The sequence below is a fragment of the Loxodonta africana genome, chromosome 9 (genome assembly GCF_030014295.1).
Source record: "Loxodonta africana isolate mLoxAfr1 chromosome 9, mLoxAfr1.hap2, whole genome shotgun sequence".
Taxonomy (NCBI): domain Eukaryota; kingdom Metazoa; phylum Chordata; class Mammalia; order Proboscidea; family Elephantidae; genus Loxodonta; species Loxodonta africana.
Genome location: NC_087350.1, coordinates 83,056,036 through 83,177,931, shown reverse-complemented (window position 1 = coordinate 83,177,931; position 121,896 = coordinate 83,056,036). Strand labels below are relative to the sequence as shown.

Sequence of the window (121,896 nt, the reverse complement as noted above, 5' to 3'; positions counted from 1 at the left end):
GAAGATGTGATGGGAGAAGGAGGGGAGGGGAGGATTGAGGCTAAAACGCTGGGAGCCATGATTCAAAGGTGTGTGTGTGGAGTGGGGGGAGATGAGGGACTCCCAGAAGACAAGAAAAGTGTGGTGACCCCAGAGGTAGAAGGAGAGCCAGGAGTCAGAGTTGTCATGAGGCCAAAGAGGAGTATGGTGAGGCCAAGAAAGAGCCCTGAGGTTTAGCAGCCAGGAGTGGGGTGGGGCCAGTGCCCAAGCTGGGGCTATGGAGCTGGACAGTGCAGACCCCTCCACAGGGCCTGTGAGGAGAGTGTAGACTTTTCCCTGAGTCTACAAAGGCACAGATGTAAAGGAGAGTGAAAAAGCTCTCCCCCACCCCTGGTCCCCAGTGCCCAGACTCCATCCCAGGGCCCTTGGCTCCTGGCCTTACCTGGAGGGTACTGGGCCTTCCTCAGGCTGGGGAGCCTGGAGTGGTCGAAAGCCCTGGGGACCCTGGGGGTAATTGAAACCAGGGCTAAGACATTAGAAACCATAACGCCAACTCTCCAGCTCCCCCAGGATAGCTCCTGGTTTTCTTCTCTCCCATCGTCTCTGCTGCTGACAGCTCCACTCTCCCTGCCCCCACCAGCTGGGCTGCTGACCCTCCACCCCAAACCAACTAGAAGGGGCCTATAAGCAGAGTCACCTAACACCAGCCCCCAGGAACCTCTCCCCTGTGCTCAGACAACCTCACTGTACACTAAGCTAACCCTACATATCGAAGTCCGCAAACTCAAGTCTCAATCCCTCACCACAGAGCCTATCCCAGGGGATTGAAGTTCAACAATGGGAAGAAGAGAAGGTAGATGTGGTGCAGGCGTAGCTCTCAACTAGAGGGGCCCAGCACCACCAGAACGGGGTATTAGCTATGCCTGATCTGAAGCAGAGGCAGGACAGGCTGTACGCCAGGGTGGCAGGAAGGAGGGCGGTCAGAGAAGGAATTCCATGACCCGGAGGGCCCCTCTGAAGTCTCTCTCCCTTCCCCATGGTCTATGTTTCTCTCTCTCTCTCTCTCTCTCTCTCTCTCTCTCGGTTTCTATCTCTGTCTCTCTCTCTGTCCCAGTCCTTGTCTCTGACAGAAAGGACAGGAAGTCACACGTTTGGCAGCCTGATGGGAAGGCCCTTCCCTTGCACAACTGCTGAAGACTCTAGGATTTCCAGATTCCCGGTGACAGCTGGTGTGGAAGTCTGTCCCCTCCTCTCTGTCAGTCTCTCTCCCTGGCTCTTCAGTCAGACTAAAGTTTTCAAGTACCTACTCCACCACTTCCTGACTGCTTGGCCTCAGGCAAATGGCTTAATGTCTCTGGGCCTCAATTACCTCAAGAGTAAAATGGGATAATAGTCCCTGTTTCCTAGGGTTGTTGTGAAGATTAGATTAAATGAGATAATCCAGGCAAGTGTCTAGCACAGGCCTCGTCGGTGGATGATAAAGCCCAACTTCCTTCATAGGTGGCTTTAGATTTCTCTCCATTGCTGTCTGTACCTCTTCTTCTTGTCTCTGTCACAGTCTTTCTCCCCATCTCTCTATCCACATCGTCCTCTGTCTCTCTTTGACTATCTCACTGTCTGTCTCCTGATCTCGTTTTCTCTCCCCACGTCTAGTTCTGTCTGCAGCCCTCCACACGGCCCTGTCTGACTCTAATCCCACCCCAGTTGGCACAACTGGCCCAGTCGGGGACAGAGCGGGGTGTCCAGGGAGTTTTTTAATTCAAACAAGGAATTCCTAGTGGCAGGATCAGGTCTGGGCCTGAACGTGGGTGAATCATAGTGGTGGGGGGGGGAGATTGCATGTCTGTGACCTTTATGGGGTGGGCAGAAGAGCTGGGGGCTCAGCCTAGCAGCCTCTTGGAGTAGGTGGGACTTGCCCTGACTGCTCTGGCCGCCCCCACACCTGGGCCCAAGCCAGGAGATGAGGCACCCTGTCCAGAGCCCAAGACTGAAAGGGGAAGCCCCCACCCCTGCATTATGTTGCTTACACCCCCAGAACACTCTGCCCCCTCACCCCAGCTCCTGCTCTGAGCCACCCATCCTCCATCTCAAACCCCGAGGGAGGCGCACTGCCTCCACAGACACAGCCTCTCTTGTCTCTGTCTCTATATCTGTCTCACTATCTCTGTCTCCATCTCTGTGTCTCTGTCCCTCTCAGCTTTGAGCCATGATTTTGGAGCTACATCCCAAACTAGTGATAGGAAGCTGCGAGTTAAACAATCCGCATTCCTCACCTGGCCCAAAGAGCCCCTTCTTGGCAGGGGACACTGTGGACCTGTGAAGCCAGATGGCACGGTGTAGAATAGGAGTGCATCTAATACAAACCAAACGAAGGTGGGGAAGCAGAATTCCCCAAACAGGGAATTGAATGGCTGAGGCTGCAGCAGGCAGGAGCAGGGAGCTCCACTCTGCAGTTCAGCAAGCAGTCTTCTCTGAGGGCTAAGACTGGTCTCAACTAGCCCTAGACACCCCCATACCTGGGCCTCAGCCAGGCTCCTCATGTCAGCCCTTGGGAGGAAGGCCAGATGGGTGAGCCACTAAGACACCCCCCTCACTTACCTATTCCCAACACATCCTTGCCTCATGGCACCCACCAGCTTCAAGGAGAGAGAGCTGGGACTACAGACCCAGAAAAGGGGAGATACTGGGTCGTGTCACACAGCAGGCAGAAGCTGAGATTGGGCCCTGGTATCCTGGCAGCCAGCCTGGGCCTGTCATGGGAATCCTGTGCCAACACTATGACAGGGGGCAGATCCAAAACAGGATTTATGTGGGGAGAGTGCCTAGGAATCCTTGAACATGTGGGCAGCTGGGCCAGGGGTGGAGCATCCCATCAGGCCAGCACAGATGTACGGCTTCCTGTCCTTCCCGTCAGATAGAGATGAGCATTGAGACAAGAGGCTCAGAGCGACAAAATCAGAGGGAAAGAGAGGAGAGCCTGAAAGAGACACCAAGAAAGAAACTAGAGATCAAGAAACAGAATCAGACACAAAGACAGAGTCACAGAGAGAGATGTGAGTGAGAGACAGAGAGACAGGGAGATGCAGAAGAGAGACCCATGGAGTTAAAGACAGAGACAGGGAGAGATATGAAGTCAGAGAAAAACACAATATCTCAAAGTCACAGAGCAACAATGATGTGGCATCAACAATGCAGAAAGACACAGAAACTCAAGACTGGGAGACAGAAAAAAACGGCTGGGAGGGAATCATAGAGAGATGGAGCAGACAGACAGAAAGATCAGGAGAAGCAGGGAGATGAAGAGGAGAGGCAAAGACAGAGTGAGGCGAAGAAAGATTAAAACAGCAGGAGCAGGACAAGCAGGTGACAGAGGGGTCTCCTGGTCTCCAGTCTCTACTGCCTGGTCTCCCTAGGGCATGGGGCCCCCCACCCACCTTGTTATTCTCTGGTTTCTATAGCAACGGGAGGGCAGCACGAAATTTGCATACACATTTACATCATGTCTGCATAATTCAACAGGTTCATACATATTCATGAAACTGTGAATGAAGGTGACTCTCCCAATCCATGCTCAAGTACATGGTCATAGATCCAACGCTGGCCTTGCAGGCACTGACCAGCCCTGCCAAGCTCTGCTAACATCCCGGTTCGGTTCCCCAGGTACTCCCCTTGTACTTTCCAGCCTCCAGGCCTTTCCTCAGGTTATGCCCCTCTGTCAGGGAAGCCTTTTCCTTAGCATCACCCCTGCCAGCAGTTGACACATACAGAGGTGAACTCCTGGGGAGGTGGGGTAGCAGGGAGTGACCAATATTCACTCTGGCTCACTAGTGGAAGAGACTAGGCTCAGTCAGACTCCTATCTGGGTGTTTCTGACATGTCAAAAAAGGGAGTGCATGAATGCGTCATGTTGAAAGAGGCTTGGGCATAAGCTGAGCTTAAGGCTGATGGTTCTATGCAGAGGCAGAAACCTGGGGCACTGTGGTCTCTACACGGAAACTGACCAAAACCCAAGCAGCCCTGGTTCTAACCAGGATAATCAGAGGAGCTAGGAGAGAGCCAGAAGAGGCTTCAGGAACTATGTGGCTCATTTTGAGGGAGGAGAGGGACTAGGGTCAAGAAACTTTTCAGTGCCAGGACTTGAAAGCCCTTGTGGGTTCCAAGGTTAAGCTGGGAGGGGCTTCTCCAGGGCCTTCTCTTGCCAGAACTTTGAGCTCACCATTGCCCCTTGGATCTCTACAGCAACCTCCTCACTGTTCTTCCTGCCCTGTGTCTCCAGTCCACTCTCTACAATGCAGCAGCCAGAGTCCTCTCTAGAATAAATCTGATTTTCCACAGCACTCTCTCCTTAAAGCCTTCAATAACTGCCTATCATTCTCAGGATAAAGTCCATCCTCCTTGGCCACTCAGGTTCTTCCAGTCTGGCCCCTACCCTCCTCTAAGTCTCATTCCTCACACTCCCAGTCTTCAGCGTCCTGTCCCAGCAATCCTCTCGTCCTTAGCCCTACACGATATCCTGCTTCTCACCTCTATGCTTTGGCTCATGCCTTCCCTTCACCTGGAATGTCCTTTCCACTTATCCTATCTAACTCTTCAAGATTCTATGTAGGCATCACCTCTTCTTCCTTGAAGTTTTGCCTGTCCCTAAAGGTTAGCCTGGAGTCCTCCCCTGAACTCCTGCAGTCTCATGAACTTTCCTGATTTGTGTATGTATCATATCATAGTGAAATTGTATACGTGGCTATAGCTCTCATAGGGTTGGAAGTTCTAAGCGCAGTGACTGTATTTGTCACATTGTGGATGATCATTAGATGTTTTTTGAATAACTGAAACCATTTGGACCAGATTTTAAGGCTAAATGATCTCTTCGAACTCCCAGGGCCCTCTGCAGAGCCTGCAGAGGGAAGAGATAATGCTTTGTAAATGCTGCCACCTTGTGGCCAGAACCAGAAGTGCACCAGAACACTGCCATCCTAGTGCAGGGACCAACATGGTAGCTGGAGGTGCCCAAAAGCATTAGGCCTAATCCCAAGCTCTGGGAGCTCCGGGCTGGTGGTCCAGGCAAGTACAGTGCAGGAGGGAGTGGGGAGATAGGCTCAGGTGCTCTGAAGCCCTGAGGAGGGAGTGCTCAGACCCAGTTTTGAGGAGTTTCAAGCAGACAGAATGATAAAGAGCAAAGGCTCAGAAGGGGAAAATCTTATGGCCATAGTGGAAAAGGTGAGACATTCCCACCCTTCAGCTACAATGATTTATCCTTCTAGTTCTCTCAACTACTCCATCTCACCCCACACCACTCCAGGGCCCAAGTGGACCAGGCCAAAGATGGGCCAAGCCTTGGGCAGTGGTCAAATCCAGTAAAGGAGTTTGGATCTTGTCCTTTAATCTGGGCATGGGGAGGCCAAAGGAGCAGAGGAATGACAGGATCAGATCTGGTGTGGCCACACACTTGGTGGCTCAGTATCCATTCATTCATTAAGTATTTACTGAGCACCTACTATGTGCCAAGCAATACTCAAGATCCTTAGGATACATCAGTGAAAAAAACAAAGATCTCTGCCCTTTGGAGTTTATATTCTTATAACAGGAGATAGGCAACAAACAAAAACATTATTTTTAAGTAAATTACATGTTAGAAGTTTTAAAAAAATACATGGAAAAAAAATAGAGCAGGGTAAAACCCGTTGCCATCGAGTTGATTCCGACTCATAGTGACCCTATAGGACAGAGCAGAACTGCCCCATAGAGTTTCCAAGGAGCACCTACCTGGTGGATTCAAACGGCTGACCTTTTGGTTAGCAGACGCAGCACTTAACCACTACGCCACCAGGGTTTCCAGAGCAGGGTAAGGGAAATCAAAAGTCCTGAGTTACAATTTTAAGTGGTCTGAGTAGGCCTCATAAGGTGACATTTGAGCAAAGTCTTAAAGGAGAGACAGCTACGCAGGCGTCTGGGGGAAGAACATTCTAAACAGAGGGAACTGCCAGTGGCTTGGTGTGGAGGAGAGCTCAGAAGAGAGGAAAGCAGAAAGACCAGTAAGGAGACTCTTGCAAGATAGTAAGTGGCACAAATTAACAGAGGCCATGGGGATGGAGAGACCTAAACCGGTTGCTGTCCAGTCTATTCCAACTAATAGCGACCCTACAGGACAGAGTAGAACTGCCCCATAGGGTTTCCAAGGCTGTAATCTTTACAGAAGCAGACTGCCACATCTTTGTCCCATGGAGCAGCTAGTGAGTTTGAACTGCCAACCTTTTGGTTAGCAGCTGAGCACTTAACAATTGCACCACCAGGCCCCCTGGGAGAGACCTAAAAGGCAAAATTGGCAGGACTCAGCATTAGCCCATACTGCTTAGGTATGGGAGACATGTAACTCCTCTGGGCTTATGTTCTGAAGTCCCCATTTCAGGGTTAACAAACTCCCTATACATCCCATCTCTAAAGCAGGAGGTGAGAATGCTCAACACATTCCATCCTGGACGACTTCACTGCCCACCTGGATGCCCATCACAATACCACCACCCTCCCCAGCCTAATTTCTCAACCTCATCGCCAGCGGCTTTTCCTCCAGGCCACTCAGCTATCCATTCCCACGCCCTCGATTCTTCCTTTCCTGTTATAGGGACCCACCTCTCCCCTTGGGAGACGCATACCTCCATGCTTCCAGGTCCCACTCCTTTTCACCCTCTCAGGAGCTTCACCTGTCAGTTATCCATAATCTCCTGCATCTTAACCTCTCTTTTCCCACTGGCTTCCTTCATCAGCCTACAAACATGCTCAAATCTCTATTAAAACAAAACAACAAAAAACCCTCCCTGTATCCACATTCCTCTCCAACTATCTACCACCTCTCTTCCCATTCACAACCCAACTTATTGAATGAGCTGTCTCCGCTTCCTTTTATGCAAGGCATAACTTTTTCTAATAATGGAGACAGAAGCCACATTGCTATGGATTAAGTGGGAAGAAATGGAATCAGCAATTACAAACTCTTGCGTCCCTCCCTCTGCCCCCTACAGCTGATCAGGCTGACCCCAGAGGCCTTACCTCTCTGGCCCCCCCAATATTCCTCCTACAGGGTCCAGCTAGGCCCTGTGGAAGCTGCCACCACCACCACCACTTGCCGTTCCATTGCTTCTATGAAAGCCAAGGGGACAGAAAAGGCCCCAGAAGCGCTAGCCATCTCCCGTATCCTGATTCTGAGCTGCAGGTTCTGGTCTTCCCAAGGGATTTTTAACCCCAGTTCAGTCTCCCTGCACACTATGCCTGAATCATCCTGGGGACGAAGTGGTACCTCAATGACGGGTTACCTCAACGATGGGAGCTCCCTGGTGGAGCTCCCAGAGCTTGCAATGCTTACCTTACTGAATCACTCTTTGGAGTACGTCACCATGCTTATTTCACGTGATCCACCACCCTAGCTACAGCAGACTGGATCAGAATGGGATCCTGAACCAAAGATCAATCATCTGCAAGGTGGCCTAGTCCCAAAGTTGTGGAGCCCAATGGTGAGCCAATGACACTCAGATGGCAGAAGCAGGGCAGGGGCAGGGACTCCCATTCCCCTAGTCCCGCCTCCACACAGCAGGCTGACACAAAGGCTCATCAGACAAATAGGCAGAATTTTTATTTCCTAACTCATTCCTCAGATCTCTATTCAGAAGGCAGATCAGAGGCACTGTAGGTGGAAGGCAGAGGAAGCCCTTCTTAAGCAATCCTGAACCCAGCAAAGACCCCAGTCTTCACAGCAATCCCTTCCCCCCACAATACGGGAGAGGGGAAGCAGGACAGCAAGGCCCACTTCTGTGGATTCAAGCCTTATTGGGGATGTTGAGCAGTTACAGGGGCTCACTGAAGAAAGCACAGGCATCCCAGACACTCGAGTCTGGAAAACAGGGGCTCCATACAGTCATTCCAGACACATGAGTCTGGAGAACAGGGCTTCAGTCATCCCAGACACTCGGGTCTGGAGGACAGGGCTCTGGAGCAGGTCTTCAGAACCGCGTGTCTCGAGGCCTTCTTCGGGGTCGGGGGCCACAACTGGAGCTGGGAGTGGAGCCCAGGCCAGGGGGTGCCCCTGGTGGCTGGTAGCCACACTCATTCGGGTCCAGGGGGTCCCTACTGAGCAGTACCCACACCGCAGGCACATGGCGGCGCACCGTGAGGGGGTCGAGGCCTGTGTCAGGTAAGGCTGGGACCCAGCTGTCCTCAGTCTCCAGGAAGCGCAGCTTGGTGAGCTGGTGCAGGCCTGGTACCCGCCGCTTGACAATCTCAGCGCAGCTGACGGCCTTCCCTGTTGCCCGGCCCGAACCCGAGAAGACCACATGGCGTGTGCTGCCTCCTTCCAACTGACCCAGTGCCAGCTCCAGTAGGTTGCGGATTTTGCTGCCATCTTGGACCCGCATCTCCAAGGTATTAGGAGGTAGCTGGGGCATCGGGGAAGGTGCTGGGAGCTCCACAGAGCCAGCTTTCCGGTAGTGCTCCATCCTGTTCGCTGTGGTGTCTGTGAATCCTGCTGCCCACTGCTGGTAAGTGTCAGATGAGTGTTAGGTAGTACACCCCAGGCCATCCTGGCTCTCCAGGACATGGCTGTGCTCCTTATGCCAGACTTCCCAGGAGTGGGACTACACCTCCAGGTTCTCAGGACAGGCACCATGCCACTCTCACCATGGGATGCGGCTGCACCTCATACACCCCCATTCCTCTGCACAGGGCCATAACCCTCCTCCCATCCCGGAGTCTTTGAAACGTGGGGGTCAAATTCCCCAGACACTGGGCTTTCTGGGACAGTGATCCCAGAGGTCTCCAGGACTGGGCCCAAAGCTCAGCCTCCCTCAACCCCCTCACCTCAAACTCCCCCAAAACAGGGCTATCCGCCTGTTTTGGGGGCACTCTCCAAGAGAACTAAGGCTCTCCAAGGACAGGACCAAGCACCTTTATTTACCCTAGGCGCCCCAAAGACAGAATCGACCACCCTTCACTCCAGGATCCTAAGAGGGCCGAGCACCCCTCAGCCCAAGATCCGCCTCAGCCCAGGTCACTCCAACTCGGGAGCAGAGGATCGGCGCGGGCGGCTGCTTGAGCTGCTCCTGGCCCCGGCCGTCCCAGTGTGCTACGAACTGCACCCGCCGAGGAGCCGGCCTCCCCTTCCCTCCACCTCTAAGCGCCCCCACCCCACCAGATTCCGGCTCTCACCGCCGCCGCCGCGCCCGCCTCGAGCGCGATTCGGAGCCAAAATGGCGCGCGGGCCGGGAACGCGCCGCGGCCTCGGGGCCGCGCACGCCGGGGGCGGGGCTTGAGGGAGTGCGGCTCGCAGTACCTCTGTCTCGGAAACTAAAGGTCCGCCGGAGTCCAGGAGCGAGGACGTCTGGGGAGTGGGGACACACGGGCATTGTATCCGCTGTGATGCCCAGAGCAGGGCACTCCTATTGCGGGGCAGAGAGCCCTGCGGATGGGAGGGACGGCCATCAGAGGAGTCCAGCGTCTGAAGGATGGGGAAGCTTTGGCCCTTCGAGGATGGAGGTTGGCGGTACTGGTTGGGCATCCTGGAGTAGCAAAGATGAAGCGAAAAGCAGCGGAGTTCTCTATGCGCAGAAGCAAAAGGTTCAGTTTGGAGTGGCTGCTGCTACGCGGACGGCAGCCTTGGATACCGCGCTCTGAGCTTCGCTCATCCTGTGGGCCCTGCGAGCCACGGAGGGGTTTCCAGCCGGAGCCAGTCGAAGGAGACGCTCACCCTGGCCGCAGCAGAGGAGGGGCTGGTGGGGGAAATCGGACCGCAGCCGCTAGTGACTTTTGGCCGTGGGGGCCCCAGGGGCGTGTCCACGAAGCCTAGAACGGTGCCTGGCGTATAATAATAGGCACGCAAATATTTGTTAAAAGAATGGACCAGAGAAATGGCAGTGGGAATGGAGAGGAGATTAAGCTGAGAGATATTAGGCGGTAGATTCGGCGAAGAGTTGGCGACTGTTTGGACGGAGTGAAGAGTCTAGGATGATTTCCAAGTTTCAGACCAGTTTGGACAAGCTGAATTTGAGACCCCGCACGCGGGGTGGCGGGCGGACAGTTTGAAAGGAGGCTAAAGACCAAGACACTCCCTAAGACCACAAGAGGGCAGCAAACACTTGGCGGAGTGTGGTGCTCATCTCGGTCTCTCGCTTTCTTTTAACGCTAGCCGGCCTCCTATCCAACCTCCCTTCCCCAGAACCTACAACTCCCCGCAGCCAAACCTTCCACCTTTTCTGGACTCCCCTTGTTGGCTGACAGCTCCAGGTAGGCTCCCAGGAGAGAAACTTAAAGGATTCTCTCCGCCATTGCACATGCTGCTCCCTTAGCTCTCAAAAGTCACTTCATATCACCTACCAGGGCTGCCTTTCCATCAGCCCCTTTTTCTATGCCCCAAAGGACTCTGTGTCCATCTAATGTGACTATCCTTTTCCTTGACTGTCTCCATACCCCCCTCCCCCGACAGCCCGTGCGGGGCTGGGATTAGGTGGGCCCTACCTGTGTCCTCCTCACCTGGCATGGTATCTGTTATTTACAGGGTGCTCAGTAAAAGTGAAAAATTAACACAAAAAACAATGTCCCACTCAAATCGGTCAAATGAAGCCTTCATTCTGAGAGCCACACACCTCTGGGTGGCCAGAACAGGATGCATGTAGGTCCCAGCACAACTACTAGGTGCCTGCCACTCCCATCCCCACCACTCCCATCCCCACCCCCACCAACGCCATCCTAAATCAGAAGTCGGCACACTCCTCCAGTGCTCTCTATAGTTTATTCTCAGTGGAATAAGGATACTGATTGGGAGGTGGTACAAATCTCAAATCTCAGGTAACCCCTGACCTCAGAGCCCCACCTGAGTGCAGGCAAGTGGGCCGTGAATCCAATAAATATAGAGACCTGCCTCTGCCCTGTTACAAGCGCAGATGGGCACAGGGCTCTGCAGTGGGGCTGTCCTGGACACCCCAGCATGGGCAACACCTGTCACTCCTCCGCGGGCTTCACTTGCTTAGCGGCCTCTAGCTGGCAAAGTAGCTCATCCCACTGCACAAACTGCTTGGAGAGAAGCATTGTCTGGTCACAGGTCAAGGTGAGAAGAACAGTAGTCTGAGGGAATGGAGATTTCACATTGGCCAAAAGGGGTAGGGCTGGGGAAGCAGGGGAAGAGACAGACTGGTTGGGCAGGGATGAGACAGAGCTAGAGGTGGGACAAAAAGACAGAGCTTGGGGACAACACCCATTAGGGGCCTGGCTGAGCAGAAAGGATACAGTCTTGTTGTATTCCTCCAGGAGAGCCCTGGACTCTTCGGTGACCTCCACACACTGGTCCTGTGGGGCCAACGAGTGTCAGGAAAAGGAGCTGGGTAAAACCCCAACCTCCCACTAGCATTCCTGCCTCATCAGGGACCCTCATTTTCAGTCCAGAGGCTGACGGAAGGGGGAGTAGGCCAAACATTTAAGGAACCATTCCCCCTAGTAGGTTTCCTCCTCCCCTGTCTCCTATTTCTGAACCCTCTTTGAAGTTTACACTACGGCCTGGGAATAGTGAAAATAAGAGCTCCTCCACCCACAGTCAAGGACACACCATCCAGGAATTCTTGGGTACCTCCCCCAATCAACCTTCTGGTGTCTCCGACTAGCTCTACTTTGGAAGGTAGGAGACTCGGATGTGGGCCTAGGCAAGTTACTTCCCCCGTCCAAGGCAAGATAAAGAATAACCTCCCCACCCCACCCCCAAGTTTCCCCTGAAGCTGACATCAAAGGGGCCTAAGGCTGCTTCCCCAGGTGGTAGGGGTGAGGCATAGGGGGCTCACTACCTCTACCTTCCCTTCCAGCCCTCTCCCCTCCCATACCTGCTGCTGGATGTGGATCTGGGCCAAGCGCTGCAGGCGGGCGGCATGCTCAGGAACGGCTGTAAAACACAACACACTGCCCGATGATGCTTGTGCCCTCCCCCGGGACTGCTCAATAGTCTATTAGGTCTTTGGCAGGATTAGAGTATTGAGTGGAGAAGCTAAACAAACGCCAGGCTTCATCGACCACTGCAGCTAGAAGTGGTGGGGCTCCCTGCCCATCCCAGTCCAATTCCAGGACCCGGAGGGGAGGGGAGGACAGGACAGAGGCCCCTAGGAGAACACAAAACTTTGCGGTTCCCAGAGTTGCCCCCTACCCCACCCCAGTGCTGTAAGCAGGGTCAGGTCGAAAGGCCTTTCCCTATCATGGGGCCTGTCCCCTTTGCCCTTGGCCCAGTGGGGTGCCTGTTGGTGGGCTGAGGATGAGTGCCAGGTCCCTAAGCTGGCCACTCAGAATCTAACACCCAGAGCCTCGGCCACCATGCTGGGCCCTCGGTTTAAGGCTGTCAGATGTTCAGCAGGTAACTGATCAGGGCCAGGGAGGGGAAGCTGGAAAAAAACGCCTCCAGAGACAGACAAGATGGATATCTGGATTCAATTAAATCCACTGTCTGCTTGTCAAAGCCAGGCCCAGGGACTGCTGTCAGCAGTGCGGCAAGCAGAACTCATACACGTTTACACACCTGCCAGGGACTCTGATAGTAAAATTCAGGCTCTACATCACCCTGAAGGACAGATGCCAAGGGGTAGGACAGAAGTCAGATGGAATCCCCAGAGCTGGGGGCTGTTGGAGCTTATACTAGTGTCCTTGGGGTCAAATTGCCTGAGGTCCTGACCCTGGGCTCTCTGCCCTGGCAATTCTAATTCCAGTGGAGGTGGCAGGTGGCCCCAGGGCGAGGGTAAACATAAGGGGCAAATCCAGCCTGGGCCCAGGGAACCCAGGGCATGGGGAAGTCCTGCCCATCCACCCACCTTCCAAGCAGAGTAGTGGAGCTACAGCCGCAGATAGGTACCTTTGATGTGAGGACTGTCCAGCATGGGCACCAAGGCCTCCACCTGCTCCAGGAGCGCAACCTGGGAGAGGATAAACTGCTCCTCTGAAGCAGAAGCAGACAAGACAACAGCAGTGAGGCAGGCCTATTCCCAAGCACGGGGCTGGGTCCTGGAGCTTTCGACAGCTACTCTGCCCACTGCCCCCGTCTCTAGGTGCATATACCCCCATCCTGCCCCCACCTCTTCTGGATGCCTCTGGTTTGACCCATCTTGAGCTAGGGGTCTCTCAGTTTCTTCAAATCCCACCTTTCTCCAAGTTTCAATTCCAGGGCCTCTTCCTCTAGCCTCTTCTCAATAAATTCTCAGTGAGCCCTCGTAGGCCACAGGAAAGGAAGGCCTTCAGACTTGGGTCCCCATACCCAAGGATTCCAGGAAGGTCTGAGAGAGGAGACATATGGCAGACTATACCAGGCAGGTTCTGCTCAGTGGCTCTGAGAGGCACAGACAATTACAAACTTCAGGAGAGCTGAGGCAGTAATAGGAGAGTCCAGTGGCAGGGTGGGATCTGGGCTGGGTCCTGCACAGGGGATATCAATGGTTGCACAGAGTGCAAAGGCCATTCAAGAAGAAGAGACTGTATGGGCAAATGCTTGGAGGCAGGAGTGCTTGTCTTTTAGCAGAGGAAAGAATTACTGAACAGGAAAAGGGATGGCGCAGGAAATACAGCTGGATGGAAGAGCAGGTCTGGCAGACTGTGGAACGCCTTGAATGCCAGGCTAAGGAATTAGGAATTTATGCATCAGGGATAGAGAGGTGCTGAGGTTCCAAAGTAGGCAAAGTGGCATATTGGAAACCAAATGCTGGAGGGTAAAGACTAGAGTGTAACTGTTCAGGTGTGAGGAGATATTATGCATTGAATTATGTCCCCCCAAAATATGTGTTAAAATCCTAATCCTTGTATCTATAAATATGACCCTGTTTGGAAATAGGGGTTTTACTTTTGTTACATTAATGAGGTCATACCAGAGTAGCATGGATCCTAAACCTAATCACTTCTGACTTATAAAAAGACCAAAATAGACACATACAGACAGGGGAGGAAGACAGACGATGAAGACAGATGCATCTACAAGCTCAGGAATGCCAAGGATTGCCTCCACTCCTAGAAGCTGAAATAGACAAGGAAGGACCTCCCACTAGAGCCATGCCTTGAATTCAGACTTCTAGCCTCCTGAACTGTGAGAAAATATATTTCTGTTCTTTAAAGCCACCATTTGTGATATTTGTTATGGCAGTACTAAGTCACTAAGACGGGGGATGAACACTGGGGATGTGACCATGGGGAGGGATAGAGAAACAGGACTCAAGAGTCAGTGCAGGGGAGGCCATCCTGAACTTGGTGCCTGAGTCATGGCAATTGATCAGGAGCTCTTTGGGATGCTCATCCTCACCCAGTCCTGCATTGCCTCCACCCCAGTCTCCTCTTGGGAATCTGATCTCCCAGCTGGGTTATATGCTCAGGTCCTTGAGCAAGGACTCTGTCTCTTTAGCTTAGCCTGTGCCTAAGAGGGCAGGGACTTTCTGGTTCCATCATATATCTCACACCCAGGGTAGTGTGAGGTATACTGGCTCACAGTAAATGATCATTAAACATCTATTGAATGAACGAATGAACACAGTAAGCGCTCAGCAAACCCTAACTTGTGGAGTGGCTGGCTGATTTATTAGCAGACACAGCCAGGGCAACAGTCCCTACCTAGATCTCTGAAATCCCAGAGCCTTCTCACATGGAAGGAAGATATTGAAACTCATGCCAATACTCCCCCTCTCCCAAATGCAGTACCCTCTGACCCCACCTTGTCCTAGAAGCTCCTCTGTCACATGAGAAGTGAAGAAGGTTCTGAAGGAAAATCCTAGGGTTAGACCATTGCTAGAACGTTGGAGTAGCTCCCACCGTGGTGGTTGGCAACATGATCTCCAGCTAGCCCAGAGGTATGCCATGCCCAGTGCCTATTAGAGAACCCACAGGACCACCTCAAGCCAGAGCCAGACCAGAATTAAAGAGAGTAGCTTCCAGGGCTGTATCCATGAGAACACTGGATGGGGAGGCCATCTCTGTGCCCAGTCTCCCCGACAACCCACATCCCCAGATACATGTGCACACACTGTCCAGCACTACCTGCTAAGATAAATTGCAGCTTAGAGGCATCAGGTATGGCAATGCGGTCGATGTACTCAGGATCCAGGTATTTGATCAGGTCTTCAACTAGAAAAGTAGCAAGATGGAAAATGGAACCAATAGGGTTGGTAAATGGGGCTCTATCTCATGAAGCCTTTAGAGAGGAGCTGACATTCACAGTGCCCCATCAGCAGGCCCCCACCCCCAATTCTGTCTCTCCGCTCTCATCACCTCAAGCCTTGGAGCTGGGAACATGATTGCTACCACCACCGTGGGGCCCTCAGCTCTCCCACTGACCTAACCTCTGTGCCACCAAAAGTCAGAGCTTTGTCTGATTTCCACTTATTGAGCAGGGTTTGCTAGCTCTAAGATAACCAAAAAAGGCTTGACTGACCCAAGGCTGGGGCTCTCAGTGCCTAATTTCTGCTTCTTAACCTTGCCCTTTCTCCTTCCTCCACCAACACAAACTGTCAGGCAGAGCTCCCATCCCATAACTTGGGACACCATCATACCCTTAGGGTTTATTCACGAAGAAAAAAGAGCACACCCCACTTCACTATTTCAGCAGGGAATGTCTTTACATTCTTGCTCTCCCAAAGGGCTATTCCATGACCTACTATCTACTGAAGGGCTAGGGCTAAGTCCCAGAAAGCACAGGCATGGGAAGGAGAGCAGGCAGGCACCCCAGAGAGGCACTTACTCTTTTTGTACAGAATCTTCACCCTCTCCCTCTTGCTGGCGATGTTCCCCAAAGCCACCTGTACCTTGACCAGGCCATCAGCCACCTAGAAGGGGCAAACCCGTAAACCAAACTGTAGCTGCTGAGTCGATTCCAACTCACAGCAACCCTATAGGGCAGAGCAGAACTTCCCTATAGGGTTTCCAAGGCTGTAAATCTTTATAGGAGCAGACTGCCACATCTTTCTCCTACAGAGTGGCTGGTGGGTTCAAACCACAGACCTTTTGGTTAGCAGACAAGTACTTAACCACTGAGGTTCCTGGAAGGGGAATGGAAGTTAATTCCAAGATGTACCACCTAGATCAAGGTTTGGCAGAAGTAAAGAACCCTTATCCCCCAACTCCTCAACCTCTGAGTCCCAGCAATGTAGGTTGGCTCTCTTCTCTTGTGTTAAAGGAGAGGCAATCCTATCTTCAGGGAAGACTCGATGTGAATGTGGAGATAATCATGTGCTCTTTGGGGAGTTTTAAGCCTGACTGGGGAGGTAACGAACTATTTTGGAGCTTATGGGGCACCAGCACATACTATATATTCCCTGGTTCCTAAACCCTGGATTTAGGCATGATGAATGCAAGCATCCTCATCCAGGCCTTATTACCTCATCACTAGATAACTGTACCAGCCTCCACACTGGCTGGCCAACCTCTAGCCCTATCCCCTCCACATCAACTTTAGCATGGGACATGGAAGGGTCTAGGACAACCTCTAGGATCCCAGTGACAGTACAATCCCTGTATTAGGCAATAAAGAAAAGAATCAGGTTAGGGGAGAGGAAGAGTACAGTTAACAGTATGTGGATGAGTTTGAGATGCCTGTGGGGCATCCAAGTAGAAAAGTCCAGTAGGAAACTCCATATATAAGTCTGGTTCTCAGAAGAGAAATCTGGACTGGAGATACACAATTGAGACATGATATCTAAATGTAACTGAGACTATGGAAGTGAATGAGCTAGGGCTTAAGGGTAGGGGTGATGAATGCTAATATATAAAGAGCCAAATATACGGAGAGGCAAATAAGACTGGTAAGAAGCAACCAGAGAAGAAGGAGGAAAACCAGAGGGTTGGCATCTTGGTTGCCAAAGGGAGTGAATGTTTTGTGAAGTTAGTTCTCAGATGGGAGCACAATCTGATAGTGACACCTAATTCCACAAAAAGTGTACAAACAGACACCATTACTTCAGATGCATTTAGCTCCAGATATGCCTGACACTCCACCAGAAGTTCCTCAGCAAAAGATCGTCTCATAGTAGTAAAGGGGTGGGAGGGCACCTGAGCCTCATGGTTGTCAAAATTCAGTAGCTTGGGTAAAGGAGCGCTGGTCCGCATCTGAACACCACGCATCCAACTCCTTCCCCTCCTAATCCTAGCCCTCTCAGACCTCACTCACCTCTACCCCTTGGGGCTTTCCTTACCCACATCTGTCCTGCCTCCTCTGGGTATCATGGACCTCTCTCTCCACACAATTCACTTAACAATAGTGCAGGGTTCCATGACAGCCCATTGTGGACTTCAGCTCTTATTGAAAGTCCCATTAGTCAGTTTCCCGAGTGTGTCAGGTCTCAACTAGGCGGCGACAGCAGGGTGGAGTCTTGGTCACTGTTCCTGCTGGGTCCATTTCGAGCGGACCTAACCACCCACAGAGCCTCCCCCTCCCCGCCCTATGGGAATGGACCCCGAAGGTTGGATCTGCTCCAGGAGGTCCCGGAAGTTTGTTATTTCGAAGGCCGAGACTGGAACGGTTTCATCCACCTCGAGGGCCGGGCCAGTGGGCCGCCCTGCTTTGCCCCGGAAAGGGACAGCCGGGCCCCAGACCGCTCACCTTCCGCGAGCCACGCGCCCCGCCTGGCCCATACACCCAGCGCTCCAGTTCCTCCACACCGGTCTGTAGCCGCTGCAGATCCGTCACGGCCGCCATGCCACCACCGCCCCGCCTCAGCCGGAAACAGTCGGTAGGCGGGACGTCCGTCCAAATAGGAAAGCTGACCAATCCGAGTGTATGGGCGCCCTCCAGCGGGGAAGTGACACCACAATTCGCGCTTTCAGTGCCGGAAGTGATCGGATGGAGCGGGTGAAGTGTGAAATGCTGCCTGGTTACCTAGGCAACGGCTACTTCTGACCCTAGCTTGCTTGTCAAGACTTTTGCCTTTCTCTTCCTAATTCGAGAGTACCAGAGAGGTTTCCCCACCCCATTCCCTGAAGTTCTAGGTATAAATACACCCACTATTCCAAGATAGGTCCGTTCCCATAGATCAATAGAAGGCCACAGGGGTTAGCATAACCTTTTGGAGTCTTCTGAGGCTCAAGAGATTAACTGACTAGCCTAAGGCCATCCAGCTCTGTAATGCTAGAATCAGCATTCGAACTTGGGCTGATTCAAGAGCCTGAGCTTCTATTCTCACTGAGCTTCGCTATGCTGCCTTCCCCCTGGGATCCCTGACCGAATGTAGCCTGTATAGCCTGTATATCACATCCTTATTTCCCCCTCCACCCTCCCCCGCCCAAACAAGGAGAGAACACACAGGAGAGGGAGGGACAGCACCTTTATTGTCCAGATGTGGCCTGGGACACCTCCTCCACAACGCCCTCAACCCAACCCTTCACCTGGCTCCTGAAGAGGAGCAGAACTGGGGCCCTAGAGAGGACATTGACACAGGGAGCATATGAAGGCGATGATGGGGTTACAGAGGGGCAAACTCTTTGGTAGACGTTGCTGGAGCTGGCCAAGGAGAAGGTGCCTCCTTTACAATGAGGTAGATGTAACATGGAAAGAAATCCTTTGGCTTCAAGTCCAAATGGCACAGGGAAGGAGTCACTTTCCAGGGAAGGGTCCCAGAGTGAGTGCCCTGGAAGAATCAAGGTGTGGAGGGGATTGTCCTCCCCCCTCAGCAGTGGGGTTAGGACTCTTAGTTCTGAGTGGGAACTCTCAGGGTGAGGTGCTGGAAGGGGGACCTGTAGGGGGCTGGGGCACAGGGTTGTTTAGGCCCTGGGAAGCTGGCACAGGCTGGCGGCGGGCAAAGAGGACACCTGGCAAAGGCGTGAGATGGTAAAGGGCAAACACAAGCAGAGGGGGTGAGGCATGAAAACAGAAGAGGAGAACAAAAGTAAGATTGCTAGAATACCACACACATACTCCTGACACAAACCAATTAGGACAAGCTCCTTGTGTCACTGAGAGACTCCTATGCCAATGTAAACCCATTGCTTTCGAGTCAATTCTGACTCATAGTGACCCTATAGGACAGAGAAGAACTGCCCCATAGGGTTTCCAAGGAGCACCTGGTAGATTCGAACTGCTGACCTTTTGGTTAGTGGCCATAGCTCTTAACCACTACACCACCAGGGTTTCCTATGCCAATGTAGATACTCTCAAATGGGTAAACTGTATCTATAATTATACATGGGCCCATGATAGGGCAGGCATCCCATGGTACCCATGCCAATGAGGTCATGCCTTGGACCCCATGCCATGTAGACACGCCCTTCAACCCATGCCAGTGTAGTAATCCCCTGGACCCCAAGTTACCATGCGAATTTAGACATCCCTGAACCTCATGCTAGTAGAGACAGTCTAAAATCCCCATGCCAGTGTAAATACCCCCAAACCCATGCCAGTGTAGACAGCCTGCAGCACCCATACCAGTGTAGACCACCCCGTTGATCTCTAGGGCCATGTTGATACTGCTGAGGCCACTGCCTGCCAGACTGAGAGGCCCATCCAGCCGCTCTTCTGTCCAGGAGGGGGGCAGGGGTCACATTGTTGGGAATCAAACTTCAGACTTAGAAGTGCCCTCTTCCATCCCTGTAGACAGCCCCCATCCCACTTTGGCCCCACACCTGTAATTGCACATCCATCTATAGAGGGATCTGTCTGCCCCACCTCCAGCACCTATCAGGCAATGTGCCTGTCCTCCCTCAGTACGCAGGACCGAAGCCCCCTCAGCAATAAGTCCCTCCTCACCCCTCAGGTGAACCTTGCCACGGGGCAGAAAACTGGGGGGTGCGCCAGGTCGAGGTGGGTCCATAGGCCCCATTAGCACAGCCCTCTTCTCTGGGGGTTCCTCTCGTGCCAGCTTCTCCCGCACAGGTCCCAGGGCCAGACCCACAGGCAATGCCACGGAAGGGATGGGAATTCCGCTCTCCTCTGGAAGAACAGATCACTCAGCTTCTCTGATCCAGCCAACCCCATCTCTGCATTTGGTTCTCACCCAAGCTCAGGCAGGGAGTTCAATCTCGCCTCCCATCAGAGCCTCAGCATGGAGCCTCTGAAGCTGGAGAGCCCAAAGGGCCAATATATGCCCAGGTTGGCGCAAGCCAATTTGGGGGATTTCCTTCGTTTTGGTTGTTAAATAATCCAGGTTACAGGTGGCACAAACCACATGCAAATAAGAGCCCCGGGAGGGCAGACGTGGAAAGGAGGTGCTCTGGATAAAGGGCCTTTTCCTGAGCTTCAGCCCCACACCGCAGTAATTGGCACCCCAGAGTTCCTAACGCTTCATTGACCCCAAACCTCAGACCCCTAAAACTCAGGACCCCTAAATCTCAACGCCCCCTAAACTGCCCTATCCTTCGATGCCACCCAGATCTGAATAGCCCATATTTTTATGTCCCCTATATCTCAGCGCCCTCTAAACCTCAGAGATCCCCAAAACTCTGTTCCTCCCTGTCCCCTCGTACCTTTCTTAATGGGGCTGGGGCCCAGCTGGGCGCACGCGTGCGCAGGCAGGCCGGGGGCGGAGCTCCGGGCGGGGCCGGGGCCCGGAGAGGGAGAGGGTGGGGCGGGGCCAGGCCCCGAGGCGGGGCCAAGAGCGCCCCGAAGGGGCGGCCCAGCCAAATCGAACAGCGGGGTGGAGCTGTAAGCCTGGCGACGGCCCTCGCGCCGGTTGCTGTCGATAGCCGCCTGGAGCTCCCCCGGCGAGCTGAGCGCTCGCGTCTCGCACTCGTACGGGTACAAGTACTTCATGTATCTAGGGGGGGACGGGGCGTGGGGCGGGAGGCTGGGCGTGACTTGTCAAGTCCCACACTCTGACGCCAGTCGGGTGCTCTACCAGCCCGCCTCCCGCGCGCCCTGCCCCAGCCGCTCGCCCCTGGCCTCACTGGGTGCGTAGAGTGAAGGCGGCTGAGGTGATGGTGGTGGGTAGACTGAGGCCTCGCGTGACCTCCCGCCACACCTTGCGGTTGATGACTTCCACCAGCCCGCCCTTAGCCGTCACTAGGCGAAACAGCGCGTATAGGTCCAGCACCTGCTTCGCCATGATGGGCACGCGGTTCACTGGCGTCCCTGGTGGGTGGACAGAGAGTCGGGACAATAAGACCCTGCGTGCGGCATCCCTGGGGACTGAAGAAGTTGAATCCCTGGAAGATGCCTGGGTGCGGGGCGGTCAGGCAGGAGGGAGAGGAGGAGGGAAGGGTCAAACCAAACCAAACCTAGTGCCGTGGAGTCGATTCCTACTCATAGCGACCCTATAGGACAGAGTAGAACTGGCCCATAGAGTTTCCAAGGAGCGCCTGGCAGATTCGAACTGCCGACCTTTTGGTTAGCAGCCTTAGCACTTAACCACTACACCACCAGGGTTTCCAGAGGAAAGGGTAGGGAAGTGGAATTACAGGCAGAGCCCCCAGGGCCTCAGTTGTAGCAAGGAGGACTGGATGCTAGACCAGGACGAACCTTTTCTGTAAAGGGCCAGATGGTAAATATTTCAGGCTTTGCAGGCCAGCCTCTGTCACAACTACTCAACTCTGTCGTTATAGCCTGAAAACAGCCATGCCGGTTGCTCAAGAGCGGATTCTGACTCACGGCCACCCCATGTGTGTCAGGGAACTGTGCTCCATAGAGTTCTCAATGGCTGATTTTCAGAAGCAGATTGTCAGGCAGGTCCTCCAAGGTGCCTCTGGGTGGACTGGAACCTAAAATCTTTTCTTTTAGCAGCTGAGAGCCTTAACTGTTTGCACCACCCAGGAACTCTGAAAACAGCCTTAGAGGATACTTAATGGGTGTGGGTGTGCTCCAATAAAGCTTTGTTTACAACACAGAAATTTGAATTTCACATTTTTGGAAATATTTTTTTTCTTTTGATTTTTTTCCCAACTGTGTTAAAATGTAAGAACAATTCTTTTCCCACAGGCGCCTGGATTTGGCCTCCAGGCCCTAGTTTTCCCACTTCTGGGGTAGACCGTAGGAAGGACTTCCCCACAGTGCTGCAAAGCAAGACTCCCCTAAACAGTGGCCCAGGGATGGCTGCCTGGAGGCCAGAGGATGGTGGGCACGAGAAGGAGCAACCCGCTCAGCCTGCCGACTCCGGACTCCGCAGCCCGCGCCACCTCCGCCCGCCAGTTCTGACAAAAGGGCCTGTCTGCGCTGAGCGATGGGCCCCAGTTAATTCCCTACCGATCCCTTCCCCTCTCTCCGCCGCCTTTGGACCCGAACAATTAGCCGCGGCCTGATTAATGGGGGGAAATTATCGGTCCCGCGGGACACCTCCCCCCCCCGCCCCCCCCCCCCGCAGCAGGCGGTGGAGGGAAGCAGGGACTAGAGGGAGGCAGAGTCCAGGGCACTGGGGCGGGGGGGGGGGGGTTGGGTTTGTGCTGGAATCTGCTCATTTCCTCCAGCCCAGCATAGGAGAGGGAGGGAACACTGGGCTCAGAACCACCAGGCCTGCCTGGAGAGCAAGAGGACCTGGAGCCCCACAGAGGGTCCCTAGGGAAGGAAGGAAGAGACCTGAAACGGGTGCGGGGCCTGGGGTGGTGGCCCGTGGGGCTTGGGTCAGCAGCTGCAGCAAGGGGGGGGGGAGCGGGGGGGCAGTGCAGCTAGTTAATTAGCCGCTTATCAGGCCTCAGTCTGAGTGAGTTAATTAGCTTTGTAGAGAGAGATAATGAGTCAGTCTTTGGACCCATGAATCTGGGGAGAAGCCAGAGTGATGGACTACCACCCAACCTGCTCCCCTCCTGGACTCTTCTTTCCTTCTCTTCTAGTTCTGATATTCCTGGAAAGAAATTCCTTTTCCCCAAAGCCCCAACTCACACACAGCCACACCCTACCCCTTTGGGAAGTCCTCCCTTCAGTCTAACCTCAGTCTTTCCTGCTGTAGAACACATGGGATGGCCCATGCCTGAGAAAAGGGGAAATTGAAGAGAGACGAGGCTGGAGGGAGGACCTGCTATAGAAGGCCAATGCATTCCCAGCCTCCGATCCTGGGACAACCCCCCACCTCAGGTCAACCCTCACCAGTTCCTCCTCCTACCCTCCCAATTGATCCCACATTCATTAACCTGCCAGTGGTCTGACCACTAATTAATCCCTGGGTAGAGGAGGGAGCAGGGTCAGAGGTTAAAGATGCTATTGAGGGCCTAAAGGACAGGTACTGCCCAGCTCGGGCCTCTGCAGGGACTAAACCCTGGGGTCTCCCTTCCTTAAACTTGGTAAATGGAGGCCATCCCGGGATCCTTCCCCCCACATCACCCCACTCACCCCTCTTCTGCATGAAGCTAAACAGGTCATCCAGAAATTCCTTCCTCTTGGGATCTGCATCAAGTTCGTACAGCTGGGGAAGAAACAGCATCATTCCCCAGTTCTGGTGACCTCCTCTCCCCCCAGGGACCTCAACTCAAGTTATACTCTGAGCAAGAGCCCCCCGATTGAAGGCCAAGTAGGGTCTAAAATGTGGACTTCCTGGCATTGTGTCCTCTCTCCCTGGGGGCAGATAGGGGCACATTTTTCTAATACACACAGAGGCCTTGTACTGGTAATGGCGATCCACCCGTCTGGAGAGTAGGGGAAGAGAAATAGGAAGGAGCTGGGGAGGCTCAACCTGCCCTTTGGGGGTGAATCTTTCCCTGCCCTAGGACAGCCTATTCCACACTGAGAAGATTGACAAGTATACCTGAGACACTCGTTCACTCTCATTCATTCCTGCAAGCCCTTTATGCTGTTCACATCCCTGTGTGCCAGGGGCGAGGGGAAAAGAATCCTCCAACCTATCCCTTAGCCAGGGTGGATGCCCAGAAGCTCTTGAATTGAAAACTGGGGCCCCTCAGCCCACCCTCTGGTCTGATCTCCCTCCAATGCCTTTGATTCTGTCTACTGCAGAAACTACCACGATGGCCCTGTACCACTCAGGACTTCTGGGTAGGAAGGTAAGTGTCAGAGCTTGAAGGACCCTAGGGTCATCTGACCCCTTCCCAGTATCCCTGAGCCCCACCTCCAGCATCACGTCCCAAATACTACCCAGGAGGAACAATCCCTAGAGTAATGGAGTCATTTACCAGAGTAACAGTCCCTGAGTAACACCCATAACACCCCATCCCCAGTAAGAACTCTCAGAGTAACAAACACCCATGAGTAACAAACCCTAGAGATTCATCTTTAGAGTAACACTTCCAAACAACTGAGCCCTACGCCTTAGCTGGATACCCACAAATAACACACACCCCAAGTAACAATCCTCAGAATTATACTCAGGAGAAACAACCTCTAGAGCCACATCTCCAGAGTTACAGATCCCTGTTAAACTAATGCCTCAAAGTACTAGCCACAGATTAGCACTTCTGGAATATACCCCAGACAAGCACCCAGTGGGTAACACCATCAGAATAGAACACCTAGAGTCACATCCATGAATAACACTTTGGCAAGAAACAGCCCTCCTTAATGCCCTCATAGTGACAGCTTGGAGTAATGTCTTTAGAAAAATACCCAGAAAGGCCTCCCCACCCCAGGGAGGAAGAGCCCCATATTAAGGCCCTGTGAGTAATATCTTGTCATCCCCAGTTGCACAGGGAACCTTCAGTCACACTGAGCCTATAGTGGCCATCACAGGCTGGAAACTGTCATTTATAGATCTCAGGCCAGGGAAGAGAATTGAGATGGGGGGGAGGGAAGAGAGGAGGGGGTCACCAGCCTACCAAAGGGTGGCAACCTCTATTCTGCTTCCAAAGACAGGAGTCACCAGCCCAGGACACCCCCACTGGACTGTAACCTTGTGGTTTGATGTGTGAGAGCACAGGGTGATGTTGGGCTCAGCTCTGACACTGAAATCCTCAGCTCCCAGGTCCCCCTCCCTCAAAAGACTTCATGGAGGCCCCGATACCCCTCCCCACCTTCTCTTCCAGCCCCACCAAAGGCCTCCATTCTGTTTGTCCCCATGTTTCTTGGTGTCTGTCCTGCACCTCTTCTCTCTTTTTAAGTGTGTGCGTATCTTTGGATGTCTGTCTCTCCCTCCCGGTCACTGTCTACCCCCCAGTCTTCCCACTCTGTCTCTGTGTGTCCCTCTGTCTCTTCCTCTCTATGACTACCTATCCCCTAATCTTCCCACTCTGTCTCTCTGGGTTTTTAGGTCTCTGTGTCTGTCTTCTTCTCTATCCTGCAGAGGGCAATGAGAGGCTGGTGGACTACTGATGACTCTCCTTTTGCCCAGAGGGGAGGGAGGGGGAAGAGTAAAACATTGAGGACGTCCTACCTGCTTGAACTGTTCCTCGTAGGTCCACTCATGGGGATGGGGTCCAGGGAGCTGGCTGGCAGGTGAGCTGGGGCCCCTGGCCTCTGGACGGCTCTCCTCCGCTGCCCCCTCCTCTGCACCAGCTTCCTCCCCTTCCTCCTCCTCCTCTTCCGCATCCTTTTCTTCCTCAGCTCCAACCTCACCCAAGGCCCCCTCAGGGGCCTGCAGGGTCCGGGGTCCAGGCCAGGGAGGCCTTGGTGGTGGAGGGCGGGGCGGGGCCAATGGCCTCGCTCCCTGGGCTAGCTGGGCTGCCTGCTGCCTCTGCAGGGCCTCCATTACAGCTTCCAGGCGCAGTCCCCCCACTGAGGGGGGCCCTGGCACCAGGTGGGGCCCTGCGGAAAGGGCCGCCTGTGGGGGAGGCAGTTATGGGGGCTGGGCCCTGCTGCCCCTATAACCCCAGCACAAGAGGAGGTAGTCACAGATACAGGGAACTGTTGGGGGCCATAAGGAAAGAGGAAGACAGCTTTCTCAGAGATGGACAGAGACAGAGAGGTAGAAAGAGCAGAAGAAACAGAGACCGGACTTAGGGACATCGAAATGGACATTAACTGAGGATAGGGAGAGAGGAAGCAGATCAGAGAGGGTGACAGAGACCAAGCAACAGAGAAAGATGGAGCTGTTAGAGAGAGATAACACAGAGAGACCTGACAGAGACAATGGCGGAGATATGGCGATAGAGACACAAGGGAGAGACAAGGAGAGACAGAGGTGGGGAGAGATCAAAGTAGGGAGAGAAAGATAGAAGGCAGAGACAAGGATGGAGAGACAGATGTGGAAAGATGAGATTGGCAGAGATATAGGGTAAAGAGACAAGGAGGGTATGAGAGATATAGGAGGCAGAGAGAAATATCAAAGACCTGAGTGATACCTCAGAGAGAGGGACAGAGGCGACAAGAGACAAATAGTGAGACAGAGGTTGAGAGAGACAGGGAAAGACCTACTCAGGAAGAGACAGAGAGGAGAGAAAGATCAGAAAGAGACAAGGTGAGACACTGAATAGAGGGGAACAGATTGACGGAGCGGAGAGAAACAGACGCAGAGAGACCAGGCAGAGTCGAGGAGGACAAGAACCCAGGAAGCGCGAGAAGGGAAGCAGTGCGGGCAGAGCCTGAGACAGGGACTGGATCAAACTGGCAGGGTCGTGGGTCGCGACGCCCAGCTCTCTTCCTCCTGAGCCCACTCACCAGCCTGGCGCGGCCCGCTGCCCCCGGCGTCTCCATGGCGCTCCCTCTGCTCCGCCTGCCTCCCGAGCGGTCCCTGCCTCGGCTGCGCTCCCGATGCCGGGTTCCCAGCTGTGCGCTCCCCGCCGCTGTGCGCTCCTCTGACCACCGGGCGCTCACTCGCTGCTCTGCGGCCGGCGGTCGCGGGGGCGGTACCGAGCAGGGCAGGGCGGGCGGGGCGCCGGGGGAGAGGCCCCCTGCGTTCTGCCGCTCGCAGCCCACCCCCCAACAGGTGCCCCCTACCACCCAGCCCCATCCTCCACATAGCTAGCTTGGGGGGAGAGGCGCTGAAGAGCTGCCGGGAATCGTGCGACAGTGGGGACTCCGGACCAGGGCCTGCCCACCCTCACAAGTCGTGCCCCCCACCCCGCACTCAGAGCCGGACATTCACACCCTGACACACTCCCGTCATAAGTTCAGGCACACAGCTCCCCTGTTTCACACATGCCCTTACATGTTCACTACTGCGCCCATGACCTGGGCAGGCTGTGGTCCTTCCGGAATCACTCTGCCCAGGCTGGCCTGAATGTGGAGGACCTGACTAGAACAGAAGTTGATCTTTCTATCCTACCTGGGTTTTGTCTCCAACTGTATGCATGGTGTAGTGTACACACTGGCCTAACCATGGCAGTAGATGAACACCTGTGCACTTACACACTCCCACAGCAGGGTATACACACAACATAAAGATACACAGTCACACGCAGTTTTTATCTTTTTCTGTTTTTTTGTTATGGACATATTCAAATATATACATAAGAAGAGTGAATAACAAACTCCTGGTACTGGTACTCCTGGTGGCATAGTGGTTAAGTGCTACGGCTGCTAATCAAGAGGTCGGCAGTTTGAATCTGCCAGGCGCTCCTTGGAAACTCTATTGGGCAATTCTACTTTGTCCTATAGGGTCCCTACGAGTTGACTGGACCGGCAGTGGGTTTTTTCGTACTGACCACCCATTTCAACAGGGATCCACATTTTGGCTGTCTTCACACATGCTCTCCATCCACGTGTGTATGCCTCCTGAATCTGCATCTCCAGACCCCTTCAGCCAACTGTTTTGGGCCCACCCCACCCCCAGCTGAGAAGATGTTCCTTGTTTGGGAGTCCTGAGTGGAATGCCACAGTTTCTCCTGAGCAGCCAGGACCCTCCTTCTTCCTCTCAGGCAACCTCACTTTTCCCCCAATTTCTTCCTGTGCCCACGGGAACCTACCTACCAAAAGCAGGAGGGCCACACTGAGGTGATGCCAGGTGTGTGTTAACAACAGGTATCTGCAGGGGTGACCTCCACTATGTCACAGCCCACACCAGGGACCCTCCTCTCACCTCACACCCAGTGGTACACACATGCGCCAGGGCCACAACTCCTCCAGGAGGCAGGAATCTAGGTGTGACCCTTGCTTCCTCCCTCCTCTTTCACCCTCTCCCAATTACTGTCCCCTCTCAGTGCCCTATACTGCCATGGCTCTTTTTACCAGAACTCTGTGGTGGATGACACACCCCGTTCTCCCTGCCTCCAGCCTCCACCCTTCTTCTCAGTACAGTTCCTACTGCAATTCTGAGTCCTTGTTTTCTTTGGCCCATCCCTGGACACACTGAGGCTCAGACCCTACTCATACCTTTGGCTCATCCCAGTGCCCTCCTGCTCAGATTTCAGACCTCACAGCCAGTCTCCCCCAAGAAGCCTCAATGATCCAAGCACCTTTGGTTGGTATGATGCCCTCTTCCCCATGGCCTTGTGTGGTTTGAGGTCTCCTGTAGCAGTAGAACTAACTGTTCCCCTTCCTCTGCCCATCTCCTCCCCTGGGGGTTTGGCTTACAGAGGGGCGAATTGGTGAATGGGCGGAGGCAGAGAGATATGACCTGAGGGTCTCATGGAGGACTAGAGTGTAGAGATCTGAGTAGCTCCTATGCCCAGCTTGTTCACCTTCTCCCCATAACTTCCTCTGACTTCTCAGAGAAGGGGTATCTGGAGCGAAATAGATGGTAAGGTTCCTATTGTAAAAGTAGGAGCTGGCTTGGGGAAATTCCAGGTCTCTGAGAGTTTAGAGATTGCTTTGTGGGGGAGGGGAAAAAAGGACTGGACAGCTACCCCCCAAAATAAAAGCACCAGTCACAGCATAATAAACCCACCTTTGTGGCCTGGACTAGGAGGGGCACAACTGGGAATGGCTAACAGAAAGGAGTAAGCCTGACTGGAACTTGGTCTCTTTCTTCATTCATGAAAATGAAAGGCTGCCACTCACACCCACACACAGTCCCTGTCTGGTTCTGCAACAAACCTGGACTCCCAGAGACCAATGTTTCATTCATCCAACACAGATTTATTGAGCATCTACTTTATGCCAGGTACTGTTGACCACAGGAGTAAGTAAAACAAAGTTCCTATTACAATGGATCTTTAATTCTAGTGGGGGAAATACATAGTATGTCAGATGGTGATAAGTATTATGGAGAAAAATAAAGCTGGATTGGGGCGGGGGAGAATAGGAAGGGAAGGATGTATTAGTTATCTATTGCTGTGTAACAAATTACCCTAAAACTTAGCAGCTTAGAGCAACACTTCTTTTCTTACGGCTCTGCGGGTCATGGGTTTGAGTGGCTTAGCTTGGTGTTCTGGCTCAGCGTCTCTCACAAGGTTGTAGTAAAACTGTTGACCAGCCTGGACTGGGCCTGGAGAATCCAAACCCAAGATGGCTCACTTACATAGCAGTTACCAGGAGGCCTCAGTTCCTCCCTAGGTGGGCCTCTCCATAGGGCTACTTGAGTGTCCTTCCAACATGTCAGCTGGCTTCTCCCAGAATGAGTGTCCCAAGAGACAGAATAAAGATATGGCAATGCTTTTTATGATCTAGTCTAGGAAGTCACACATGGTTACTTCTGCCATATATTATTTGTTGAAAGTATAGAACTAAGCCTGCCCACACTCAAGGGGGGAGGGAATCAGGCTCATCTTGAAGGAAGGGATACCAAAAATTTTGTGGATGTGTTTTAAAACCAAGGTCCCTAGATGGTACAAATGGTTTGGCATTTGAACCCACTCGTGCCGAAGAAGAAAAGGCCTGGCAATATGCTTCTGTTAAGATCACAGCCAAGAAAACCCTGTGAATCACTTCCATGAATTGGAATCGAATTGATGGCAACTTACGACAAGGAGCATTTTAAAACCATTACAGAAGGACTACTATTATACTAAGTATTAAGGGAAGGACTCACTCAGCAGGGATTGATGAGGGGGAGAAACAGCCATGTAAATATCTAGGGAAGGGCATTACAGTCAGGAGAATAGCAGGTGCAAACATACTGAGGTAGAAGTTTGCTTGACGTGCTGAAACAAAAGCAAGGAGGTCACTGGGCTGGAACAGGATGGCCAATGGGTGAGTAGTCAGATATTTGGTCAGAGGTAACACAGGCCCTGGAGAAGACCCTTGGAGGCATTGACAGGACTGAATAAGGTGGAAAGCCGTTGGAAGTTTCTGAGTAGATAGTGAAAGCCTGACTGGCTGCTGACTCTGGCTCCACACAGAATATAAGGATAAGAACTAGTAAGGAGGCCGTTGCAGTAGTTCAGGAAAGAGATGATGGTGGCTGTTATGGATTGAATTGTGTCCTCCTCTAAAATATGTGTTGTAAATCCTAACCCCTATATCTGTGGTTGTAATCCCACTTGGGAATGGGTTTTCTTTGTTGCGTTAATGAGATAGGATTAGTGTAGAGTGTCTTAAATCAATCTCTTTTGACATATAAAAGAGATTAAACAAGCAAGCTAGAGAAGCAGAGATGGGGGAAGACAGATTCTATGCCACATAAAGATCTCCCAGGAACAGAAGCTCTAAAGAGAGAAGGACCTGCCTGTAGAGCCAGCAGAGAAAGTCTTCCCCTGGAACTGGCATCCTGAATTAGAATGTCAAGCCTTAGCCTTCCCTTAGAGCTGGTACCCTGAATTCGGACTTCAAGCTTGCTAAACTGTGAGGAAATAAATTTCTACTTGCTATAGCTATCTATTTGTGGTATTTCTGTTATAGCAGAAATAACTAAGATAACTATGACAGTGGCTCAGATCAGGGTGACAGCAGCGGAGGTAACACGAAGTGGATAGATTCTGGATATGTTTTGAAGAGAAAACTGACAGGATTTGTTGATGGATTGGATGTGGGATACGAGAGAATGAGAGATACTGAAGATAACTCCAAGATTTTTGAACTGGGCATCTGGGTAAATGGAGGTGCCCTTAACTGAGAAAGTAAAGACTGCATGCAGGAAGGGCAGGATTGGAAGAGAAATCAGTTCATTTTGGCCATTTTAGGTTTGAGATGCCTATTAGATATCCACGTGGAGATGCTAATGGAGATGGAAGCAGTCAGATATCTGAATCTGGAACTCAGGAAGAGATTTAGGCTGGAGACAAAAATTTGGGCATCAAAATATATAGGTGGTATTTAAAGCCATTGGGAAGTGGCTGAGATCAACTCAGAGGGGGTGTAGACAGAGAAGAGGTTTGAGGACTAAGACGTTGGGAAGTCAGGGGTTGAGGAGGTAAGAAGGATTCAGCAAAAGATGCAATGAAGAAAGATAGCTGAGTGAGTGGTGTCCTGGAAGCCCAAAGGACAGTGTGCTTAAGAGTAATTAACTGTGGGAAATGAAAATTGAGAACTAAGAAGTGATCCCTGGATTTAGCAATAGAAATGGGAAGGGGCCAAGGGGCCTGGGAGCCTAGTCTTATGTGGAAGGAAGGGAGGGATGACAGGGGAAACTGAGGAGCCTCTGACAGATGTGTCTCTGAGCCTAGAGGCAGAGCTGGGTTATACGGTGGGAGAAATCCTCAAAGAGACATGACTTTACTACTCATGCTCAATGGAGCAGCCCCAGCCATGGCCTGCTATGGCTGGGTGGTGGTGGTGGGGTTGGGATAGCCACTCACTCAGAGCCACAAATTTTAGACTTCTGACTTTTCCAAATGAGGTTATGCATGTAGCCATTTGTATTTTTGTGAATTAGAATGTCAAATTTTAATAATATACAATTTTTATAACCATGTTTCTTCCATTTTTTATATACCAGGAACCTTAAGAAGTGGGAGCGGCTGGAGCCTTACTCAGCCTCAGAGGAGGGTCAAGACTAGAGGTGAAGTGAGGCAGTGCCTAGGGCACAAAATCTGAGGAAACAAGTGAATTGAGTGATGTCCTAGAGTGAGTGCCTTTTTAAATTTTGCACCCTAAGCAGACTCTCTTGCTTCACTCTTGTTTGGCTCTACCTTACTGCCAGGTTGTGTGTACTCTCCCCACTTGTGTGGAGCCCCTGGAGAAGTGGGGGGCCTGAAGATAGACCATAGAGGGGGGAACTTCTGCTCTGGAGGAGGGTGGATACAGTCCCCTGGGAGCCCCAAAAGAGCAGAGATTGAGAAGTGGGACTATGCCTCCTGCAGCTCAAAAGTGGGTGCACACTGCCACTCTGTGGCCATCCAGGGCAGGGCGCAGACTCTTAAGACTTCCCAGAACAGTGGGAGAGTCCAAGCCAAGCAAAGACACATACCACCTTATCCAACCCTGAACTTCTCAAATTGTGACATTTACAACTGTGGTGGAGAGGATCTTATTAAACAAGCTGATCTCAAAGCTTCAACACAAAATTGATTTCTGAGGATTGGGCCTAGGAATCTGTAGTCAATGAGCTTCCTAGTCATTCTATGCACACTTAAGTTTGAATCCATACTATAGTCCAAAGCTGTGGTCTTATAGATAGGGAAACTAAGGCACACAGCAATACAGAGGCCTTCCTTAGGTCTTCCAGGAGTTAGCAGCTCTTCCTGCTGCTCGGACAACACAAAGAAATGTAACTGTTTGACAGGTCTTTATTAACATAGAGGACAGAGAATGCAGCAGGGGCAGTGTCTGGAAGCTGTGAGGTGTGTGGGGAAGGGCGATGTGAGTGTGCAGAGCGGGCCTTCTCTAAGCCAGGGATGGCCTCTTGGACTCAGTGTCACCTCTTCAGGCCCTCTCCTCAGTAGTGGGCCCTGGGCTGGGGTCAGCCTCCCATCATACCCCCAAGCGGGGGATGGGGGTCCTTCAGGGTAGTAGGGTCCTAACCTCAGCATTCTCAAGTTCCTGATTCCCCAGCTTATTTGGTTGCTGATGGAGTTGGGGACAGTCCATGGGGCACTTGCATAGCAAGGAAGCAGAATGAGTGTAAGGCATATGGTGAGGGCAAGGGAGATGAAGGGGAAGGGCATCACAGCTACAGGGAAAGGAGGCCTCCAAAGGGCAGCTTCTCTTCTTCCTAGCCCCTCCAAATTACTGCTAGGTTGAGGGGTCAGACCCAGGCAGAGTGTAATACTCACCCCATCCCTAACTCAAGAGCCCTGATTGAGGGTGGGGAAGGTTTAGAAAGGCCCGAGTTAGAGAGTCAAGCTTATGCTATATGTGTTTGAACATGACTGCCCTCCTTGGTACACGTGGGGCTCCCTCTCTCAATGGGTGTGAGCACATGATTGCTGTCATACCTACAGATCTCAGTATCTGCATATGTGTTTCATATGTTCCCACCGGTCTCTGTGTTTGGATGTATAAGCATATTATGTCCCTGCTTGTACACCAGGAACTCAGTATCTGCATGGTATGAGTATGTTCCCAAACACATGGGCTCCAGCAAGTGGACATGTGCAGGCCTGCCCGCTCCTGTCCATCCACAGGTCCTCCTTCTGGCCCTGCTGGTCAGTGGTCCTGGCCAAAGAGGTAGGTGGAAAGCTCAAGCCGGAGGCCCCGGGCATAGGCACGAAGAGTATAGAAGAGAGTGAGGAAGTCCTGGGTGCTGAAGACTGTGTCAGCCAGTGCGAAGGCCAGGGTAGATGGGATGACACCCCGGCCGTACTCCACCATCCACGTGTTCGGCCCCCACTCCACAGCTGTTGCCTCTCCAGGCCCGTGCATCACTGTCTCCCCTGGGGGACAGGGAGCACCCATGTGAGAAGCCCAGCCCAGCCCAGCCCTGCCCTGCCCCTCCATTGCTGCTGCTTCTATAGCCTTTTGGCTGTCTAGGTTGGAGAATAGAGAGGGAGCTTCAGGAAAGGAAAAAGCCCTACCTCACTGGCCTGGTCTACTATCTGGAAGAGTAAGAAGCCCAGATGGCCACTCCTACATATCCCTCTGTGGCATCACCTGACCCATGACTTCTCTTGGGGAAAGCCATGGAGGGCCATTGGGAAGCAGGCCCATTTCACCTCCATCTCACCTGGCCATGGGCCACAGTATGAAAGTCATACCCAAGCCCCACTCAAGTCAGGCAGAAATCTAGCAAACCTTAGGCTAGGCCTGTTAGATAGGGAGGGGTGGTTAAAAGACTTGCGAGGCTTTCTGAGAAATGCAGCTATTGAATCCCGATGCCTGGGGTGCTTGTATCAATCAACCTCAAATTTACTTGAAAGTCCAAAGCTCAATTTTCTATGTAAATGCTTCATTATGGGGGGGGGGGGGAAGACAACTGTCTGCCTTGAGGGTATGAGAGCATTTCTGATTACCCAACTGTCTCCTCCACAATTGTTGGATACTGGCTAAGTAGAATAGTGTCTCTAGATAGATAAAAATCAGACATCTTTAATAGCAAGCTGTTATGGTTTTTTTTCTCTTTGTCAGAGGAAAGCAATAGGGGCCCTAGGCCCTGGTCCAACCAACAAACCACTTGTGGCTTAAGGGGGGGGACCACGGCGAGGACCCTCCAGGGCACCCTTTCCCAAAGCCATGGCTCTCTACCCCAACTGTGGACACACCCAGGTGGAGGGGACCCAGCTCTCTGACAGCCTTTCCACCCACCTGGATAGAAGACCTCACTTTTGGTGGTGCCCTCTCTCCACTGGTGGAAGGTGCCAGAGATGATGGTGTCCGAGATCTCAGCCCAGTAGCGCCCTGAGGGAAAATCAGATGAACATCGTATATCAGGGTATCCGCGACGGCACATGATGGCGCCAAATATCAGAAACGAGGGTATGCCCCCCGGCCTCCTAGTCCGGCCCGCCGCCAGTACTGACCAGAGTGGCCGCTGGAGCCCAGGGCGGTGCCAAAGAGCAGCACGTACTCGGACAGCGAGGCGTGCAAAAGGCACATGGCGCCCATCCAGCCACCCGCGTTCACGAACACCCATTGCAGCTCCTCGTCGGGCAGCACGTGGCCTGGGTGCAGTCGCCGCAGCTCCACGATCAGCCGAGAGAAGGCCAGCTCGTGGTCCAGCCCTGGCGAGGGCAGAGGAGTGGCGGAGTTAGGGCCGGCATCGGTCCTGGACTCGGGGACCGTACTCTCGGCCGGCCCGCCTCCTGACCAGCCTCGGGTCTCTCTCGTCCACCCGGGCTCGACCCAGACTGCCCGTCTCCCGCCCGCTCACCCGCATACTGCCGTGCCAGCTGCGCGATCTCTTCGTGCTGGAAGACGAAGCTCTGCGTACCCAGCCAGAGCCAGACGACTTGCGCCAAAACAGCCGCGGCAGCCAAAAGCAGCGCGGCCCACGCCCACCGCCGACCTACGACCCACTGCATCCTGGATGGCGGCCTGGCACAGCGCGGCGTAGGAGGCGACCTGGAGTCGAGCCGGAGCCTGTGGCCGTGACACTGCCTACAAGCCCAAGGCGCTCCGCCACCGACCAGCTCCGCGGCTACCGCCGTGGTATGGCTCGATCTGGCCAATCGGAACGGCCCAGGCACCCGAGCACCGCCCCTCGGGCGGAACCATTTCCTCGAGGGGAGAGCGGAGAGGTGAGGCGGCACGCGCACCTGAGGCGAGGGGGCGGGCCAAAACGTCGTCTTGGCGGCTGACGTCGAGGACGCCAGGCAGGGTCTCTCCTAACGCAACGCTGCATGGAGTCGGTTTGGGCGGAGTGAGGCCGGAATGGACTGACCCGCCTAAGCCCACTGGCTGGTGAAGCAGGCGATCCCGGAAGCAGAGCCTTCCGGGATCTGTGATTATTACCGCCTGGTTTTGCTAGCACGGAACCGGGAGTGGGGGGCGCTGGGGGGAGAACGCAGTTCATCCTGGGGGGCGTAGGGAAGGCTGGCGGGGACACCAACGGTGTCTTTAAGAAAGATGGGAACTTACGGTGATGGAAAATTTGGCAACGGATATTGGTGATGGCTGCACAACACCGTTAATGTAATTGGTGTCACCAAATTGTACACGTGAAAAATTGTACATGTTGAATTGGCAAATGTGTTATATATATTTTTACAAAGATTAAAAAAAAAAAAAGATGGGGCAGGCTTTCCAGCTTAGGGGACCAAGATTGTTCTGAAAGACAAAGTGTGAGAAGGGGGCCTTGTAAATCCCTGAGGGTTATCAGTTGGGGAGTGATGAGATCACATTTGGGGCTACAGAGTAGAGATTAAATTGGAGGGGGGCAAGATGAGAGTCAGGGAGATCGTGACTATGGAAGCAGCAGTCAAGAAATCAAAGGACCTATTGCATTGGGCAAATCTGCTACAAAAGACCTCTTTAAAGTGTTAAAAAGCAAAGATGTCACTTTGAGGACTAAGGTGCAACTGACCCAAGCCATGGTATTTTCAATTACCTCTTATGCATTTGAAAGCTGGACAATGAATAAAGGCCAAAACTATGGTGTTGGCGAAGAATATTGAATATACCGTGGGCTGCCAGAAGAACAAACAAATCTGTCTCGGAAGATGTGTGCAGCCAGAATGCTCCTTAGAAGTGAGGATGGCAAGATTTCCTCTCACTTTGAACATGTTATCAGCAGGGACCAGTCCCTGGAGAAAGCAGAGGGTGAGCAAAAGAGAGGAAGACCGTCAACAACATGAATTGACACGGTGGTTGCAACAATGGGCTCAAGCATGACAACAATTATGAGGATGGCCCAGGACCTAGCAGTGTTTCATTCTGTTGTACTTGGGTCACTATGAGCTGGAACCAACTTGGTGGCACCTAACAACAACAAAGATGAGAGTCAGGGAGACCATGACTATGGTCCAAGTGAGAGAGGAGGTCTGTGTCTGTAGAGATGGAAAAAAGAAATGAGCGTGAGAAGTACATTGGGAACAAAGTTGGGAGGACTTGATTCCCTCTTCCTGGAATACTCTTTTCCCTCCATTCTAACTCCCCCTTATTTGGCTAACATCCTTGTTCATGCCCAATGGGCAGCTGAGTACCCTGGTCTGGAGCTCAGATCCAGTCAGAGAGCTAGGAGTTGTCATTCATTCAGGCAACAGATGTTTTCTTAGCACCTGTATGTACCAAGTTCTGTGGTGGCTGATATGGCAAGCATAATTCCCAACCCATCTTAGAGATCTCATGGGGGAGCCTACATAAAAGGTGGTAATTAAAACCTAAGAAAGTGAATAAAATCTCACAGGAAGGGAGTACAGAGAAAGATAAAGCCAAGCCTAGAGCCAGCACTTAAGAGATAGAGGAAGGAAGAAGTGACCAAAAAGGAAGAGAAGTAAAAGAAATAAAAGAGGCAGCATAGTGCAGTGATTAAGCAATAAGCCTTGGAGGTGGACTGCCTGGGTTCAAAGCTCGGCTCCTGCTACCTACTACTTCTGTTATCTTGAACAAGTTACACTCTGTGACCTAGTTTCCTCAACTATAAAATAGGATAAAGAACCTACCTCACAAGTGCTGTTATGAAGATTAAATAAGTTAATATTTATAAAGCAATTAGTGCCTGGCATGTGGTTATGTGGTGAGCATTATATGTGTTAGTAATAAAAATAAAATATAAAGGAGAAGAGAACTGGAAGAGAGTAGTCTCACACATGGGAGTAACAGAATGAAGGGTCAACACAGTCAAAAGTAACTGAGAGGTCCAGTAAAGTGATGGGAAGTGGTCATGAGATTTCTCAGTAGGGGCATGTGGCAGAGACAATGTTAAGCATTCATAAATCTATTTCCTTTTGCTCTCAAGCAAACGGATTACATTCCACAGTCTACTTGGTAGTTAGAAGGAACCATGTAATAGGCAGAAATAATATATGGCACTTACAGGTCTGGCTCCAAAAGTCTCCAGTGAAATTACTTACCTTCTCACTCTACCTCATCTATTGTCTTGGATCTAGTGGAGAATTTGAGGCCCTAGGAAATGGCAGAGCTACTAGATGGATGGAGCCTGGGTCCCTGAAAGCTGCATGGAACAGAGTCTCCCCCCGCCCCGCCCCCCTCCTCCCCCCCCCCCCCGTGAACTGTGGTGCTACGCGATTGAGTTTTGGGGGTTGTTTGTTACACCAATGGGTTTGAATTTTTTTTTTTGGTATAGCCCTCTTACCCATCCCACTGTGCTTTTGGTCTCTGTGTATGTGTGTATGTGAGAGAGATATAATACGGTTACTTAGCCTTTTTGGCAAACCTATTTCTGCTGCCTGGTGGGGAAAGGGTACGGAAATGCTAAGTATCCATTCCTCCCGGTAACATCTGAGGTCAGGGTTCTGATATAGCAGATCAAGCCTCCCCGCCCCCCACCGCAAAGTAGACGCTGAGCAGGGAACTGACGTGATTGTGGATCCAGGAGTCATGCACTTACTCTGCCTTAGAACGTAAAATGTGGGAAGGCAGAAACCATGCCTGACTTGTGCACATAGGGATAGTCCTTGTGCCACGCACAGCCTAGGTGCCTGGCATATGGTAGATATTCAGTAATATTTGTTGAGTGAATGACCAAATAAATAAATGAATGCAGCAAAGAGTTCTTGTAAGCATCCAGGCATCGAGATACTCTGCAGTAGGCAGCTTTCACAAAGGTTCTTCCAGAATAGAGGTTTCCACCCGAGATAAGAGTGCCTCTCGCGAGCTCCTCCCCCAGGAGGCCGGGCGGGCCTCTCAAGCAGTCACGTGCTGGCGACCGGCCAATCGGTAGGGGCGGGGCAGGCCCCGACTGGAAGGGCGAGGGGCGGCCCGGCAGACGTTCCAGTGGGATCTCCGGGTTGGCGTAATGTCGCTTTCTGGAGCCGGCACTGGGCAGCGCCAGCAGGCGTCAGAGGCGGACGCCACAGAAACAACTTTCCGGGCGAGTGGTAATTGCAGGGCGGCCGGGACCCACAGGGACGCGGAGCGGAGCCCAGCCCTTATTCTGGACGTTCTCTCCCCACCCGCAGGGTCCGAACGCCCATGCTTGGCCAGGCCGGCGGGGCGAAGGGAGACCCCGGTGTTTAGGCTGCAGGCCAGGCGGCGCTGGGAAGGTCCAAGCCCGGACCTTTGGGTCAGGAGCAGGGCGGGACCGAGAGGGCGCCTCTGAGCTAGGGCTGCTAGTCGGTGAGACCCAGGGGATAGCGGGCGGTACAGCGCTTGCTGATTAACCTTGACCGTCTGCCCCTAGAGCATCAGCATATTCGCTACAATCCGCTGCAAGATGAGTGGGTGCTGGTGTCAGCTCACCGCATGAAGCGGCCCTGGCAGGGACAAGTGGAGCCCCCGCTTCTGGAGACAGTGCCGCGCCATGACCCCCACAACCCTCTGTGTCCTGGGGCCACACGAGCCAACGGAGAGGTAAGCTTTTAGAGCCCACATTCGCTGGGCCAGCACGAGTGGCACCCACTTAGAACTGCCCCTCACCGACGGGGCTGTGGACCTCCTTCTGAGTCAGATCCCATCAAGCCTTTGTTTGTTCCCCAGAGTGGGCCCTTGAAGCCCACCCGATAGCTAGTAGTATGGGGCAGCATCCCCATAGCTCATCCTTGCTACTAGGTGAATCCCGAGTACCATGGCACCTTTCTGTTTGACAATGACTTCCCAGCTCTGCAGCCTGATGCCCCCAATCCAGGTAACCTGGTTCCTGCTGCTGATGGGGGATGAGGGAGCCTGGGTCTTTGGGGGCTTCTGCAGAGAGTGATACCCCCTTCTCTCAGGACTCAGTGATCACCCCCTTTTCCAAGCAGAGGCTGCTCGAGGAGTTTGGTAACTATACATTTCCCTTCTTATAACCTTCACCCCAGGGCCTGGACTGAACACTAGGGGGTGAGTCCTGCCTCCAACACAGCCAAGCCCTATCCCTCTGTCATCCCTCTCCCCACCGCCACCTAGTAAGGTCATGTGCTTCCACCCCTGGTCGGATGTGACGCTGCCACTTATGTCAGTCCCCGAGATCCGGGCTGTCGTTGATGCATGGGCCTCTGTCACAGAGGAGCTGGGTGCCCAGTACCCTTGGGTGCAGGTTTGTGAAGCCACCTCCTTCCTTGGATGAGCAGGGAGGGGGCGGTACAGCTTTGGTTATGGGGAGTGTTATTCCCACCAGGAGTGTGGTGGGAAGGGGGCTGACTTGGTATAGTTTTGGCTACTAAAGTTCTCTACCTGTACCTGTTAGATCTTTGAAAACAAAGGAGCCATGATGGGCTGTTCCAATCCCCACCCCCACTGTCAGGTAAGTGTGTCAGGGTCTCCAGAGTTTTTGAACTAGGCCCCAGCCAGCACTGTGAGGAGGGGAACTGACTTAAGGGAGGGGACCTGGCTTAAGGGAGGGGACAAAGGAAGTATGCCAATGATATGGAGGCTTGGGGGTGAAGGCCTGCTTGCTCTTCTCCACTCCTGCCCTTTACAGGTGTGGGCCAGCAGTTTCCTGCCAGATATTGCCCAGCGTGAGGAGCGATCTCAGCGGGCCTATCAGAATCAGCATGGAGGGCCTCTACTAATGGAGTATGGCCGCCAGGAGCTGCTCAGGAAGGTGGGAGAGAGCGAGGCCCTGAGTCCCCAAGGAGCCTTTAGCCTTCTCACCCCAAAAGAGAGAGGTGTGTGAAGGAGAAGAGTAGAAGGGAACTAGCAGGGAGATATGCTAGGAGACCATAACAATAATTTAAAGGAGAGATGATCGTGGCTTAGTCTAGAGTGGTAATGGTAGAGGTGGTTAGAAGCCATCAGAACTGGGTATATATTTTTCTTCTGTTTCCCCTGCCTATTTGCTGACACCCCATTTGCCACCTGCCTTGATGGCCTCATCTCCATTTTGTCTGCCCAGGAACGTCTGGTCCTAACCAGTGAGCACTGGTTAGTGCTGGTTCCCTTCTGGGCAGTATGGCCGTTCCAGACACTGCTGCTGCCCCGTCGGCATGTGCATCGGCTGCCTGAGCTGACCCCCGCCGAGCGTGATGGTGGGTCTTCGTGCTGGGACCCTGGGGCCAGGTTCTGGATGAGGGTGGCTCTGGCAGGGCCAGCAACTGGGCCTCAGACTGAGAGTCAGGCTCTGGTTCCAGATCTAGCCTCTGTCATGAAGAAGCTCTTGACCAAGTACGACAACCTATTTGAAACGTCCTTTCCCTACTCCATGGGCTGGCACGGTGAGCCTTTTTTGAGTACCCATATCAACACCATTCTCGGCTCCTGGGGTCTAACCTATTGTAGTGTAACTCCCAGCAGGCCTTGAAACCACTGCTGAGGGAAGTGGGAAGAAGGATGGTGGGCTGAGGGTAGAGCAGCAAGCTTGGTAAAACTGTGTCTCCCCACATGCTTTCCACTACCTGTGGCTCCTCTGTGCAGGGGATACTGAGAGATGTAGTTTCCAGGTATTTGGCCTGATTGTGGGTAGGAGCTTGGCTGAAGAACTGTATCCTCTTCTTCCTGTCAGGGGCCCCCACGGGATCAGAGGCCGAGGCCAACTGTGATCACTGGCAGCTGCATGCTCATTACTACCCTCCACTCCTGCGCTCTGCCACTGTCCGGAAATTCATGGTTGGCTATGAAATGCTGGCCCAGGCTCAGAGGGACCTAACCCCTGAGCAGGTCAGGACTTGGGAGCATCTGGAGTCCCCTTTTCTCTCCCACTTCCTCAAGGGATCCCAACAATCATGACCCTGAGAACCCCTGTAACATCCTGGGCATCCCTAGGTACTCAAGAACTGCTCAGCACCTTTGGTGACTCCAACATTCCTTATCCTGAGGCTCCCAATCCCTGAGGGCCTCCCCCAGTGTCTCCTGGGTGCTCAGAACTACATACATTCTGGGCTACCCTAATCCTTCCTGACTACTCCCTCCCCCCTTTCCAGGCTGCGGAGAGACTAAGGGCACTTCCTGAGGTTCATTACCGCCTAGGGCAGAAGGACAGGGAGACAGCAGCCATCGCCTGACCATGCTGACCACAGAGCCCTGACTCTTGTCTGAGGAAACCAGAACCTGGGGTTTGGGCAGATGTAGGGTCAATAAAACTGCTTCTCAAACTTTAATTATACGTTTTAACAGCAGAGGAGTGTGGACTCTAACCCTCGGGGTCTGGAGTTAAAGGCTGAAGGCATAGCTCCAGCCACAACTTTTCTTTGTCTACTGTGATGGTTAATGTTATGTGTCAACTTGGCTAACTTGGCTAGGCTATGATTCTTAGTGGTTTGGCAGACACTGGACTGGGTGCTTGTCTTAGTCATCTAGTGCTGCTATAACAGAAATACCACAAGTGGATGGCTTTAACAAAGAGAAGTTTATTCTCTCACAGTCCAGTAGGCTAGAAGTCCGAATTCAGGGTGCTGGCTCCAGGGGAAGGCTCTCTCTGTCGGCTCTGGAGGAAGGTCCTTGTCATCAGTCTTCCCTTGGTCTAGGAGCATCTCAGCACAGGAACCTCAGGTCCAAAGGACGTGCTCTGCTCCCAGCGCTGCTTTCTTGGTGGTATGAGGTCCCTATGTCTCTGCTCACTTCTCTGTTTTATATCTCAAAAGAGACTGGCTTAAGACACTATCTAATCTTACAGATCTCATCAATATAATTGTCACTAATCTATCTTATTACATCATAGTGATAGGATTTACAACACATAGGGAAATCACATCAGATGATAAAATGGTAGACAATCATATAATGTTGGGAATCATGACCTAGCCAAGTTGACAGATATTTTGGGGGGATGCAATTCAATCCGTGACAGTGCTCTTCCATGATGTAGTCATGTAATGTAATTGCTTTGTGTTATGTGATCTGATGTGGTCAGCCAATCAGTTGAAATGGGAGTTTCCTTGGGGGTGTGGCCTGCCTCTAGTGTATACATGGGATGTTCTGGCAAAGCTAGCTCTCTTACTTTCTCTTGACCCTTCACTCTTCTGGTTGCCTAACCTCCAGTTGTTGGGATGCAAGCCTGCAGAAGTCTGCCTTACCTGCAGATTTTGGATTCACCAGCCCCTGCAACCCCGTGAGCTAGCAGAGGACTCCAGCCTGCCACCTGATCTACAGATAGGATAAAGGGTTAGGACAGATAGAGGAGTGAGGATCACAGACAGTCATTGCACAGAATAGAAACCAGTTCTGGTGGGGAGGGGCTGACTAGAGTTAGGAGCTCCTCCTGCCCCCCAGGGCCTAGAAGGAGGAAATGGTTCTCAGAGTGACCTGGTATCTACATCTCCCCCCTGGAGTGTTTCCTCAGTGTGACTATGGGACAGTAGGGGCACAACAGGCCATGCAGCCCAGGATATCTGATGCCACCCAGTGTCCTCCAAACTTTTAGGTGGGGGGCAGGGCTTGTGAGCAATGCAGGGATGACCTGAATGCTTTTTATCTCCATTCTCTCCTGTGAACTGAGTCTTTGGGAGGGGGAATCACAGGAAGGCTGGACGGTGACTGAACCTGACCCAGAAGTACTTTGGCTGCCTGCCTTCCAGTCCAGGGTTCTTTCTGCCCTAAGACCCTAAACCTGAGTTTAGGATTTAGTCTTGCCCTGGTTTGGAAGGAGCTCAGGCAGGAATGGGACATACCTCTCTTGAGTCTCTTTGCGAGGGGGTGGGGGAGAACCCAGGGTGGGTGGCTGGTTTGTTTTATTACTCAATACCATACACTTACCTGACCTTACACTTCTGATTGTTAAACTTGGCTGCATTTTGGAATCATCTGGGAGAGTTTTAAAAAATACTGATGACTGGGTCCAATCCCCAGAGATTCTGATTTAATTGGTAAGGAGTGTAGCTTGGCAGTTTTAAAACCACAATGTCCAGCAGAATTTGAGAACCACTGCCCTACCCTACCCTCCTTCCGTCCTTCGTTATCTTATCTGGAGGCAGGGGCACCTTCAGCTTTTCCAGTCACGAGCTGGAGCGGGCGGGACCTGGAGGAACCTGCAGACTTAGAGTCCTGCTGTTCCTGGGAGAACAGGCCTTCAGGCGGGGACCCAGGAATCCAGCTCCAGACTCTGTCCCCAGCAGCCTCCTCAGTCCGGGACAGGACAGGAAGTGTCCGGCGGAGGTGGGGGTGGAGGTGATTGGCAGTTGAAGGCTCCAATGGGCCGGGAGTCCCCCTATTTCACCCTTCTCGTTCCATTGGCGCCTGGGCGGAGCCGCCCCCACTGGGGGGGTGGGGGGCCCAGGGCGGGAGAGGGTAGAGGCCAGGGCAGAGGGCGAGGGCGGAGGGCGCAGGCGGCGGCGGGGCCGCGGAAGGTGAGACCTAGTGGGGCGGCGGGTGTAGCCGACCAAGCCGTGCCAGGAGGGGGCGGGGCGGTGTGGTGGATGAGTTGAAGGGCCTGGAGTGGCTGTTAGTGTGTGTGTCTGTCTGACTCTGAGACTGTATTTGTATGTAACAGGGTCAGTGTGTGATACTTTGAGTGTCACTTGGTGCAGCTGTCAGCTAGTGTGAATGTGTGTCTGGTTGTGCAAGTGTGCAGTTATGTGTGTATTGTCAACGTGCAGCTTCAGGTGAGATTGGGCTGTGTGTTTGTGTGTGTACAAGGGACTGTGACCACATTAGTGAATGTGTCTTGGGAAGGTCTCTGGGGTTTAAGACTGCCTTCCAGCGTAAGAGTGGGTGGCTGGGTTTGTGTGTGCCAATGTGTGACTTCAGCAGTAGCAGAGCAAGAAGGAAACTTATGACTATGCGTCCTGTGTCCTAACTGTTAGACTGTGTGGGAATGTAGCTATGTTTACATTTTGGGAACCCACTTCAATAGGGGACTGACCTTTCTACTTAGTGTCCAGCATAAATGGGCCTAACCCCCAACACGCTTGGCTTCCCCTCCTTTCTCTGCTCAAGAATCCCCATCACTGGTCTATTGCTCCTTATTTTCTCAGTCTCTCTGCCTGCCTCAGTTCCCTTATATTTCTCTTTCTTTCCCTGCTACTACCTTCTTAGAATCGTGCACCTCTCTCTGTGTGTGTCTCTTCACAGTTTTGTCTCCCCAGGTGTATCTGCTTTTCCAGTTCTGTGTCTCGTAGTATTTGTATCTGTGTCCCTGTGCTTGGCTCCCATGTTTCCCTCCCTGTCTCTTTGGTTCCCTGGAGGCCGTAACAGTGATGAGATGAGGATCTGCCATTGTCAAGAGCTCCCTGGAAGAAGAGGCTTAAACCATGGTGAAGTATTGCTTTTAGGGAGTGCTGTGACCTATATTGGGGCGGAGTGCTATGTGTGGTGTGCGTGTGTGCACGCATGCGTGCATATGTGTGTGCGCGTGCACGCGTGTGTGTTTAGGTGACTGTGTGAGGAAGACTAAGGTGTATGTGTCTGTGGGCATATGGGTATGTGTAAAGGTAAGTGAGTGTATCGGTGTGACTGTGAGTAGTTATATCTGGAAGTGCATGTCAGAGGGTGAGTGTAGGTTTTATGTATCTGGCACCAAGGGACCAAAGGCATTTCCTGGTGTTGGGGCCCAAAGATTGGAGGGGGAGGTGGGAAATGGCTGGAACTTCCAGGGGTGGGGAAACTGGCCTCTGGCCTCTCCTTGTGTTCACCAACCTGGGCCCCCCCCCCCACTTCACCACGCAGTCAGCTGTGCCCTAAGGAAACATTTGCTGGGGAGTGAAGAGTGGAGCATGAGTGTGTGACTGTGTCTTGATTTTTCCTTTGAGTATGTCCACATGTGTTCAATGGAGTATCTATTTGTTGAGTATGCCTCAGTGAGTCTATGAGTGACTGTGGCTGTGTTAGGCTGTGTGAAAACACAGGGAGTCTCTCCCTGATGGGCACATAAGCAACCCTCCTTTCCTTGCTGGTCCTGGCATCCTCTGTGGCTTCCTTTCCAGACTTGGGGGGAGGCCTCTTACCTTCCCAGGGCCTCGGGTGGGAGGAGAGGAGGAAGGAGGGGGGAGGGGGCCTGGCTAGGGGTGGCTGAGCTCCTGGGCCTAGAGGGGCGGGGAAGGAGAAGGAGGGGCGGTTCTGGGGTCCCAGAACTGAGTGGAGCTGAAGACTGTGCCGCAGCTGGCGGGAGGAGGTCCTGGAGGCCATGGACACTCAGTCACTGGGATCACCGAGGTAGGGCGGGCCTGTGCAGGGTAAATGTGGCTGTGTGTGGGGGGGGTGTGGTGGGGGGCATCAGGGGTGAGCCACTAGACACACTCAGAGAGACACACAGACACATGGAGGCCAGGCTTTGCTTTACCTAGGAGGGACCAGGCTCTCCCTTCTCTGGCGCCCTCCCCAGAGCCCTCTCCTCATCTGGCTACTTCCCCACTGCCTTCCTTCTCCTGCTTTCCAGGGTCCAGAATCCCTCTCTCCCAGCAACCGCCTGCCCTGACTGTTACCTCCTTTTCTGCCTGCGTTCCTGCAGCCTGCAGCCCAGCCCTCACCTCACTGAGCCCCCATTGCCTACTGTTCTTGATCTCTGAGTGTTTTTTGGTCCTATGGCCCCCACCCCTGGGTGCCTGTTCCTGCAGGCTCCCAGCTCATCTCAGCCTCCCCTCCCCACCCCGCCATCCTGTCTCCATCTGCTGGCTCCTCTCCCACCCCCAGTCTCTGGCAGCAGCATCTGGATCTGCTTAGCTCTGCAGCCTCAGCCTGCACCCTAGCTGCATCCAGCTTCACAGGCTCAAGACCAACAAGATTTCAGAGCCAGGCCCAGTGGAGTGACCCAAGTAGCCAGAGCAGGGAACCAGGCCCATGCTAAAGGCTTGGCAGCCAGGAGCAGGCTAGGCCTCATGGCAAGAGTACAGGGTCGGCCCAGACTCACCATGATAGCCTTGTACCCCAGGGTGATGAGGGCTGCCCCAGGTCAGTCAGAGGCAGTGACTAGCCCTGGGCCAGGCAGAGTTGGATATCAGGATTCCCAACAGCTGGACTGGAGGGGTTAACAGGAGTGGCCAAGTAGGTGCCAGCACTTAGTGCCAGGGGTGGGCGCCAAGGGCGGTGGGGGAGGGAGGTGTTGCTGGCATAATCTGTTGCCTCCGGCTTTTGTTCTGGGCCCTAAGCCCAGGATTGAGATGGAGGGGGTGTGTGTGTGTGTGTGTGTGCTCAGCACTGAATGTATAGTGGGAAGGGGGACCTCAAATCAGAGCTCAGGATCACCTGCAATGGTTTCTGATATCCTTACCCTGCTTCATGCCTCAGTTTTCCTCCTAGAAGGCCCAATTTCGGGAAGGAAGAGCTAGGCTTTAGCCATCTCAGGGATGAGTGATCCCTGACCCTGCCTTTCTCCCCACAGATGAGCAGCAGCTGCTCAGGGCTGAGTAGGGTCCTGGTGGCCGTGGCTACAGCCCTGGTATCTGTCTCTTCCCCCTGCCCCCAGGCCTGGGGCCCCCCAGGTGAGAGGAGCCCTGCTCTATGACCCCAACTCTGACTCCTGACTTACCACATGCCCTGTGGCCCATTCCCATGCCTAACCTGTGACCCCAACCCCAAAACCTAACCTGAGGCCCCTCTCTGACCTCTGTCTCCTGATTGTCACATGATGCTTTGAACTGATGACCCTTCCCAGGGCTCAAAAGTCCACCCCTTACCTTGTCACTCTCACAAAGTGGGTGGTGATGGAGAAAGAGCCTCACTTCAAAAGTGTCTTCCACAGGGGTCCAGTATGGGCAGCTTGGCAAGTCAGTGATGCTGTGTTGCCCTGGAGTGACTGCTGGGTAAGTGACCCTCCTGACTGTAGATCTGCCAGTCGGGGTCCTTTCTTGACCCTGCCCAGTCCTCATGGCCTCTCCTATCCTTGCCCCATCTGTGTGTAATCTCACTCCTCTATCTATCCTAACCCTGCAGCCCATCATTTTCAACAGAACAATCCACCAGCATGTATTGAGCGCCTTCTAAGTAGCTGGTCTATTCTAGGCTCTCCCTACAGCAGTGCACAAGCCAGGAAAGGTGCCTGCCCTCACAGAGCTTACAACCTAGTGGGGAAAACAGGCAGTAAGGACACAGGGCTCTTGTCTGGGAGTGATACGCTCAAGGCAGAAAAGCAAAAGAGAGTGATGTGGAAGAGGTTAACTGAGTGGTTACTTTTTATTGGTAATCAGGGATGGCCTCTCTGAGGAGGTGACATTGAAATTGGTTTCTGAAGTTCAGGAAGGGGGCAGCCATGCACAGGTTGGGATATTAGCTTTCCTGACAGAGGAAACAGCTAGTGCAAACACCCTGGGGTGGGAATGAGCTCAGCACCCCTGAGGAACAGGCCTGAAGTGACTGCAGTGCAGTGGGTGAGGGGGAGAGAGGCAGGAGCTGAAGAATTAAAGGAAGGGAGGGGCTAGATCCAAAGGGGCTTTGAAAGCTGGGGAAAGGAGTTTGGGATTATGGCACGTCTGTCTTACACTTTAAATCTTCCTTCTCTCTGTCCATCCTCAAGGAGCCCTGGTGGCACAGTGGCTAAGTACTCAGCTGCTAATCTAAAGCTCGGTGGTTGGAACCCACCGCTGTTCCATGAGAGAAAAATGTGGCAGTCTATTTCCGTAAAGATTACAGCCTTGGAAATCCTATGGGACAGTTCTACCCTGTCCTATAGGATCGCCATCAGTCATAATCGACTTGACGGTAATAGATTTGGTTTTGGTTTTGGTCCATCCTCACCTCATCCTACCTTCAGGGCCTCAGTGTCCTGGTTTCGGGACGGAAAGCCAAGGCTGCTCCAGGGACCCAACTCTGAGCAAGTGCACCAACTGGTCCTTGCTCGGGCAGACAGCACTGACGAGGGCATCTACATCTGCCGGACCCTGGATGGTGCTGTTGGAGGCACGGTGACCCTGCGGTTGGGCTGTGAGTTGGGGAGGGAGTATTGGGGGGCAGTGGTGAGACATAAAACTCCTGAGGGAACGCAGGCCCTGAGTAAGTCCTCTGGGATGGGGAGGTGCCGGGGACTGCTCGGTCTCCAGCTGTACTCTCTGCCTCTAGACCCTCCAGCCCGCCCTGTCGTCTCCTGCCAAGCAGCTGACTATGAGAACTTCTCCTGCACTTGGAGTCAGGGTCAGGTCAGCAGTCTACCCACCCGCTACCTCACCTCCTACAGGTGTGTACATGATTGGATGTGTGTGTCTATACATTTGGGTGTGCCAGCATAAGGTTGGTATGGGAGGTAGGGAGGAAGGTCCTGAGGAAGGCCTGGTGGGGGCTCTGTTTTCCCTCCTTACTTGAGATTGTCCCCCTCCCCCACCAGGAAGAAGACAGCGCCAGGGGCTGATGATCAGAGGTAGGATATGAGAGAGAGACTGGGGGGCTCCAGCTGGGTCCTACACTGGGCATTTCCAAAGCCCAAGACCACATCCTCCCTCTTAGGATGCATTCAGCCACTGGGCCCTGGCTGTGCCCGCAGGACCCCCCAGGGGCTGCCCGATGTGTGGTACGTGGGGCAGAGTTCTGGAGCCAGTACCGGATCAATGTGACTGAGGTGAACCCCCTGGGGGCCAGCACACGCCTGCTGGATGTGAGCTTGCAGAGCATCTGTGAGTGCCCACCCTAGACTCTCCCAGATCCCTCGCACAGAACCCCTAGACTGACCCCAGAGGAAGATGCCCCAATACAGACCCCTCCACAGAGCTCCAAAACAGCTCCCTCCTAACACAGACCCTGTTTCAGCGTATAGAATGTCCTGAATGAAGCCCCACCACTACCACAAATAGCCCTGTGGTAACTAAGAAGCCAAAGGGATCAGAGCCCAGGAAGCAAGGTTATCTCAGCACTCTGAGCCTGCTATTACTACCCTCCTCCCCACAAATCCTTTCTGGCTCCCTGCTTCTAGGCCCTGTACTAAAGGCAGCCATATCTCAAGTCCTCCCTGCCCAATGGAAGCCCCTACTACCCTCCTTCCTCTTGGTCTGTGCATGGAAGAAGTGGTACTAAAAAGCTTTGGCTGGAATTTGAGGCAACTCATCTTCTTCCTTGAATGGAATGCAAAATCCTCTTTTTATTTATTCAACAAACATTTCAAAGCCCCATCTCCAGATCTCGGTTCATTTTGTAATATGGATGACAGACAGCTCCTGAGCTCAATTGATGATAAGTTTAAGGTTTCCCCTGCCCCCTTGGAAGCACCTCACTCAGGTGGCTTTAAGCACATACTCTCCTCCCCTCGGGAAGTGGTAGGGAAGGGAGGGTCCTGTCACCTACCCTGACTTTGCTTCTCAACCACCCTCAGTGCGCCCTGACCCACCTCAGGGGTTGCGAGTGGAGCCAATACCTGGTTACCCCCGCCGCCTGCATGCCAGCTGGAAGTACCCCACCTCTTGGCCCCACCAACCCCACTTTCTGCTCAAGTTCCGGCTGCAGTACCGCCCAGTGCAGCATCCAGCCTGGTCCACGGTGAGGCTTGGAGCACATCCCAACCCAGGCTTGTGGGGCTTGTCTCTGGTTTCACGTTCCTGAGTGCCCTGCGTGGCTTCTCCTGGCTGTCAGGTCACTGAAGCCCTGTCGCCTCTCAGAGTGCACCCAGTGGGCCACAGTCTGCTTGGTACTGGGTCACAAACAGAGCCTCAGCCCTGCAGGGCTGCAACTATGATGCATGCCCATTTGTGGGAAGACAGCAGTGACTTAAAAAATAACCTTTCTAGGAAAATGAAGGAGTGACTTTCACCCTGAGGCACATTCCAAAACAAACACTCATACACCCAGCTGAGGGTAGTAGTGAATTCCTATCTCTAGAGATGTCAAAGACTGGCTGGTGTCAGGTATGGGGAGAGGCTGCCTCAGATAATAACCTGCCTGCCAGGCACCATACAACACGCTTTACGTGCCTTATCTCGTTTAGGCACGGGCAGGTTAACCAGTAAGCAAGGTATGCATGGGTTTACAGTAAGAAAGGATATTTTTTAAAACATGGATTTCACCACATCAAAGATGTGAAAAAACAGATGCAATTGTGTACTACAGATTAGTAAATAAGTACAAATAAGCCAGTGGGTACCTTGTTTATTGGGTAATCTGTCCCTGCATTTAGGTTAAACCCTCCCCCTCCCCCCAAAAAACCTGTTGCTATAGAGTTGATTCCAACTCATAGCGACCTTATAGGACAGAGTAGAACTGCCCCATAGGGTTTTCAAGGAGCGGCTGGTGAATTTGAACTGTCTGCCTTTTGGTTAGCAGCCAAGCTCATTTAGGTATATTTACCCCTATTTTACAAATTAAGAAACTGAGGCATAGAAAGGCCTAAAGTCACTCAGTAAATGGTACAGGAATGATTTGAACCCAGGCAGTCTGATACCACAGCCTATGTGACCACTATATAATACTGTCTTCCCAACACTAGGTGTAGACCTGACCCCACCAGCTACCTCACGTGAAGCCCAGATGGCTTCATAGGACAGGGAGCTCTGTGCAGACCGGGGCTGAGGGTCAATAGGCTCTGCATTTACAACCTAGATAGTGTGCCCACTACCATCTTTACCCCTAGGTGGAGCCGGTTGGGTTGGAAGAGGTGATCACAGACGCTGTGGCTGGGCTGCCCCACATAGTGCGGGTCAGTGCCCGAGACTTTCTGGATGCTGGCACCTGGAGTGCCTGGAGTCCTGAGGCCTGGGGGACTCCGAGCACTGGTGAGAGACAAAGCCCAGGGAAAGGGCAGAGGACCCACCCCACAGCATCTATCAGCTGGCCCCCTACTACTTCGTGTAAGTAGGACTTGTTGCACGTGCCCCACGCACGCAGACATGGCAGTTGCAGTCCCAGGCTTCAGACTTGGGTGTCTGCAGTCCTCCCCTAGCTTCAGCCCTGCCCTTCAGCCTTCTCCCCTACAATTACTAGGGCTACCTTTACAAGCTACATCCCCAGAAGCTGGTCCTTCCCTTTCAGGCTCCCCGCAAGGCACCCCTATGTCCAATCCAGGTCCTGACTTCGCCTAGCAGGACCTGGCCCCCACCCCCACTGCACATGGACACTTCTCAGGTCTGGCCTCCCTTCAGGGCGCCTACCAAAGGAGATACTAGCTGGGGGCCAGCCACCAGCTGGGGACCAACCACATTCAAAGCCGGAAGTGCAGATGCAAGCAGGCAGCCTCGCTCCCCCAAGACTCTCCCTCCAGCCAGGCCCACGGCCACTTGGTGAGCTTGAGCATATGGGCAAAGGAAGCCCCAGAGAGAAGGGGGCACCGAGCTTGGGCAGGCTTGATCTCACATTTACATGTGGTATTCCCCTTTAGATCACAGGGTCCCTCTGGAGCAGGTAGCCATGCTGATGTCATTGGGAATCCTCTCTTTCCTGGGACTGGTGGCTGGGGCATTGGTACTGGGGCTCTGGTAAGTGTCTACCTTTGGCCCCTTAGCCTTTGGTCCCCACGGACAATCTGATGCCCACAGACCATCCCCATTCGCACCCCTTGGGACTTCCCACAGACTTCCCACTGAACCTGTCTGATTCAGGAGCTACTCCTGCTGCCCCCAACTTTGTGATTCTCACAGATTCCTGCCCTGACCCTTTACTAACAAACCCTTTTGAAGGAGAGTGAGATGCCCCACATTGTCAGGGAGACAGCTGCCTTTTTATGCCCCAGGCTGAGACTGAGACTGGGACAGAAGGATGGACCCCCAAAACGTGGATTCTTGGGCCCAATCATTACAGTGGACAAGTGTGCAAGTGAGTAGGACCTCCAGGGGTTTGGGCTTCGAGACGTGTGCCCCCATTTTGAGACTGTCTGGATTAAGAGATGGCTTCCCTAGTTATCCGCAGGGTGGTGGGCATCAGAGCTGGGTCTCCTTCTCATTCTTGTGATGTCTGGGCTCAGGGCAGTGCTCTTCATTCCTGAGTCCCTGGGCTCAGAGTTGGGTCTCTTCCCTCTCTCTCAGGATACTGAGGCTCATAGTTGGACGCCCCTCCTCATTCTCAGGGTGTTAGGCTCAGAGTTAGATAAACATCCTTATTCTTGGGTGTCTTGGATCAGAGCTGGGTCCCCTGCCTCATTCTCAGGATGTCTGGGCAAAGATCCAGTCCTACTCTCTCCCCTGATTTACCTCCTGTTTCTTCTAGGAGCCCCAGACTTATAGAGGATCCAGAAGGGCTTCAGCTGATTCCACCTGTAACTGTATTGCTGGTGTGGATGGATGGACAGATAGAACCCCAGGCAGGATAGTAGATCCCCACTACGAGAGGGGAGTCTAAACTGGAATTTCTCTTTGGAGCCCATTTCTGTGAGACCGTGGATTCCAAGTTTGCAAACTGACAGGTGTCTGGACCTGATTTCATCCCAGAGCTGGAGGTCCAGCCTGAGGGACATGTGTGTATGTCTGTCCATGTGTGACCATGTGTATGTGAAACAGGGAACGTGTGTTTCCTGCATGTATGTATATAGGTGCCTGGGGAGTGTATGGGGGTCCTTGGTCTTGCCCCTAATGGGGTTGGGAGGGTGTGAATAAAGACAATAAGAAAGTTCTGTTTATTGATATGTTTCCCAGCTCCAGATTCAGGGCTCACTGGAGTACATAGAACTTGGAGATCACAGTCAGAGACCATTGTTCAACGCTGCTTTATTGTTTTGACTGTTGGGAGTCCCAGCCGATTTTTCCCAGCAGCCCAAAATTCAGCTGGGCGGAGTCCCCTGGATTCTCTTTCCTTGACGCTTAAACCACTGAGCCAGGCTGTGATTTTGGGGGTGGATGCAGACACTGTGTTGAGCCAGGTGAAGCCTGGGAAGGGAAAGGTCCATAGCCATGGTCAAAGCTTGGGGATGAGTTTGGGGTCCAGGGGTTAAGGACACAGTCCAGATGAAAACCTGAGTCAGTATCAGAATTAGAGTTTGGGGCTGGAGTTGGGATCACCGTCAGGGGTTGGGACTGAGATCAGAGTCAGGGGTCAGTATCAGAGATGGGGCCAGAGCTTACACAAAGGCCTGGAGGTGACAGTCCCCATCAGCCTTCTGCAGGTCCACCCGGATGACCTTCCTCAGCAGCTTGTTCGGGAGTGGCTGTTGGTAGAGCTGAGTACAGCAGGTGATACTGGGTGGCGATAACAATGCTAGAGGACAACGGAGCCATGTGTTCAGAGGCATCCTGGCCCAGAACCCCCCCATCATACAGCTGGGCTTCCTGGACCCCTTTTTCTCTCTATCCGACTCACACAGACCCCGAGCCTTCTAGACTCCCAAGCACTCACCTGCCCCAGGGTCTGAGTTCAGCAGCAACAGCAGTAGGAGGCTGCTGGTGGGTAAGGTCCCCTTCATGCTGCTCAGCTTGGATCCTTTCTTCTCATTCCTTCTCCTCCCCTACTTTTCATCTGGGGCACCAGGTGAGTCAGAGCCAGGTGGGAAAGTCCCTGCTCAGCCTGTGATGACCCCTGGACACTAACACTTGGCCTGTTGCCACAGACTCCTTCCTCTTCTAGGACTGCCATTTCCCATGGGCTCTTAAGCCCTGGACAGAGAAGCTGAGGAGAGGGGTAGTGCATGCTTTGGGAACTGATGCTACAGTGACCGAATAAGGGCAGCCAAGGATCCACAGTGCCATTCGATGACAGATTTTCACACTCATAAACCCATAGCCACACATTTGTAGTCACACCTCGGTCACTTGATCAGCTCACAGTCACACCCATGGTCAGACAACCACAGGCAGAGTCATACAGCCCAGATTATACTCACTTTCACACAGTTGTGTTTTCACAATCATCCAATCACACTCTCAATCATACACAAGCACACAGATTCTGATGGAGGAGGTTGAGGATGGGTGGGAACAGAGGGTGGGCCAGCACTAACTTGCCTTCATCTTCCCCTCTCACTTCCTTTCCTAGCCTGCCTGGCTTATCAGGAGAAATTGAAGAGAATAGGTCCCCAAAGTGGGCCCTTCTGGATGAGAAGGTGTCTTGGCTGGGCCCAGCCACATTCAGAGTGAATGATGTGGCTGCTTTCCCCAGAAAGATGAGACAGGGAGGAAGGGTGGGGTGGATAAAAGAGCAGATAAGATACAAGCTCATTGGTGCCAGGCTGCTGCCTTCAAAACAGGTAAAAGGCCCAAGATATCTTACCTTCTAGTTTTGCCCAGTCCTGTTTCAGGAATGCCAGCCTCTTGTTAGCAGGAGCCTGGGGTTTTCATCATATGAAAACCTGTCTTGTGGGGAGGGGGTTCCCAGTTCCCAGCTTGTTTGAGACATCAGACTCAAGAGCTCAATTACCTCCCTTTTGTTCTGTTCAAATTCTAGCCTCTCTATTATGGGCCTTGGAGGAACAGCCCCCCTCATCACCTGGGTCCAATAATATCCCCATCCAAAACCCCTACACCTTCTGCATCCCATCTTCCTGATACAGCCCCATCTATTCTGTGCCCCGCTTCCCATCTGCTTGTTGCCCCGCCCCTCCTAATCCCATACCCAGCCTTCAATCCCCTCTTCCTGCCTGTTTTAGTTATCTAGTGCTGCTATAACAGAAATGCCACAAATGGGTGGCTTTAACAAGCAGAAATTTATTTTCTCACAATTTAGGAGGCTAGAAGTCTGAATTCAGGATGCTGGCTCTAGAGGAAGGCTTTCTTTCTGTGGGCTCCGGGGAAAGGTCTTTGTCTCTTCCAGCTTCTGTTCTTTGGGGATCATGGTCATCTTCATGTGGTATGGCATCTGTCTTCCCCCATCTCTGCTTGCTTGCTTCCTTGTTTAATCTGCTCTTTTATGTCTTAAAAGAGATTCAGTTAAGGCACAGCCTATACTAACCCAGCCTCATTAACATAACAAAGAAAACTCATTCTCAAATGGGATTATAACTACAAGTACAGGGGTTAGGATTTAGAACACATATTTTTTGGGGACACGGTTCAATCCATAACACCACTCAACACAAAACTCCTACCCCTCCTCATCCTATCCTTTCCAGGAAGCTGGGAACTGCCTAAGGTGAGGTGGGGTGGGTGGTGTGCTACTGTATTTAGTATCTTGGTGCCTTGAAGAATTTGCCACTCCTGGGGATTTCAACCCAAAGGTTCTGCTCTGTATTTGAAACATAAACTGAGTCATAATGCAGCAATCCATTCTTTATCTGGTAGTTTCAGGGGTTCCTTCTGCAGTTCCAGGGAGCCCTGGTGGTGCAGTGGTTGAATACTTGGCTGCTAACCCACCAGCTGCTCTGTGGGAGAAAAATGTGGCAGTCTGCTTCTGTAAAGATCACAGCCTTGGAAGCCCTATGGGGCAGTTCTACTCTATCCTGTGGGGTTACTCTTAGTCAGAATTGACTTAATGCAACAGGTTTTTTTTTTTTTTTTTTTGCAGCCTTCTATTCTGCCGCCAACCGTCTTCTGGGGGCAGGATTGCCTTGGAAAGGGTAGCCCTTTTCGCTGCAGAGATGCGTCAATATATTATCAGGAGTGACTTGGGCCCCAGTAGGGACTAGTCCCCCTCCAGGCTGAACAACCCCAGCCTCTCCTTCCTCCTGCCCAGGGTGAGGCTTGAAGGCCCCTGCCTGGAGTTTAGGTTTTCAGACAGTGTCCTGGTGAGTTGTGGGCCCAGGGTTGGACAGGGTACTGCACATTTGAAGGGGTTTGGAAACCCTGGTGGTGTAGTGGTTAAGTGCTATGGCTGCTAACCAAAAGGTCAGCAGTTTGAATCCACCAGGTGCTCCTTGGAAACTCAATGGGGCAGTTCTGCTATGTCCTATAGTGTCACTATGAGTTTGAATCAACTGGATGGCAGTGGGTTCGGTTTTTGGTTTGGTGTGGACATTATGAGGTAATGGCTCAGAAATCAGGTGCTTTCTTGAAAGTGGCCACAGCCTACTGGTCACTCATCTTGAACCACTAGTACCAGAGGGTCTTTCTCCTACTCTCCAGTCTGGACTTGTGCCCCAGAGCTTGGGTGTAGCCCAAGGAAATTGCTCAAATGCCATCATCTTGTCACAGACCTCCAATTAGCTAGCTATATGTCACACACTTTATGGTCTTTCCTGGACATATCAGTGCAAAGGCCTGGGAAGACAGGAAGCAATTTCTTCTGGGTATGTACCCATATCCATCTCCCAACTTTGGTTTCTCCAAAGACAAGGCCATGTCTTCTCCTCAGGAGGGGTCTTCCCAGACATGACCTGCTGTGTCAGGGGCATCCCCAGGCTGAAAGTCAACTTTCTCCCTAGCCAGAAACTGAGCTGCCTCTTTAACATACTCCTCTGGTGCCCTTTCTGGTACTGGAGCCAGTCCCTAACCAAAAGCAGGGCCACCTAGAGGTCCCTGACCCTTCTCACTTTAGGAGTTAGTGGGTCCCAAGCTGATTGGGTGACAAGACGGAAAGAGGTGGTAGGGAGCAGTGGTCATCAGACTCTCTCAGGGAGACAGATATCAATAACTGCTAGGTGGACTGATGCCAAGTACCTCCAAACCTGGGGTCAGACTAACCAGTGCCGTCGAGCGTCATACTAGAGGAGCCAAAAGTTGCGGTATTAACTCTAGGAAAGGTCCCCAGCAGTCCCAAATAACTCCCCTATGGCACACTGAGGGAGGCAGCTTCTAGGAATCTTCCCCTCATTTTCAGCCTACTTCCTCCAACTTTTGGCTTAAAATGTTTTCGATTCATTCCTAGAAAGGGGAGATTCTTCAGATCCATGGTAAATCCTGCCAGGAAGAAGGTAGGAGCAGAGGGCTGGGAAGTGGGAACACATCAGTGTGGGGATGAAGCTGGAAGGAACACCAGGCCAGGACTATTTAGTTTACGCCATATGGGTTACTCACAGTGCTGGGTGTGTGTGATGGGAAGGGCAGTCACTGATAGTAACAGGAGGCCTGACACTGATGAGGGGCACCCTGTCAGGGAGGGAGGAAACTTTAAGGAAACCGTCTGTGTGGAGAAGGACTCAGCTCAAAAGGCGGCAGCGGAGGCAGAATCAGGAGGGCGGTACAGTGGACTACGGATTAAATCTTTAATGCATGGGCTGGCTGGGTAGCTGCGGAGGGGGTGCGGGGAGGGAGGCCGCGGCGTGAGGACTGGGGAGCAGGGCCCAGGCCGCTCGACAGACAGCTCATCAGACCCCGCAGAGGCTCCAGCTTCTGCTCCCGGGGGTGCGCCGAGCTGTGGGGCGAACCGGCAGTGGCATGAGGTGGGGCGTGGCCTCCCGGCTTCCCCCTATCGGTCCTTCGAGACTGAGCCTAGTACATGCCCCGGGTGGGTCCGCGGCGTCGCAGTCCCCTCACCTCCGATCCCTCCGCCACATGCGCAGCCAGGGGAAAAAGTAGAAGCAGCCCCAGTAGATCCTGTAGAGGAGACAGAGAGGGGCCGGACGGGGCGGGGCCGGCTCCGCGGGCTCCGCCCCTCGGACGCTTCGCTCCTTTCATGAAGGCTCCGCCCCACCCCTTAGGGGCGGATCCCGCCATAGCCCGCGCCTCCTTAAAGGTCCTGCCCCCGCCCCGGGAACCCGCGCCCTCCCCCACTCCGGAGCGGCTGGTCCCTCCCCCGCAGAACCCGCCTCCACTTACTCCTCCTCTGCCTCCAGCGCCACTTCGTATCTCTTCAGTCCCGACATGTCCCGGGCTCCGAACGTCTCCTGGGGAGCAGCAGCATCATTGGATCAAGGATTCTCCAACCCTAGATCCCCTTCTCTGTCATTTTCATGACGAGTCTGACTCGTTCTCAAGCAATTTGAGGCAGGTGCCCCCGGGAAACCTTAACTGCCACATCGGGACAGAATGGGATTGAAGATTTGGGAGACGCTAGAAGTTAAAGGGTTAGGAGATCGGTCAACTCGGGGGCCTGGGATCTCTAGGGGGTCAGGGCAAGGGCATCGGAGGTAACAGGGCCGGGAGATTTGGGGCCCCAGGTGAGGATTTTCGGGGGCTGGCGTCACCTGGAGGGGGGGCTGTGGGGCCGGCGCAGTCTAAACTCCCGCCCTCCCTGGCTCCACCCCGGAAGCAGACCGTTACCGTTACGTCACAGGGACCCCAGCGCGCACTGGGGGTAGGGCTTGCCTATCACCCGGAAGGGGTGGAGCCAGGACCAATGACTAGAAGGGGCGGAGTCAGGATTTCATACGGAGGAGGCAGAGTCGAAATGTCGTCACACTAGGAGGTGGAGCCTGGGCCTGTCACTAAGGGGGCGGAGTTGGGATTTATTACTAAAACACCAGGCACAGGACCTTTTAGAAGAATGAAGTCAGATTTTAGAGCTTCGACCTGGGAAGCAGAGACCTCAGCACTAGGCTATGAGAAAAGAGCTTTGGGACTCTGTCCAGCACTGTTCTCCCAATACCCCCTCAATCTCTCCCTCTCTGACTTACATCCTGATGACTTCCCTTCTTGCCTACCCCATCCCTCTTGTGTGGGCCGAGGAGGAATAGGCCCCTAGAGAGGTCTCTGTCTAGAACCGGCCAGGCTATGGAAATGCTTGTTGGCTTAGTGGCCTTGGCCAGGTCACTGAATGGCCAGAGTCACAGCCCTTTCTGAACTGAGACCTACCTCCCTGTGATATTTTCCCTACAGTTATTCAATCAGCAAATATTTATTGAGTCCCTGTTACATGCCAGGCACTGTGCTGGGCATAGGGATACAGTAGTAAAGAAGACAGACACAGCCTCTGCCCTCAGGGAGCTTATCATCTGGGATGGAGCTGAAGATCAAAAGAGACAATTAGATTGATAAACATAGCAGGCTGGCTAGGAGAACTAGAGGGTGCTGCAGTAGAGCTGAGAAAGGGAAATTAGCCGAGGGTGGAGATTGGGAACAGCTGCCCCAGATGGCTGACATTCCGGCCAAGGCCAGAGTTGGTTGGCTAGGACCAGAAATGGGTGAGGTGTGAAAGTTCACTCTGGCTGAAGTGTGGAGAATGGATACACCTACCTTCTATCACCATCTCACCCTCTTTCCCTGCCTGAGCCACACAGAGGCAGCAGACAGATCCAGTGGGTGCCAATTGGGCTTTATTGGGAGTATTGCAGTGTGGGTGTGAAGCCTGTGCTCCAGCCACACTCACACCTTCACACTGACACTCCAGGCCTTGCCTGGCTGGGTCAGGTCTGGTGCAGAGGAGTCGGAGGCCTGGTCCTCCCTTCTGGCCCTTGGTTCCCCAGGACCATGGTGATTCACAACCCTCCGCACAGACACAAGGCTCCCTCTGGGCTGGAATGGGAGAACTGCAGTGGCTCTTGTTCTAGGGAAGGAAGGAAAAGAAGGGTCATGGGTTGGGGACTTGGAGGGAGGAGGCAGGAATGGGGAGGAGGGAGGGCCAGGCTTGTCTTGGCAGAGATCTTCTGCAGTCTCTGGATGATGTAGTCCACCCAGGTTTGGTCTGGGGGTGTGCAGAGCTGGTGACCCCTCAGCGTGGTGAACCTGAAATCAGAGGCCAGAGCGAATGGAGCCCTGGAACCTGGCTTCCTGGAAGGTCATGGTATGAGGGTAGAGGTTGGAGACTATGTCTGGGAACCTGTTCCCGTTTTGTGGGAAGGGGCTTCTGCAAGGAGGAGGGAAGCAAGTTGGTGAGGGGAGGCCCAGATGATGGGGAGGTTATTAGAAGGCGAGAGGCCCTGTCACTCTCTACCTCCACTCATAGGACAGCAGTACTCTGCAGCCATCCTTGAGCAGGAGGTAACAACAACAACAAAAAAAAGGCACCCAAAATGTTCCCAGGAATTGGGTGTTGGTTCACCAGGAGGCAGCAGGCCTCAAAGTCATTGGCAGTACTCAAAGCTGGGGGGTGGGTGTTAGTGTTAGGGCTGGAGGGACTCTAACGTGGGAAAGTCACAGCTCTGGCTGGAATCCAGGACACCTGTGTCCAACATCATCACTTTAATGTTCCTTTCTCTCCCCAACTGATGTGCACTGTCCTCTTCTGGGGGACCCAGGCTACAGGAGACAGCCTATAAAGTGAGGAACAGCCATAGGCCATAGGTCCCATTCAGGTGATGACACAAATGGGAACACCTGGTGCATGGGCACATTTACATCACACAGGTGTACACACAGGACACAGGTACACCCACACCACTTAGGTACACACACACAACATTGGTGCACCTACAAAGAATGCACAGGAACTATACCTGGCACAGATACACCTGCACCACACGGGCACACACACAAACTGCATAGGAGTACACACAGCACACAGGTATGGCCACATCACAATCACACGCAATCACCATAAGGATACCCTGTTTGGCACATGTACACTTACAGGTTCACAGACACACTTGGATCTGGTTGTTGACATGAACTCACGGCCTGCTTCACAGATGTTCTGAGTCATATGCCCCTCACCTTATCACTTGACTCCGTTACCCAGCCTCTCCAGGGAGACCTAGAAAATCAGTAGGCTGACAAGAGGAACAGTGCCACTCAGGAGGACATGGAGGATGGATAGAGATGAACAAATGGGTGCGGCAAATGTGTGTGAGTGAGCAGGAGCCTGCTTGTGTGGAGTCTGTGTGAGACTCTGTTTGTGAGGCTGGATGGGGAGATTGAGCAGGGAGAGTGTGACCGTGAGCATGAGGGAGTCCTTGGAAGACTGTGAGGGGTCTGAGAATGTGTGCCTGTGAGTCTGCGACTGTTCCCTATTTACGTTCCTCAGAAAATTTCATTTTTTCTGTCCAGGAATTTCCTCCCACTGGACATGCTCCCCACTACCTCCTCCTTTTTGGAGAAACTTTTTCCATTTCATACCTCTCCTCAGTAGGCTCTCCACCCTGGTTTCCCCTTCCTTGGCTTCAGCTCTGAGAACCTGAGCAGTCACCAGTTTGGACAAGGAAAGAGGGGGTGGCTATACTGTTACCCTTAGGGGAAGTTTTTCAATGTTCCGCCTTTGGAGGCAATTGAACCATCAGTCTCAAGAGTGGGGGCAGGATTTGGTTCAGGATTAGAGATCAGGGTAAGGAGTCTTTCCATTTCCTCCAGATTTCTCATTATCTGCACCTCTTCTCTCTGATCCTAACACCCCTGGACCTGGGAGGAATGGCAAAGATGGGACCCAGTCAGTCCCCCAGGTTCCCTCAGAATAACCACAAGGAACAGTGGACCCATATTTTTCTGCTCCATCCATCCATCCATCCATCCATCCATCCATCCATCCATCCATCCATCCATCCATCCATCCATCCATCCATGTGTCCACCCATCTTTGTCTCTTCATCAGCCCATTCTTCCATTTTCCATATTTCCTTTCATCTATATTTCCACATCTTCATTGCCATTTGTTCATCCATATGTTCAACCATTGTCCATCTATTAATACATCTATTCACTTGTCTACTTATTCATCTATCATTTATGGTAATAATTAATATTCGTTGATACTTAAGTGCTAGGCGCCTTGCTAAATGCTTTAGATTCAGCACCTTGTGACAACTCTATGAAGAAGATTTCTGTGGGCTGTGTTTTTGTTTGTGCGGACCAGTTTCCTATACTCCATTTTATGGTTCTTTTGGGAAACTCCTTTCCTACTCCTTGTGATCTTGGTGGGGCTGCAAACCACAGTGCTGTCACTATAGTACCCCATTTCCCTGGCCACTGCAATAGGTTGAAGAACTGAGTATGTGTCTCAAGCACAGTCAATCAAAGCTTTTAATGAGATTTGATGTTTGGATTCTGGGGGAAAGAGGGAATCTGTTTTAGATTACTAACTATAAAAACTTAGACTTGAGGCTTCCAGTGGCCATATTTCATGCTAGCAGAAGAGTACCTATCTGTGACAGGAGAGAATGACACTCCCACACAAAAGGAATTAGAAGTTTCATTAAGAGATGGAGATAGCATCATTTGAACCCCTTTATCCAGCCAGACCTGGAGCAAATGAAATTTTCTCATCAATGGATCTAACGCTATGATGTGACAAATTTAACTTTTTGCTTCAGCTGCTTTGAGTTGAGTTTCTTCATTTGCAATTGAAAGAGCCCTAAATAATAATCACTGTGTTATTATCCCCACATTACAGATGAGGAAACTAAGACACAGAAAGGTTAATCTGCCCAAGGTTTCCCAGCTAATAAGTGATTTAACATTGGTATTTGGAGCAAAACTCTGCTATACTACCTATATATGTCCATCCATCCATCCATCCATCCATCCATGTAGTCATCTGTCTATCATTCTATGCTAAGAATCAGAAGGTAATAGGCTTTTTTTTTTTTAACTTGCCAACTACAATTCTGAGGGTGGGTTTGGATCAGGGGTTGGCAAACTTCTGTAAAGGCTCAGAGAGTAAATATTTAAGGTTTTGGGAACCATATGGTCTCTGTAGTGACTACTCAGCATTGCAGTTGTAACACAAAAGCAGCCATAGACGGTGTGTAAAAGATCAGGCGTGGCTGTGTTCCATAAAAACTTTTTTTTTTTTAATTACAAAAACAGGTGGCAGGCCTGGATCAATGGGGAAAACACATACGTTCTATTGTTGATGGGAACATGAACAAAGAGTGGGAGCATGTATGCCTTGTATTTGCCATTGGTAATGTAATGGAAACAACAAGAGTTTTATATTAAAACCTTTGTTTTTGAATCTGGCTCTATGACCTCAGACAGATGAGGAAACAGGTGACAGTTTCTGCATCTGTAAAATGGGAATAATATATATCTTGGGAGGTACTACACATTCCTGATGCATAGTGAGTGGGTACTCAGTGAAAGTTAGCTCCATCCCCCTTTCTTATTCATCACCTATCTCATTCACCACCTATCTCATTCACCATAGTATCATGAGGAATTCCTATGTTTTGGGATACAGTGAGGACAGATCAATTTGGCTTGCTGAGTTCAGGGATATAGCTTCTAGTTCAGGGATATAGTCCTAGTCATCTAGTGCTGCTGTAACAGAAATACCACAAGTGGATGGCCTCAACAAATAGTTCATTCCCGCACAGTCCAGCAGACTAGAAGTCCAAATCCAGGGTGTCAGCTCCAGGGCAAGGCCATCTGTCGGCTCTGGAGGAAAGGTCCCTGTCATCGGTCTTCCCCTAGACTAGGAGTCCTTCTGCGTAGGAACCCCAGGCTCAAAAGACTCGCTCTGCTGCCGGTGCTGCTCCGCCACCACCACCACAGTGGTGGTGTGAGGTCCCTCTGCCTCTCTGCTCACTTCTCGCTTTTATATCTTGAAAGAGATTGGCTCAAGACACAATCCAATCTTGTAGATTGAGTCCTGCCTCATTAACATGATTGCCACTTATCCCACCTCATTAACATCATAGAGGTAGAATTTACAACACATAGGAAAATCTAATGACAAAATTGTGGACAATCCACACAATACTGGGAATCATGGCTTAGCCAAATTGATATGCATATTTTTGGGGGATACAATTCAATCCATGACAACTTCTTAGGATGAACTTCCACATAAGTTATGTAGATTAAGCTCTTGAAGCTCCAAATTTCTCTTTTTAATAGTTCTACCCCAACTCTTATATTCACTGTTCCAAACCTAAAACCCATCTGTTGTTAGGTGCTGTTGAGTTGATTTCGACTCATAGCAACCCCTTGTTAAAGTAGAACTGCCCCATACAGTTTCTAGGCTGTAATCTTCATGGGAGCAGATGGCCAGGCCTTTTCTCCTGTGGAGCCGCTGGGTGGGCTCTAACCACCAGCTTTTGGTTAGCAGCTGAGTACTTTACCGTTGTTATGCCACCAGGGTGCCTTTAAAACCCCTCCGTTGTTGTTGCGTGCCAGGGAATCAATTTCAATTCATAATGACACTTAAAACAGAGTAGAATGGCCACGTAGGAGTTCCTAGGCTGAAATATATATATATGTGTGTGTGTATATATATATATATTTTTTTTTTCCCTAGGCTGAAATATTTATGGGGGTAGATCACCAGGTTTTTTCTCCTGTGGAATAGCTGGTAGGTTCGAAACACCAACCCTTCAGTTAGCAGCTGAACTCTTAACAATTGTGCCACCAGGGCACAAAACAAAAGGCTCTTCAGTCAACAAGCTCCATTAGAACTAAAAGCAGTTTGGCTACCCTCTTTTATTAAGTCCACTACTCAGGGTATCTATCACCCTCTTGTCCACATGGCTCTTCAATCTATTTCTTCCAAAATAATACTCTTTTTTTTTTTTTAAAAATTTTTATTGTGCTTTAAATGAAAGTTTACAAACAAATACTCATTTCTGGAGAAGAGATTGTGTTCATGTCTGTTTGTGTGCCTGTGTGCCCAAACTGTGTTTATAATCGTGTGCGTCTGTATGTGCCCTTGTGTCTGTCCTGCGACTATATGCTTGATGTCTGTGGTGTGTCCTTGATGTATCTGAATGATTGCTGTGTGACTGATGATGTGTCTATGTATGTGTGGGTACAGACATGTGTACGTGGGTGAAGGTGGTGGCACTTGTGTGTTTGTGTGTAGGTGTGTGTAGCTATATACTTTGGCTGCTTGTTCAATCCATTCTTTTGTGGAGCTCAACCTTACAAGGCCAGCAGGGGGCGTTCGGTGTGTAGGAAAAAGAAATGTGGTGCTCCTGGCCTGGGGAAGTCGGGGGCTCTGGCCTGAGCTGGCTGGGCTGTCTTATTCCAGAAAGAAGTTGGAAATGACCAAGAAACCAGATGACTCAGCTCTGGCTTCTGAAAGTCCCTGATCCTGGGAAGGCTTCTTCCCCACCCCACCGCCATCCTTCTCCAAACCCTTTGTTTGGGTTCAGAGGATTCTGGCCTAGCCAGAGGCGCAGAGCTTGGCACTGTAGCCCCAGAGTGTGGGTGGACTATTGCACAGACCTTCCGGAGGACATCAGGGTGGGAAAGTCTTAAGTAATAGTAAATGCCCCCTTCCCTGCCTCCTGCCCTCTGGAGCTTGATGTGACCCCAGCCTCAGCCACACACTGCCTGGGTTTTCTAAACACCCCCTCGCCTTCTTCCCCTACAAATTGGACCACTCTGAGCCTCAGCGTCCTGGACCTGGCCTGAGCTGGCTTGGGGAAAACTCAGGAAACAAGAACCCCTAAGCAGAAACAGAAGGTGACCTACGTTGCTGGAACCGGCTTGACGTGAATCATTACATCATTAAAGCTCCATTCAGGGTGATCCTGAAGGACAGTGGAGAGGAAAATTTTCCCAGTGAGCAGAACATCTTATTGTCCTTTTGTCCCTGAAGGGAAGGTTGAGACTGCCGTTTTGCTTGGGCTTTTTGCCACAGGGCGAACAGGAAGTTATATTGGCAAGAGTAGTCAATCCCAACTATCAGCATGTGCTGAGATGAAGGAGCACACCAACTGCTACACAATAAGGGCATGGAGGGGTGTAAAAGCACCAGGCAATTCCTGGGACACCTCTTAGTGATGCCAAGTCCAGTGGTCAAAGTTAATGGAAGACCACTGTAACCTTAATCAGGCAGGACCACCAGAGACTAGTATCTGTTGTGTGTGAAGGTTTGGGTTCCTTCACAGGCATAGAATATCAACCAGGTGAAATGCCAGTTAGAGGTAAAGGGACCCTGGAATGAGTCATAGAGGAAGTGTGTAAACAGAATTTTAAGACTCCTGCTCCTTGATGTGCAATGTCTTATATAATCCCCTCACCTTGAAGGGAGCTGCTTGACCCCTTGACCTGTGAATATGAAGATATATTACTTGTGTAATTAGGTTGCATTATACGGGAAAGATGAAGGTTCCTAATCAGCTGACTTTGAGCTAGTCAAAAGGGAGATTATCCTGGGTGGGCCTGGCCTAATCAGGTAAGCCTTTTTTTTTTTTAAGTAATTTTTTTTTTTTTAATAACTTTCATTAAGCTTCAAGTGAACGTTTACAAATCCAATCAGTCTGTCACAGATAAGTTTACATACATCTCACTCCCTACTCCCACTTGCTCTCCCCCTCTTGAGTCAGCCCTTTCAGTCTCTCCTTTCTTGACAATTTTGCCGGCTTCCCTCTCTCTCTATCCTCCCATCCCCCCTCCAGACAAGAGTTGCCAACACAATCTCAAGTGTCCACCTGATATAATTAGTTCACTCTTCATCAGCGTCTCTCTCCCACCCGCTGACCAGTCCCTTTCATTTCTGATGAGTTGTCTTCGGGGATGGTTCCTGTCCTGTGTCAACTGAAGGTCTGGGGAGCATGGCCGCTGGGATTCCTCCAGTCTCAGTCAGACCATTAAGTTTGGTCTTTTTATGAGAATTTGGGGTCTGTGTCCCACTGATCTCCTGCTCCCTCAGGGGTCCTCTGCTGTGCTCCCTGTCAGGGCAGTCATCGATTGTGGCCGGGCACCAACTAGTTCTTCTGGTCTCAGGATGATGTAGGTCTCTGGTTCATGTGGCCCTTTCTGTCTCTTGGGCTCTTAGTTGTCGTGTGGCCTTGGTGTTCTTCATTTTCCTTTGCTCCAGGTGGGTTGAGACCAATTGCTGCATCTTAGATGGCCGCTTGTTAGCATTTAAGACCCCAGACGCCACATTTCAAAGTGGGATGCAGAATGATTTCATAATAGAATTATTTTGCCAATTGACTTAGAAGTCCCCGCAAACCATGTTCCCCAGACCCCCGCACTTCCTCCGGTGACCTTTGAAACATTCATTTTATCCCGGAAACTTCTTTGCTTTTGGTCCAGTCCAATTGAGCTGACCTCCCATGTATTGAGTGTTGTCTTTCCCTTCACCTAAAGCAGTTCTTATCTACTGATTAATCAATAAAAAACCCTCTCCCACCCTCCCTCCCTCCCCCCCTCGTAACCACAAAAGTATGTGTTCTTCTCAGGTTTACTATTTCTCAAGATCTTATAATAGTGGTCTTATACAATATTTGTCCTTTTGCCTTTGACTCATTTCGCTCAGCATAATGCCTTCCAGGTTCCTCCATGTTATGAAATGTTTCAGAGATTCGTCACTGTTCTTTATCAATGCGTAGTATTCCATTGTGTGAATATACCACAATTTATTTACCCATTCATCCGTTGATGGACACCGTGGTTGCTTCCAACTTTTTGCTATTGTAAACAGAGCTGCAATAAACATGGGTGTGCATGTATCTGTTTGTATGAAGTCTCTTGTATCTCTAGGGTATATTCCTAGGAGTGGGATTTCTGGGTTGTATGGTAGTTCTATTTCTAACTGTTTAAGATAACGCCAGATAGATTTCCAAAGTGGTTGTACCATTTTACATTCCCACCAGCAGTGTATGAGAGTTCCAATCTCTCCGCAGCCTCTCCAACATTTATTATTTTGTGTTTTTTGGATTAATGCCAGCCTTGCTGGTGTGAGATGGAATCTCATCGTAGTTTTAATTTGCATTTCTCTAATGGCTAATGATCGAGAGCATTTTCTCATGTATCTGTTGGCTGCCTGAATATCTTCTTTAGTGAAATGTGTGTTCATATCCTTTGCCCACTTCTTGATTGGGTTGTTTGTCTTTTTGTGGTTGAGTTTTGACAGAATCATGTAGATTTTAGAGATCAGGCGCTGGTCGGAGATGTCATAGCTGAAAATTCTTTCCCAGTCTGTAGGTGGTCTTTTTACTCTTTTGGTGAAGTCTTTAGATGAGCATAGGTGTTTGATTTTTAGGAGCTCCCAGTTATCGGGTTTCTCTTCATCATTTTTGGTAATGTTTTGTATTCTGTTTATACCTTGTATTAGGGCTCCTAGGGTTGTCCCAATTTTTTCTTCCATGATCTTTATCGTTTTAGTCTTTATGTTTAGGTCTTTGATCCACTTGGAGTTAGTTTTTGTGCATGGTGTGAGGTATGGGTCCTGTTTCATTTTTTTGCAAATGGATATCCAGTTATGCCAGCACCATTTGTTAAAAAGGCTATCTTTTCCCCAGTTAATTGACACTGGACCTTTGTCAAATATCAGCTGCTCATACGTGGATGGATCTATGTCTGGGTTCTCAATTCTGTTCCATTGGTCTATGTGTCTGTTGTTGTACCAATACCAGGCTGTTTTGACTACTGTGGCTGTATAATAGGTTCTGAAGTCAGGTAAGGTGAGGCCTCCCACTTTCTTCTTCTTTTTCAGTAGTGCTTTGCTTATCCGGGGCTTCTTTCCCTTCCATATGAAATTGGTGATTTGTTTCTCTATCCCCTTAAAATATGACATTGGAATTTGGATCGGAAGTGCGTTAAATGTATAGATGGCTTTTGGTAGGATAGACATTTTTACTATGTTAAGTCTTCCTATCCATGAGCAGGGTATGTTTTTCCACTTAAGTATGTCCTTTTGAATTTCTTGTAGTAGAGCTTTGTAGTTTTCTTTGTATAGGTCTTTAATATCCTTGGTAAGATTTATTCCTAAGTATCTTATCTTCTTGGGGGCTACTGTGAATGGTATTGATTTGGTTATTTCCTCTTCGGTGTTCTTTTTGTTGAAGTAGAGGAATCCAAGTGATTTTTGTATGTTTATTTTATAACCTGAGACTCTGCCAAACTCTTCTATTAGTTTCAGTAGTTTTCTGGAGGATTCCTTAGGGTTTTCTGTGTATATAATCATGTCATCTGCAAATAGTGATAACTTTACTTCTTCCTTGCCAATCCGGATACCTTTTATTTCTTTGTCTAGCCTAATTGCCCTGGCTAAGACTTCCAACACGATGTTGAATAAGAGCGGTGATAAAGGGCATCCTTGTCTGGTTCCCGTTCTCAAGGGAAATGCTGTCAGGTTCTCTCCATTTAGAGTAATATTGGCTGTTGGCTTTGCATAGATGCCCTTTATTATGTTGAGGAATTTTCCTTCAATTCCTATTTTGGTAAGAGTTTTTATCATAAATGGGTGTTGGACTTTGTCAAATGCTTTTTCTGCATCAATTGATAAGATCATGTGGTTTTTGTCTTTTGTTTTATTTATGTGATGGATTACATTAATGGTTTTTCTGATATTAAACCAGCCTTGCATACCTGGTATAAATCCCACTTGATCAGGGTGAATTATTTTTTTGATGTGTTGTTGGATTCTATTGGCTAGAATTTTGTTGAGGATTTTTGCATCAATGTTCATGAGGGATATAGGTCTATAATTTTCTTTTTTTGTAATGTCTTTACCTGGTTTTGGTATCAGGGAGATGGTGGCTTCATAGAATGAGTTGGGTAGTATTCCGTCATTTTCTATGCTTTGGAATACCTTTAGTAGTAGTGGTGTTAACTCTTCTCTGAAAGTTTGGTAGAACTCTGCAGTGAAGCCGTCCGGGCCAGGGCTTTTTTTTGTTGGGAGTTTTTTGATTACCGTTTCAATCTCTTTGTTTGTTATGGGTCTATTTAGTTGTTCTACTTCTGAATGTGTTAGTTTAGGTAGGTAGTGTTTTTCCAGGAATTCATCCATTTCTTCTAGGTTTGCAAATTTGTTAGAGTACAATTTTTCATAATAATCTGAAATGATTCTTTTAATTTCATTTGGTTCTGTTGTGATGTGGTCCTTCTCATTTCTTATTCGGGTTATTTGTTTCCTTTCTTGTATTTCTTTAGTCAGTCTAGCCAATGGTTTATCAATTTTGTTACTTTTTTCAAAGAACCAGCTTTTGGCTTTGTTAATTCTTTCAATTGTTTTTCTGTTCTCTAATTCATTTAGTTCAGCTCTAATTTTTATTATTTGTTTTCTTTTGGTGCCTGATGGATTCTTTTGTTGCTCACTTTCTATTTGTTCAAGTTGTCGGGACAGTTCTCTGATTCTGGCTCTTTCATTTTTTTGTATGTGTGCATTTATCGATATAAATTGGCCTCTGAGCACTGCTTTTGCTGTGTCCCAGAGGTTTTGATAGGAAGTATTTTCATTCTCGTTGCTTTCTATGAATTTCCTTATTCCCTCCTTAATGTCTTCTATAACCCAGTCTTTTTTCAGAAGGGTGTTGTTCATTTTCCAAGTATTTGATTTCTTTTCCCTAGTTTTTCTGTTATTGATCTCTAGTTTTATTGCCTTGTGGTCTGAGAAGATGCTTTGTAATATTTCGATGTTTTGGACTCTGCAAAGGTTTGTTTTATGACCTAATATGTGGTCTATTCTAGAGAATGTTCCATGTGCGCTAGAAAAAAAAGTATACTTTGCAGCAGTTGGGTGGAGAGTTCTGTATAAGTCAATGAGGTCAAGTTGGTTGATTGTTGTAATTAGATCTTCCGTGTCTCTGTTGAGCTTCTTACTGGATGTCCTGTCCTTCTCCGAAAGTGGTGTGTTGAAGTCTCCTACTATAATTGTGGAGGTATCTATCTCGCTTTTCAATTCTGTTAAAATTTGATTTATGTATCTTGCAGCCCTGTCATTGGGTGCATAAATATTTAATATGGTTATGTCTTCCTGATCAATTGTCCCTTTTATCATTATATAGTGTCCTTCTTTATCCTTTGTGGTGGACTTAAGTCTAAAGTCTATTTTGTCAGAAATTAGTATTGCTACTCCTCTTCTTTTTTGCTTATTGTTTGCTTGATATACTTTTTTCCATCCTTTGAGTTTTAGTTTGTTTGTGTCTCTAAGTCTAAGGTGTGTCTCTTGTAGGCAGCATATAAATGGATCGTGTTTCTTTATCCAGTCTGTGACTCTCTGTCTCTTTATTGGTGCATTTAGTCCATTTACATTCAGGGTAATTATAGATAAATAAGTTTTTAGTGCTGTCATTTTGATGCCTTTTTATGTGTGTTGTTGACAATTTCGTTTTTCCACATACTTTTTTGTGCTGAGGTGTTTTTCTTAGTAAATTGTGAGATCCTCATTTTCATAGTGCTTGACTTTATGTTAGTTGAGTCGTTACGTTTTTCTTGGTTTTTATCTTGAGTTATAGAGTTGTTATACCTTTTTGTGGTTACCTTATTATTTACCCCTATTTTTCTAAGTAAAAACCTAACTTGTATTGTTCTATATCGCCTTGTATCACTCTTCATATGGCCGTTCAATGCCTCCTGTATTTAGTCCCTCTTTTTGATTATTGTGATCTTTTACCTATTGACTTCCATGATTCCCTGTTATGTGTATTTTTTTTTTTAATTAATCTTAATTTGTTTTTGTGATTTCCGTATTTGAGTTGATATCAGGACGTTCTGTTTTGTGACCTTGTGTTGTGCTGATATCTGATATTATTGGTTCTCTGACCAAACAATATCCTTTAGTATTTCTTGTAGCTTTGGTTTGGTTTTTGCAAATTCTCTAAACTTGTGTTTGTCTGTAAATATCTTAATTTCGCCTTCATATTTCAGAGAGAGTTTTGCTGGATATATGATCCTTGGCTGGCAGTTTTTCTCCTTCAGTGTTCTGTGTATGTCGTCCCATTCCCTTCTTGCCTGCATGGTTTCTGCTGAGTAGTCAGAACATATTCTTACTGATTCTCCCTTGAAGGAAACCTTTCTTTTCTCCCTGGCTGCTTTTAAAATTTTCTGTTTATCTTTGGTTTTGGTGAGTTTGATGATAATATGTCTTGGTGTTTTTCTTTTTGGATCAATCTTAAATGGGGTTGGATGAGCATCTTGGATAGATATCCTTTCGTCTTTCATGATGTCAGGGAAGTTTTCTGTCAGGAATTCTTCAACTATTTTCTCTGTGTTTTCTGACCTCCCTCCCTGTTCTGGGACTCCAATCACCTGCAGGTTATCCTTCTTGATAGAGTCCCACATAATTCTTAGGGTTTCTTCATTTTTTTTAATTCTTTTATCTGATTTTTTTTCAGCTATGTTGGTGTCGATTCCCTGGTCCTCCAGATGTCCCAGTCTGCATTCTAATTGCTCGAGTCTGCTCCTCTGACTTCCTAGTGCGTTGTCTAATTCTGTTATTTTATTGTTAATCTTTTGGATTTCTACATGCTGTCTCTCTATGGATTCTTGCAACTTATTCATTTTTCCACTATGTTCTTGAATAATCTTTTTGAGTTCTTCAATAGTTTTATCAGTGTGTTCCTTGGCTTTTTCTGCAGTTATCCTAATTTCATTTGTGATATCATTAAGCATTCTGTGAATTAGTTTTTTATATTCTGTATCTGATAATTCCAAGATTGTATCTTCATTTGGGAAAGATTTTGATTCTTTTGTTTGGGGGGTTGGAGAAGCTGTCATGGTCTGCTTCTTTAAGTGGTTTGATATGGATTGTTGTCTCCGAGCCATCACTGAGAAACTAGTTTTTCCAGAAAATCCGCTGCGTCCAGTCCAAATCCCTGTGGGACGGTTCCCTGGCTCGGACGCTGCTCTTTCTGCTCCAAGACCAGTCACTGCCTCCCGGGGACTTCTCCTACCGGCTGCGTCCCACGCCACCTGTGGAACCGGCTGGTCCCCCTCCCGGGGTTAGTTCAGGGGGGTGGAGCCGCTCTCTGTGCTTGTGCCGTACCTGACTGGTACGCTGGCTCCAGGCTCTGGAAACAATTGCTGCTTCCCCGTATTAGTTCGTTATCCGTCTCTAAATCTGTGTTTGTTGTTCAGGGTTCGTAGATTGTTATGTATGTGATCGATTCACTTGTTTTTCCGTGTCTTTGTTGTAAGAGGGATCCGAGGTAGCGTCTGCCTAGTCCGCCATCTTGGCTCCGCCCCCTTTTTTTTAAGTAATTTTTATTGTGCTTTAAGTGAAAGTTTACAAATCAAGTCAGTCTCTCACACAAAAACCCATATACACCTTGCTACACACTCCCAATTACCCTCCCCCTAATGAGACATCCTGCTCTCTCCCTCCACTCTCTCTTTTCGTGTCCTTTTCATCAGCTTCTAACCCTCTCCACCCTCTCATCTCCCCTCCAGGAAGGAGATGCCAACATAGTCTCAAGTTTCCACTTGATCCAAGAAGCTCACTCCTCATCAGCAGCCCTCTCCAACCCATTGTCCAGTCCAATCCGTGTCTGAAGAGTTGGCTTCAGGAATTGTTCCTGTCCTGGGCCAACAGAAGGTCTGGGGGCCATGACCACCAGGGTCCTTCCAGTCTCAGTCAGACCATTAAGTATGGTCTTATGAGGATTTGGGGTCTGCATCCCACTGCTCTCCTGTGTTGTGTTCCCTGTCAGGGCAGTCATCGGTGGTGGCCGGGCACTATCTAGTTCTTCTGGTCTCAGGCTGATGTAGTCTCTGGTTTATGTGGCCCTTTCTGTCTCTTGGGCTCATAATTACCCTGTGTCTTTGGTGTTCTTCATTCTCCTTTGCTCCAGGTGGTTTGAGACCAATTGCTGCATCTTAGATGGCCACTTGCTAGCGTTTAAGACCCCAGACGCCACTCTCCAAAGTGGGATGCAGAATGTTTTCTTAATAGATTTTATTATGCCAATTGATTTAGATGTCCCATGAAACCATGGTCCCCAGACCCCTGCCCCTGCTACGCTGGCCTTCGAAGCATTCAGTTTATTCAGGAAACTTCTTTGCTTTTGGTTTAGTCCAATTGTGCTGACCTCCCCTGTACTGTGTGCCATCTTTCCCTTCACCTAAAGTAGTTCTTATCTACTATCTAATTAGTGAGTACCCCCTCCCACCCTCCCTCCCTCCCCCATCTCGTCACCACAAAAGAATGTTTTCTTCTCAGTTTAAACTATTTCTCAAGTTCTTATAATAGTGGGCTTATACAATATGTGTCCTTTTGCAACTGACTAATTTCACTCAGCATAAAGCCTTCCAGGTTCCTCCATGTTATGAAATGTTTCACAGATTTCTCGCTGTTCTTTATTGATGCATAGTATTCCATTGTGTGAATATACCATAATTTATTTATCCATTCATCCCATTGATGGGCACCTTGGTTGCTTCCATCTTTTTGGTATTGTAAACAGTGCTGCAATAAACATGGGTGTGCATATATCTGTTCGTGTAAAGGGTCTTATTTCTCTAGTATATATTCCAAGGAGTGGGATTGCTGGATCGTATGGTAGTTCTATGTCTAGCTTTTTAAGGAAGTGCCAAATCGATTTGCAAAGTGGTTGTACCATTTGACATTCCCACCAGCAGTGTAGAAGTGTTCCAATCTCTCCACAGCCTCTCCAACATTTATTCTTTTGTGTTTTTTGGATTAATGCCAGCCTTGTTGGAGTGAGATGAAATCTCATTGTAGTTTTGATCTGCATTTCTCTAATAGCTAATGATCGTGAACATTTCCTCATGTATCTGTTAGCTACCTGAATGTCTTCTTTAGTGAAGTGTCTGTTCATATCTTTTGCCCATTTTTTAATTGGGTTATTTGTCTTTTTGCAGTTGAGTTTTTGCAGTATTATGTAGATTTTAGAGATCAGGCGCTGATCAGAAATGTCATAGCTAAAAAGTTTTTCCCAGTCTGCAGGTAGCCTTTTTACTCTTTTGGTGAATCAGGTAAGCCCTTTTTAAAGAGTGTCTAAGATGTAAGATAAGAAGCAGATGATCTCATGTTGGCCTTGAAGAAGCAAACTGCCAAGTTGTAGAGAGTCCCATGTAACAGGGAATGTCAGGTGGCCTCTAGCAGCTGAGGACTTCAGTCCTACAACCACGACTATCAACATCAGGGGATTTGAAAGAGAACTCGGAGCCTTAGATGAAATTGCAGCCCTGGCTGACACCTTGAGTTCATCATGGTGAGACCCTGAGGAGAGGACCCAGTGAACCCTTACCTAGACTCATGATCCATGGAAAACGTGAAATGATAAATTTCAATGGTTTTACACTGCTAAATTTGTTATACAGTGATAGAAAACTAATACAGGAAGAAAGTAATAAATGCCAGCTAAGTTTCAGAAGTACTGACTATAGTTTTTACTTGTATTTTCTTCTTTGTTGTGAAATCTGCCTTTTTTTTTTTTTATTTTAACTGATTCCACTTTTCTTTTATCCTCCCTTGTTCCATAGGTTGTTGTGGTGATATTACTACTACTTACCAAAATTCTGGTTCTTTTCTTCTTCCTGGGACTCGCCGCTTGAAGTTAGGCATGGCTGTATAACCTACTTTGGTCAATGAAATGTAAGCAGAAGTGACATATGCCACTTGTGGACAGAGGCATTTAAAAACTGATGCGTGGCCCTCCTTGCTCTCTTCCCTAGCTGAAGTAATTGTAGAAGCATGTGCTGAGATGAAGGAGCACGCCAAAAGATGAAAGTAGCCTGGAATGTTGAGCCAGCACATAGAACACAGGTGCACTAGAAACTAGCCTGGACCCACAGCAGACTTGGTTGGTACTCATGGAGAATAGACTTTGGTTGTGTTAAATCACTCAGATTTGAGTGTTGTTTGTTATTACAGCATAACCTAGCCTATCCTGGCTGATACAGGTTTGTTGGTGGTAGTTACTAGATGTTGTAGAATAGAGAGGTAAGATTGCAACAGAACTAGAGGTAGAATGGACATCCCCCTGAGATCTTGAATTTAGAATTGGATATGGTAATTGCTAATGCTCTCAGTTGGCTCTCTTTGGGGAGGGGTGAATGTTTCTGGTTGTATAAGCAAAGGTGTTATTATGTTAAGTGATGGTTTTAATTTTTAAAGAAGCCTAGGGTTTGTGAAGAAGTATGTATGTTGATGTCAGAAAGCCATAGGGTGGGCTGTAGATATTTATCTTTTTTTTCTCCCACTGCCTATAACCTCAACCCCTTTCTGCATTTGAGCAATTTCCTATTATATTAGTTTGGTCACTGGTAGAACTTCTCTTTTATCATAGAATTTCCAAAAGACACTGTCTTAGTTATCTAGTGTTACCATAAAAGAAATACCAAAAGTGGGTGTCTTTAACAAACAGAAATTTATTTTTAGGAGTTTAGGAAGCTACAAGTCTAAATTCAGGGTGCCAGCTCTAGGGGAAGACTTTCTGTCGGCTCTGGAGGAAGGTCCTTGTCTCTTTGAGCTTCTGCTAGCTTGCTTGCTTGTTTAATCTCTTATATCTCAAAAGAGATTGACTCCAGAAACACTGTACACTAATCCTGCCTCATTATCATAACAAAGACAACCCGTTCCCAAATGGGATTATAATCACAGGCATACAGGTTAGGATTAAAACACATATTTTTGGGAGACGCAATTCAATCCATAACAGTCACATACTAATTTTCCCAGCCCCCTTTGCAGCTAGGATGTGGGCACATGACCTAGGTTCAGGCAATCAAAAGCACCTTCCAAGGACTGTGACTAGAACACTAGTAGTGATGCAAAGGAGCAGGGTTAGTGTGCAATCATTTTGGTGGTGGAAGTGATGTCCATTTTCGAGTGGCAGCTATAGCTGTGATTTCAGAGGTGGCATCTGGTAGGCTACTACCTAACATTTGTGGGTCTTGAGGCTACAGTATAAATGGAGGACCACATACTATGTACCTAAGTATTTAAAAGTTATAAATCAGACTAACAAATTATCAAATAAAAATGTCTATCTTCCTACCTTGCAAAATATACTTTCAAAACAACTCGAAGACCAGGTTCAAATTTAGAATTCTTGGATCCTTCAGTGTTCCATGCTGGAATGAGGTGGTAATGGGAGAGCTAAGCTCCATCTCTTTACCTTCCCTGCTTCTCTTCTCACCCCTCCTCTTCCTACCCTCACCTCTATCCTGCATCATGAGGGGCCTCATTTGCATGAGTGTCACTGCTCCCATACATACAAGGTCTTTCCACATCCCCTGCAAACAGTTACTTCTTGGCCACCCTCTCGTCCTAGTAGTGTGCACATCAGTGATGTAGTCCATCCTAGGAAGGAGAGATCTGGGGAAGAGGCGAGCTCTGCTGCATGGACCCTGGAAGCTGCTGGGGCCACTTGGGCAGGTAATTCTCAGGTTTCCAGTTCCTGAAATGTGGTTTTGAAGGAGAAAGCATTAGCTCCAGATGGGCATGCCCCTTTGGCCTTGACTTTCTGTCCTATGTCCAGTGATATGACTGGAGGAAGGCCAGAGCAGTGCCCTATAAAACGAAGAGCACAGGACATGGGCCCCAGTTGTCTAGGGGGTCAGTACTGTAATTGTCTTCAGAATGCCAGCTCAATGAAGTCCAAGATCGTATCTGTCTTGTTCTTTATTATATCACCAGCAACTAGAACAGTGCCTGGCATGAGTAAAGGTTCTGTGTTCTGGATAGTGATGGGGCATCCCTTTAGACATAAAAGGTCTTGACAGGGCTGGGGCACATGCGATGACAGCCCTGAATCTACTGGGGGCCCTACAGCAATGGATACCCTGACACTCAGGGCTGCCTGGCCAGGAGGTACCATTTACATAGATTATAGTGAAATGGTGCCTCCTGGAGTTGTGCAGTGCTGTTGTCCTGCTTGACAGGCTTATGTGTTCTTGGCAGTGATAATATTTCCTGAGAGGAATGAAATGGTGGCCTGATAGTAATGGAGGAACCTTGTCATTAATGGTGGTCTTGTCAGCTATGGGGACACCAAGAGATATGGGATGTCCTGTCAGGGATGGGGAAGCACTGGTGGCATAGTGGTTAAGAGCTACAGCTGTTAACCAAAATATCGGGAGTTCAAATCTACCAGGTACCCCTTGGAAACTCTATGGGACAGTTCTACTCTGTCCTAAAGGGTCTGCATATGAGTTGGAATTGACTGAATGGCAACAGGTTTAACGGGTCAGAGATGGAGGTTCCTGAACTGATGGAGGGCTTTACACTGTTGGGGACCTGGTAGGAAGGGGCAGCTTCCTCTTAGTAGTGAATCTTTGAAATGATGGCCTGACAGGTGTGGGGTCAGCACAGTAATTGGGGTTTTAATGGTGATGGACTTAGATCTCCAGGGACAGTGATTCTGAGATCCAGAGCCCTGGGAGATGCCATAGAAGCTGCTGTAGTTAAAATTTTCCCTCTTCTGCTGGGTTGAGGGGCCTCTGGGCCCACCTCAGAGCCCAAGGTGGGCTGGCACCCCAGACCCAAGTCTTTTCATGTCTTCTTGCCTCTCCACGGGAGCCATTGGGAAGAACCAGGAGCCCTAGGACCAGAAGCGAGGCAGGAAGTTCTGACTCCCTGCTCCACCCCTGGCCCCTCAGGAGACCCAAGTGCCCCTTAGAAGCAAACACTTCAGGGGTCTGATCCAGCCCCAGCCATCCCAAATGTTCTGCCCTTCACAGGTTGTGGCCAGGTGGGCTCAGTAGCCCTCAGACACTGGTGAGTTAGAAGCATGGCTTGCCCCTTCCCGAAGCTCTGCCCACGGGGCCCCAAGCCTCGCCGCTACCCTCCAGATCCCCAGCCCTGCCCTCCATTCCTCCTTTTCTTACTTCATCTGCACGTCCTGGCCTCTGACACTCTGCTGGGTATGGGGCTACGGTGGGCATAAGTGTAGCCTGGTTCCTTTTACCCCTCTACTGCTGTGAACACTGAGACTTAGCAGACCCAGCTCCCACTTCCCCTTTGACATTCTGGGGAAGGCAAGTCCCCTTCTGCTGGAGAGGCCCTCCAGGGGGCATCTCTGCATCCAGGATCAAGTGCCTGGGTTCCTCCTGAGGCTTCCAGCTTCCCCTCTCATTTCCCCCCAGCTCTTGCAGTCAAGCCAAGCCTTTCCAGCCCAACTAGACATCCCAGCCCCCAGTCCTCAGTCTGAGTGCTTCTGTCAGGCTGACTTAGGCAGCAGTCCCAACTTTGCTAGTTACTTCGATTTTTTAGTTGAGTGGACTTGGGAGGTCTTCCTGTCTGTGCCTCAATTACCTCATACATAAAATGGGACTAATGATACCACCTCATAGGGCTCATGATGGAATGATATAATGCAAATAAAGGACTCAGCTTAGAGCCTGACACATGGTCGGTACCCCAAAGTAATGGTTCTTCCTACTCCCTGGGGACCACCTTTTCAGACCTGGCCCTGCTGTGTTGTTCTTCATTTTTCCTTACGGGGTGGGTCAACTCACAAAGGTGGCATGCATAGTGGTTAAGGGTACAGACTCAAGCCAAGCTGCCCAGGCAGGAACCCCAGCTCTGCCATTTCACTAGCTGCTAGCCTTGGGTAAGTTACTTAACCTCTGCACTACAGTTTCCTCATCTGCAACCTAAGAATGACAATAGTGCTTAAAGCAGTGCTCAGCACACAGTAACCACTAGTAGTGGGTGAATTAGCTAGTACTACAGAGCCATGGTCTTCCATGTGGACAAAATCTCGAGGGTCATCTAAGAAGTTCTCTGGCTAGAGAAGTGTCTTTATTTCTACAGAGGGGATCTTGGAGGAAGCTCCCCACTGGGGAGCTCAGCTCCTTTGTGAGACTGTTATTTCCAGGAGTTTCCTGCGGATACTGAGTTTTCCGGAAGCCAGAAGAAGGGGGTGGCATGGGGTGGGGGCTTACCGAGAAGTCGAACATGAAATGATCAAAACATGATCAAAACCGTATGGGGCTGTCTCTGACCAGATGCTTCTACCCATGCTACAGAACAGTGATTGCAGAGACAGCCCCACGAGGTCTTGAGAACTGGATGTGCTCCAGGTATGGGGAGCGGGGGATAGGGCATAGTGAAAAAGGACCACGTTCAATTCCATTTTTTGTTCATCAAGTGTGTGCTAGTGTTTGTTTGGGGCCGGGCCCTGTGCAAAGCAATCTTAGCAATGGCTCAATCCTTTCCCCAGGAGCTCTCTCATTAGACAGTTAGGACAGGGGTCTTTTTGTCCACCACATAGGTGGACAAAAAGGCTAGGGGATCTCTGGGGGAGAGCCCTTAGGGGGATATTGCCAGCTGCTGGGGCCGCAGGCCTTCAGGGTATGCCAGTGTCACTTAGTTGCAGTCTTTGAACCTGTAGCAGGCATCATGTGCCCTAGAAAGGAAGGTGTTTCCTCTATAGGCAGTAGGCAAGACCACTGCATCCTGGCCATGGAATCAGGAGTCCATGCTGCTCCTCAGAGAGCTGGCCGCCTCATCGTTGTCAGAGATAGGCATGTAGGCTTCCAGCTTGCCGGAACCCAGCTTAAATAAACACGCAACCCTTGTCAGTGAATCATAGTGAAACACAAAGCAGATGTTGGTTAGATGGAGTTACAGCCCTGAGAATGTTTGACTGGGACATGACAAGCCTCAGATTGCTGGGCTAAGCCCCATAAAATAGGAACCAGTGCCCAGGAGGGGTTGATATGGCTGGGGGTGGGGGATGGGTAGGAACAGTGCGTGGAAAAAGAGGAAGGGAGAAAGCCAGAAGGGACGGTACTGACTGGAGGAGTGAGGAATGTTGCATGCCTGCTCCCTGAGAGGCTCTGGAGTCTACCCCTCAGTTTGCCTCCAAACTCTTCATCCCCTGAGCCCCCAGGATCAAGCAGGGGATGGTTTGGTCCAAGACACTTCACAAGCTGCTAGAATTCTTCTCCTTCCTAAGTCTCACTTTGGAAACCTTGGTGGCGTAGTGGTTAAGCACTACAGCTGCTAACCAAGAGGTCAGCAGTTCAAATCCACCAGTCGCTCCTTGGAAGCTCTATGGGGCAGTTCTACTCTGTCCTATAGGGTCACTATGAGTCGGAATCGATGGCAGTGGGTTTGGTTTTTGGGTAAGTCTCACTTTACACTTTGTTCCCAGAGAGTGTCCCCTGAGTAAATAGGGAATTTCTGAATGTGCATAACTTTGGGGGAGCCTAAGTGAATCCTGGAGGTTTAGCCTGAGACCCAAAGATTCAGGAGCCAAGATTTTGTTTGGAAGCACTCTTAAAAATCAAGCCCTGCCTGGATCTGACAAATGGAGAAACCAAGTATGGGAAGTGGGGAAGGAACTTGCCCAGAGTCACACAGTGTGGTGGGAAGACAGGATTTTGGGACTCTGGCCCAGGCATTGAGCACAGACTTCTTCTTGTAGTTCCCAGTGTCAGTATTTGGGACGTAGTGTTCAGTGGCCTGTGTCCTGGTAGCACCTTCCTCAGGGCTCCCACCCTCAGCCCCCTTTCTCCGTGTCTTCTCCTGAGGGTCCAGAGGGAGGGTTTTTGTCTGCTTCTGTGGTACACTGACTGCCTCTTGGCTCCACTGTGAACTAAGAAGGATTTGAGGCAATGTGCCCCTCTCATACCTGTGATTGTCCTCTGCCTACTGGGGTGCAGGGCATAGGATCCAAAGAGGATTCATAACTGGGAGCTCTGGGACTCCATGGCTGGCTGGCTAGATGGATGGATGAATGAATAAATGTGAGGGTGGGTGGGTGGATGAATGGATGAATGGATGAATGGATGGAGGGAGGGCTAATGGATGCAGGATCAGCTAGATGGATGGATGCATGAATGGCTGGGTATTTTCTTCTAGGCAGCAGAGCCAAACTTTTGAGCCATGGCAGCAGTTCTTGAGAACTATGCCCATCCCCCTCACCCTCTGTGACTCTGAGACCTGGGATACTCCGGGCTTTGAACACTTCCATTTGTGAGGAGAGGGGAGGAAGAGGCTGCTATGCTCTCAACCCAGGGAGAAGAGGCTGATACAACCCCTTCACCACTATTCCCCTTTAGGGCCTGCCCAGGCCTGGTTTTGTTGTCAGCTGGTTTGTATGTCCTATAATGATGACCCCTCTTTCGGCAGGATGCTCAGTCTGGCCTCCTAGTCTCCATCTGACCCCAGTGGCACAGGTTTGCCTTTCCTGGCTGGACAGGCCTTTAGAGGCCATAGTCTGGAGGCCATCCAGCTTCCCCAGGAAAAATGAACTTGCTCCTCACAGAGCAACCCTATGGGATGCTCCAGGTGTCACAGGGTTTTCCTCATTCAGAGCTGAGACTCCTTCCCTGACTCTTCTGGTCTCAGTGTTGCCTCTGGGTCCTCAAGCCCATGTGGGCTGCAGGGATGAGGGTGGGGCTCCTCCATGGTGAACCACCTCTCTCCCCTGGCTGCTGCTTCTTCCTCCCTGTGGCCCCTCTCCCATCTCTGGCCTCTGGCTCCCAGTTCAGTCTGTCAGTGTCCCTGAGAGGTGTGACCCCCGGATTGCCCAGGTGGGGCTGGACCTTGCTCAGGCTAACTGAGGGAGAGAAGACGGCTGGCCTGGAGGTCAGATTCTGTATGGACAGACGGATCCTCACCCATGACAGCTGAGCCTTTCCTCACATACTTATTAATTTACTAAAAATTATTTATCGAGCTACTGCCATGTGCCAGGCAATATGCTGGACACCAGGAAGACAGCAGAAACTAAAACAGACGTGATCCTTGTCTTCTAGAAAGACTGAAGAGAATTGTAACTCAGTGTAATGAATGCCCTGAGAGAGAGGGGCAGGGGGTCTTGGGAGGCTACCTAACTCAGTCTAGTTCAGAGGAGACTTCCTGGGGGACAGATGAGGCATCCAGCTCCAGATGGGGAGCCAGGGGATAGAAGAGAGAGAGGATTGTTCCAGACAGAAGCAATGGCGTGGGTGAATGGGTACTTTCCCCTGAGCCAGTAGAGGTGGGTCTTCTGCTTAGCCATGGGAACTAGTTCCTTACAGCTCCCTTCCCCCTAGTGATACCTGATCCCTGAGACACCTGGATGCTTGAACACCTGCGTTGGAGAGCAAAGACTGATGAGAGACTTGGTCCATTCAGGAAACACACACAATTTTAGTGTTGCTGAGCCCTGGAGGATGGTAGGGAGAGACATGAGACAAGGCCCTGATGGTGGGGGCTGATCCTGAGAACATCGGGCTGTTAGGTGGAGGTCTATCAGGAGACTGTTCAGGCTTCAGGGTGGAAAATAGATCAACCATTTCATTTTTCCCTTTCCTATACCTGCCATCCTGGACAGAGAGCAGACAGCAGACAGATGTGTGGGTACCCGTTGGGCTTTATTGGAAACAATGCAGTCCGGGCATGAAGCCTGTGTTCCAGCCACACTCACTCTCTTGCACACACTCACACTCACATTGGCAATCCAGGCCCCACCCTGGCTGGGTCAGGCCTGGTGCAGTGGAGCTGGAGGCCTGGTCCTCCCTCTGACCGTTGGTTCCCCAGGACGCAGGGCTCCCAGTAGCCTGAAACGGGCTAAATGCGGTGGTTCTTGCTCTGGGGGAGGAAGGAGAAGCAGGGTCATGGGCTGGAGTTTTGGATGGGGACTTGGAGGAGGCAGGGCTGCGGAGGAGAGAGGGCCAGGCTTGCCTTGGGAGTGATCTTCTGCAGTCTCCGGATGATGCGGCCCACCCAGGGCTGGTCTGGGGGTGCACAGAGCTGGTGACCCCTCATTGTGGTGAACCTAGAATCAGAGGCCAGAGAGAACGGAGCTCTGGAACCCAGCTCCCTGGAAGACCCTAGTATGAGGGGCAGAGGCTGGGGACCATGTCTGGGAACCTGTTTCAGGGGCTTCATTGAAGGAGCTGAGCTTGGCAAGGAGAAGAGAGTTAAGAACGTAGTGGTATCACCAGGAGCTGATAGAAGAGAGGCTAGGCTAGACACCCCCGCACCCCCCGCAACTCACACCACAGCAGGCACCCTGCAGCCATCCTTGAGGAGGAGGTAGTGAAAGGCTCGCACAATGTTCCCAGGGATGGGGCGCTGGGTCACAGACAGGCAACAATCTTCAGCATCGTTGGCACCACCCAGAGCTGGAGGGTGGGGATAGGGAAAAAGGTGGTGTCAGGACATAGGGACCCTGAGGAGGGGAGCCCAAAACCCTAACTGGGATTAAGGACACCTGTGTGTGTGGGTGTGCACAACTAGACCTGATATTCAGCCGGTGTGCACCAACATGGCCCTACTGGTTGCTAAATATATTCAAATATGTCTAAACTGGTTGTTAAATAACCATTGTCCTGAGCCCCCACAAATGCCTTCCTGCTGCTCTGATCACCCTGTCCCAGGACCTCTTAACATCATACAACCCAGCAAGCAAAGAGTTAATGCTGGTCACAGCCAGAGACCCCTAAGACCCTTTCTCTCTAGAAGACTGGTGTTGAGGCCCTATGAATTGCTAATATTTTGACTATCAGCCCTGCTTTAGTGTCTCCATTCTCCCCACCTTAAGAATTATACACTGCTGTCTCCTGCCTAGGAAACAGAGGCAGCAGGAAATAGGGCCTGCCCAGGGAAATACTAAGAGATAGATGCCTAAGAGACAGACACATATTGGCATTCTGAGGCCCAGGTACCCCCACACTGCACAGGCACATACCCAGGGCATGGGGCCCTCCAGGTTCACCGAAACAAGTAGACCCTCACAGGCAGTGTCAAGCAGTCTGAGACCTGGACATTGCACCTCCCTCAGGCTCCCACCCTAGCCCTCCCCTCAGCCTTACCAGGGGAGGTCCAGAGAACCAGCAAGCTGAGGGCCAGTAGTGAGGCTGTGCAGGGTGCCATGGAGGATGGACAGAGGCAGACTGACAACAAGCAGGTGAGTGGGAGTGAAGCTCTGGCGTGTGCAGGAGTCTTGTGAGGCAGAGGCTTAGCTAGGAGTGTGAAGGAGCAGTGGGAAGGGGAATGTGAGCGGGTTTGAAAGAGTGTGAGTGGAAGCCTGTGTGAGGCTGCGGCTGCCTCCTATTTATGGTCCCAGAAGCTTTCACTTTCTCTGTCCAGAAATTCCCCTCTGTGTCCCATTCCGTGGGTCCCCCATGCCCCCCTCTTTCTGGTGAAACCTGACCCAGCTTCCCCCATCCTCTGCCTTCCTTGGCTCAGCTCTGACAACGGAGGAAGCAGCCTGTAGTCTGGCCATGACAAGGAGCCTGGCTCTGTCAGCTTTGGAGGGAGGGTCTGCACTAGCTTCTCCTTAGTGGCATTTGCATGATGAAGCCTAGGACTGGGGCTCAGAAGTGATGGTCAGGGTTGGGGGGCAGGAGTGAGGAGTTGTACCCCCTTCACTAGGTTTGTCCCTCATCCCACCTCTCTTTTCTGTGATTCTAAGCCCCCTGGTGGTGGTGGCAGTGAAGAAGGCTCCCTGGTACCCTAAGAACCACCATGAGAGCCTGGGGTAGCCTCCCCAGGTCATCACAGTGCCTGCCCACTTGCCATCTTGGAACCAGTCCCTCCACTGGGACAAGCAGAGCTGAGAGGGGAGGTTCCTTGGGAGAAGATCCAGAATTCTTACCCCACATCTTAACACTCTAGAACTTCATCCTCCTGGCTCAGTGAGCACTGCCCCTTCCCCTATTTGCCATTTTCCCATGTTTAAAAAAAAAAAAAAAAATTTTTTTTTTTTTTTTAAGACCTGGTCAGAGGAAGAGCTGAAGGGAGCCTGACCTGGAAGAGCCCCCTTCATCTTTCCCCTCCTCTTAATCCTGGGAACCAAGAGGGGATTTCTAAGGAGAAGAACTGGCCAGCTCACATCCAGACAAATTCCCAAATTTCAAGGAATTGACAGGGCAGGGGAACAAGCGATTTCCCCATCCTGATGAGAAAGACTAGAGATAGACCAGAAAAGAAGGCCTCGAAAGAGAAATTAATATGTTGGACACCGACTCAACCATCCCCCTCAAGCTCTGGACCCTTCTTTGCATGCGGGTGTTTCCATCATAAAGTTTCTGATTTATCTTTCTTTGTAGCCATTAATAATAATAATAGTAATAGCATTTCTAATCACTTATTCTGTGCTAGGTGCTGTATCAAGTACTTTACCACTGTGATCTTGCTTAACTTTTCCCCAAAAAACTATGAAGTAGTTTTGTTATTAGCAATTATTATCTCTGTTTTACACACGAGGAAATTGAGGCTCAGAACAAAAGGTCACACGTCTAGTAAGTGCTGGGGCATGATTTGTCCCCAGTCATCTTTTGCTCTAGAGTTTACTCTGTTGACCACTACCTCACACTGCCTGCCTGCCACCTGGCCGTTGATCATAGCACAGAATAGAGGAGACTCTACAGTAGATGTTAGGATTCGGATTCCACCACTTACTGGCTGTATGACCATGTGCAAGTTATCCAATCTGTATTTTAGTGTCCTTATTCAAAAAATGGAGCCCTGGTGGTACAGTGGTTAAGAGCCACGGTGAGCTATGGCTGCTAACCAAAAGGTCAGCAGTTTGAATTTACCAGGCGCTCCTTGGAAACCCTATGGGGCAGTTCCTCTCTGTCCTATAGGGTCACTGCGTTGACTCGATGGCAATGGGTATGCAAAAAATGGGAATGATAATAGACCTACTTTTAGGATTAAATGAGGTAATCTGGGTAAAACCTTTGGTTTAGAGGCTGGCACATAATAAGCACTCAATAAATATCAGCCATTATTATACATTGTAACTTGTGAGAGCTGGAACTCGATGGGACTGCCTTGTTTTTCCAGGTCTCGCAAGTTTTCTGCTTTTGACAAGGTAAAGTGTTACCACTTTTCTATTGTTTTGGTGGAAAATATTTGTTTTCCTTCTCTGACAGGTTTCCGCCTTACATGGGTTCTGGCTTTCATAGGTTTTTCTGTAATTCTACCCTTATAAATAAAAAATAGCTGTCCATTAATTCATCTATCTACTTAGCTGTCTGTTGATCTATCCATACTTCTGCGTCTGGTAGTGCTGTTTATTCTGTTTGCGCCACCCCCATTTATTTCCATCCACTAATACTCTAGCACGTGCTTTCTTTTTATACCAACAAATTGAAGACAATTAAAATTAGCTCCTTCTCAACTGGTGTATTACAGCAGCCACCTTCACTGTCTTATATTAGGGCTATGTCAACTTTCCTGCTCTCTGTCATAAGATAATCTTGATATCCCACAGAATATCAAACTGGGCCTTTGAATTTACGACATTATGGTAACTGGATTTGGTGCACAAGAAATAGCAACCACCCTACATGCCCTAGTAAGACACATTCATGCCAGAAGGTGGGGAATAAATCCTACAGACATTCAGGATGCTGCCACAGAGGTGAAATGTCTGGGGGGTCCACTGGTCTGGGGCATGTTGCACTTTCAGCATGAAGAAAGAGGCACAGTGCTTAAGGGGCAGTTTGGATTTGGAGGCAACATATACCATATTTAGGTGTGCTGCTGCAAAGTGTTTACTAGATATATAGTTTTGAATGGGACCCAGAGCAAGAAAGGGCTCTGCAACAGGTCCAAGCTCCAGGGAAAGCTGCTTGCTGCTCAGGACTATGTCCATAGATCCAAAGAACTTCAGGTTGTCTGTGGCAGGTAAGGGTGCCATGGGACTTTCTGGTATGCCTCAAAAGGAGAATTACAGCACAGACCCTTAGTGTTAGAGTAAGATCATGCCACCTCTGTGATCAATTATTTTACCTTTGAAAAGCAGCTCCTTGTTTGCCACTGGGCCCTGGTCCAAAACCCAGACCATAGTTCTCTCAGTGATGATGCAAACTAAGGGTGTTATCATAACAAATCATAAAGTTGAATGTGCACGCAGCATTTCATTATTAAATGGACATTGTACATATGAGGCCAAGCCTCAGATGTTTTAGAAGTCTCGAGTAAAATCATGGGCAGGTAGCACAGACTTCTACTTGTATTGTTTTCTGCTTCTTCCTCTAATCACACCTGTGGATTCATGGAGAAATTCTTATAGTTAACAGATGGAAAAAATGCATGGGACTGTATTTCCAGATGGGTCTCTAAGGTATGCTGCTACCAGCCAGAAGCAGACAGCTGCTTAAGCCTCATCTAGGGGTGGCCTTGAAAGACGGTGGTAAAGGGAAATCCTCTCAGTGGATCGAATTTCAGGTAGTACATTTAGGTGTCCACTTTGTGGGGAAGGAGAGATGGAGTGAGGTTTGAAGGTATCCTAACCACGGACAGTGGCCGATGGGTTGGCTGTGGATTTGGAAAAAACTGATTAGAAGAGTGGCCTGGGGGAGAGGTATGTGGATGGATCTCTCAGATGCCTGTAGTGTGGTGATATTAGCTTCTTGTCCAAATGCCAACTAGAGGGATCCACTACCAAGGAGGCTCCCAATGTTAGGTGGACAAGATGACCCATCAGTTGGCTTTTATGCCCAGAATCGTGGGACTTGATTAGATAGCCCATGTTCATGTTGCCAAAGGGATGGAGGCTATCCATAGGCTCAGTGAATGGACTTCCTCTCACCCAGGTTGATCGGGCTACTATCACTGCAGAGTGCTCAGCCTGAGAAGGCCAAAGCTGAGCCCTTATATAGCAATTCTCTCCAGGGACACCAGCCAGGCAGCTGGTAGCAGGCTGACTACGTTTGGCTCCTTTCCTCAAGGAAGGAGTAATGATTTGTCATCATGGGAATGGATGTATATTCTAGATATGGATTTGCTTTCCCCGCCTACAACACTTCTGTCAGCACCTGCATTTGTGGACTTTCAGGATGACTTCTTCTTTTTTTTTTTAAATCACCATGGTAGCCTACAAACATCATCCCTAACCAAGGAACTCTTTTTATTTTGGGGTTAAACAGTACATTTTTTTTTTAATTATGGTATAAATATATGTAACAAAACATATGCCATTTCAACATTTTCTACAGGTACATTTTTTTCCATTTTTTTAATTAACTTTTATTGAGCTTCAAGTGGATGTTTACAAATCAAGTCAGACTGTCACATATAAGTTTATATACACCTTACTCCATACTCCCACTTGCTCTGCCCCTAATGAATCAGCCCTTTCAGTCTCTCCTTTCGTGACAATTTTGCCAGCTTCCAACTCTCTCTATTCTCCCATCCCCCCTCCAGACAGGAGATGCCAACACAGTCTCAAGTGTCCACCTGACATAAATAGCTCACTCTTCATCAGCATCTCTCTCCTATCCACTGTCCAGTCCCTTTCATGTCTGATGAGTTGTCTTTGGGAATGGTTCCTGTCCTGGGCCAACAGATGGTTTGGGGACCATGACCACCGGGATTCCTCTAGTCTCAGTCAGACCATTAAGTATGGTCTTTTTGTGAGAATTTGGGGTCTGCATCCCACTGATCTCCTGCTCCCTCAGGGGTTACATGTACATTTTACGTGTACAAATTAGACATTCCAACAGAACAAGGGGATATTGCATGGTTTAAAGTCAGGAAAGATGTTTGTCAGGGTTGTATCTTTTTACCCTACTTATTCAATCTGTATACTGAGCAAATAATCTGAGAAGCTGGACCCTATGAAGAAGAATGAGTGATCAGGATTGGAGGAAGGCTCATTAACAACCTGTGATATGCAGATGACACAACCTTGCATGCTGAACGTGAAGAGGACTCGAAGCACTTACTGATGAAGATCAAAGACTATAGCCTTCAGTATGAATTACACCTCAACATAAAGAAAACAAAATCCTGACAACTGGACCAATAAGCAACATCTTGATAAATGGAGAAAAGACTGAAGTTGTCACGGGTTTCATTTTACCTGGATTCACAATCAATGCCCATGGAAACAGCAGTCAAGAAATCAAACGATGTATTGCATTGGGAAAATCTGCTTTGAAAGATCTCTTTAAAGTATTCAAAAGCAAAGATGTCACTTTGAGGACTAAAGTGCACCTGACTCAGGCCATAATATTTTCAATTGCCTTATATGCACGTGAAAATTGGACAATGAATAAGGAGGGTTGCAGAAGAATTGATGCCTTTGAATTATGGTGTGGGAGAAGAATATTGACTATACCATGGACTGCCAGAAGGACAAACAAATCTGTCTTGGAAGCAGTACAGCCAGAATGCTCCTTAGAAGTGAGGATGGCGAGACTGTGTCTCACATACTTTGGGCATGTTATCAGGAGGGACCAGTCCCTGGAGAAGGACATCATACTTGGTAAAGTAGAGGATCAGCAAAAAAGAGGAAGATCGCCAATGGATTGACACAGTGGCTGCAGCAATGGGCTCAAGCATAACAACGATTGTGAGGATGGCTTGGGGCTGGCAGTGTTTTGTTCTGTTGTACAGAGGGTTGGTATGAGTTGGAACTGACTAGACAGCACCTGACAACAACAACAACAAATTAGTGACATTAATTATGTTTATCATGTTATGCAACCATCACCACTAGCTGTTTCCAAATTTTTCCATCACCCTTAGTAGAAACTCAGTGCCCCTTAAGCAATACCTTCCTCTTTCTTCTTCTGTCTTACCCTTGGTACCCACTGATAAACTCTGGTTCTTATACATTTGCTATTTTAGGTATTTCATATAAGTGGGATCATAAAACATTTTTTTTTTCTAAAAGGAACTGTTTTATGGCCCAAAAAGTGTGGCAATGGGATCATGCCCACAAATTCACTGTTCTTACCTCATGTACTGTTATCCTGAAGCAGCTGGCATGATAAGATAGTCGAATGGCCTATGGAAGGCTCAACTGTGGTATGATCTGAAAAACAACACCCTGCAAGATGGCATGCTGTCCCACAGCACATGGTACATGGCTTTAACCAATGGCTATTTCCCCACAGACAGAATGGTGGGTCTTAGTGAAAGACGGAGGTGGGAAGAGCTGCTCTGTTACTCCTAATAACCACTTATGGAAATTTTTCTATTTCTTACAACCTTAGGTTCAAAGGCTTGCTTCCACCAGGGAACATAACTACAATTCCAGTGTCTGGAAACTGATTCTTCCCTCTGGCAATCTTGAGCTCTTTATGTCACTGAACCAACAAAAAGAGAAGGAAGTTATAGTACTGGCCAGGGTGATTGACCCCAATTATTAAAGGAAAATTGGGTTGTTGCTAAATAATAGGGCAAGGAGAACTATGTCTGGAACCAAAGAGTTAACTGGGGTACCTCTCAGTAGTCCCATGTCCAATGACGAAAAATATAGGACACTAAGAACTTGGATTCTATAGGAATGAATGTTTGGGTCACCCCCCCATGTAAAAAAAATTCTTGACCAGCTGAGGTGCTTATTATAGAAGAAAAGAGGAATATGGAACAGGTGGTGGAGAAAGAAAGCTACTGTTATCAATTTAGAGCTTGTGACCAGCTACAGAGGTGGGGACTGTAGCAGCTATATTTTATGCTAATTGTTTCTTGTCCCCTATGTTCCTTGCTACCTTATAAGAAGAATACCGGTGGTGGCCAATGTTACAGTTTATGGTCTGGTTAGAGTATGACTGAATTGACATCAAGAATGATATGGAAGCTGGTGGGATTTTGTGTCTCTCTTATCTTGAAGACACATTTTTCTTCATCTAAGCACTAGTTTGTTTTTTTTTTTTTTTTTAAGCAGGGGACAAGAATGAATACCGCATGGTGAAAGAGATACACTCTGCTGATCATTCTTCACTTGACCTGGTTCCACTTTCTGCTCTGTGCCATAGGCTAACATCTCTGGACTGTGGTTATCCAGCATTCTGGATAAATTAGGCCTTTGTGACTGGCTTTGACCAATGGGAATCACCAGTAAAAGATCAAAGGGAAGTAATAAAGAGAGGTTGACGTATTTATTCATCCCCTCAACCTTGGTTTGTCTTGTCCTTGTCAAAGTTTTGTCAGTGACTGCATTCTTCTATAGCTGCAACCCCCGCTGGTGGCCTTCCCTTCCGTAGCTCCAGCTCTTATCAGGCTTCTCTTTACTCTGACTAGCTTAGGGGAGATATGACTTCCTGCTGTTGCTAGACCTTGTTTTTTTCGTCATCTCTTGTTGGTTCTTTTAACCCTACCCTCATCTCTGTAAATAGTCCCTTCACTAATTTCTTTTCTTTTAAACCTTTTTGAGCACGTCATTTGTTTCCTCCCAAGACCCTGAATAATACAACAGTACAGTGCAGAGATGGCATAGAGGTTTCAATTCAATTTTACTACTATCTGCCTAAAATACCTGTTGAGAAAGATCCTGAGAATCAGCAGGGAAGAGTGAAATAATCTTTTAAGGATATCAGACATGGGTTAAGGCATGAAGGTTATAGGAATTTATACCACATTCATTCAATAAATATTTATTGAGGGCCCTGGTGGCCCAGTGATTAAGAGCTTGGCTGCTAACCAAAAGTCAGCAGTCCAAATCCACCAGCTGCTCCTTGGAAACCCTATGGGGCAGTTCCACTCTGTCCTACAGGGTCGCTATGAGTCAGAATGGACTTGACAGTAACTTTTTTTTTTTTTATGTGCCAGGCACTGGGTTACAGCAGTAAGCAAAAGAGGTACATGTTCCTGCTCTTGTGGAGTTTTTAACTTCAATGAAGGAGACACAATAAGCAAACAAGCAAAATACATAGTATGTCAGATGGCAATAAGTGCTATGGAGAAAAATAAAGGAGGCAAGAGAGATAAGGAGTGTTTGGGCAGGGTGCTATTGTTTTAAATAAGGTGGTCAGGGAAGCCTTTACTGATAACATTTGAGCAGAGAGCTGATGCAAAGAAGATGAGGGAAAGAATCATATGGAGATTTAGAGGAAGATGTTCTAGATAGAGAAAACAGCAAGTGCAAAGTTCTTGAGGCAAGGATGTGTTTGAGGAATAGCATGGAGATTAACTGTTAAGGAAGGGATGTGAACAAAGGGGGAGAGTAGTGGGAGATATGGTCAGAGATTAACAGGGGGCCAGATAGTGTAGGGCTTTGCAGCTCATTGTAGGGTTCAAGTTTTACTCAGGGTAAGATAGGGAACCATTGCAGGGTTTTGAACAGAGTGACAAGATCTAACATGCTTTAAAAAGCTCCCTGGAGGACATCTAAGTCAATTGGCATAATAAAATCTATTAAAACATTTTGCATCTCACTTTGGAGAGTGGCGTCTGGGGTCTTAAATGCTAGCAAGTGGCCATCTAAGATGCATCAATTGGTCTCAACCCACCTGGAGCAAAGGAGAATGAAGAACACCAAAGACACAGGGTAATTATGAGCCCAAGAGACAGAAAGGGCCACATAAACCAGAGACTACATCAGCCTGAGACCAGAAGAACTAGATAGTGCCCGGCTATCACCGATGACTGCCCTGACAAGGAACACAACAGAGAACCCCTGAGGGAGCAGGAGAAGCAGTAGGATGCACACTTCAAGTTCTCATAAAAAGGCCAGGCTTAATGGTCTGACAGAGACTAGAATGACCCCAGAGGTCATGGTTCCTAGACCTTCTGTTAGCCCAAGACAGGAACCATTCCTAAAGCTAACTCTTCAGGCAGGGATTGGACTAGGCTATGGGATAGACAAGGATACTGGTGAAGAATGAGCTTCTTGGATCAAGTAGACACATGAGACTATGTTGGCATCTCCTGTCTGAGGGGAGATGAGAGGGTAGAGAGGGCCAGAAGCTGGCTGAATGGACTCAAAAAGAAATGGAAGGAGTGTGTTGTCTCGTTAGCGGAAGAGAAATTAGGAGTATATAGCAAGGTGTTTATAAATTTTTGTATGAGAGTCCAACTTGATTTGTAAGCTTTCACTTAAAGCACAATTAAAAAAAAAAAGCAAGCAAGCAAGCAAACAAACAAACAAACAAAAAGCTCCCTGGGGGAGGAGGAGAGGGAAGAAATAACAGTTTTGTTAGGAACTTTTAAGAACAGTAATAATAAAAAAGAAACCCTGGTGGCGTAGTGGTTAAGTGCTACAGCTGCTAACCAAAAGGGTGGCAGTTTGAATTCATCAGGCGCCCCTTGGAAGCTCTATGGGGCAGTTGCACTCTGTCTTATACGGTCATTATGAGTTGGAACCGACTCCACGGCAATGGGTTAATAATAAAGTGTTGTTGTTAGGTGCCATGGAGTCGGTTCCAATTCATAAAAACCCCATGTCTTATTAACGAAACACTGCCTGCTCCTGCGCCATCCCCACAATTGTTGCCGTGCTTGAGCCCACTATTGTAGCCATTGTGTCAATCCATCTTATTGGGGCTCTTCCTCTTTTTCACTGACCCTCACTTTACCAAGCATGATGCCCTCATCCAGGGAGTGGTCCCTCTTGATAACATGTCCAAAGTCTCGGCATTCTTACTTCCAAGGAGCATTCTGGCTGTACTTTTTCCAAGATGGATTTGTTTATTCTTCTGGCAGTCCATGGTATATTCAATATTCTTTGCCAACGTCGTAATTCAAAGGCGTCAATTCTTCTTCAGTCTTCTTATACACTGTTTAGTTTTTGCACGGATATGAGGTGATTGAAAATATCATGGCTTGGGTCAGGTGCATCTCAGTCCTGAAGATGACATCTTTGCTTTTTATGTAATATAATAATATATATATTTAACTATATATAATAATATAATACTTAAGAAGAAAGAGAAATTCTCTCTGTGTATTTTGTTATAGATTTTTCTAAAGCCAAAAACACAAATCTTTCAGTGTCAAAAAAAAAGCACCCATCTGCTGTCGGATGGAAGGAGCCCTGGTGGCTCAGAGGTTAAATGCTTGGCTGCTAACCTAAAGAATGGGTGTTTGAACCACCAGCGACTCCACGGGAGAAAGATGTGGCAGTCTGCTTCATAAAGAACACAGCCTTGGAAACCCTGTGGGGGCAGTTCTGCTCTGTCCTGTAGGCTGTCCTATAGAGTTGACTTGATGGCAATGGTTAACAGACTGTTGGATGGAGAGCTGACCAAAGTGGTACAAGAATGGAAGCAGGAGCCCAGGTTAGAGGCTACTGACGTAAACCACGTAGAGATGATGGTGGCTTAGAGTTGGTGAGAAGTGATCACATTCTGGAAATCCTTTGAAGGTAGAGCCTTCTGTGGTGTGTGAGAGAAGAGGTAAGAATTCTACAAGGTTTTGGGCTTGAGCAATGTGATGGATAGAGTTACTGTTTTACCAAGATGTGGAGGATTGTAGAGGAGTGGGTTTGGGGAGAGATCAGAAGCCTCGTTTTGACTTGTTAAGACGATGCTGCCTAGTTGAAGTGTAAGTGGAAATGTGGAGTAGGTGGTTGGATATATATGAGTCTGTAGTTCAGGGGAGAGATTCTAGCTGAAAATATAAAATTGAGAGCATATGGATAGTGTTATGAATTGAATTGTGTCATCCCAAAATGTGTGTCAACTTGGCTAAGCCATGATTCCCAATATTGTTTGGTTGTCCTTCATTTTGTGATCTTATGTAATTATCCTATGTGTTGTAAATCCTAACCTCTATGATGTTAATGTCATACTGACTCATAGATCAGTCGGAATCGACTCGATGGCAACTTTTTTTTTGGTTTATGATGTTAATGAGGCAGGACACAATCTATAGGATTAGGTTTTATCCTGAGTCAATCCCTTTTGAGACAGTTGAGTTGAGGTGGGGGTGCAGGAGATGCAGGGAGAGGCCACAGACTAGATGCTTAGTGTTTGCTGAATGAATGAATATGTGTATTCCGAACTGTGTCCGTGGGATTGTTCGTGACCCGTCTATCCATCACGTGTGTATGTGTATGTTAGTGCGAGGTCTATATATGGTTGGGTGTCCACGTGTGTGCCTGATGTGTATCTCCGGGCCTGCAGGGGGCGCTCCGAGCCTGAGAAGGAGGGCCGGCGGGCTAAGCGGGGGAGGCGGGAGGGGGACGGCTCTAGTTGCTGGAGTGGGCGAGTGGAGGCTGGGGAGGATTGTGCCAAAAGTCCCTGGGCCCGGGCCGGCATCTGCCGCTCTCCGTGCTCCAGCCCCTCGCCGGCCCGAGGCTGAGGGTCCCAGTTCACACCCCCGCACCCCCAGCACCCTGGTCCACCGCGCGGGCAGGAACTGCAGGGTGGAGACTCGGGCTGGGGGTGGTACTCGCACTCCCGGGGACCTGGGGCCAGCGGAAATCCCCGGGCAGCCGTTACCCCGAGCCCGGGGCACCGGTCCTCCGGTCAGTTCACCGCCATTCAGAATAGCGGAGCCCCTCGGGTACTGATTGCTGCGGCCGAGATGGATGGGAGATGAAGGCCTGTATTTGCCCTGGAATATGAGGCATTTGTCTCCACACCCCGACCCCAGATACCCCCAACTTCTCCTGAGCCTCAGGCGCCAAACGCTGAAGACATGAAATAACTAATGTTTGGCTTCATGGCTGAAATAAGTTCACCTCATCTCCGGCATTGCCTTTGCAGCATAAATAAGCCGCCTCACCGGATTGATTCCTTCAGACACCTGATTCTGGTGCCAACGCTAATAAAAGTTTCCTTTATTCAACGGATATACATTGGGAGGGTACTGTGTGCTGGGCACAATGCATGGCACTGGCTAGTGAAGGTTTTAACTTGGACAGGGGTGGAAAAAGTTTCAAGTGCCCGTAAATGGACACAGGAAAATTCTAGACTTCCGGCTTAGCATGACACACAAAATAATTAAAAAAAAAAAAGCTCCCAGAAAGATTAAGGAAAGGGGAACAGAAAACTTATCCCACAAGCCTGATGTTTGCCTTTAGTGATGCTGCTTTCCTGGTGGTGAAATGGGGCAACCAGAATTTCACAGCCAAGCCGAGTTTCCATTGAACAAGGTAGAGCTCTGAACAGAAATAGACTCTGGTTGCTCAGGCCATCAGAAGTGGTGTTTTGTTATTCTCTTAATATTGGATTAAAATTTATTTCTACCACAATCCATAGCTGTAAAGCAAAAGGCTTAAAGAACATGGCAACAGAGTTTCCCAGGAGTGTTTTGGTTTGCCACCATCTGGGAAATGAATGTCTTGAAAACTAAAAGTTATCAGCTACTTGACACAGCAGACACAATCTCTGTAGAGGAATGGTACAGTAGACATCTCCTGAAGAATTACAAATACAGACATTAGAAAAAGAGGCTTGGCAATTTCAGTATCCATAAAAATGATAATTCCTTGGTCAAGACTGATGGCAAAGGACAGAAGCATTGATGATTTTAGCAAAGCAGCAACACATTGCCCCCAAATACAAGGAGAAATAACACTCAAAATGTAAGGAGAAATAACACCTGGATGTGGGCAAGAACAAGGATTTCACAAAAGAGGCCAGCTGAAGATGGAGAAAAAATCATTACATTTCACAGGTAAATGATTCAACTAGGAAATAAAATAATTTTGAGCTTTTGTAGATAGCAAACATGGACCCCGTCCCTGACCATCACTGTGCTATCAAACGATGCAGAAGATGCCAAGTGTGTTGGTTGTGTTATGCAGGCAACCTCATACTGCTCCATCTTTAGTTTTGAAAAGAAAGATATCAAAAAAAAAAAAAAAAAGGAATCAAACTGTCTTTTGTGATCATGTCCCTCCAAAGGACTGGATTGAAGAGTAAAGAGTGAATTGTGGCTAGCCAAAGTGTGCCCCAGGCATGGTGGGAGCTGTTAAGAAACCTGACTGCTTAGTTTGGAATTAGTTTCAGGTTTACAGTTTTTATGGTTGAGGTTGTTAAGAAACTTCCATTAGCTGTAATTCCAGGAGATATAACTAGCCCTGCCTACTCTCCATATGTGTTTACATGGTGGTGTGACTATGTTGGGAGCCCTTGGGTGATACAGATGGTTAACATGCTCTGCTGCTAACAGAAAGGCTGGAAGTTCAAGTCCACCCAGAGGTGCCTCAAAAGAAAGGCCTCGCGATCTACTTCCAAAAAATCAGTCATTGAAAACCCTATGAAGCACAGCTCTACTCTGACACACAAGGGGTTGCCATGAGTTGGAATCAACTTGAGGGCAATGGTAAAAATGACTGGAGGATGAGATGACAGGAGTCGGGGGTTGGTAAGAAAGCTTAATCTTCACTTTTTATAATGGGAAGTCAGTTGCTGTTGTTAGGTGCTGTCAAGTCAGTTCCGACTTGTAGTGACCCTATAGGACAGACTAGAACCGCCCCATAGGGTTTCCAAGGATCGGCTGGTGAATTTGAACTGTCGACCTTTTGTTTAGCAGCCGAAGTCGGTTGGTAAAGTTAAAAACAGATAAATCCAAAAATAGAGGTATTAACCAAGTATTTAGACATATGGCACTACCTAGAAGAAGTAGCTTAAGAGTTGAAAGTTGTAGGAAATGGTTTTTCAGAATAAGCCTTTTGGTACTTTGGGGTATTTTTTTTAAGCCACGAGTATATATATTTTAATTTTTTTTGAATTATGCATCTTACAGAAAGAAGAAAGGAAAACATTGTCAAATATGAAGGCAGACAAGGAGAGTGGTCACTCATTCTCTGTTGGGATAAATAATGTGTTGCATGCCTACACAGGGCAGGGCTTGAGGCAAATACCAGGCATGCAAGTATGCCAAGATAATTTAGTGAAATGTGAATTCTTGTTTGTTCAGCCTATGTTTTTCCTTCCCTTTTAGAGCAGACAAGGGTTTTGGCAGGGCCGAGAGCAGAAGCATCTTGATGTCAAAGGCCCTCCTGCTTTTTTGTGAAAGTCTAATGTAAACCTAAAGGAACCCTGGTGGGTCAGTGGTTAAATGCTTGGCTGTTAACCAAAAGGTTGGTGGTTCAAACCTACCAGTGGCTCCTTGGGAGATAGATGTGGCAATTTGCTTCCATAAAAGATTATAGCCTCAGAAACTCTATGGGGCAGTTCTACTCTGTCCTGTAGGGTTACTATGAGTTGGAATTGACTTGCAGGCAATGGGCTTTGTTTTGTTTTTTTTTGGTAATGTAAACTTGGGACGAGGTTATGTCCTGCGGGCTGCGAGTGCATTTGGAGAAGCTTAGCAGTGGTTGGAGAGAGAATTCTTCAAGACTAAGTAGGGGATTGTCCTGCATGGGCACTGGGCTTTAATCCCCAGCGGTGACGGAATGACAGGACTCTGAGTAGGTGGCTTTACCGGGTGCCTGGGGAGGCCGAGTCCAAGCTCGCATGTCTGAATTCGCATGTCTCAAGTGTGGCACAGGCCTGGAGTCAGAGGTCAGGATCCAAGAGACATACTTGCTGGGACCACAGGGGCCATAGCATTCAATGATGGGATGGGGCGGGGGCAGGCAGGGAGCCTCCTCCGTGCTTTGATGTTTCTATGACTTTTGCATAAACTTTGGTAGGTGGGATCCCCAGGAGTGACTGATGTTGCATTTTTCACCAGCACTCCAGCACAGGGGCTTAGAGTAGGAATTAAGTTGTTTTAAGGAACATTTTAAAATGCAGTATTTCTTGCACATCTGAGTTTATATGCTAAGTTCATACCTGCTGTAACAGGATACGTAGGAAGGAGCCCTATCCTCAGCAGCCACAGGAGGAACAAATAAGCAAATACTTTCAAGATTTTACGATAAGTGGTAAGTGCTGTGGCAGGTCCAGGCTTCCGTGGAGGGAAAAGATGATGGAGTAGCCGCCTCTAGCTCCTTGTGTCCCTTGCTTTATTGACCCTCCCCCCTAGATCTGCCTTTCTCTCCCACTTTGCCAGGCCTGATCTGATGGTCCTCCCTCTCCCTGCCTGGGGTGAGGGGGGAGGATAGCAGTGCCTGCACTGGGAGGATGAGGGAGAAGAGAGCTGAGCTGGGATCTTCTTGGAGAAAAGAACGACTTGCCCCAGGAGACTTATTCCTTGACCTCAAAAAAATGATGAGATCCTGGACCCCAGCCAAGGGAGAAAGTAGGAAAAAAAGGGAAAGGAGTTTTTTCCCAACTGGAAGAAAGCCGAGGGTGTCAAGGAGCCCAGATAGGAACAGAAAGTGATCCCGACAGCCCCATTAAACACAGAGGAGAGGCCAGGGACCGAGTTTCATTGAGCAGGCGTCCTTTTGGGTCTTTGGGAGGGGAGGGGTCCTGAGGAGCTCCCAGGGCTGGCACTGTTGTTAAGGTGGGCTTCAGTAGAACGTGTGTGTCCCTGGGTTACAGGCTGGCCCAGGACACAGGGCTCAAGGCGGGAGGGGAAGCATGACAGCCTCCCTCCTGGGGATACTTCCAAAGAGACACCTGGAGTTTCTTACTCATAGGCACCAAGGAAAGGGGAGGCAGTCCCTAGAGGGTCTGAGAAAAGACCTGGAGGTCACTCCTGGGATGAGAGAGTACTGGATAGATTAGGGGTGAGGGAGCTCTTCAGAATAGTTGGGGGTGGGTGCTCCAGGTCCACTGCCTCTCCCTTTTCATTGGCAGAATTCCTCAGAGACCAGGAGCATCCTCAGGTCCAGAAAGGATGGCATCCCACCCTGCTCATCAGCCACCCCTCTACTACCTACAGGTCTGGGCACTTGGCTGATATAAGGAAGGCCTCAGGGCAGGTGATAACATACCCATCTGAGTTAGTCTGAGCTCTTGGCTTGGATCCCGGAGTGTGTGACCCCACCCTGTAGAGACACTGGCTTCACCGTGGACACAAAAACACAGGAACGGGCGCTTGGGTGGGAGGCTGAAGCAACTTTTTATTCAATTAGTTGTAAATCATATTTATACTGACGAGGCGGGGTGCGGTGGGGGAGCAGGGTCAGGTCCAGGGTCCTGGGTGACCTCTCGAGATTGACAGTCCTGCTGTCTCTTCCCACACTCACTGGGTGACCCCCCTCTTCTGCCTCCCTGGTCCTGGCCTGGTCTGGGCAGCTCAGCCATGCGGGATGGGGCTGGGGACACAGGCGGGATGGTTCAAGCAGGAGAAGGAGTGTGGCAGGGCCAGCATGGGGTAGCTGCTCTGCGACTGCTGAGTCCTCTCTCTCTCCTAGCCCCCTTCTTGCCCCCTGGGTTGGGGCTCCGAGCCCTGGAGAGGCTGGTGGGGGCCTTCTGGGCTCCAGGATGGTCACTGGGCTATGACGGTTTTGGGCTTTGTGGGCTGCTCAGTCCTGGGAGAACAGAAGAGGGGTGTGAGGGGCCGATGAATGCCCCCCGTCACTCCTTTTCTCCCAGCCTTCCAGACTCCTTACCTCTTGCAGGCTTTGGAGCCCCTTCCCTTCTTGCCAGGCTTAGGGCCCCCCTTGTCCTTCCTACAGCCCTGAGAGCCTTTCCGTGGGGCCGGTGGCTTGTCCAGCTGTTGCATCAGCTGCTGCACCCAGTCCTCCTTAGGGTCTGCACACAGCTCGGGCTGAGACTGCTTCCGGGGTTTGAACCTGGGGGTTGGGGGTCAGTAAGCCTGTTCTAGTTTTGCACACCCTGCCCACCCCACTCAGCCGCTGGCCTACACTTACTCCCTTGTGCCCACTCACAGGATGGCCGGGATAGGGCAGCCCAAGCTCGGCTCCTGCTTCCGGTAGCTTTGGACAACCCGAGCAGGAATGGTCCTCCGGCTGTACTTGAGGCAGCAGTCTTGCGCCCCTCCGTCACTGCCTGCAACGGCAGAGTTCACGGGGAGCCAGCGGCTGCTTGTAGGTCCCTACCCCAAGCCTCTCCAGCCCCTCACCCCCATCCTAGGCACACCCTCCACTGGTACCTTGAGTCCCAGGGCTGCAGAGGGCCAGAGCCAAGACAAGGAGGCTCAGAGCCAGTGACTGAGCCATGGCTACAGCAGAGGGTGAGTATGAGGCCAGAGCTGTGGGCAAGATGGACCGCGGCAAGTTGGGGGCTGTGTGTGGGCTGGGACTGGCCCACTGCCTATTTATCTGGCAGCAACCTCCCCCAGGAGGCCCTCCCCCTCATCCCCAGGCGCACTGTCTAAGCAAGAATGGGGATCTCCCTCCTTTTCCTTCCTGAAGGCGGGTCCTGGCCAAATGAAAACTTCAGCACAGCCCGTCAGTCCCCAAGTCACCTGATTTTACCTCCTCAACATCATTTGAATTAACCAGGCCCTTTTTTTTTTCTTTCTATTCCCAGCCACCTCCTTGGTTAGACCTCACCATCTCTTCCCTGGAACACAGTGATTGCCTCTTCACTGCCCTCCAGGTGCCATGCCCCACCACGCCACTCTTCCACCAGGCTGAGGACTGTTCTTAAAATACACATTTGATTATATCTCTCTTCTGTTCCAAATCCTTTCATGTTGCCTGTTTCTCTTAGCATGAAGCCCGTGTTCCTTGGCCTGGCCTGCCCTTCTTTGTTTGTGTAGCTCCATCTTCTGTTACCAACCTTGCATGTTCTAGGCACACTGAGTCACCACTCACAAATACATTTGAATGGTCCCTCCTCTGAGCCTTTGCACATGGTAATCCTTTTATCCAGAGTGTCTTTTTCCTTTTCTTTGCTGGTAGAGTCCCAGCAAAAGTTGAATCCTTGTCCTTTCAAGGCATTCTCTGGGCTCCCACAGCACCCTCAGTTTATTCCATCTCAGCACACAGTAGGCCTTTAATAATGCAATCAAATGGCTTAGCCACAGTTTACTGTCTGGCTTCCCATTATTCCATGAGATTTTTTTGCTAGCAGGGATCATGCCATGCTCATATCTGCACCTGTACGGCCTGGCACAAGTTGGCCTTGCTGTGATTATTGTCAAGTTTATGATAACACTGGGAGAAGTTCAGGAGGAAGCAGGAGTGTTGATCTCCCGTATGAGCCTCCTCTCTTTGGTTGTGAGAATGATCTTCAGTTACTGTTAATATGAGTGAAGGGGGTTCCTAAGAGGCTCATCTGGCAGAGTTGCTTGGGGTCAAGAGGAGAAGACGCTGGCCAGGGGTACTTGTCATTGGTTGTGAGTAATGTTCCCCAGAGGACTGGGCTGAGAGGTTGGGTATGGGAAGGGGGAGGCCTCTGACCCCACTCTGTTCTGGTCCTGATTCGAAGGAGGCCTAGGAAGACTGTGAGGGCTGACTGGAGGTTGAGTGACCAAGCCAGGGCGCTGGGGCAGTCATGTTCTGAGGCCTTCTGGAGGCTGTGCGGGGGCTCATTTATCTGCCAGGAGCTCCTTGGAAACCCTACGGGGTAGTTCTACCCTGTCCTGTAGGGTTGCTGTGAGTCAGAATCAACTAGACGGCAATAATTTTATGGTTTTCGTCCTCATAGAACTTATTTTCTAGAAGAGAAAGACAGATAAATGAATAGGGTAGTTTCAGTGAGTGATAGGTGCCATAAAGAAAATAAAACAGGGTAATGTAAGAACGTGAGGCTTGGTCAAGGAAGACCTCTCAAGGGAGGGACATCTAGCAGACACCTAGGAGTAGAAGGAGTCAGCCCTGTAGAGAGCAGCAGGGAGAGGATTCTGGGGCCTCAGGGAGCTAGAAGTTCAAAATGGAAAGAACCTGGGTGCCCTGGGATCTCTGGCCTTTCCCAGATTTCAACAGCCAGGGCAAGTGAGGTGCTTCTCATTCCTGCCTGTAGTGCCATACCCAGACTGGGCCCACACATCCCCAGACAGAGATTGCTCACCTGAAGGCCCATGAGACAAACTCTTGGGAAAGACCTGCAAGCCTCATCTTGGGCAGGAGGGATGGATAGTAGAGATTACTCAGCGTAGAGAAACAAGGCCTGGGCAGAGCTGGGAACCCGGGAATCATAAGGGTAGGTTCTGGCTTCTGGCTTTGACGGGCCTCCTGATTGTCCAAGAGGCATTGCTTCTTCACATAAGACTCCTTTCACTCAGTAAAATATTTTCTGTTTTGTTACTGTGTGTATTAGCCGTTTGTTCCTTTTTATTGCTGAGTAGTATGCCATTGTTTGAATATACCAAGGTCTGCTTAGACATTCTTCTGTTGATGTGCTGGGCTATTTCTAGTTTTTAGCTATATGAGTAAAGTGGCTATGAATATTCTTGCTTTGGTCTTCTTGTTAATGTTTGTTTCCAATTCTCTTGGGTAAATAAATACCTAATAATGGATTTACTGGGTCATCGGGTTTAGTTAAGAGCCCTGGTGCATACTGGTAAAGCTCTCGGCTGCTAACTGAAAGGTCGGCACTTTGAACCTACCAGCTACTCTGCAGGAGAAAAGACCTGGTGATCTGCTCCTGTAAAGATTACAGCGTAGGAAACCCAATGGGCAGTTCTACTCTGTCCCATAGTGTTGCCATAAGTCAGGATCGACTCAATGGCACAAAAACAACAGGATTTGGTTTTACAAGAACTGGACAGATCTTTTTCTAAAGTGATTATTACACTCCCACCTACAATGTATAAGATTTCTAGGTGTAGTCTTAATTTACATTTTTCTTTTTATGAATGAAGTTGAGCATCCTTTCATATGTTTAAAAATATGAACTGTCTATCCATATCCTTTGCTTATTTTTTCTATTGGGTTGTTGTTTTTTTCTTATCAATTTTAGGAGCTCTTTATTTACTAGGGTGATTGGCCTTTGGTCTGTGACAATGGGTGCAAATGTAGTACTGAGCTTGTCATTTGTCTTTTGACTTTGCTCATGGTGTTTTTATATTTGCAGTCGTGTTTAATTTTTAAGTGACCAAAGTAATAGTTAAAAATATTAGAAAGGCCTTTACAACTCTAAGGTTATAAAGAAATTCTCCCATGTTTTCTTCTGGAATTTCTATAGTTTTTTTTTTTTTTTTTCTTTATTGTACTTTAGATGAAGGTTTACAGAACAAACTAGATTCTCATTAAACAATTAGTATACATATTGTTTTATGACATTGGTTAACAATCCCACAACATGTCAACATTCTTTCTTCTCGACCTTGGGTTCCCTATTACCAGCTTTCCTGTCCCCTCCTGCCTTCTACTCCTTGCCCCTGGGCTGGTGTGCCCCTTTAGTCTTGTATAGTTTAGTTTTTAACATTAAATCTTTCTTTTTTTAATTTTTTTATTTATTGTGCTTTAAGTGAAAGTTTACAAATCAAGTCAGTCTCTCACACAAAAACTTATACACACCTTGCTGTGTACTCCTAGCTGTTCTCCCCTTAATGAGACACCACACTCTTCCCCTCTACTCTATATTCCCCATGTCCATTCAACCAGCTCCTGTCCCCCCTACCTTCTCATCTTGCTTCCAGACAAGAGCTGCCCACATAGTCTCATGTGTCTACTTGAGCCAAGAAGCTCACTCCTCACCAGTATCATTTTCTGTCTTACAGTCCAGTCCCTGTCTGAAGGATTAGTTTTGGGAATGGATCCAGTCTTGGGCTAACAGAGGGTCCAGGGATCATGACCTCTGGGGTCCCTCTAGTCTCAGCCAGAGCATTAAGTCTGGTCTTTTTACGAGAATTTGAGGTCTGCATCCCACTGTTCTCCTGCTCCATCAGGGATTCTCTGTTGTGTTCCCTGTCAGGGAAGTCATCAGTTGTAGCCGGGCACCATCTAATTCTTCCGGTCTCAGGCTGATGGAGTCTTTGGTTTATGTGGCCCTTTCTGTCTCTTGGGCTCATATTTACCTTGTGTTTTTGATGTTCTTCATTCTCCTTTGCTTCGGGTGGGTTGAGACCAATTGATGCATCTTAGATGGCTGCTTGCTAGCATTTAAGACCCCAGACACCACTCACCAAAGTGGGATACAGAATATTTTCTTAATATATTTCGTTAAGCCAGTTGACCTAGATGTCCCCTGAAACCATGGTCCCCAGACACCCATCCCTGCTACTCCGGCCTTTGAAGCGTTTGGTTGTATTCAGGAAACTGCTTTTGGTTTAGTCCAGTTGTGCTGACCTCTCCTGTATTGTGTGTTGTCTTTCCCATCATCTAAAATAGTTCTTATCTACTATGTAATTAGTGAATATCCCTTTCCCTCCCTCCCCACCCTCATAACCATCAAAGAATATTTTCTTCTGTGTTTAAACTTTTTCTTGAGTTCTTACGATAGTAGTCTCATGCAATATTTGTCCTTTTGCAGCTGTCTAATTTCACTCAGCATAATGCCTTCCAGATTCCTCCATGTTATGAGATGTTTCATAGATTCATCGTTGTTCTTAATCATTGAATAGTATTCCATTATGTGAATATACCATAATTTATCCATTCATCCATTGATGGGCACCTTGGTTGCTTCCATCTTTTTGCTATTGTAAACAGTGCTACAGTGAACAAGGGTGTGCATATATGTGTTCATGTGAGGGCTCTTATTTCTCTAGGATATATTCTAAGGAGTGGGATTGCTAGATCGTATGGTAGTTCTTTTTCTAGCTTTTAAAGGAAACACCAAATTGATTTCTGAAGTGGTCGTACCATTTTACATTCCCATGAGCAGTGTATAAGCATTCCAGTCTTTCCACAACCTCTCCAACATTTATTATTTTGTGATTCTTGGATTAATGTCAGCCTTGTTGGGGTGAGATGGTATCTCATTGTAGTTTTGATTTGGATTTCTCTAATGGCTAATGATCGTGAAAATTTCCTCATGTATCTGTTAGCTGCCTGAATGTCTTCTTTGGTGAAGTGCCTGTTCATATTCTTTGCCCATTTTTTAACTGGGTTATTTTTCTTTTTGTCATTGAGTTTTTGCAGTATCATGTATACTATAGAGACCAGATGCTGATCAGATTTGTCGTAGCCAAAAAATTTTTCCCAGTCTGTAGGTAATCTTTTTACCTTTTTGATGGAGTCTTTGGATAAGCGTTAAGTGTTTGATTTTTAGGAGCTCCCAGTTGTCTAGTTTCTCTTCTATAGATATTAATGTTTTGTGTACCATTTATGCCATGTATTAAGGCACCCAGCATTGTCCCTATTTTTTCTTCCATCATATTTATCATTTTAGATTTTATATTTAGATCTTTGATCCATTCTGAGTTAGTTTTTGTGCATGGTGTGAGGTATGGGTCTTGTTTCATTTTTTTTTGCTGATGGATATCCAGTTATGCCAGCACCATTTGTTAAGGAGAATGTCTTTCTCCATTTAACAGACTTTGGGCCTTTGTCAAATATCGGCTGCTCATATGTAGATGGATTTATGTCTGGATTCTCAATTCTGTGCCATTGGTCTATGTATCTATTGTTGTACCAGTACCAGGCTGTTCTGACTACTGTGGCAGTATATGTTCTAAAATAAGGTAGTGTGAGGCCTCCCACTTTGTTCTTCTTTTTCAGTAATGCTTTACTTGTCTGAGGCCTCTTTCCCTTCCATGTGAAGTTGGTGATTTGTTTCTCCATCTCATTGAAAAATGTCACAGGTATTTTGATCGGGATTGCATTGTATCTATAGATCACTTTGGGTAGAACAGACAGTTTTACAATCTTGATTCTTCCTATCCATAAGCAAGGTAACATGAAATCTTTTATCCATTTGGAATTTATTCTGGTGTGTGGTGTGCCAAGATTATTGGATCATGACTTAGACTCTGTTTTTAAAACCAAATCAGGACCTCATAGTTGTGATTCCTAGACCATGACTGGAAAATCCATTTGGTTCCCTGAGGGTTAAACCCAACAGCAGGCCCCTCACTCCCAGGCTTGTTCCAGCTTTTTTAGAAGGACTGTTCATGAGGGGTAGGGAGACCATAGGGAGATTCGGATGAGGCTTGGAAGGTATGCAGCCAGAATAGAGAGGGCCAGGGACAAAGTAGATACAGAAAGATTGAGTCTAGGACAGGGGTGGTACTGTTGGGGGAGGATGGGATGCAGAAGGGTAAGGGTTGGAGATGGAGATATCGTTGGGATGGAGGTGGAAGATGTTTTACCCCAAGGCCCACAGAGAAGAGGGAATGGAATTTGGACTAGAGGAGAGATAATTGAACCCTTGAGTCTGAGGTTTTCTAACAGGCTGGGACCTCAAGCAGGGCGGAGAATGCCCCTGCTGACATGAGGCTGGCATTCCTGGGACAGGACTGGGCAAAAGCAACGAGATAAGATTTCTTGGGTGTTTTATCTGGTCTGATGGCAGATCCTGACACCAGAGAGCTTTTAAATTCCAGCTCCCCCATTTCCCCTTCTCCACCCACCTCACCCTCTGTGGAAGTGATGAAGTTGTGAGTTGCTTGTGTTTAGACAATTCCCAGAGAGGTAGGATGGCATGGGTGGGGAGTGGGGTGGGAGGGGGCATGTGCATGATTTCAGAATCATATTGTATTAGACTGTTTCTACAGTTTCCAAATTTGGCTGCATTTCAGAAACACCTGGGGAAATTATACAGAATTAGAGGCACGGCCCCAGATGGTCTTAGACAGAATCTCAGAAGATCCAAAAAATATGAATTTTTACCATGTTCTCCAAGTAAATTCTGATGGGACTGGTAGAACCACCTGGGCCTATTCTGCTCCCCATCTCAAACTCCAGATGGGCAAAGCAGTAGTGGAAGTGAACAAAGGTGGTCTGGAGAAGAGGAAGATGGGGTGATATCCTCTGGCCCCCCTCAGTGGGAGACTTTCTGGCTGGCACAGCTAGTGGGAAAAGGGGGGAGATGGCAGGGAAGGGGGTGCTGTGCTGCTTCCTTTCATAAAATCAAAGGCTAATTCTCTCTCCTGAGACACATTGCCTGCCCCCTGCCCTTGTTTATGCGAATTTGGGGGGCCTCTAATTTGTGTCACGTGGTGTCCACAGCCTCCTCAGGTGCCATCCTCGCCTACCTTTCTTAGATTCAGGAAGCTTTTCCTAGCATCTGTTTTAAGCCATTACCTCTGAGCTTGGGCCTGCAGTGGTGGCCCAGCCTCAGGCAGATAATCCAATCTGGAGGTATTCGGGCTTCCATGCTTGCTTCTGGGGCTCAAAACTTAATTTAGGGGCCCTGGGAAAATGGACCTGAGGAGCCCTGGTGGCACAGTGGTTAAAGCATTCAGCTGCTAACTGAAAGGCAGGTGGTTTTGCTTCCGTAAAGATTATAGTCTTGGAAACCCTATGGGGCAGTTCTACTCTGTCCTGTAGAGTCGCTATGGGAGGAAATGGAAGTAAAGAGTGGGACTTTGATGGAGGTGGATACCTGGCTAGACAAAAAGCCAGGGAGGAAACAGCTGCCCTGAGGGCAGGAAGGTGGCAGTACCACCACCCTGGCTGCAGGTGGCTGAGCCCTGGGAAGGGAGGGGTGGGCGTGAGAGGGAGGCACTGAAGGAGTCTAGAAGGAAGTGGAGCCCAGGTATAGATACAATCCCCAGGAGAGGGGCTGAGATGATGAGAAAAGTTGTTACTGTTCTCTGGAATCCCAAGTCCTTCCACCAGTCATTCCTCTGGCCTCAGCTGCTGGCTGGGATCTTCCCACCTCCCAGTCCCACTTGAACCCCATGTCATGGTGGTCTGCAGCTTGTGGCCCTGATCCAAGCCCCTCACTTGGTCCTCAGGCCAGGCTGGATGTAGACATTGGTGCAAGGGGACACAAAGACTTGGTGGGCTACAAACCCGAGATGTGAGTGTCCACCTAAGAGTTCCATTCCTCTGGGTGAAGGCTTTGGCTCAGTGAACTACTGAGAGCCTAGGCAGTGTTTGACAACCTCTTTGGGGTGGCTGAGGTACAGAGAATACTGCACTGGGTACCTGAAGGCTGGGGGTGTGGGGTGAGGGGAGCTTTGCCCTGTTGATGAGAGTGGACCTAAAAGACCTATTACCAGATTGGGACCCTGGAGGAGGGCAAGGGAGTGTGGTAATTCATTCTCTACCTCAGCCTCAATGTCAGCAGGCCCACTACCTCTTTAGGACAGGCACCTGGGGCCGAGGTCCTAGGTGTGGGTGTTGCAAGAATCTGGAAATCCTCCCACTGGGAAGTAGCCTCATTCCATCCCCAGGCCCCAGGCCCATCTGTTCCTGCCTGGTGGGGGGTTCCAGGGCAGCAGATGCTCCCAGCAGGCAGGAAATGGGGAGGGGTATGCCAGAATTTCTGCTCACCGGTTGGGCTAATCCTGGAACAGGGCTTGGGTGGGGGCAGGACCCCTGTGGGCCTGTATGTCCAACGAGGATCAAAGAGCCTGGGCACCTTTGTGCTCCTGACTTCCAGCTGAGCATTGAGCCCTCCACAAACAAGCTACCCTGTGGACTGTACAACCGTGACTGAAGGAGCTAGTTAGTTTCTGGGGTGCAAATAACACAAACATTTATATGCATGTGGTATGTGTGTACATAGTGTGGTTGTAGAAATTACTCAGTGAGTAGCTGTCCAGAGCTAGGATTATGCTTAGAATAGCATCAATGTAATGGTTACAGATTAGAGTTAGGTTGTGTTAAGCATAGTGGTGGAATCATGGTGATGTTAAAGTAGGGTTTGTAATGGATTCTTGGATTAGGTTGTGTTAGGGTCGGGGTTGGGTTTAGGATTATGATTAAAATTGGCCTAAGAGTTAAATTCTATGTTTGGGATTAGTTTTAAGCTTCTACAACAGTCTGGAGAGGGGCTTAAGCATATTTTGTGGTATTGATTTGGTTTAGATGAGAGGGTCTTGGCCATTTTCCGGGTGTCCACACTCAAGGGGTACAAATAGCCCTTGCAGCTGTGATTGTCAGCTAGGGGGATATAAGCATTCAGCTCCTGACTAGAGGGATCATCACAGTTTTCTAACTCAAACTTATTTGGCTATGGAAATAATTTTTGAGTAACACTTACTAGCATTACCTTTCTGAGATACAGTTGTTCCAAGGGTTGCACTTAAAAGCACTGCTGGCTTAGAGCTGTCTCTGGGAAAAGGGTTGGAGTAGGGGTTAGCATTGACAGGAGTGAGATTGTGGTTAACATTAAAATTTGGGCTAGAACTACACAAGTAGTCATACCATGTGTCATGGTCTGCCTCCTGGGGAACCAGAACCTGCATTTTCATGGTTCCCTGAGAGTGCCCTCGGCAGGTGTGTCCATCTTGTTTGTTCTTCCCTTGGTGTCTCCATCTGCTGTATTAAAGTGGCTGGGGGCCAAGACCCTACAGGGGCCCTTGTGGAGATGGGTATGTAGGTGAAGGATGAGACTGTTGAAGATGGCGGTAGACTCACTGCAAGCCCTTGATATTTTCTGAAAGAGCACATAGCCAAGTTGTTGAGACCAGGGGTCTGTACGCAAATCCAAGACTGTGCCTATTTTTTTTTTTTTTTTAATTGTACTTTAGATGGTTTACAGAACTAGTTTTTCATTAAACAGTTAGTACACATATTGTTTTATGACATTGGTTAACAACCCCACGACATTTCAATACTGTCCCTTCTCAACCTTGGATTCCCTATTACCAGCTTTCCTGTCCCCTCCCCCCTTCTAGTCCTTGCCCCAGGGCTGGTGTGCCCCTTTAGTCTTGTTTTGTTTTATGGGCCTGTCTACTCTTTGGCTGAAGGGTGAACCTCAGGAGTGACTTATAATTACTGAGCTGAAAGGGTATCCAGGGGCCATACTCTCAGGGTTTCTCCAGTCTCTGTCAGGCCAGGAAGTCTGGCCTTTCTTTTTGAGTTAGAATTTTGTTCTACATTTTTCTCCAGCTCTGTCTGGGACCCTCTATTGTGATCCCTGTCAGAGCCAAGACTGTCCCTATCAAAGGAGAAGCAGTGGAACAGAAATTACAATCCAGAATTTAGAGGAGAGAGAGATGGGCCTGGTTTGAGGTGGCGTAGGAAGCTTTATGGAGGAAAGGGGTTTTGAAGAATGGATTTGGATTGCATTTGTGTTTATGGGTCTACAGAATGAGCTGTGTCTGCTTGTTATATGTGCAAGTCTGCCTTTGTATATGCATGTGTTGTGCTTGTGCCTGTGTCTGCTTGAGCATGTCTGACCCAGGGTGTTCCTGGGTCTATGTAGGTGTATATTTCTGGTCATGTCTCTTGGTACTCTGTAGTATTTCTGTGTGGCATCTTTGAATCTGTGTCTTTCACTGAGACTGGGTGCCTATGTGTCCATGTGTTATTCACTGTGTGCATGAGATTCTAGTCTGACGTCTCTCTTTATCCCCACCCCCCACCTGATGTACCCCAGCTGCCAGCAGTATTTACCGCAAAGATAGGCTTCCCTTCCCGCAGTCTGGATTCCCACGGTTCAGGCTGTCTGCCCAAGGCCCTGCCCCTGTGGCCTCTGTACAGGCTTGACCTTGGAAGTAATACATTCTGGAAAGCCCCCAGCATACTCCTTGCCTGGCCATGGACCCAGAGAAGTTACGGTGGAGGAGAGGGACAAGTCGGGGAAGGGAGGTCGTTGGCAGAACCCATTCCTCCTTCTGGAAATGGATATCTTTCTCTGACTCCTTCTCAGGGCCCCTTCTTCCCCTGTGCTCTCATGCAGACCAAGTATTCAGGGGCCTGACCTCACTGTCTCTGGGGATGAGAATGAACATCTCTTTGCAAGCCCAGCCAGATGTGCTAGAGATTTGGTACTGTCTCCCAGCACCTCACCTGCCTGCATGGTGCCCTTTCTTCATCTTTCTACTCCAGCTCAAGGTTGTCTGTCCTCCTTTTCTAATCCTAAAGTGGACACCTGAATCTTCTTGTCCTTCATTTCATGACAGCCCTGGTTAATGCTTTGGGCCCCTGAGCACAGGCCCGATGGCCCGTAAAGCAGCAGAGGCCCAGCGACCTCTCTCAAGGTGGAGGAAATAGCATCTCAGTGGGGTCTCACCCTCTCACTCCTGTGCCCAGTGTGTTTTTTGCCTTCCCTGGATGGGACAGGGTAAACATGTACAAAATGAGGTAGGCATGGTCCCTATCCTCAAGGACTCAGCGATTAACAGGCAGAGTGATGTTTGGAGAAGACATTCTTCTCTTACTGCTGTTAGTCAGTCTCCTAAGTTATGTTTATAGAATTCTAAAGTACCCATCCAGAGAGCCCAAAGGAAGGACTGTAGAAGGTCAGGGCTGTTCACCATGACCTGTTACCTCAAAGGCCCAGAGGTGAACTCCAAAGATCCCAAGCAAGCAGTGATGTATTCCTAGCATCTACCACCAATTCTGGGGTGTATTACATTTTTGGAGTTTGTGTCCTGCCATGAAGCATTTATTTTGCTCTTATTTTAACTCTCTCGAGCTTAGGGCAGCGGGGGAGGAGGAAGTGCTAGGGTTATGGGATATGATGAGCAAGGCTTCACCCCCTCAACAACATCCTGCATGAGCTCATAGGCTCTCACCCTGTCTCTTCTCAGCCCTTGATTTTGCTGAGAACTCATAATCCTGAAGGTATTGGTTCCCTCATCTCACTGCCCCTAGCCCTTTGGCACAGGACTTTGGTCAGCAGCATGAGCCCATGCTGGGCTGGGGCAGGTAGGAGCCTGTGGGGACCATGGGAAGGACCTGCTCCACCGTAAGTCAGGATGTGTGCACGCTAACCCTTGCTTCCCACCTGATGCTGTTTTGACCCTTTTGAGTCACTTCCCTTCACTCTGGGCTTCCTCTATTCTGTGGCTCTCTGCCCAGCTCCCACCAGGCAGGGAGGATGTGCCTGCCACAAGACCTCCTTTGATCTCCTTTGGGGATGCATTAGGAAAACACCTGGAGAATGTTGGCATGGCAGGCCTAAGGCTTGTGCCACCTCCCATATGGAGGCCCCACTAGGGGCTGGGTCCTCATCCTTTAGACATAGAATCACTATTCAGAACAGGGACACATCCATGCTTCTTCCCATTCTGGCTCTTCTGCATCACAATGGACACAATGTACTAAGTACTGGGGTCCTGTAGAGGAAGTGAGTCTAGCCACCACCTCCTCCTGGTTTGATGGGATGGCGAGTGATTCTGGATTTCCTTAGGAACCAGTGAGGCAGGGGTATCCCACAGTCCTCTATACCACATCATAAGGAAGCCACATTTTCTGTTCTTTTTCTAGCTCTTGGCTTCTTTGTGATGTTAGAGTAGGATGCAGAGGTGGTACCTTCTAAGGGATACTAGACAACCAAAACACAGAAATCTGTCCCATGTGCCCAGAACAATGTCTTTGTCTTCTTGCTTCCCAATTCTCTCTTCCAAGCCCCAAACCTCACTGGTTCCTAAACACTAGGATGCCACATCTGTTCTGTTTCTGCATCTCTAGGCCCATGTTCTTCCTTACACTCCATGCATCTAGAGGTTTATCTGATATCTCTCATGCAACACCAGTTTTCTAAGAGCCCCTGATTCATACTCATGATCAGTAATTCAGCCACCTTTTCAGGCCAACCTAGGTTCTCAGCTGGCTACCACCTCCTGAGGACCTACTAGAAACTTAGCCATGGTAACTTCCAGAATCTGTCTCTACTTCTTGCCTTCAGGCATGATGGTTCTCCATATTCCTTCCCCCAATCCCAGCCATGGTCCTTTCCCAGTTTCTAACTCACCCTTCCTGGGTCTTTGCCCACACTCTTTTACACGTGGGGGAAACTTCTTATGATCCACAGAGTGCACCCTCATTAATGCTATGTTCTCTCTACCATCTGTGAATTGCCTGTGCTTTAAGTTGAGGCCAACCTCTCAACTAGGGCATTTGCTCCCATTCCCTCTACTCCATACCAGGACATTGTTCCAGCACTTTTACCCTTTCTTTTCTACATCATCAATTTATTCTTCTCAGTTGGATCTTCTCCATTAACATCCATATGCTATGTCTCTCATCTTAAAAAAATCACTCTCTGGATCCTATTTCCCCACCCAGCTATTGCCTCATTTTTCTGTGCCTCTGTGGCGCATAACTCCTAGAAGGAGTTGACTATACTTTTGATCACCAATTGCTCCCCTTCCATTCTCTCTTGAGACCGCTCCAGTCACGCCTTCACCTCCATCACTCATGTGAGTCTTCTCAATATCATGGATAATCTCTATGTTGCCAAATCTAATGGTTAACTCCGAGTCCTCATCTTACTTGTCAGGTTGGTACCTTTTCATGCATTTGATTATTTTCTCCTTGAAATACTTTCCTTTCTTGGCTTCTAGTATACTATTCTTCTGGTTTTTCTCTTGCCTTATTGGCTGCTGCCTCTAAGTCTCCTCTGCTTACTGGTTCCTCCTTTTTTTCCCCCAATTTCTTAATGTTAGTGAATCTCAGAGCCCAACCTTTTACTTCTTCTTTATTTATACTCACTCCTTTGGTGATCTTATCCACTGTCATCATTTTAAATTCATTGATCTCCTCTCTCTTATTTTTTCTCTCCTCTCCTCTCTTCTCCTTTCCTCTCCTTACTCTTATCTCCACTCTCTCTCTCCATGACCTTTCCTGAGGATCACTCAGGCTGTATAAAGAATAGACTATTGAGGGTATGGACTCAGGAAGAAGCAGAGAGATTAGTTATGATGTTATTGCAGTAATGGTTGCAGCAGAGGTGGTGATAAGGGTCAGATTCTGGATTTATTTTGAAGGTAAAGATAATAGGAGGTACTGACATATTGAATGTGGATGGTTAGGGAAAAAAGGATGACACTAATGTTTTTGGCCTGAACAACTTAAAGGATGAGTTGCCATTAACCGATGTATGGGATATTGCATTTGGAACAAAGTTGGTGTGATCGGGTTGTGGTGAGGGTGGGGAGTCAAGAGTTCACTTTTGTAAAGTTGGAGATGAGTATTGGACACCAACTATATATGTTGATTAGGCAACTGGGCATGTGAGACTGTCTACCCCAAGTCAACTGCTGTGTCTTGCATAGTACCTGGAACATTGTTGAATATAAGACTTAGCTCAAGGTTGTTTTAATTGTGACCCTTCAGGGGTCCTCATCATCAGCTGAGTGCTTCTTCCTGTGGCAGCCTCCCATATTCCATAACACTCATGCACTGATGTAATGACTTGTCTGTTTTCACACCCCATACTGTGGATCAACTAATATTACAGTATTACCATGTGCCAACCACTATCCTAGGCCCTGAACCTAGACATTATTGTAATAATTCAGGCAAGAAAGGATAAGAAACTGAACTGAAAGCAAAGACAGTAAGAATAGAGGACAGTGGCAAAGCTGAGCAATATCAAGATTAGATGACTTGATGTATGGGCTGAGCAAGGAAGTAGGTGGATAGTGACACCATTCCCTGATGTTAGAAAACAGTTTGGTGGAATGAAGGGCAAGTATATGGAAAATTTTAAGTTTGTGATGTCTTTGAAGCAAGAAGGAATTTCTCCCTGGCTGTTGGTTGTATAGGAGCATTGGTGGTGCAGTGGTCAAGCACTTGGCTTCTAACCAAAAGGTCAGCAGTTTGAACCCACCAGCTGCTCTGTGGGAGACACATGTGGCAGTCTGTGTCTGTAAAGATTTATAGCCTTGGATACGCCATGGGGCTGTTCTGCTCTGTTCTATAGGGTTGCTATGAGTTGGAATTGACAGCAATGGGTTGGCTGTACCATCTGGAGCTCAGGGGAGAAGAGTAGGTCAGAGAAACGGCTTTGAAAATCAGCAGTACATTAGTAGTAATAGAGGCTTTGGATATGGATAAACAGTTATCCCCATTTCCCAGGTGAAGAAACTGAGGGTTAGAAATGTTAACTTGTCAAACAGCAGAGCTAGGATTCTAACCCTGTTGATCATCTTCCACATTCCATCCTTTTGGATTGGACCTTAAAACCTGCATCCTCCCCAAGGGTCAGACATTTGGCCCCAAAATTAGAAAAACACTTGCTCAAGTATTTGTAATGTTTTTTCTTGAGTTGTGGTTTTGCTGCCCTTTGCCTCTGTTTATTATCATTTTGTCCTGAAATCATTCTTTGGCCCCTTCAGCTAGAAGTTTTATTCCAAAGGGGAGGGGATGAGCCAAATTTTTTACCCATACTTAACCTTCTGCTGAGTGGAGCAAACATAGCCCTGTGCTGTTTTACCATGGCCTCCTTAAGAGGTTCAGGGGTTTCAGTCTTCCTCCCAGGGAGACCAATGCCTGCCGAATCAAGGTAACAAGAGAAGCAAGTACAGGGTCACTTGGGTCTCCTTAGGAGTTCAGGGAATAGGAGCATGACAGTCACCAAAGAGAGGTCTGACTCTGTGGCCAGGACTACCAAGGCCACCTTTGGTGGTAGATTACCCGTCTGGTGATGGTGCTGTGGGGGGGGGGGGGCGGCAGGCTGGGCTGACAAGAGACAGGAAAAACTCTAGAAGTCACAGTATGGTAAGCTGAGAGGCCTCCTAAAACAAGTTTGTAGGCAGAACATCGTTTAGTCTCTGTGTGAGGGAAGGTGTCATAGGACATAGTTTGGAGGGGCTTTTTCTTTTCTGTATCCTAGCAGCTGCTTGCAGATCTCACTTTGCCTCTCAGCTACCCTCTTGAGTTTCTCCATTTTGCTTCAAGAGTTTCAGACACTTGCATATAATATTTCCATTAATAGTAAACATATTTCCCTGAAATAGCAAATTATTGGACATTCCCAGAAAGAGGCAAAAGGGCCAGAGCTCCACTTCAGTTCTGAGTAGCTGAGCTAGCTGTTAGAGATTCATGTCACAGTATATTCTAGATTCCTGCTCACTTGCTGGTTAATGGGCAGGACACTTTCCAAAAGCCTTATGGTCTTCTTTTGGCAGTCAAGGTAAGTGGTTTTGGTGTTCTCTCAAATGAAGTGGAACATGTGAATAGATAGGAAAGGATAATGGGAAACAAACTTATTTTGGGGGGGTGGCACTAGGAGGGTGATATGGTACAGACCTTGGTGGGGTAAAGGACAGGAGTCATCCTCTGAATTTCGGAAGGGCAGATCCTGGGAGGGATTTAGCTAATTGAGTTTTGCACCATTGCTTATCATGGAAGTATATTCAGGAAATACAAGGCAGAAGAAAAGGAGGGTGATGGAGAAGGAACCCAGGTATAGGTGGTGTAGAAATGAGACACAGCAGCAGGTCCAGGGCCAAGCTGCTGGCAGTAACTTGACAGGCTGGGATATGTCTAGAAAATCCCTGTGTTTTCTGTGGTTCTTTCCCAGAAACTTCAGTGCTCAGGTCACTGCTCACGCTACACTATCTGCAAGCAGACGGAAGCTCAGAGTTTACTCACCTCCCTTCCTCAAGAGCATTCAGGCCTTGGGTTGGCTTCCTGGATCTGAGCTTTTTTTTTAAGTGCAAAGAAAACCAACTTTTCTTCCTTATGCCCTGGTCATAATATCACATGCTGTCCCAGGTATTCATACCTCCATCTACCTTCTCTCCCAACCTGCCTCATTTCCTTAAGGGTGGAGGACAAACACCTCTCCACCTTCTACTCTGATTCATTCATTCTAGGAGGCATTCCTTTCATGCAGCTGAGAGGGAGTGGAGGTGGGAAATAGGCAATAGGGCCACAGCAGGCTCCCAGATTGTTTGAAAGATCTTATTAGTACCAACCTGGAGCAGAGAGGGGAGATTGTATATTTTGGTTTTGACATCTGTCATATAAACTGCTTTTGCAAATCACAAAAGCACCTCTTCAAGGATGGAGCACTGTGGCACTCCCCTAAAAACCTTCTCTTCAGATTGTGGGCATATGTGGGCCAACACTACATTGATTTCTTAACCACTCCTTCTGTTTAGTGCTGGCATCATGTCCACATTGCTCCTCTCTGGTCCAAGGTCATCATGGGAAGCCATGATTGAATTCCAGCCTGACCTTTACCCTTAATGCACCTTAGACAAGGGCCTTGCCTTCTATGCTCAAGTCCCTTTATCAACAGTCCAGTGTGGGGCTGAGAGAAGTTGTTTGGAATGCTGGCCCATATGAAATGTAGGTTTAAGGTTTTTCCCTAGATAGGTAGAAGCTTTAAATCTCTCTCATGCATTCCTGTAACACACCACAATAGATACAAGAAGCAAGCAGACAGTGCTTCACTTAGAGATATATTTGGAAGTGGCATTCTGTCCTACCTACACCTTAATGAAAATGACAATACTAGTGCTCTTCAAGGTTGCATAGGTTTGAGAGCTGACAAACTCTCTTTGAATGCACTGGGTCTTCTCCTTGAAGAGACCATGTTTCCCTTTAAGGTGAGGATGGGGACCTAGGGTGGGTTCCCAGGATGGGTGGCACAAGCCACTCGAGGACAGTGCCGAGGACAGTGGCGGGGGTGGCCCAGGAAAGAGGCAGAGTGGAACTGACGAGAACGGTGCTGGAGCTGATTGACTGGGGCCTGGGGGCCATCAAAAAAGGTCAGCCCAACCTGCTTCTCAGTGGGGGGAGATTGGGCTTTGGGGTCCCCTGTTCTCTTCTCTGTCTTAGCTTTCCCCATAGGGCCTTTGGCTGGGGCCAGGCTCTTCTCAGCGCTTTTTTTCCTGGTTTTGATAACTTTCTCCGCTGGAGAGAGCATGGATTCTTCACCCACTTTGCCTTTTGTGTTGGGATTAATAGAGTGCAGGAAGTGTTTCATCTTATTTTTTAAGCCAGATTCTGGAAGGCTGGGGTTCTTGTGAGTATGGGCTATTGTCACTCGATGCTGCAGAATCTGATCCTGCACAGTTTGGCCCTGCAAAGGCTTACCCTGAATAAGTGGACCAAACAAGGGCTGGCACTGTGAAGCCTGGAGCACCACAGGCTGGGCAGTCCCAGGAATTCTTGCTGGTTCTGTTATGAGATTCAGCTTGGTTTGACTGCCTTGCAGATCATTCTTCTCAGAGTCTTTCCCCTCAGAAGCCCCTGGAGGTAACTCTAGAAGCTTAAGCTGAGGACAGTGCTTGGGATTCTGCTGACAGGAGGCAGCAAGATCAAAGCTATGGCTCCTTCTCCAGGGACCACGGGGTGTCCTGTTCAGAGGTGTCCCTGCTGGCCTCTGGTCTTCAGCAGAATGTCTGTTTTCTCTGGTTGAGGGGAGCCCAAATCCTGCATCCCCTTCCCCATGGTCCCCTGCTGGGTTCGGTTTCCCTGGGTGCTCTTTCTTCACTGCCATTGCGGGTACTTGGGCTGAGTCCTTGGTCTTGCCAGGGCCTTGGAACTCAGGGCACCAGGCTTCTTCCAGGCTGGGGCTGTTCACTCTGGCTTCTACCTGAACACAAAGCACCTGGGCATCTGTCATGTCCCTGCTGAGTTGTGAGATCTTGGAGACCCAGTGGGCAGAACCATGGGGCCCTGCTCTGGAACTAGCTTGCTTCTGGCTCTGCTGCACTGTTTTTAGCTCAGCAGCCAGCTGTTCTTTAAGGCAGACTAATTCTGGATCTGGGGCATGCGGACTGTCTGGTGGGATGGGGAGTTCCTGGAGTGATGTTTTCCCTTGGTTGTTTAGACTCCCGAGTGCCTCCTGTGTGGATATGTTCTCTGGGACTACTACAGATTGGTTCCTGGACTCCCTTACCTTTATGGGAATTCCCAATTGTATCTCTAGGACCTTTCTTCTCAGATGGAAATTTAGTTTGGTCAAGGTGGGTGTTTTGAGAGCCTTTGGAATATCAGCATCTGTCTGGCTTTCTAGATGCATCATCTCCTTTGTTTCTTCCTCCTGCACTTCCGTCATGAACTCTTGTGCACTGTCTGCACAAGTCTCGTTGTCCTCTTGAAGGCCTGGCCTGGGACTTATGCACTGCTCTTTGTATGAGATCATCTCAGTCAAAGGCTCTGGTGTGATTTCAACAGGCTCAGGCATTATCTCTGTGATTGCAGATTGGCTAGTGATTGCCGGGCCCGTGGCCTTAGAGAGAGCCAAATAATAGAGAGCAGGCAGCCCTGACAGGAAGGCTAAATACTTGTGCCGTAAAGTTGTCTCCAGTTTCTGAATGGCTCCCTCAGACAGGCATCGGGACAGCTTAGTGTGTTCAATGACAGCACCTGGTGAGGTCTGTGAGGGCACAGCTATCTGATGTAGGTGAGGATCAGTTGCTGCCTGCTTGCTTTCTGAAATGCAGGGGAATGGAACCACTGCGAGGCCACCAGGAATTCCGCAGTCACAGGAGATACATACACGGGCAGGGACAGTGCCCTGGCGAATCTGCCAACATTTGGAGTTGATGTGGCTCTGCAGTATTTCTTTGGCCTGGGCGAGCAAGTGTGGCATGGGGAATGACACTGGGGCCAAGGTGGGTGAGAACAGGTCACTAACCCCATTGGCCTCTAGGGCTGCAGGCTGGGGAACATTCACATTGTCCAAGGCTGTGCTGCTCCAGGGCAGGGGCTGCTGGTCAGCAGGGCTCAGGAGCAACTGGATGGACTGCTTGATCTTCTGGGGCAGGCCCCAGCGATGGTAAATCAACTGCTTCTGGAGGTGGAACTCCAGCAGCCTCCGGGCATGGTCTGGGAAGAAGAGTAGTTCCCTTGTGAAGACTGAGATGGGCTTTCCAGACCAGGAAGTTTCCAAGGTCTTAGGAGACTGGGCTGTGTCACAGGGCTCATACTGCATGGGTCTCTGAGCATGCTGAGATCTCTGGAAAACAGCTGGCAAGTCCCACCTAAGCTGGAGCTGCCTCTGCAGCAGGTTCCACTCCAAGGCTTCACACTCGGCCAGAGTCAGAAATGGGACATTGATCTGAATTCGTTGATGGTCAGATGGACAGACCCAATTTGGGGTAGGTGGGGAAGAAGGTGGAGCTGACTGGGTTGGATTATTAGGTAGCAGAGGGAGGAGGGAGGGCTCGTTGAAGAGAAAAGGAACATTCAGGGAGGGCTGGGACATGCTCCTATTCATGGAGCGGTCTTGATAGCCCATGCAGGTAGCAACTAGGGACTCACTGTGTAGACAAGGAAGGCCACAGAAAAGCTGGCTGTGCTTCTGCTTCAGATGATCCCCTGAATCTTCAGCCTGTTCCTCTGGTTGTGGATAGAGACCATTTAGGAATTTAAGGGCTGGAGAAGGCAAGGCCAGAGCCAGAGGGTTTGGGACTTTCTCGCAGTGGCGGCTTTGTTCTGGGTGCATAATAGACCATTCAGAAACCCAGAAAGCCTGGGTGGGCTGACCGACCATACATGAACCCCAGGTCTTGTGAGAAATGGTCCCAATTGTTTCAGCACAAGCATTTGAAGTATCATTCATGATGAAAGGAACTGATTGGCTATTTTCAGGCTGGTAAAACAATGGTGGGTCTGGCATAAGCTGCCTCAGGGACTCTTCCACCCGTCTGGGGAGTCCCCACCTCTGGAAATGCATCCATTTTTTTACATGGGCCTCAAGAAGCCTGAGGACTTCAGGACTGAGGAATGGCAGGTGGGCAGGGAGGACATTGACCATATGCAAAGCCATAGGGTGTGTCAAATTGGTAAGCTCTGTGTTCAGGGACAGCAAAGGAACATGGGATTTTAAGGGCTGTTGGTCTTGGTTCCCATGGACAAATTCATAGCTGGTATTCATCATCTCTTGCTGGTTCACAGGAAACCTAAGCTCCTCAATCCCAGAAGAAGACATAGTCCCTGGGTCCCTAGGCACATCTGGCAGTTCCAATTCCTGCTGTAGGTCCAGGTGTTCAGCCCAGTAATCTTGGATGTTGATCACACCGGTTGATGGGGCAGCCATCTGAGTTAAGGATTTTTGATCTGTTAATTGTGACAGTGTGGAGGTTACAGACGCCAGTGAGAGCTCTCTGGAATGCTGGGAATGGAGCTCCAGAGTCTGCTTAAAAGAGACACTAGACATGGACAAAATCTCTAGGCAAGAGGAGCCCTGTGTTGCCCCCACTAAAATTGGGGCAGTGGGGGCTGTCAGGGTGTTCTCACTTGCCAGCAGTTGCTGAATCTC

General features: G+C 49.4%; 11 protein-coding genes across 24 annotated transcripts in view; 2 read left to right on the top strand and 9 right to left on the bottom strand.

Annotated features, from left to right (window-relative positions):
- Nucleotides 1-7,578: 7,578 nt before the first annotated feature.
- Nucleotides 7,579-10,615, bottom strand: RPP25L (ribonuclease P/MRP subunit p25 like). 4 transcript variants are annotated; one of them, XM_064291791.1, is made up of 2 exons: nucleotides 9,293-10,615; nucleotides 7,579-8,498 (listed from the first exon to the last, which is right to left on the bottom strand). In XM_064291791.1, the coding sequence occupies exons 1-2, from the start codon at nucleotides 9,515-9,517 to the stop codon at nucleotides 7,968-7,970; spliced, it is 756 nt and encodes a 251-aa protein (XP_064147861.1). In that variant the 5' UTR covers nucleotides 9,518-10,615; the 3' UTR covers nucleotides 7,579-7,967. The 4 variants fall into 4 exon arrangements, with proteins under 4 accessions (XP_064147861.1, XP_064147862.1, XP_010586161.1 ...); XM_064291792.1 differs by having other exon boundaries at nucleotides 7,579-8,495; XM_010587859.3 differs by lacking the exon at nucleotides 9,293-10,615 and adding an exon at nucleotides 9,169-9,229.
- A 115-nt stretch (nucleotides 10,616-10,730) lies between these two features.
- DCTN3 (dynactin subunit 3) lies at nucleotides 10,731-17,685 on the bottom strand. Its single transcript, XM_003407303.4, has 7 exons — nucleotides 17,555-17,685; nucleotides 15,698-15,782; nucleotides 14,998-15,084; nucleotides 12,839-12,922; nucleotides 11,826-11,884; nucleotides 11,242-11,301; nucleotides 10,731-11,046 (listed from the first exon to the last, which is right to left on the bottom strand). The coding sequence occupies exons 1-7, from the start codon at nucleotides 17,648-17,650 to the stop codon at nucleotides 10,957-10,959; spliced, it is 561 nt and encodes a 186-aa protein (XP_003407351.1). The 5' UTR covers nucleotides 17,651-17,685; the 3' UTR covers nucleotides 10,731-10,956.
- Nucleotides 17,686-17,781: 96 nt separating this feature from the next.
- Nucleotides 17,782-25,502, bottom strand: ARID3C (AT-rich interaction domain 3C). 2 transcript variants are annotated; one of them, XM_003407619.3, is made up of 7 exons: nucleotides 25,188-25,502; nucleotides 23,201-23,273; nucleotides 20,830-21,013; nucleotides 20,410-20,699; nucleotides 19,694-19,876; nucleotides 19,373-19,462; nucleotides 17,782-18,759 (listed from the first exon to the last, which is right to left on the bottom strand). In XM_003407619.3, exons 1-7 carry the CDS (start codon nucleotides 25,500-25,502, stop codon nucleotides 18,659-18,661), a joined length of 1,236 nt encoding a protein of 411 aa, XP_003407667.1. In that variant the 3' UTR covers nucleotides 17,782-18,658. The 2 variants fall into 2 exon arrangements, with proteins under 2 accessions (XP_003407667.1, XP_064147860.1); XM_064291790.1 differs by lacking the exon at nucleotides 19,694-19,876.
- A 3,245-nt stretch (nucleotides 25,503-28,747) lies between these two features.
- On the bottom strand, nucleotides 28,748-35,093 carry SIGMAR1 (sigma non-opioid intracellular receptor 1). The gene is made up of 4 exons (XM_003407617.4): nucleotides 34,815-35,093; nucleotides 34,465-34,665; nucleotides 34,250-34,342; nucleotides 28,748-33,381 (listed from the first exon to the last, which is right to left on the bottom strand). Exons 1-4 carry the CDS (start codon nucleotides 34,963-34,965, stop codon nucleotides 33,155-33,157), a joined length of 672 nt encoding a protein of 223 aa, XP_003407665.1. The 5' UTR covers nucleotides 34,966-35,093; the 3' UTR covers nucleotides 28,748-33,154.
- Nucleotides 35,094-38,276: 3,183 nt separating this feature from the next.
- On the top strand, nucleotides 38,277-41,660 carry GALT (galactose-1-phosphate uridylyltransferase). Of its 3 annotated transcripts, none has more exons than XM_064291783.1 (11): nucleotides 38,280-38,442; nucleotides 38,745-38,914; nucleotides 39,113-39,188; nucleotides 39,274-39,322; nucleotides 39,449-39,578; nucleotides 39,729-39,785; nucleotides 39,963-40,085; nucleotides 40,377-40,509; nucleotides 40,612-40,695; nucleotides 40,983-41,137; nucleotides 41,401-41,660. In XM_064291783.1, the coding sequence occupies exons 1-11, from the start codon at nucleotides 38,361-38,363 to the stop codon at nucleotides 41,479-41,481; spliced, it is 1,140 nt and encodes a 379-aa protein (XP_064147853.1). In that variant the 5' UTR covers nucleotides 38,280-38,360; the 3' UTR covers nucleotides 41,482-41,660. The 3 variants fall into 3 exon arrangements, with proteins under 3 accessions (XP_064147855.1, XP_064147853.1, XP_064147854.1); XM_064291784.1 differs by having other exon boundaries at nucleotides 38,321-38,435; XM_064291785.1 differs by lacking the exon at nucleotides 40,983-41,137 and having other exon boundaries at nucleotides 38,277-38,442.
- A 125-nt stretch (nucleotides 41,661-41,785) lies between these two features.
- Nucleotides 41,786-53,700, top strand: IL11RA (interleukin 11 receptor subunit alpha). 7 transcript variants are annotated; one of them, XM_064291779.1, is made up of 14 exons: nucleotides 43,805-44,667; nucleotides 45,512-45,565; nucleotides 46,731-46,830; nucleotides 47,091-47,151; nucleotides 48,099-48,268; nucleotides 48,404-48,518; nucleotides 48,666-48,698; nucleotides 48,785-48,951; nucleotides 49,644-49,807; nucleotides 50,895-51,111; nucleotides 51,403-51,540; nucleotides 51,639-51,735; nucleotides 51,990-52,072; nucleotides 52,463-53,698. In XM_064291779.1, exons 1-14 carry the CDS (start codon nucleotides 44,665-44,667, stop codon nucleotides 52,477-52,479), a joined length of 1,419 nt encoding a protein of 472 aa, XP_064147849.1. In that variant the 5' UTR covers nucleotides 43,805-44,664; the 3' UTR covers nucleotides 52,480-53,698. The 7 variants fall into 7 exon arrangements, with proteins under 7 accessions (XP_064147847.1, XP_064147846.1, XP_064147848.1 ...); XM_064291777.1 differs by lacking the exons at nucleotides 43,805-44,667; nucleotides 45,512-45,565 and adding an exon at nucleotides 41,786-43,761 and having other exon boundaries at nucleotides 48,099-48,244; nucleotides 52,463-53,700; XM_064291776.1 differs by lacking the exons at nucleotides 43,805-44,667; nucleotides 45,512-45,565 and adding an exon at nucleotides 41,786-43,761.
- Nucleotides 52,847-53,651, bottom strand: CCL27 (C-C motif chemokine ligand 27). Its single transcript, XM_064291786.1, is given in 4 exon segments — nucleotides 52,847-53,018; nucleotides 53,021-53,118; nucleotides 53,314-53,446; nucleotides 53,585-53,651. Coding segments are annotated over 4 exon segments (357 nt in total). The 3' UTR covers nucleotides 52,847-52,959.
- Nucleotides 53,013-58,997, bottom strand: LOC111749846 (uncharacterized). 2 transcript variants are annotated; one of them, XM_064291787.1, is made up of 4 exons: nucleotides 58,242-58,997; nucleotides 57,874-57,941; nucleotides 57,592-57,651; nucleotides 53,013-57,469 (listed from the first exon to the last, which is right to left on the bottom strand). In XM_064291787.1, exons 2-4 carry the CDS (start codon nucleotides 57,918-57,920, stop codon nucleotides 57,313-57,315), a joined length of 264 nt encoding a protein of 87 aa, XP_064147857.1. In that variant the 5' UTR covers nucleotides 57,921-57,941; nucleotides 58,242-58,997; the 3' UTR covers nucleotides 53,013-57,312. The 2 variants fall into 2 exon arrangements, with proteins under 2 accessions (XP_064147857.1, XP_064147858.1); XM_064291788.1 differs by lacking the exon at nucleotides 58,242-58,997 and having other exon boundaries at nucleotides 57,874-58,235.
- A 23,819-nt stretch (nucleotides 58,998-82,816) lies between these two features.
- CCL19 (C-C motif chemokine ligand 19) lies at nucleotides 82,817-85,140 on the bottom strand. Its single transcript, XM_023545329.2, has 3 exons — nucleotides 84,316-85,140; nucleotides 83,499-83,625; nucleotides 82,817-83,276 (listed from the first exon to the last, which is right to left on the bottom strand). Exons 1-3 carry the CDS (start codon nucleotides 84,374-84,376, stop codon nucleotides 83,114-83,116), a joined length of 351 nt encoding a protein of 116 aa, XP_023401097.1. The 5' UTR covers nucleotides 84,377-85,140; the 3' UTR covers nucleotides 82,817-83,113.
- A 14,919-nt stretch (nucleotides 85,141-100,059) lies between these two features.
- On the bottom strand, nucleotides 100,060-101,542 carry CCL21 (C-C motif chemokine ligand 21). The gene is made up of 4 exons (XM_064290898.1): nucleotides 101,087-101,542; nucleotides 100,863-100,983; nucleotides 100,584-100,766; nucleotides 100,060-100,502 (listed from the first exon to the last, which is right to left on the bottom strand). The coding sequence occupies exons 1-4, from the start codon at nucleotides 101,151-101,153 to the stop codon at nucleotides 100,460-100,462; spliced, it is 414 nt and encodes a 137-aa protein (XP_064146968.1). The 5' UTR covers nucleotides 101,154-101,542; the 3' UTR covers nucleotides 100,060-100,459.
- A 16,703-nt stretch (nucleotides 101,543-118,245) lies between these two features.
- Nucleotides 118,246-121,896, bottom strand: part of SPATA31F1 (SPATA31 subfamily F member 1) — a 6,772-nt gene continuing 3,121 nt past the window's right edge. The window contains exon 4 of the mRNA XM_003407613.3: nucleotides 118,246-121,896. This exon is cut by the window's right edge and continues 85 nt beyond it. Coding sequence (XP_003407661.1) covers nucleotides 118,246-121,896 — 3,651 coding nt within the window.

What these genes read in the sequence shown, in the direction of transcription:
- CCL21 (XM_064290898.1), bottom strand. Translation starts at nt 101,153, where the DNA reads ATGGCTCAGTCACTGGCTCTGAGCCTCCTTGTCTTGGCTCTGGCCCTC. An exon ending in CTGCAGCCCTGGGACTCAAG is followed by an intron (nt 100,984 to 101,086) that starts GTACCAGTGGAG and finishes CTGCCGTTGCAG; the next exon opens with GCAGTGACGGAGGGGCGCAA. An exon ending in GGCTCCAAAGCCTGCAAGAG is followed by an intron (nt 100,503 to 100,583) that starts GTAAGGAGTCTG and finishes CTGTTCTCCCAG; the next exon opens with GACTGAGCAGCCCACAAAGC.
- CCL19 (XM_023545329.2), bottom strand. Translation starts at nt 84,376, where the DNA reads ATGGCACCCTGCACAGCCTCACTACTGGCCCTCAGCTTGCTGGTTCTC. An exon ending in GGTTCTCTGGACCTCCCCTG is followed by an intron (nt 83,626 to 84,315) that starts GTAAGGCTGAGG and finishes CCCACCCTCCAG; the next exon opens with CTCTGGGTGGTGCCAACGAT. An exon ending in TGCAGGGTGCCTGCTGTGGT is followed by an intron (nt 83,277 to 83,498) that starts GTGAGTTGCGGG and finishes CTCTGATTCTAG; the next exon opens with GTTCACCACAATGAGGGGTC.
- RPP25L (XM_064291791.1), bottom strand. Translation starts at nt 9,517, where the DNA reads ATGCCCAACCAGTACCGCCAACCTCCATCCTCGAAGGGCCAAAGCTTC. An exon ending in CTTTAGTTTCCGAGACAGAG is followed by an intron (nt 8,499 to 9,292) that starts GTACTGCGAGCC and finishes GACACTTACCAG; the next exon opens with CAGTGGGCAGCAGGATTCAC.
- LOC111749846 (XM_064291787.1), bottom strand. Translation starts at nt 57,920, where the DNA reads ATGTCGGGACTGAAGAGATACGAAGTGGCGCTGGAGGCAGAGGAGGA. An exon ending in GCGCTGGAGGCAGAGGAGGA is followed by an intron (nt 57,652 to 57,873) that starts GTAAGTGGAGGC and finishes TCTCCTCTACAG; the next exon opens with GATCTACTGGGGCTGCTTCT. An exon ending in ATGTGGCGGAGGGATCGGAG is followed by an intron (nt 57,470 to 57,591) that starts GTGAGGGGACTG and finishes TTCGCCCCACAG; the next exon opens with CTCGGCGCACCCCCGGGAGC.
- ARID3C (XM_003407619.3), bottom strand. Translation starts at nt 25,502, where the DNA reads ATGGAGGCCCTGCAGAGGCAGCAGGCAGCCCAGCTAGCCCAGGGAGCG. An exon ending in GCCTTCACTCTACGCACCCA is followed by an intron (nt 20,700 to 20,829) that starts GTGAGGCCAGGG and finishes GTCCCCCCCTAG; the next exon opens with ATACATGAAGTACTTGTACC. An exon ending in TGGCAAGGTTCACCTGAGGG is followed by an intron (nt 19,463 to 19,693) that starts GTGAGGAGGGAC and finishes CCTCCTGGACAG; the next exon opens with AAGAGCGGCTGGATGGGCCT.
- GALT (XM_064291783.1), top strand. Translation starts at nt 38,361, where the DNA reads ATGTCGCTTTCTGGAGCCGGCACTGGGCAGCGCCAGCAGGCGTCAGAG. An exon ending in AACAACTTTCCGGGCGAGTG is followed by an intron (nt 38,443 to 38,744) that starts GTAATTGCAGGG and finishes GTCTGCCCCTAG; the next exon opens with AGCATCAGCATATTCGCTAC. An exon ending in CCACACGAGCCAACGGAGAG is followed by an intron (nt 38,915 to 39,112) that starts GTAAGCTTTTAG and finishes CCTTGCTACTAG; the next exon opens with GTGAATCCCGAGTACCATGG.
- SIGMAR1 (XM_003407617.4), bottom strand. Translation starts at nt 34,965, where the DNA reads ATGCAGTGGGTCGTAGGTCGGCGGTGGGCGTGGGCCGCGCTGCTTTTG. An exon ending in GCTGGCACGGCAGTATGCGG is followed by an intron (nt 34,666 to 34,814) that starts GTGAGCGGGCGG and finishes TGCCCTCGCCAG; the next exon opens with GGCTGGACCACGAGCTGGCC. An exon ending in GGGCTCCAGCGGCCACTCTG is followed by an intron (nt 34,343 to 34,464) that starts GTCAGTACTGGC and finishes ATTTTCCCTCAG; the next exon opens with GGCGCTACTGGGCTGAGATC.
- DCTN3 (XM_003407303.4), bottom strand. Translation starts at nt 17,650, where the DNA reads ATGGCGGCCGTGACGGATCTGCAGCGGCTACAGACCGGTGTGGAGGAA. An exon ending in GGGCGCGTGGCTCGCGGAAG is followed by an intron (nt 15,783 to 17,554) that starts GTGAGCGGTCTG and finishes TGCCCCTTCTAG; the next exon opens with GTGGCTGATGGCCTGGTCAA. An exon ending in AGATCCACATCCAGCAGCAG is followed by an intron (nt 11,302 to 11,825) that starts GTATGGGAGGGG and finishes TTGGCCCCACAG; the next exon opens with GACCAGTGTGTGGAGGTCAC.
- IL11RA (XM_064291776.1), top strand. Translation starts at nt 43,606, where the DNA reads ATGGGCCGGGAGTCCCCCTATTTCACCCTTCTCGTTCCATTGGCGCCT. An exon ending in GGTGACCCTGCGGTTGGGCT is followed by an intron (nt 48,269 to 48,403) that starts GTGAGTTGGGGA and finishes CTCTGCCTCTAG; the next exon opens with ACCCTCCAGCCCGCCCTGTC. An exon ending in CTGGCCCCCTACTACTTCGT is followed by an intron (nt 51,112 to 51,402) that starts GTAAGTAGGACT and finishes GCCTCCCTTCAG; the next exon opens with GGCGCCTACCAAAGGAGATA.